Source organism: Mobula birostris, unplaced genomic scaffold (genome assembly GCF_030028105.1).
Source record: "Mobula birostris isolate sMobBir1 unplaced genomic scaffold, sMobBir1.hap1 scaffold_1192, whole genome shotgun sequence".
NCBI classification, from domain to species: domain Eukaryota; kingdom Metazoa; phylum Chordata; class Chondrichthyes; order Myliobatiformes; family Myliobatidae; genus Mobula; species Mobula birostris.
In genome coordinates, this window is record NW_027274233.1 from 1 (window position 1) to 120477 (window position 120477).

Consider the following 120477-nt stretch of genomic DNA (forward strand, 5'->3'; position numbering starts at 1 on the left):
TGTCGATGTGCTGGTTGGTGAGCTGGTCTCTGTGGTTGATGTGCTGGTGTCTGTTGTCGTGTGCTGGTTGGTGAGCTGGTCTCTGTGGTTGATTTGCTGGTCTCTGTGGTTGACGTGCTGGTCTCTGTGGTTGGTGTGCTGGACTCTGTGGTCATTGTGCTGAATTCTGCAGTCGTTGTGCTGGACTCTGCGGTCAATGTGCTGGTATCTATTGTCGGTGTGCTGGTTGGTGAGCTGGACTCTGTGGTTGATGTGCTGGTCTCTGTGGTTGACGTGCTGGTCTCTGTGGTTGATGTGCTGGTGTCTGTTGTCGATGTGCTGGTTGGTGAGCTGGACTCTGTGGTTGGTGAGCTGGACTCTGTGGTCAGTGTGCTGGTCTCTGTGGTTGACGTGCTGGTCTCTGTGGTTGATGTGCTGGTCTCTGTGGTTGTTGTGCTGGTCTCTGTGGTTGATGTGCTGCTCTCTGTGGTTGATGTGCTGGTCTCTGTTGTTGATGTGCTGGACTCTGTGGTCGTTGTGCTGGTCTCTGTGGTTGATGTTCTGGACTGTGCGGTTGGTGTGCAGAACTCTGTGGTCAGTGTGTTGGTCTCTGTTGTCAGTGTGCTGGTCTCTGTGGTTGACGTGCTGGTCTCTGTGGTTGATGTGCTGGTCTCTGAGGTTGACGTGCTGGTCTCTGTGGTTGGTGTGCTGGTCTCTGTTGTCGATGTGCTGGTGTCTGTTGTCGATGTGCTGGTTGGTGAGCTGTTCTCTGTGGTTGGTGTGCTGGTCTCTGTGGTTGATGTGCTGGTCTCTGTGGTTGACGTGCTGGTGTCTGTTGTCGGTGTGCTGGTTGGTGAGCTGGTCTCTGTGGTTGGTGTGCTGGTCTCTGTGGTTGATGTGCTGGTCTCTGTGGTTGACGTGCTGGTGTCTGTTGTCGGTGTGCTGGTTGGTGAGCTGTTCTCTGTGGTTGATATGCTGGTCTCTGTGGTTGACGTGCTGGTCTCTGTGGTTGGTGAGCTGGTCTCTGTGGTTGATGTGCTGGTCTCTGTGGTTGGTGTGCTGGTCTCTGTGGTTGGTGTGCTGCTCTCTGTGGTTGGTGAGCTGGTCTCTGTGGTTGATGTGCTGGTCTCTGTGGTTGGTGTGCTGGTCTCTGTGGTTGACGTGCTGGTCTCTGTGGTTGATGTGCTGGTCTCTGTGGTTGGTGAGCTGGTCTCTGTGGTTGATGTGCTGGTCTCTGTGGTTGGTGTGCTGGTCTCTGTGGTTGATGTGCTGGTCTCTGTGGTTGGTGAGCTGGTCTCTGTGGTTGATGTGCTGGTCTCTGTGGTTGGTGAGCTGGTCTCTGTGGTTGACGTGCTGGTCTCTGTGGTTGATGTGCTGGTCTCTGTGGTTGACGTGCTGGTCTCTGTGGTTGGTGTGCTGGTCTCTGTGGTTGGTGAGCTGGTCTCTGTGGTTGATGTGCTGGTCTCTGTGGTTGACGTGCTGGTCTCTGTGGTTGATGTGCTGGTCTCTGTGGACAGTGTGCTGGTCTCTGTGGTTGATGTGCTGGTCTCTGTGGTCGTTGTGCTGGTCTCTGTGGTTGGTGAGCTGGTCTCTGTGGTCAGTGTGCTGGTCTCTGTGGTTGATGTGCTGGTCTCTGTGGTTGATGTGCTGGTCTCTGTGGTTGGTGTGCTGGTCTCTGTGGTTGATGTGCTGGTCTCTGTGGTTGATGTGCTGGTCTCTGTGGTCAGTGTGCTGGTCTCTGTGGTTGACGTGCTGCACTCTGTGGTTGGTGTGCTGGTCTCTGTGGTTGATGTGCTGGTCTCTGTGGTCTGTGTGCTGGTCTCTGTGGTTGATGTGCTGGTCTCTGTGGTTGATGTGCTGGTCTCTGTGTTTGATGTGCTGGTCTCTGTGGTCAGTGTGCTGGTCTCTGTGGTCATTGTGCTGGTCTCTGTGGTTGATGTGCTGGTCTCTGTGGTTGATGTGCTGGTGTCTGTTGTCGGTGTGCAGGGTGGTGAGCTGGTCTCTATGGTTGATGTGCTGGTCTCTGTGGTTGATGTGCTGGTCTCTGTGGTCAGTGAGCTGGTCTCTGTGGTCGTTGTGCTGGTCTCTGTGGTCGTTGTGCTGGTCTCTGTGCTTGTTATGCTGGACTCTGCAGTTGATGTGCTGGATGGTGTGGTTGGTGTGCTGGACTCTGTGATCATTGTGCTGGACTCTGCAGTCGTTGTGCTGGAATCTGCGGTCAATGTGCTGGTATATGTTGTCGATGTGCTGGTTGCTGAGCTGGTCTCTGTGGTTGATGAGCTGGTCTCTGTGGTTGGTGAGCTGGTCTCTTTTGTCGATGTGCTGGTTTTTGTGGTTGGTCAGCTGGTCTCTGTGGTTGACGTGCTGGTCTCTGTGGTTGATGTGCTGGTCTCTGTGGTTGATGTGCTGGTGTCTGTTGTCGGTGTGCTGGGTGGTGAGCTGGTCTCAGTGGTTGATGAGCTGGTCTCTGTGGCTGACGTGCTGGTCTCTGTGGTTGACGTGCTGGTCTCTGTGGTTGATGTGCTGGTCTCTGTGGTTGACGTGCTGGTCTCTGTGGTTGGTGTGCTGGTCTCTGTTGTCGATGTGCTGGTGTCTGTTGTCGATGTGCTGGTTGGTGAGCTGTTCTCTGTGGTTGGTGTGCTGGTCTCTGTGGTTGATGTGCTGGTCTCTGTGGTTGACGTGCTGGTGTCTGTTGTCGGTGTGCTGGTTGGTGAGCTGGTCTCTGTGGTTGGTGTGCTGGTCTCTGTGGTTGATGTGCTGGTCTCTGTGGTTGACGTGCTGGTGTCTGTTGTCGGTGTGCTGGTTGGTGAGCTGGTCTCTGTGGTTGGTGTGCTGGTCTCTGTGGTTGATGTGCTGGTCTCTGTGGTTGACGTGCTGGTCTCTGTGGTTGATGTGCTGGTGTCTGTGGTTGACGTGCTGGTCTCTGTGGTTGATGTGCTGGTCTCTGTGGTTGACGTGCTGGTCTCTGTGGTTGGTGTGCTGGTCTCTGTTGTCGATGTGCTGGTGTCTGTTGTCGATGTGCTGGTTGGTGAGCTGTTCTCTGTGGTTGGTGTGCTGGTCTCTGTGGTTGATGTGCTGGTCTCTGTGGTTGACGTGCTGGTGTCTGTTGTCGGTGTGCTGGTTGGTGAGCTGGTCTCTGTGGTTGGTGTGCTGGTCTCTGTGGTTGATGTGCTGGTCTCTGTGGTTGACGTGCTGGTGTCTGTTGTCGGTGTGCTGGTTGGTGAGCTGGTCTCTGTGGTTGGTGTGCTGGTCTCTGTGGTTGATGTGCTGGTCTCTGTGGTTGACGTGCTGGTCTCTGTGGTTGATGTGCTGGTGTCTGTGGTTGACGTGCTGGACTCTGTGGTTGATGTGCTGGTGTCTGTTGTCGATGTGCTGGTCTCTGTGGTTGGTGTGCTGGACTCTGTGGTTGATGTGCTGGTGTCTGTTGTCGGTGTGCTGGTTGGTGAGCTGTTCTCTGTGGTTGGTGTGCTGGTCTCTGTGGTTGATGTGCTGGTCTCTGTGGTTGACGTGCTGGTCTCTGTGGTTGGTGAGCTGGTCTCTGTGGTTGATGTGCTGGTCTCTGTGGTTGGTGTGCTGGTCTCTGTGGTTGGTGTGCTGCTCTCTGTGGTTGGTGAGCTGGTCTCTGTGGTTGATGTGCTGGTCTCTGTGGTTGGTGTGCTGGTCTCTGTGGTTGACGTGCTGGTCTCTGTGGTTGATGTGCTGGTCTCTGTGGTTGGTGAGCTGGTCTCTGTGGTTGATGTGCTGGTCTCTGTGGTTGGTGTGCTGGTCTCTGTGGTTGATGTGCTGGTCTCTGTGGTTGGTGAGCTGGTCTCTGTGGTTGATGTGCTGGTCTCTGTGGTTGGTGAGCTGGTCTCTGTGGTTGACGTGCTGGTCTCTGTGGTTGATGTGCTGGTCTCTGTGGTTGACGTGCTGGTCTCTGTGGTTGGTGTGCTGGTCTCTGTGGTTGGTGAGCTGGTCTCTGTGGTTGATGTGCTGGTCTCTGTGGTTGACGTGCTGGTCTCTGTGGTTGATGTGCTGGTCTCTGTGGACAGTGTGCTGGTCTCTGTGGTTGATGTGCTGGTCTCTGTGGTCGTTGTGCTGGTCTCTGTGGTTGGTGAGCTGGTCTCTGTGGTCAGTGTGCTGGTCTCTGTGGTTGATGTGCTGGTCTCTGTGGTTGATGTGCTGGTCTCTGTGGTTGGTGTGCTGGTCTCTGTGGTTGATGTGCTGGTCTCTGTGGTTGATGTGCTGGTCTCTGTGGTCAGTGTGCTGGTCTCTGTGGTTGACGTGCTGCACTCTGTGGTTGGTGTGCTGGTCTCTGTGGTTGATGTGCTGGTCTCTGTGGTCAGTGTGCTGGTCTCTGTGGTTGATGTGCTGGTCTCTGTGGTTGATGTGCTGGTCTCTGTGTTTGATGTGCTGGTCTCTGTGGTCAGTGTGCTGGTCTCTGTGGTCATTGTGCTGGTCTCTGTGGTTGATGTGCTGGTCTCTGTGGTTGATGTGCTGGTGTCTGTTGTCGGTGTGCTGGGTGGTGAGCTGGTCTCTGTGGTTGATGTGCTGGTCTCTGTGGTTGATGTGCTGGTCTCTGTGGTCAGTGAGCTGGTCTCTGTGGTCGTTGTGCTGGTCTCTGTGGTCGTTGTGCTGGTCTCTGTGCTTGTTATGCTGGACTCTGCAGTTGATGTGCTGGATGGTGTGGTTGGTGTGCTGGACTCTGTGATCATTGTGCTGGACTCTGCAGTCGTTGTGCTGGAATCTGCGGTCAATGTGCTGGTATATGTTGTCGATGTGCTGGTTGCTGAGCTGGTCTCTGTGGTTGATGAGCTGGTCTCTGTGGTTGGTGAGCTGGTCTCTGTTGTCGATGTGCTGGTTTTTGTGGTTGGTCAGCTGGTCTCTGTGGTTGACGTGCTGGTCTCTGTGGTTGATGTGCTGGTCTCTGTGGTTGATGTGCTGGTGTCTGTTGTCGGTGTGCTGGGTGGTGAGCTGGTCTCAGTGGTTGATGAGCTGGTCTCTGTGGCTGACGTGCTGGTCTCTGTGGTTGACGTGCTGGACTCTGTGGTTGATGTGCTGGTGTCTGTTGTCGGTGTGCTGGTTGGTGAGCTGTTCTCTGTGGTTGGTGTGCTGGTCTCTGTGGTTGATGTGCTGGTCTCTGTGGTTGATGTGCTGGTGTCTGTTGTCGGTGTGCTGGTTGGTGAGCTGGTCTCTGTGGTTGGTGTGCTGGTCTCTGTGGTTGATGTGCTGGTCTCTGTGGTTGATATGCTGGTCTCTGTGGTTGACGTGCTGGTCTCTGTGGTTGACGTGCTGGTCTCTGTGGTTGGTGAGCTGGTCTCTGTGGTTGATGTGCTGGTCTCTGTGGTTGGTGTGCTGGTCTCTGTGGTTGACGTGCTGGTCTCTGTGGTTGATGTGCTGGTCTCTGTGGTTGATGAGCTGGTCTCTGTGGTTGGTGAGCTGGTCTCTGTTGTCGATGTGCTGGTTTTTGTGGTTGGTCAGCTGGTCTCTGTGGTTGACGTGCTGGTCTCTGTGGTTGATGTGCTGGTGTCTGTTGTCGGTGTGCTGGGTGGTGAGCTGGTCTCAGTGGTTGATGAGCTGGTCTCTGTGGCTGACGTTCTGGTCTCTGTGGTTGATGTGCTGGTCTCTGTGGTTGATGTGCTGGTGACTGTTGTCGATGTGCTGGTTGGTGAGCTGGTCTCTGTGGTTGATGTGCTGGTCTCTGTGGTTGATGTGCTGGTCTCTGTGGTCAGTGTGCTGGTCTCTGTGGTTCATGTGCTGGTCTCTATGGTTGATGTGCTGGTCTCTGTGGTCAGTGTGCTGGTCTCTGTGGTTGACGTGCTGGTCTCTGTGTTTGATGTGCTGGTGTCTGTTGTCGATGTGCTGGTTGGTGAGCTGGTCTCTGTGGTTGATGTGCTGGTGTCTGTTGTCGGTGTGCTGGTTGGTGAGCTGGTCTCTGTGGTTGATTTGCTGGTCTCTGTGGTTGACGTGCTGGTCTCTGTGGTTGGTGTGCTGGACTCTGTGGTCATTGTGCTGAATTCTGCAGTCGTTGTGCTGGACTCTGCGGTCAATGTGCTGGTATCTATTGTCGGTGTGCTGGTTGGTGAGCTGGACTCTGTGGTTGATGTGCTGGTCTCTGTGGTTGACGTGCTGGTCTCTGTGGTTGATGTGCTGGTGTCTGTTGTCGATGTGCTGGTTGGTGAGCTGGACTCTGTGGTTGGTGAGCTGGACTCTGTGGTCAGTGTGCTGGTCTCTGTGGTTGACGTGCTGGTCTCTGTGGTTGATGTGCTGGTCTCTGTGGTTGTTGTGCTGGTCTCTGTGGTTGATGTGCTGCTCTCTGTGGTTGATGTGCTGGTCTCTGTTGTTGATGTGCTGGACTCTGTGGTCGTTGTGCTGGTCTCTGTGGTTGATGTTCTGGACTGTGCGGTTGGTGTGCAGAACTCTGTGGTCAGTGTGTTGGTCTCTGTTGTCAGTGTGCTGGTCTCTGTGGTTGACGTGCTGGTCTCTGTGGTTGATGTGCTGGTCTCTGAGGTTGACGTGCTGGTCTCTGTGGTTGGTGTGCTGGTCTCTGTTGTCGATGTGCTGGTGTCTGTTGTCGATGTGCTGGTTGGTGAGCTGTTCTCTGTGGTTGGTGTGCTGGTCTCTGTGGTTGATGTGCTGGTCTCTGTGGTTGACGTGCTGGTGTCTGTTGTCGGTGTGCTGGTTGGTGAGCTGGTCTCTGTGGTTGGTGTGCTGGTCTCTGTGGTTGATGTGCTGGTCTCTGTGGTTGACGTGCTGGTGTCTGTTGTCGGTGTGCTGGTTGGTGAGCTGTTCTCTGTGGTTGATATGCTGGTCTCTGTGGTTGACGTGCTGGTCTCTGTGGTTGGTGAGCTGGTCTCTGTGGTTGATGTGCTGGTCTCTGTGGTTGGTGTGCTGGTCTCTGTGGTTGGTGTGCTGCTCTCTGTGGTTGGTGAGCTGGTCTCTGTGGTTGATGTGCTGGTCTCTGTGGTTGGTGTGCTGGTCTCTGTGGTTGACGTGCTGGTCTCTGTGGTTGATGTGCTGGTCTCTGTGGTTGGTGAGCTGGTCTCTGTGGTTGATGTGCTGGTCTCTGTGGTTGGTGTGCTGGTCTCTGTGGTTGATGTGCTGGTCTCTGTGGTTGGTGAGCTGGTCTCTGTGGTTGATGTGCTGGTCTCTGTGGTTGGTGAGCTGGTCTCTGTGGTTGACGTGCTGGTCTCTGTGGTTGATGTGCTGGTCTCTGTGGTTGACGTGCTGGTCTCTGTGGTTGGTGTGCTGGTCTCTGTGGTTGGTGAGCTGGTCTCTGTGGTTGATGTGCTGGTCTCTGTGGTTGACGTGCTGGTCTCTGTGGTTGATGTGCTGGTCTCTGTGGACAGTGTGCTGGTCTCTGTGGTTGATGTGCTGGTCTCTGTGGTCGTTGTGCTGGTCTCTGTGGTTGGTGAGCTGGTCTCTGTGGTCAGTGTGCTGGTCTCTGTGGTTGATGTGCTGGTCTCTGTGGTTGATGTGCTGGTCACTGTGGTTGGTGTGCTGGTCTCTGTGGTTGATGTGCTGGTCTCTGTGGTTGATGTGCTGGTCTCTGTGGTCAGTGTGCTGGTCTCTGTGGTTGACGTGCTGCACTCTGTGGTTGGTGTGCTGGTCTCTGTGGTTGATGTGCTGGTCTCTGTGGTCAGTGTGCTGGTCTCTGTGGTTGATGTGCTGGTCTCTGTGGTTGATGTGCTGGTCTCTGTGTTTGATGTGCTGGTCTCTGTGGTCAGTGTGCTGGTCTCTGTGGTCATTGTGCTGGTCTCTGTGGTTGATGTGCTGGTCTCTGTGGTTGATGTGCTGGTGTCTGTTGTCGGTGTGCAGGGTGGTGAGCTGGTCTCTATGGTTGATGTGCTGGTCTCTGTGGTTGATGTGCTGGTCTCTGTGGTCAGTGAGCTGGTCTCTGTGGTCGTTGTGCTGGTCTCTGTGGTCGTTGTGCTGGTCTCTGTGCTTGTTATGCTGGACTCTGCAGTTGATGTGCTGGATGGTGTGGTTGGTGTGCTGGACTCTGTGATCATTGTGCTGGACTCTGCAGTCGTTGTGCTGGAATCTGCGGTCAATGTGCTGGTATATGTTGTCGATGTGCTGGTTGCTGAGCTGGTCTCTGTGGTTGATGAGCTGGTCTCTGTGGTTGGTGAGCTGGTCTCTTTTGTCGATGTGCTGGTTTTTGTGGTTGGTCAGCTGGTCTCTGTGGTTGACGTGCTGGTCTCTGTGGTTGATGTGCTGGTCTCTGTGGTTGATGTGCTGGTGTCTGTTGTCGGTGTGCTGGGTGGTGAGCTGGTCTCAGTGGTTGATGAGCTGGTCTCTGTGGCTGACGTGCTGGTCTCTGTGGTTGACGTGCTGGTCTCTGTGGTTGATGTGCTGGTCTCTGTGGTTGACGTGCTGGTCTCTGTGGTTGGTGTGCTGGTCTCTGTTGTCGATGTGCTGGTGTCTGTTGTCGATGTGCTGGTTGGTGAGCTGTTCTCTGTGGTTGGTGTGCTGGTCTCTGTGGTTGATGTGCTGGTCTCTGTGGTTGACGTGCTGGTGTCTGTTGTCGGTGTGCTGGTTGGTGAGCTGGTCTCTGTGGTTGGTGTGCTGGTCTCTGTGGTTGATGTGCTGGTCTCTGTGGTTGACGTGCTGGTGTCTGTTGTCGGTGTGCTGGTTGGTGAGCTGGTCTCTGTGGTTGGTGTGCTGGTCTCTGTGGTTGATGTGCTGGTCTCTGTGGTTGACGTGCTGGTCTCTGTGGTTGATGTGCTGGTGTCTGTGGTTGACGTGCTGGTCTCTGTGGTTGATGTGCTGGTCTCTGTGGTTGACGTGCTGGTCTCTGTGGTTGGTGTGCTGGTCTCTGTTGTCGATGTGCTGGTGTCTGTTGTCGATGTGCTGGTTGGTGAGCTGTTCTCTGTGGTTGGTGTGCTGGTCTCTGTGGTTGATGTGCTGGTCTCTGTGGTTGACGTGCTGGTGTCTGTTGTCGGTGTGCTGGTTGGTGAGCTGGTCTCTGTGGTTGGTGTGCTGGTCTCTGTGGTTGATGTGCTGGTCTCTGTGGTTGACGTGCTGGTGTCTGTTGTCGGTGTGCTGGTTGGTGAGCTGGTCTCTGTGGTTGGTGTGCTGGTCTCTGTGGTTGATGTGCTGGTCTCTGTGGTTGACGTGCTGGTCTCTGTGGTTGATGTGCTGGTGTCTGTGGTTGACGTGCTGGACTCTGTGGTTGATGTGCTGGTGTCTGTTGTCGATGTGCTGGTCTCTGTGGTTGGTGTGCTGGACTCTGTGGTTGATGTGCTGGTGTCTGTTGTCGGTGTGCTGGTTGGTGAGCTGTTCTCTGTGGTTGGTGTGCTGGTCTCTGTGGTTGATGTGCTGGTCTCTGTGGTTGACGTGCTGGTCTCTGTGGTTGGTGAGCTGGTCTCTGTGGTTGATGTGCTGGTCTCTGTGGTTGGTGTGCTGGTCTCTGTGGTTGGTGTGCTGCTCTCTGTGGTTGGTGAGCTGGTCTCTGTGGTTGATGTGCTGGTCTCTGTGGTTGGTGTGCTGGTCTCTGTGGTTGACGTGCTGGTCTCTGTGGTTGATGTGCTGGTCTCTGTGGTTGGTGAGCTGGTCTCTGTGGTTGATGTGCTGGTCTCTGTGGTTGGTGTGCTGGTCTCTGTGGTTGATGTGCTGGTCTCTGTGGTTGGTGAGCTGGTCTCTGTGGTTGATGTGCTGGTCTCTGTGGTTGGTGAGCTGGTCTCTGTGGTTGACGTGCTGGTCTCTGTGGTTGATGTGCTGGTCTCTGTGGTTGACGTGCTGGTCTCTGTGGTTGGTGTGCTGGTCTCTGTGGTTGGTGAGCTGGTCTCTGTGGTTGATGTGCTGGTCTCTGTGGTTGACGTGCTGGTCTCTGTGGTTGATGTGCTGGTCTCTGTGGACAGTGTGCTGGTCTCTGTGGTTGATGTGCTGGTCTCTGTGGTCGTTGTGCTGGTCTCTGTGGTTGGTGAGCTGGTCTCTGTGGTCAGTGTGCTGGTCTCTGTGGTTGATGTGCTGGTCTCTGTGGTTGATGTGCTGGTCTCTGTGGTTGGTGTGCTGGTCTCTGTGGTTGATGTGCTGGTCTCTGTGGTTGATGTGCTGGTCTCTGTGGTCAGTGTGCTGGTCTCTGTGGTTGACGTGCTGCACTCTGTGGTTGGTGTGCTGGTCTCTGTGGTTGATGTGCTGGTCTCTGTGGTCAGTGTGCTGGTCTCTGTGGTTGATGTGCTGGTCTCTGTGGTTGATGTGCTGGTCTCTGTGTTTGATGTGCTGGTCTCTGTGGTCAGTGTGCTGGTCTCTGTGGTCATTGTGCTGGTCTCTGTGGTTGATGTGCTGGTCTCTGTGGTTGATGTGCTGGTGTCTGTTGTCGGTGTGCTGGGTGGTGAGCTGGTCTCTGTGGTTGATGTGCTGGTCTCTGTGGTTGATGTGCTGGTCTCTGTGGTCAGTGAGCTGGTCTCTGTGGTCGTTGTGCTGGTCTCTGTGGTCGTTGTGCTGGTCTCTGTGCTTGTTATGCTGGACTCTGCAGTTGATGTGCTGGATGGTGTGGTTGGTGTGCTGGACTCTGTGATCATTGTGCTGGACTCTGCAGTCGTTGTGCTGGAATCTGCGGTCAATGTGCTGGTATATGTTGTCGATGTGCTGGTTGCTGAGCTGGTCTCTGTGGTTGATGAGCTGGTCTCTGTGGTTGGTGAGCTGGTCTCTGTTGTCGATGTGCTGGTTTTTGTGGTTGGTCAGCTGGTCTCTGTGGTTGACGTGCTGGTCTCTGTGGTTGATGTGCTGGTCTCTGTGGTTGATGTGCTGGTGTCTGTTGTCGGTGTGCTGGGTGGTGAGCTGGTCTCAGTGGTTGATGAGCTGGTCTCTGTGGCTGACGTGCTGGTCTCTGTGGTTGACGTGCTGGTCTCTGTGGTTGATGTGCTGGTCTCTGTGGTTGACGTGCTGGTCTCTGTGGTTGGTGTGCTGGTCTCTGTTGTCGATGTGCTGGTGTCTGTTGTCGATGTGCTGGTTGGTGAGCTGTTCTCTGTGGTTGGTGTGCTGGTCTCTGTGGTTGATGTGCTGGTCTCTGTGGTTGACGTGCTGGTGTCTGTTGTCGGTGTGCTGGTTGGTGAGCTGGTCTCTGTGGTTGGTGTGCTGGTCTCTGTGGTTGATGTGCTGGTCTCTGTGGTTGACGTGCTGGTGTCTGTTGTCGGTGTGCTGGTTGGTGAGCTGGTCTCTGTGGTTGGTGTGCTGGTCTCTGTGGTTGATGTGCTGGTGTCTGTGGTTGATGTGCTGGTGTCTGTTGTCGGTGTGCTGGTTGGTGAGCTGTTCTCTGTGGTTGGTGTGCTGGTCTCTGTGGTTGATGTGCTGGTCTCTGTGGTTGACGTGCTGGTCTCTGTGGTTGGTGAGCTGGTCTCTGTGGTTGATGTGCTGGTCTCTGTGGTTGGTGTGCTGGTCTCTGTGGTTGGTGTGCTGCTCTCTGTGGTTGGTGAGCTGGTCTCTGTGGTTGATGTGCTGGTCTCTGTGGTTGGTGTGCTGGTCTCTGTGGTTGACGTGCTGGTCTCTGTGGTTGATGTGCTGGTCTCTGTGGTTGGTGAGCTGGTCTCTGTGGTTGATGTGCTGGTCTCTGTGGTTGGTGAGCTGGTCTCTGTGGTCAGTGTGCTGGTCTCTGTGGTTGATGTGCTGGTCTCTGTGGTTGATGTGCTGGTCTCTGTGGTCAGTGTGCTGGTCTCTGTGGTTGATGTGCTGGTCTCTGTGGTTGATGTGCTGGTCTCTCTGGTTGATGTGCTGGTCTCTGTGGTTGGTGAGCTGGTCTCTGTGGTTGATGTGCTGGTCTCTGTGGTTGATGTGCTGGTCTCTGTGGTCAGTGTGCTGGTCTCTGTGGTTGATGTGCTGGTCTCTGTGGTTGATGTGCTGGTCTCTGTGGTTGGTGTGCTGGTCTCTGTGGTTGATGTGCTGGTCTCTGTGGTTGGTGTGCTGGTCTCTGTGGTTGATGTGCTGGTCTCTGTGGTTGATGTGCTGGTCTCTGTGGTCAGTGTGCTGGTCTCTGTGGTTGATGTGCTGGTCTCTGTGGTTGACGTGCTGGTGTCTGTTGTCGGTGTGCTGGTTGGTGAGCTGGTCTCTGTGGTTGACGTGCTGGTCTCTGTGGTCAGTGTGCTGGTCTCTGTGGTTGATGTGCTGGTGTCTGTGGTTGATGTGCTGGTCTCTGTGGTTGATGTGCTGGTCTCTGTGGTCAGTGTGCTGGTCTCTGTGGTTGACGTGCTGGTCTCTGTGGTTGACGTGCTGGTCTCTGTGGTTGGTGAGCTGGTCTCTGTGGTTGATGTGCTGGTCTCTGTGGTTGGTGAGCTGGTCTCTGTGGTTGACGTACTGGACTGTGTGGTTGGTGGGCTGGACTCTGTGGTTGGTGAGCTGGTCTCTGTGGTTGATGTGCTGGTCTCTGTGGTTGACGTGCTGGTCTCTGTGGTTGATGTGCTGGTCTCTGTGGTTGACGTGCTGGTCTCTGTGGTTGGTGTGCTGGTCTCTGTTGTCGATGTGCTGGTGTCTGTTGTCGATGTGCTGGTTGGTGAGCTGTTCTCTGTGGTTGGTGTGCTGGTCTCTTTGGTTGATGTGCTGGTCTCTGTGGTTGACGTGCTGGTGTCTGTTGTCGGTGTGCTGGTTGGTGAGCTGGTCTCTGTGGTTGGTGTGCTGGTCTCTGTGGTTGATGTGCTGGTCTCTGTGGTTGACGTGCTGGTGTCTGTTGTCGGTGTGCTGGTTGGTGAGCTGGTCTCTATGGTTGGTGTGCTGGTCTCTGTGGTTGATGTGCTGGTCTCTGTGGTTGACGTGCTGGTCTCTGTGGTTGATGTGCTGGTGTCTGTGGTTGATGTGCTGGTGTCTGTTGTCGGTGTGCTGGTTGGTGAGCTGTTCTCTGTGGTTTGTGTGCTGGTCTCTGTGGTTGATGTGCTGGTCTCTGTGGTTGACGTGCTGGTCTCTGTGGTTGGTGAGCTGGTCTCTGTGGTTGATGTGCTGGTCTCTGTGGTTGGTGTGCTGGTCTCTGTGGTTGGTGTGCTGCTCTCTGTGGTTGGTGAGCTGGTCTCTGTGGTTGATGTGCTGGTCTCTGTGGTTGGTGTGCTGGTCTCTGTGGTTGACGTGCTGGTCTCTGTGGTTGATGTGCTGGTCTCTGTGGTTGGTGAGCTGGTCTCTGTGGTTGATGTGCTGGTCTCTGTGGTCAGTGTGCTGGTCTCTGTGGTTGATGTGCTGGTCTCTGTGGTTGGTGAGCTGGTCTCTGTGGTTGATTTGCTGGTCTCTGTGGTTGATGTGCTGGTCTCAGTGGTCAGTGTGCTGGTCTCTGTGGTTGATGTGCTGGTCTCTGTGGTCAGTGTGCTGGTCTCTGTGGTTGGTGAGCTGGTCTCTGTGGTCAGTGTGCTGGTCTCTGTGGTTGATGTGCTGGTCTCTGTGGTCGTTGTGCTGGTCTCTGTGGTCAGTGTGCTGGTCTCTGTGGTTGATGTGCTGGTCTCTGTGGTCAGTGTGCTGGTTTCTGTGGTTGATGTGCTGGTCTCTGTGGTTGATGTGCTGGTCTCTGTGGTTGATGTGCTGGTCTCTGTGGTCAGTGTGCTGGTCTCTGTGGTCGTTGTGCTGGTCTCTGTGGTTGATGTTCTGGTCTCTGTGGTCAGTGTGCTGGTCTCTGTGGTCGTTGTGCTCGTCTCTGTGGTCGTTCTGCTGGTCTCTGTGGTCAGTGTGCTGGTCTCTGTGGTTGATGTGCTGGTCTCTGTGGTCGTTGTGCTGGTCTCTGTGGTTGTTATGCTGGACTCTGCAGTTGATGTGCTGGATGGTGTGGTTGGTGTGCTGGACTCTGTGATCATTGTGCTGGACTCTGCAGTTGTTGTGCTGGACTCTGCGGTCAATGTGCTGGTATATGTTGTCGATGTGCTGGTTGCTGAGCTGGTCTCTGTGGTTGATGAGCTGGTCTCTGTGGTTGGTGAGCTGGTCTCTGTTGTCGATGTGCTGGTTTTTGTGGTTGGTCAGCTGGTCTCTGTGGTTGACATGCTGGTCTCTGTGGTTGATGTGCTGGTCTCTGTGGTTGATGTGCTGGTGTCTGTTGTCGGTGTGCTGGGTGGTGAGCTGGTCTCCGTGGTTGATGCGCTGGTCTCTGTGGCTGACGTGCTGGTCTCTGTGGTTGACGTGCTGGTCTCTGTGGTTGATGTGCTGGTCTCTGTGGTTGACGTGCTGGTCTCTGTGGTTGGTGTGCTGGTCTCTGTTGTCGATGTGCTGGTGTCTGTTGTCGATGTGCTGGTTGGTGAGCTGTTCTCTGTGGTTGGTGTGCTGGTCTCTGTTGTTGATGTGCTGGTCTCTGTGGTTGACGTGCTGGTGTCTGTTGTCGGTGTGCTGGTTGGTGAGCTGGTCTCTGTGGTTGGTGTGCTGGTCTCTGTGGTTGATGTGCTGGTGTCTGTGGTTGATGTGCTGGTGTCTGTTGTCGGTGTGCTGGTTGGTGAGCTGTTCTCTGTGGTTGGTGTGCTGGTCTCTGTGGTTGATGTGCTGGTCTCTGTGGTTGACGTGCTGGTCTCTGTGGTTGGTGAGCTGGTCTCTGTGGTTGATGTGCTGGTCTCTGTGGTTGGTGTGCTGGTCTCTGTGGTTGGTGTGCTGCTCTCTGTGGTTGGTGAGCTGGTCTCTGTGGTTGATGTGCTGGTCTCTGTGGTTGGTGTGCTGGTCTCTGTGGTTGACGTGCTGGTCTCTGTGGTTGATGTGCTGGTCTCTGTGGTTGGTGAGCTGGTCTCTGTGGTTGATGTGCTGGTCTCTGTGGTTGGTGAGCTGGTCTCTGTGGTCAGTGTGCTGGTCTCTGTGGTTGACGTGCTGCACTCTGTGGTCGTTGTGCTGGTCTCTGTGCTTGCAATGCTGGACTCTGCAGTTGATGTGCTGGATGGTGTGGTTGGTGTGCTGGACTCTGTGATCATTGTGCTGGACTCTGCAGTCGTTGTGCTGGACTCTGCGGTCAATCTGCTGGTTGCTGAGCTGGTCTCTGTGGTTGATGAGCTGGTCTCTGTGGTTGGTGAGCTGGTCTCTGTTGTCGATGTGCTGGTTTTTGTGGTTGGTCAGCTGGTCTCTGTGGTTGACGTGCTGGTCTCTGTGGTTGATGTGCTGGTCTCTGTGGTTGATGTGCTGGTGTCTGTTGTCGGTCTGCTGCGTGGTGAGCTGGTCTCAGTGGTTGATGAGCTGGTCTCTGTGGCTGACGTGCTGGTCTCTGTGGTTGACGTGCTGGTCTCTGTGGTTGATGTGCTGGTCTCTGTGGTTGATGTGCTGGTGACTGTTGTCGATGTGCTGGTTGGTGAGCTGGTCTCTGTGGTTGATGTGCTGGTCTCTGTGGTTGATGTGCTGGTCTCTGTGGTCAGAGTGCTGGTCTCTGTGGTTGATGTGCTGGTCTCTGTGGTCAGTGTGCTGGTCTCTGTGGTTGACGTGCTGGTCTCTGTGTTTGATGTGCTGGTGTCTGTTGTCGATGTGCTGGTTGGTAAGCTGGTCTCTGTGGTTGATGTGCTGGTGTCTGTTGTCGGTGTGCTGGTTGGTGAGCTGGTCTCTGTGGTTGATTTGCTGGTCTCTGTGGTTGATGTGCTGGTCTCTGTGTTTGGTGTGCTGGACTCTGTGGTCATTGTGCTGGATTCTGCAGTCGTTGTGCTGGACTCTGCGGTCAATGTGCTGGTATCTATTGTCGGTGTGCTGGTTGGTGAGCTGGACTCTGTGGTTGATGTGCTGGTCTCTGTGGTTGACGTGCTGGTCTCTGTGGTTGATGTGCTGGTGTCTGTTGTCGATGTGCTGGTTGGTGAGCTGGACTCTGTGGTTGGTGAGCTGGACTCTGTGGTCAGTGTGCTGGTCTCTGTGGTTGATGTGCTGGTCTCTGTCGTTGATGTGCTGGTGTCTGTTGTCGGTGTGCTGGTTGGTGTGCTGGACTCTGTGGTTGATGTGCTGGTCTCTGTGGTTGATGTGCTGGTCTCTGTGCTTGGTGTGCTGGTCTCTGTGGTTGATGTGCTGGTCTCTGTGGTTGATGTGCTGGTCTCTGTTGTTGATGTGCTGGACTCTGTGGTCGTTGTGCTGGTCTCTGTGGTTGATGTGCTGGACTGTGCGGTTGGTGTGCTGGACTCTGTGGTCAGTGTGTTGGTCTCTGTTGTCAGTGTGCTGGTCTCTGTGGTTGACGTGCTGGTCTCTGTGGTTGATGTGCTGGTCTCTGTGGTTGACGTGCTGGTCTCTGTGGTTGGTGTGCTGGTCTCTGTTGTCGATGTGCTGGTGTCTGTTGTCGATGTGCTGGTTGGTGAGCTGTTCTCTGTGGTTGGTGTGCTGGTCTCTGTGGTTGATGTGCTGGTCTCTGTGGTTGACGTGCTGGTGTCTGTTGTCGGTGTGCTGGTTGGTGAGCTGGTCTCTGTGGTTGGTGTGCTGGTCTCTGTGGTTGATGTGCTGGTCTCTGTGGTTGACGTGCTGGTGTCTGTTATCGGTGTGCTGGTTGGTGAGCTGGTCTCTGTGGTTGGTGTGCTGGTCTCTGTGGTTGATGTGCTGGTCTCTGTGGTTGACGTGCTGGTGTCTGTTGTCGGTGTGCTGGTTGGTGAGCTGGTCTCTGTGGTTGGTGTGCTGGTCTCTGTGGTTGATGTGCTGGTCTCTGTGGTTGACGTGCTGGTCTCTGTGGTTGATGTGCTGGTGTCTGTGGTCAGTGTGCTGGTCTCTGTGGTTGGTGAGCTGGTCTCTGTGGTCAGTGTGCTGGTCTCTGTGGTTGATGTGCTGGTCTCTGTGGTCGTTGTGCTGGTCTCTGTGGTGAGTGTGCTGGTCTCTGTGGTTGATGTGCTGGTCTCTGTGGTCAGTGTGCTGGTTTCTGTGGTTGATGTGCTGGTCTCTGTGGTTGATGTGCTGGTCTCTGTGGTTGATGTGCTGGTCTCTGTGGTCAGTGTGCTGGTCTCTGTGGTCGTTGTGCTGGTCTCTGTGGTTGATGTTCTGGTCTCTGTGGTCAGTGTGCTGGTCTCTGTGGTCGTTGTGCTGGTCTCTGTGGTCGTTCTGCTGCTCTCTGTGGTCAGTGTGCTGGTCTCTGTGGTTGATGTGCTGGTCTCTGTGGTCGTTGTGCTGGTCTCTGTGGTTGTTATGCTGGACTCTGCAGTTGATGTGCTGGATGGTGTGGTTGGTGTGCTGTACTCTGTGATCATTGTGCTGGACTCTGCAGTCGTTGTGCTGGACTCTGCGGTCAATGTGCTGGTATATGTTGTCGATGTGCTGGTTGCTGAGCTGGTCTCTGTGGTTGATGAGCTGGTCTCTGTGGTTGGTGAGCTGGTCTCTGTTGTCGATGTGCTGGTTTTTGTGGTTGGTCAGCTGGTCTCTGTGGTTGACATGCTGGTCTCTGTGGTTGATGTGCTGGTCTCTGTGGTTGATGTGCTGGTGTCTGTTGTCGGTGTGCTGGGTGGTGAGCTCTTCTCCGTGGTTGATGCGCTGGTCTCTGTGGCTGACGTGCTGGTCTCTGTGGTTGACGTGCTGGTCTCTGTGGTTGATGTGCTGGTCTCTGTGGTTGACGTGCTGGTCTCTGTGGTTGGTGTGCTGGTCTCTGTTGTCGATGTGCTGGTGTCTGTTGTCGATGTGCTGGTTGGTGAGCTGTTCTCTGTGGTTGGTGTGCTGGTCTCTGTTGTTGATGTGCTGGTCTCTGTGGTTGACGTGCTGGTGTCTGTTGTCGGTGTGCTGGTTGGTGAGCTGGTCTCTGTGGTTGGTGTGCTGGTCTCTGTGGTTGATGTGCTGGTGTCTGTGGTTGATGTGCTGGTGTCTGTTGTCGGTGTGCTGGTTGGTGAGCTGTTCTCTGTGGTTGGTGTGCTGGTCTCTGTGGTTGATGTGCTGGTCTCTGTGGTTGACGTGCTGGTCTCTGTGGTTGGTGAGCTGGTCTCTGTGGTTGGTGTGCTGGTCTCTGTGGTTGGTGTGCTGGTCTCTGTGGTTGGTGTGCTGCTCTCTGTGGTTGGTGAGCTGGTCTCTGTGGTTGATGTGCTGGTCTCTGTGGTTGGTGTGCTGGTCTCTGTGGTTGACGTGCTGGTCTCTGTGGTTGATGTGCTGGTCTCTGTGGTTGGTGAGCTGGTCTCTGTGGTTGATGTGCTGGTCTCTGTGGTTGGTGAGCTGGTCTCTGTGGTCAGTGTGCTGGTCTCTGTGGTTGACGTGCTGCACTCTGTGGTCGTTGTGCTGGTCTCTGTGCTTGCAATGCTGGACTCTGCAGTTGATGTGCTGGATGGTGTGGTTGGTGTGCTGGACTCTGTGATCATTGTGCTGGACTCTGCAGTCGTTGTGCTGGACTCTGCGGTCAATGTGCTGGTTGCTGAGCTGGTCTCTGTGGTTGATGAGCTGGTCTCTGTGGTTGGTGAGCTGGTCTCTGTTGTCGATGTGCTGGTTTTTGTGGTTGGTCAGCTGGTCTCTGTGGTTGACGTGCTGGTCTCTGTGGTTGATGTGCTGGTCTCTGTGGTTGATGTGCTGGTGTCTGTTGTCGGTCTGCTGCGTGGTGAGCTGGTCTCAGTGGTTGATGAGCTGGTCTCTGTGGCTGACGTGCTGGTCTCTGTGGTTGACGTGCTGGTCTCTGTGGTTGATGTGCTGGTCTCTGTGGTTGATGTGCTGGTGACTGTTGTCGATGTGCTGGTTGGTGAGCTGGTCTCTGTGGTTGATGTGCTGGTCTCTGTGGTTGATGTGCTGGTCTCTGTGGTCAGTGTGCTGGTCTCTGTGGTTGATGTGCTGGTCTCTGTGGTCAGTGTGCTGGTCTCTGTGGTTGACGTGCTGGTCTCTGTGTTTGATGTGCTGGTGTCTGTTGTCGATGTGCTGGTTGGTGAGCTGGTCTCTGTGGTTGATGTGCTGGTGTCTGTTGTCGGTGTGCTGGTTGGTGAGCTGGTCTCTGTGGTTGATTTGCTGGTCTCTGTGGTTGATGTGCTGGTCTCTGTGGTTGGTGTGCTGGACTCTGTGGTCATTGTGCTGGATTCTGCAGTCGTTGTGCTGGACTCTGCGGTCAATGTGCTGGTATCTATTGTCGGTGTGCTGGTTGGTGAGCTGGACTCTGTGGTTGATGTGCTGGTCTCTGTGGTTGACGTGCTGGTCTCTGTGGTTGATGTGCTGGTGTCTGTTGTCGATGTGCTGGTTGGTGAGCTGGACTCTGTGGTTGGTGAGCTGGACTCTGTGGTCAGTGTGCTGGTCTCTGTGGTTGATGTGCTGGTCTCTGTCGTTGATGTGCTGGTGTCTGTTGTCGGTGTGCTGGTTGGTGTGCTGGACTCTGTGGTTGATGTGCTGGTCACTGTGGTTGGTGTGCTGGTCTCTGTGGTTGATGTGCTGGTCTCTGTGGTTGACGTGCTGGACTCTGTGGTCATTGTGCTGGTCTCTGTGGTTGATGTGCTGGACTGTGCGGTCGGTGTGCTGGACTCTGTGGTCAGTGTGTTGGTCTCTGTTGTCAGTGTGCTGGTCTCTGTGGTTGACGTGCTGGTCTCTGTGGTTGATGTGCTGGTCTCTGTGGTTGGTGTGCTGGTCTCTGTGGTTGATGTGCTGGTCTCTGTGGTTGATGTGCTGGTCTCTGTTGTTGATGTGCTGGACTCTGTGGTCGTTGTGCTGGTCTCTGTGGTTGATGTGCTGGACTGTGCGGTTGGTGTGCTGGACTCTGTGGTCAGTGTGTTGGTCTCTGTTGTCAGTGTGCTGGTCTCTGTGGTTGACGTGCTGGTCTCTGTGGTTGATGTGCTGGTCTCTGTGGTTGACGTGCTGGTTTCTGTGGTTGGTGTGCTGGTCTCTGTTGTCGATGTGCTGGTGTCTGTTGTCGATGTGCTGGTTGGTGAGCTGTTCTCTGTGGTTGGTGTGCTGGTCTCTGTGGTTGATGTGCTGGTCTCTGTTGTTGACGTGCTGGTGTCTGTTGTCGGTGTGCTGGTTGGTGAGCTGGTCTCTGTGGTTGGTGTGCTGGTCTCTGTGGTTGATGTGCTGGTCTCTGTGGTTGACGTGCTGGTGTCTGTTATCGGTGTGCTGGTTGGTGAGCTGGTCTCTGTGGTTGGTGTGCTGGTCTCTGTGGTTGATGTGCTGGTCTCTGTGGTTGACGTGCTGGTGTCTGTTGTCGGTGTGCTGGTTGGTGAGCTGGTCTCTGTGGTTGGTGTGCTGGTCTCTGTGGTTGATGTGCTGGTCTCTGTGGTTGACGTGCTGGTCTCTGTGGTTGATGTGCTGGTGTCTGTGGTTGATGTGCTGGTGTCTGTTGTCGGTGTGCTGGTTGGTGAGCTGTTCTCTGTGGTTGGTGTGCTGGTCTCTGTGGTTGATGTGCTGGTCTCTGTGGTTGATGTGCTGGTGTCTGTTGTCGGTGTGCTGGTTGGTGAGCTGGTCTCTGTGGTTGGTGTGCTGGTCTCTGTGGTTGATGTGCTGGTCTCTGTGGTTGATATGCTGGTCTCTGTGGTTGACGTGCTGGTCTCTGTGGTTGACGTGCTGGTCTCTGTGGTTGGTGAGCTGGTCTCTGTGGTTGATGTGCTGGTCTCTGTGGTTGGTGTGCTGGTCTCTGTGGTTGACGTGCTGGTCTCTGTGGTTGATGTGCTGGTCTCTGTGGTTGATGAGCTGGTCTCTGTGGTTGGTGAGCTGGTCTCTGTTGTCGATGTGCTGGTTTTTGTGGTTGGTCAGCTGGTCTCTGTGGTTGACGTGCTGGTCTCTGTGGTTGATGTGCTGGTGTCTGTTGTCGGTGTGCTGGGTGGTGAGCTGGTCTCAGTGGTTGATGAGCTGGTCTCTGTGGTTGACGTGCTGGTCTCTGTGGTTGACGTGCTGGTCTCTGTGGTTGATGTGCTGGTCTCTGTGGTTGATGTGCTGGTGACTGTTGTCGATGTGCTGGTTGGTGAGCTGGTCTCTGTGGTTGATGTGCTGGTCTCTGTGGTTGATGTGCTGGTCTCTGTGGTCAGTGTGCTGGTCTCTGTGGTTGATGTGCTGGTCTCTGTGGTTGATGTGCTGGTCTCTGTGGTCAGTGTGCTGGTCTCTGTGGTTGACGTGCTGGTCTCTGTGCTTGATGTGCTGGTGTCTGTTGTCGATGTGCTGGTTGGTGAGCTGGTCTCTGTGGTTGATGTGCTGGTGTCTGTTGTCGGTGTGCTGGTTGGTGAGCTGGTCTCTGTGGTTGATTTGCTGGTCTCTGTGGTTGACGTGCTGGTCTCTGTGGTTGGTGTGCTGGACTCTGTGGTCATTGTGCTGAATTCTGCAGTCGTTGTGCTGGACTCTGCGGTCAATGTGCTGGTATCTATTGTCGGTGTGCTGGTTGGTGAGCTGGACTCTGTGGTTGATGTGCTGGTCTCTGTGGTTGACGTGCTGGTCTCTGTGGTTGATGTGCTGGTGTCTGTTGTCGATGTGCTGGTTGGTGAGCTGGACTCTGTGGTTGGTGAGCTGGACTCTGTGGTCAGTGTGCTGGTCTCTGTGGTTGACGTGCTGGTCTCTGTGGTTGATGTGCTGGTCTCTGTGGTTGTTGTGCTGGTCTCTGTGGTTGATGTGCTGGTCTCTGTGGTTGATGTGCTGGTCTCTGTTGTTGATGTGCTGGACTCTGTGGTCGTTGTGCTGGTCTCTGTGGTTGATGTTCTGGACTGTGCGGTTGGTGTGCTGGACTCTGTGGTCAGTGTGTTGGTCTCTGTTGTCAGTGTGCTGGTCTCTGTGGTTGACGTGCTGGTCTCTGTGGTTGATGTGCTGGTCTCTGTGGTTGACGTGCTGGTCTCTGTGGTTGGTGTGCTGGTCTCTGTTGTCGATGTGCTGGTGTCTGTTGTCGATGTGCTGGTTGGTGAGCTGTTCTCTGTGGTTGGTGTGCTGGTCTCTGTGGTTGATGTGCTGGTCTCTGTGGTTGACGTGCTGGTGTCTGTTGTCGGTGTGCTGGTTGGTGAGCTGGTCTCTGTGGTTGGTGTGCTGGTCTCTGTGGTTGATGTGCTGGTGTCTGTGGTTGATGTGCTGGTCTCTGTGGTTGATGTGCTGGTCTCTGTGGTTGATGTGCTGGACTCTGTGGTCAGTGTGCTGGTCTCTGTGGTTGATGTGCTGGTCTCTGTGGTCAGTGTGCTGGTCTCTGTGGTTGATGTGCTGGTCTCTGTGGTTGATGTGCTGGTCTCTGTGGTTGGTGAGCTGGTCTCTGTGGTCAGTGTGCTGGTCTCTGTGGTTGATGTGCTGGTCTCTGTGGTCGTTGTGCTGGTCTCTGTGGTTGATGTGCTGGTCTCTGTGGTTGGTGTGCTGGTCTCTGTGGTTGATGTGCTGGTCTCTGTGGTTGATGTGCTGGTCTCTGTGGTTGGTGAGCTGGTCTCTGTGGTTGATATGCTGGTCTCTGTGGTTGACGTGCTGGTCTCTGTGGTTGACGTGCTAGTCTCTGTGGTTGATGTGCTGGTCTCTGTGGTTGATGTGCTGGTCTCTGTGGTCGTTGTGCTGGTCTCTGTGCTTGCAATGCTGGACTCTGCAGTTGATGTGCTGGATGGTGTGGTTGGTGTGCTGGACTCTGTGATCATTGTGCTGGACTCTGCAGTCGTTGTGCTGGACTCTGCGGTCAATGTGCTGGTATATGTTGTCGATGTGCTGGTTGCTGAGCTGGTCTCTGTGGTTGATGAGCTGGTCTCTGTGGTTGGTGAGCTGGTCTCTGTTGTCGATGTGCTGGTTTTTGTGGTTGGTCAGCTGGTCTCTGTGGTTGACGTGCTGGTCTCTGTGGTTGATGTGCTGGTCTCTGTGGTTGATGTGCTGGTGTCTGTTGTCGGTGTGCTGGGTGGTGAGCTGGTCTCAGTGGTTGATGAGCTGGTCTCTGTGGTTGACGTGCTGGTCTCTGTGGTTGACGTGCTGGTCTCTGTGGTTGATGGGCTGGTCTCTGTGGTTGATGTGCTGGTGACTGTTGTCGATGTGCTGGTTGGTGAGCTGGTCTCTGTGGTTGATGTGCTGGTCTCTGTGGTTGATGTGCTGGTCTCTGTGGTCAGTGTGCTGGTCTCTGTGGTTGATGTGCTGGTCTCTGTGGTTGATGTGCTTGTCTCTGTGGACAGTGTGCTGGTCTCTGTGGTTGACGTGCTGGTCTCTGTGTTTGATGTGCTCGTGTCTGTTGTCGATGTGCTGGTTGGTGAGCTGGTCTCTGTGGTTGATGTGCTGGTGTCTGTTGTCGTTGTGCTGGTTGGTGAGCTGGTCTCTGTGGTTGATTTGCTGGTCTCTGTGGTTGGTGTGCTGGACTCTGTGGTCATTGTGCTGGATTCTGCAGTCGTTGTGCTGGACTCTGCGGTCAGTGTGCTGGTATCTATTGTCGGTGTGCTGGTTGGTGAGCTGGACTCTGTGGTTGATGTGCTGGTCTCTGTGGTTGACGTGCTGGTCTCTGTGGTTGATGTGCTGGTGTCTGTTGTCGATGTGCTGGTTGGTGAGCTGGACTCTGTGGTTGGTGAGCTGGACTCTGTGGTCAGTGTGCTGGTCTCTGTGGTTGATGTGCTGGTCTCTGTCGTTGATGTGCTGGTGTCTGTTGTCGGTGTGCTGGTTGGTGTGCTGGACTCTGTGGTTGATGTGCTGGTCTCTGTGGTTGGTGTGCTGGTCTCTGTGGTTGATGTGCTGGTCTCTGTGGTTGACGTGCTGGACTCTGTGGTCATTGTGCTGGTCTCTGTGGTTGATGTGCTGGACTGTGCGGTTGGTGTGCTGGACTCTGTGGTCAGTGTGTTGGTCTCTGTTGTCAGTGTGCTGGTCTCTGTGGTTGACGTGCTGGTCTCTGTGGTTGATGTGCTGGTCCCTGTGGTTGGTGGGCTGGTCTCTGTGTTTGATGTGCTGGTCTCTGTGGTTGATGTGCTGGTCTCTGTTGTTGATGTGCTGGACTCTGTGGTCGTTGTGCTGGTCTCTGTGGTTGATGTGCTGGACTGTGCGGTTGGTGTGCTGGACTCTGTGGTCAGTGTGTTGGTCTCTGTTGTCAGTGTGCTGGTCTCTGTGGTTGACGTGCTGGTCTCTGTGGTTGATGTGCTGGTCTCTGTGGTTGACGTGCTGGTCTCTGTGGTTGGTGTGCTGGTCTCTGTTGTCGATGTGCTGGTGTCTGTTGTCGATGTGCTGGTTGGTGAGCTGTTCTCTGTGGTTGGTGTGCTGGTCTCTGTGGTTGATGTGCTGGTCTCTGTGGTTGACGTGCTGGTGTCTGTTGTCGGTGTGCTGGTTGGTGAGCTGGTCTCTGTGGTTGGTGTGCTGGTCTCTGTGGTTGATGTGCTGGTCTCTGTGGTTGACGTGCTGGTGTCTGTTGTCGGTGTGCTGGTTGGTGAGCTGGTCTCTGTGGTTGGTGTGCTGGTCTCTGTGGTTGATGTGCTGGTCTCTGTGGTTGACGTGCTGGTCTCTGTGGTTGATGTGCTGGTGTCTGTGGTTGATGTGCTGGTGTCTGTTGTCGGTGTGCTGGTTGGTGAGCTGTTCTCTGTGGTTGGTGTGCTGGTCTCTGTGGTTGATGTGCTGGTCTCTGTGGTTGATGTGCTGGTGTCTGTTGTCGGTGTGCTGGTTGGTGAGCTGGTCTCTGTGGTTGGTGTGCTGGTCTCTGTGGTTGATGTGCTGGTCTCTGTGGTTGATATGCTGGTCTCTGTGGTTGACGTGCTGGTCTCTGTGGTTGACGTGCTGGTCTCTGTGGTTGGTGAGCTGGTCTCTGTGGTTGATGTGCTGGTCTCTGTGGTTGGTGTGCTGGTCTCTGTGGTTGACGTGCTGGTCTCTGTGGTTGATGTGCTGGTCTCTGTGGTTGATGAGCTGGTCTCTGTGGTTGGTGAGCTGGTCTCTGTTGTCGATGTGCTGGTTTTTGTGGTTGGTCAGCTGGTCTCTGTGGTTGACGTGCTGGTCTCTGTGGTTGATGTGCTGGTGTCTGTTGTCGGTGTGCTGGATGGTGAGCTGGTCTCAGTGGTTGATGAGCTGGTCTCTGTGGTTGACGTGCTGGTCTCTGTGGTTGACGTGCTGGTCTCTGTGGTTGATGTGCTGGTCTCTGTGGTTGATGTGCTGGTGACTGTTGTCGATGTGCTGGTTGGTGAGCTGGTCTCTGTGGTTGATGTGCTGGTCTCTGTGGTTGATGTGCTGGTCTCTGTGGTCAGTGTGCTGGTCTCTGTGGTTGATGTGCTGGTCTCTGTGGTTGATGTGCTGGTCTCTGTGGTCAGTGTGCTGGTCTCTGTGGTTGACGTGCTGGTCTCTGTGCTTGATGTGCTGGTGTCTGTTGTCGATGTGCTGGTTGGTGAGCTGGTCTCTGTGGTTGATGTGCTGGTGTCTGTTGTCGGTGTGCTGGTTGGTGAGCTGGTCTCTGTGGTTGATTTGCTGGTCTCTGTGGTTGACGTGCTGGTCTCTGTGGTTGGTGTGCTGGACTCTGTGGTCATTGTGCTGAATTCTGCAGTCGTTGTGCTGGACTCTGCGGTCAATGTGCTGGTATCTATTGTCGGTGTGCTGGTTGGTGAGCTGGACTCTGTGGTTGATGTGCTGGTCTCTGTGGTTGACGTGCTGGTCTCTGTGGTTGATGTGCTGGTGTCTGTTGTCGATGTGCTGGTTGGTGAGCTGGACTCTGTGGTTGGTGAGCTGGACTCTGTGGTCAGTGTGCTGGTCTCTGTGGTTGACGTGCTGGTCTCTGTGGTTGATGTGCTGGTCTCTGTGGTTGTTGTGCTGGTCTCTGTGGTTGATGTGCTGGTCTCTGTGGTTGATGTGCTGGTCTCTGTTGTTGATGTGCTGGACTCTGTGGTCGTTGTGCTGGTCTCTGTGGTTGATGTTCTGGACTGTGCGGTTGGTGTGCTGGACTCTGTGGTCAGTGTGTTGGTCTCTGTTGTCAGTGTGCTGGTCTCTGTGGTTGACGTGCTGGTCTCTGTGGTTGATGTGCTGGTCTCTGTGGTTGACGTGCTGGTCTCTGTGGTTGGTGTGCTGGTCTCTGTTGTCGATGTGCTGGTGTCTGTTGTCGATGTGCTGGTTGGTGAGCTGTTCTCTGTGGTTGGTGTGCTGGTCTCTGTGGTTGATGTGCTGGTCTCTGTGGTTGACGTGCTGGTGTCTGTTGTCGGTGTGCTGGTTGGTGAGCTGGTCTCTGTGGTTGGTGTGCTGGTCTCTGTGGTTGATGTGCTGGTCTCTGTGGTTGACGTGCTGGTGTCTGTTGTCGGTGTGCTGGTTGGTGAGCTGGTCTCTGTGGTTGGTGTGCTGGTCTCTGTGGTTGATGTGCTGGTCTCTGTGGTTGACGTGCTGGTCTCTGTGGTTGATGTGCTGGTGTCTGTGGTTGACGTGCTGGACTCTGTGGTTGATGTGCTGGTGTCTGTTGTCGATGTGCTGGTCTCTGTGGTTGGTGTGCTGGACTCTGTGGTTGATGTGCTGGTGTCTGTTGTCGGTGTGCTGGTTGGTGAGCTGTTCTCTGTGGTTGGTGTGCTGGTCTCTGTGGTTGATGTGCTGGTCTCTGTGGTTGACGTGCTGGTCTCTGTGGTTGGTGAGCTGGTCTCTGTGGTTGATGTGCTGGTCTCTGTGGTTGGTGTGCTGGTCTCTGTGGTTGGTGTGCTGCTCTCTGTGGTTGGTGAGCTGGTCTCTGTGGTTGATGTGCTGGTCTCTGTGGTTGGTGTGCTGGTCTCTGTGGTTGACGTGCTGGTCTCTGTGGTTGATGTGCTGGTCTCTGTGCTTGGTGAGCTGGTCTCTGTGGTTGATGTGCTGGTCTCTGTGGTTGGTGTGCTGGTCTCTGTGGTTGATGTGCTGGTCTCTGTGGTTCGTGAGCTGGTCTCTGTGGTTGATGTGCTGGTCTCTGTGGTTGGTGAGCTGGTCTCTGTGGTTGACGTACTGGTCTCTGTGGTTGATGTGCTGGTCTCTGTGGTTGACGTGCTGGTCTCTGTGGTTGGTGTGCTGGTCTCTGTGGTTAGTGAGCTGGTCTCTGTGGTTGATGTGCTGGTCTCTGTGGTTGACGTGCTGGTCTCTGTGGTTGATGTGCTGGTCTCTGTGGACAGTGTGCTGGTCTCTGTGGTTGATGTGCTGGTCTCTGTGGTCGTTGTGCTGGTCTCTGTGGTTGGTGAGCTGGTCTCTGTGGTCAGTGTGCTGGTCTCTGTGGTTGATGTGCTGGTCTCTGTGGTTGATGTGCTGGTCTCTGTGGTTGGTGTGCTGGTCTCTGTGGTTGATGTGCTGGTCTCTGTGGTTGATGTGCTGGTCTCTGTGGTCAGTGTGCTGGTCTCTGTGGTTGACGTGCTGCACTCTGTGGTTGGTGTGCTGGTCTCTGTGGTTGATGTGCTGGTCTCTGTGGTCAGTGTGCTGGTCTCTGTGGTTGATGTGCTGGTCTCTGTGGTTGATGTGCTGGTCTCTGTGTTTGATGTCCTGGTCTCTGTGGTCAGTGTGCTGGTCTCTGTGGTCGTTGTGCTGGTCTCTGTGGTTGATGTGCTGGTCTCTGTGGTTGATGTGCTGGTGTCTGTTGTCGGTGTGCTGGGTGGTGAGCTGGTCTCTGTGGTTGATGTGCTGGTCTCTGTGGTTGATGTGCTGGTCTCTGTGGTCAGTGAGCTGGTCTCTGTGGTCGTTGTGCTGGTCTCTGTGGTCGTTGTGCTGGTCTCTGTGCTTGTTATGCTGGACTCTGCAGTCGTTGTGCTGGAATCTGCGGTCAATGTGCTGGTATATGTTGTCGATGTGCTGGTTGCTGAGCTGGTCTCTGTGGTTGATGAGCTGGTCTCTGTGGTTGGTGAGCTGGTCTCTGTTGTCGATGTGCTGGTTTTTGTGGTTGGTCAGCTGGTCTCTGTGGTTGACGTGCTGGTCTCTGTGGTTGATGTGCTGGTCTCTGTGGTTGATGTGCTGGTGTCTGTTGTCGGTGTGCTGGGTGGTGAGCTGGTCTCAGTGGTTGATGAGCTGGTCTCTGTGGCTGACGTGCTGGTCTCTGTGGTTGACGTGCTGGTCTCTGTGGTTGATGTGCTGGTCTCTGTGGTTGACGTGCTGGTCTCTGTGGTTGGTGTGCTGGTCTCTGTTGTCGATGTGCTGGTGTCTGTTGTCGATGTGCTGGTTGGTGAGCTGTTCTCTGTGGTTGGTGTGCTGGTCTCTGTGGTTGATGTGCTGGTCTCTGTGGTTGACGTGCTGGTGTCTGTTGTCGGTGTGCTGGTTGGTGAGCTGGTCTCTGTGGTTGGTGTGCTGGTCTCTGTGGTTGATGTGCTGGTCTCTGTGGTTGACGTGCTGGTGTCTGTTGTCGGTGTGCTGGTTGGTGAGCTGGTCTCTGTGGTTGGTGTGCTGGTCTCTGTGGTTGGTGTGCTGGACTCTGTGGTTGATGTGCTGGTCTCTGTGGTTGCTGAGCTGGTCTCTGTGGTTGATGTGCTGGTCTCTGTGGTTGATGTGCTGGTCTCTGTGGTTGGTGTGCTGGTCTCTGTGGTCAGTGTGCTGGTCTCTGTGGTTGATGTGCTGGTCTCTGTGGTTGGTGAGCTGGTCTCTGTGGTTGATGTGCTGGTCTCTGTGGTTGGTGAGCTGGTCTCTGTGGTTGATGTGCTGGTCTCTATGGTTGATGTGCTGGTCTCTGTGGTCAGTGTGCTGGTCTCTGTGGTTGATGTGCTGGTCTCTGTGGTCGTTGTGCTGGTCTCTGTGGTCAGTGTGCTGGTCTCTGTGGTTGATGTGCTGGTCTCTGTGGTCAGTGTGCTGGTCTCTGTGGTTGATGTGCTGGTCTCTGTGGTTGGTGTGCTGGTCTCTGTGGTTGGTGTGCTGGTCTCTGTGGTTGATGTGCTGGTCTCTGTGGTTGATGTGCTGGTCTCTGTGGTCAGTGTGCTGGTCTCTGTGGTTGGTGTGCTGGTCTCTGTGGTTGATGTGCTGGTCTCTGTGGTTGGTGTGCTGGTCTCTGTGGTCGTTGTGCTGGTCTCTGTGGTTGATGTGCTGGTCTCTGTGGTCAGTGTGCTGGTCTCTGTGGTCGTTGTGCTGGTCTCTGTGGTTGATCTGCTGGTCTCTGTGGTTGGTGTGCTGGTCTCTGTGGTCAGTGTGCTGGTCTCTGTGGTTGATGTGCTGGTCTCTGTGGTCGTTGTGCTGGTCTCTGTGGTTGGTGAGCTGGTCTCTGTGGTTGGTGAGCTGGTCTCTGTGGTTGATGTGCTGGTCTCTGTGGTTGGTGAGCTGGTCTCTGTGGTCAGTGTGCTGGTCTCTGTGGTTGGTGTGCTGGTCTCTGTGGTTGATGTGCTGGTCTCTGTGGTTGATGTGCTGGTCTCTGTGGTCAGTGTGCTGGTCTCTGTGGTTGACGTGCTGGTCTCTGTGGTTGATGTGCTGGTGTCTGTTGTCGGTGTGCTGGGTGGTGAGCTGGTCTCAGTGTTTGATGAGCTGGTCTCTGTGGTTGATGTGCTGGTCTCTGTGGTTGACGTGCTGGTCTCTGTGGTTGATGTGCTGGTGTCTGTGGTTGATGTGCTGGTCTCTGTGGTTGATGTGCTGGTCTCTGTGGTTGATGTGCTGGACTCTGTGGTCAGTGTGCTGGTCTCTGTGGTTGATGTGCTGGTCTCTGTGGTCAGTGTGCTGGTCTCTGTGGTTGATGTGCTGGTCTCTGTGGTTGATGTGCTGGTCTCTGTGGTTGGTGAGCTGGTCTCTGTGGTCAGTGTGCTGGTCTCTGTGGTTGATGTGCTGGTCTCTGTGGTCGTTGTGCTGGTCTCTGTGGTTGATGTGCTGGTCTCTGTGGTTGGTGTGCTGGTCTCTGTTGTTGATGTGCTGGTCTCTGTGGTTGATGTGCTGGTCTCTGTGGTTGGTGAGCTGGTCTCTGTGGTCAGTGTGCTGGTCTCTGTGGTTGATGTGCTGGTCTCTGTGGTCGTTGTGCTGGTCTCTGTGGTTGATGTGCTGGTCTCTGTGGTTGGTGTGCTGGTCTCTGTGGTTGATGTGCTGGTCTCTGTGGTTGATGTGCTGGTCTCTGTGGTTGGTGAGCTGGTCTCTGTGGTTGATATGCTGGTCTCTGTGGTTGACGTGCTGGTCTCTGTGGTTGACGTGCTAGTCTCTGTGGTTGATGTGCTGGTCTCTGTGGTTGATGTGCTGGTCTCTGTGGTTGATGTGCTGGTCTCTGTGGTCGTTGTGCTGGTCTCTGTGCTTGCAATGCTGGACTCTGCAGTTGATGTGCTGGATGGTGTGGTTGGTGTGCTGGACTCTGTGATCATTGTGCTGGACTCTGCAGTCGTTGTGCTGGACTCTGCGGTCAATGTGCTGGTATATGTTGTCGATGTGCTGGTTGCTGAGCTGGTCTCTGTGGTTGATGAGCTGGTCTCTGTGGTTGGTGAGCTGGTCTCTGTTGTCGATGTGCTGGTTTTTGTGGTTGGTCAGCTGGTCTCTGTGGTTGACGTGCTGGTCTCTGTGGTTGATGTGCTGGTCTCTGTGGTTGATGTGCTGGTGTCTGTTGTCGGTGTGCTGGGTGGTCAGCTGGTCTCAGTGGTTGATGAGCTGGTCTCTGTGGTTGACGTGCTGGTCTCTGTGGTTGATGTGCTGGTCTCTGTGGTTGATGTGCTGGTGACTGTTGTCGATGTGCTGGTTGGTGAGCTGGTCTCTGTGGTTGATGTGCTGGTCTCTGTGGTTGACGTGCTGGTGTCTGTTGTCGGTGTGCTGGTTGGTGAGCTGGTCTCTGTGGTTGGTGTGCTGGTCTCTGTGGTTGATGTGCTGGTCTCTGTGGTTGACGTGCTGGTGTCTGTTGTCGGTGTGCTGGTTGGTGAGCTGGTCTCTGTGGTTGGTGTGCTGGTCTCTGTGGTTGGTGTGCTGGACTCTGTGGTTGATGTGCTGGTCTCTGTGGTTGGTGAGCTGGTCTCTGTGGTTGATGTGCTGGTCTCTGTGGTTGATGTGCTGGTCTCTGTGGTTGATGTGCTGGTCTCTGTGGTTGGTGTGCTGGTCTCTGTGGTCAGTGTGCTGGTCTCTGTGGTTGATGTGCTGGTCTCTGTGGTTGGTGAGCTGGTCTCTGTGGTTGATGTGCTGGTCTCTGTGGTTGGTGAGCTGGTCTCTGTGGTTGATGTGCTGGTCTCTGTGGTTGGTGAGCTGGTCTCTGTGGTTGATGTGCTGGTCTCTGTGGTTGGTGAGCTGGTCTCTGTGGTTGATGTGCTGGTCTCTGTGGTTGATGTGCTGGTCTCTGTGGTCAGTGTGCTGGTCTCTGTGGTTGATGTGCTGGTCTCTGTGGTCGTTGTGCTGGTCTCTGTGGTCAGTGTGCTGGTCTCTTTGGTTGATGTGCTGGTCTCTGTGGTCAGTGTGCTGGTCTCTGTGGTTGATGTGCTGGTCTCTGTGGTTGGTGTGCTGGTCTCTGTGGTTGGTGTGCTGGTCTCTGTGGTTGATGTGCTGGTCTCTGTGGTTGATGTTCTGGTCTCTGTGGTCAGTGTGCTGGTCTCTGTGGTTGGTGTGCTGGTCTCTGTGGTTGATGTGCTGGTCTCTGTGGTTGATGTGCTGGTCTCTGTGGTTGGTGTGCTGGTCTCTGTGGTCGTTGTGCTGGTCTCTGTGGTTGATGTGCTGGTCTCTGTGGTCAGTGTGCTGGTCTCTGTGGTCGTTGTGCTGGTCTCTGTGGTTGATGTGCTGGTCTCTGTGGTTGGTGTGCTGGTCTCTGTGGTCAGTGTGCTGGTCTCTGTGGTTGATGTGCTGGTCTCTGTGGTCGTTGTGCTGGTCTCTGTGGTTGGTGAGCTGGTCTCTGTGGTTGGTGAGCTGGTCTCTGTGGTTGATGTGCTGGTCTCTGTGGTTGGTGAGCTGGTCTCTGTGGTCAGTGTGCTGGTCTCTGTGGTTGGTGTGCTGGTCTCTGTGGTTGATGTGCTGGTCTCTGTGGTTGATGTGCTGGTCTCTGTGGTTGATGTGCTGGTCTCTGTGGTCAGTGTGCTGGTCTCTGTGGTTGACGTGCTGGTCTCTGTGGTTGATGTGCTGGTGTCTGTTGTCGGTGTGCTGGGTGGTGAGCTGGTCTCAGTGGTTGATGAGCTGGTCTCTGTGGTTGATGTGCTGGTCTCTGTGGTTGACGTGCTGGTCTCTGTGGTTGATGTGCTGGTGTCTGTGGTTGATGTGCTGGTCTCTGTGGTTGATGTGCTGGTCTCTGTGGTTGATGTGCTGGACTCTGTGGTCAGTGTGCTGGTCTCTGTGGTTGATGTGCTGGTCTCTGTGGTCAGTGTGCTGGTCTCTGTGGTTGATGTGCTGGTCTCTGTGGTTGATGTGCTGGTCTCTGTGGTTGGTGAGCTGGTCTCTGTGGTCAGTGTGCTGGTCTCTGTGGTTGATGTGCTGGTCTCTGTGGTCGTTGTGCTGGCCTCTGTGGTTGATGTGCTGGTCTCTGTGGTTGGTGTGCTGGTCTCTGTGGTTGATGTGCTGGTCTCTGTGGTTGATGTGCTGGTCTCTGTGGTTGGTGAGCTGGTCTCTGTGGTTGATATGCTGGTCTCTGTGGTTGACGTGCTGGTCTCTGTGGTTGACGTGCTAGTCTCTGTGGTTGATGTGCTGGTCTCTGTGGTTGATGTGCTGGTCTCTGTGGTTGATGTGCTGGTCTCTGTGGTTGATGTGCTGGTCTCTGTGGTCGTTGTGCTGGTCTCTGTGCTTGCAATGCTGGACTCTGCAGTTGATGTGCTGGATGGTGTGGTTGGTGTGCTGGACTCTGTGATCATTGTGCTGGACTCTGCAGTCGTTGTGCTGGACTCTGCGGTCAATGTGCTGGTATATGTTGTCGATGTGCTGGTTGCTGAGCTGGTCTCTGTGGTTGATGAGCTGGTCTCTGTGGTTGGTGAGCTGGTCTCTGTTGTCGATGTGCTGGTTTTTGTGGTTGGTCAGCTGGTCTCTGTGGTTGACGTGCTGGTCTCTGTGGTTGATGTGCTGGTCTCTGTGGTTGATGTGCTGGTGTCTGTTGTCGGTGTGCTGGGTGGTGAGCTGGTCTCAGTGGTTGATGAGCTGGTCTCTGTGGTTGACGTGCTGGTCTCTGTGGTTGATGTGCTGGTCTCTGTGGTTGATGTGCTGGTGACTGTTGTCGATGTGCTGGTTGGTGAGCTGGTCTCTGTGGTTGATGTGCTGGTCTCTGTGGTTGATGTGCTGGTCTCTGTGGTCAGTGTGCTGGTCTCTGTGGTTGATGTGCTGGTCTCTGTGGTTGATGTGCTTGTCTCTGTGGACAGTGTGCTGGTCTCTGTGGTTGACGTGCTGGTCTCTGTGTTTGATGTGCTCGTGTCTGTTGTCGATGTGCTGGTTGGTGAGCTGGTCTCTGTGGTTGATGTGCTGGTGTCTGTTGTCGTTGTGCTGGTTGGTGAGCTGGTCTCTGTGGTTGATTTGCTGGTCTCTGTGGTTGGTGTGCTGGACTCTGTGGTCATTGTGCTGGATTCTGCAGTCGTTGTGCTGGACTCTGCGGTCAATGTGCTGGTATCTATTGTCGGTGTGCTGGTTGGTGAGCTGGACTCTGTGGTTGATGTGCTGGTCTCTGTGGTTGACGTGCTGGTCTCTGTGGTTGATGTGCTGGTGTCTGTTGTCAATGTGCTGGTTGGTGAGCTGGACTCTGTGGTTGGTGAGCTGGACTCTGTGGTCAGTGTGCTGGTCTCTGTGGTTGATGTGCTGGTCTCTGTCGTTGATGTGCTGGTGTCTGTTGTCGGTGTGCTGGTTGGTGTGCTGGACTCTGTGGTTGATGTGCTGGTCTCTGTGGTTGGTGTGCTGGTCTCTGTGGTTGATGTGCTGGTCTCTGTGGTTGACGTGCTGGACTCTGTGGTCATTGTGCTGGTCTCTGTGGTTGATGTCCTGGACTGTGCGGTTGGTGTGCTGGACTCTGTGGTCAGTGTGTTGGTCTCTGTTGTCAGTGTGCTGGTCTCTGTGGTTGACGTGCTGGTCTCTGTGGTTGATGTGCTGGTCTCTGTGGTTGGTGGGCTGGTCTCTGTGTTTGATGTGCTGGTCTCTGTGGTTGATGTGCTGGTCTCTGTTGTTGATGTGCTGGACTCTGTGGTCGTTGTGCTGGTCTCTGTGGTTGATGTGCTGGACTGTGCGGTTGGTGTGCTGGACTCTGTGGTCAGTGTGTTGGTCTCTGTTGTCAGTGTGCTGGTCTCTGTGGTTGACGTGCTGGTCTCTGTGGTTGATGTGCTGGTCTCTGTGGTTGACGTGCTGGTGTCTGTTGTCGGTGTGCTGGTTGGTGAGCTGGTCTCTGTGGTTGGTGTGCTGGTCTCTGTGGTTGATGTGCTGGTGTCTGTTGTCGATGTGCTGGTTGGTGAGCTGTTCTCTGTGGTTGGTGTGCTGGTCTCTGTGGTTGATGTGCTGGTCTCTGTGGTTGACGTGCTGGTGTCTGTTGTCGGTGTGCTGGTTGGTGAGCTGTTCTCTGTGGTTGGTGTGCTGGTCTCTGTGGTTGATGTGCTGGTCTCTGTGGTTGACGTGCTGGTGTCTGTTGTCGGTGTGCTGGTTGGTGAGCTGGTCTCTGTGGTTGGTGTGCTGGTCTCTGTGGTTGATGTGCTGGTCTCTGTGGTTGACGTGCTGGTCTCAGTGGTTGATGTGCTGGTGTCTGTGGTTGATGTGCTGGTGTCTGTTGTCGGTGTGCTGGTTGGTGAGCTGGTCTCTGTGGTTGGTGTGCTGGTCTCTGTGGTTGATGTGCTGGTCTCTGTGGTTGGTGTGCTGGTCTCTGTGGTTGATGTGCTGGTCTCTGTGGTTGATGTGCTGGTGTCTGTTGTCGGTGTGCTGGTTGGTGAGCTGGTCTCTGTGGTTGGTGTGCTGGTCTCTGTGGTTGATGTGCTGGTCTCTGTTGTTGATATGCTGGTCTCTGTGGTTGACGTGCTGGTCTCTGTGGTTGACGTGCTGGTCTCTGTGGTTGGTGAGCTGGTCTCTGTGGTTGACGTGCTGGTCTCTGTGGTTGATGTGCTGGTGTCTGTTGTCGGTGTGCTGGGTGGTGAGCTGGTCTCAGTGGTTGATGAGCTGGTCTCTGTGGTTGATGTGCTGGTCTCTGTGGTTGATGTGCTGGTGACTGTTGTCGATGTGCTGGTTGGTGAGCTGGTCTCTGTGGTTGATGTGCTGGTCTCTGTGGTTGATGTGCTGGTCTCTGTGGTCAGTGTGCTGGTCTCTGTGGTTGATGTGCTGGTCTCTGTGGTTGATGTGCTGGTCTCTGTGGTCAGTGTGCTGGTCTCTGTGGTTGACGTGCTGGTCTCTGTGTTTGATGTGCTGGTGTCTGTTGTCGATGTGCTGGTTGGTGAACTGGTCTCTGTGGTTGATGTGCTGGTGTCTGTTGTCGGTGTGCTGGTTGGTGAGCTGGTCTCTGTGGTTGATTTGCTGGTCTCTGTGGTTGACGTGCTGGTCTCTGTGGTTGGTGTGCTGGACTCTGTGGTCATTGTGCTGAATTCTGCAGTCGTTGTGCTGGACTCTGCGGTCAATGTGCTGGTATCTATTGTCGGTGTGCTGGTTGGTGAGCTGGACTCTGTGGTTGATGTGCTGGTCTCTGTGGTTGACGTGCTGGTCTCTGTGGTTGATGTGCTGGTGTCTGTTGTCGATGTGCTGGTTGGTGAGCTGGACTCTGTGGTTGGTGAGCTGGACTCTGTGGTCAGTGTGCTGGTCTCTGTGGTTGACGTGCTGGTCTCTGTGGTTGATGTGCTGGTCTCTGTGGTTGTTGTGCTGGTCTCTGTGGTTGATGTGCTGGTCTCTGTGGTTGATGTGCTGGTCTCTGTTGTTGATGTGCTGGACTCTGTGGTCGTTGTGCTGGTCTCTGTGGTTGATGTTCTGGACTGTGCGGTTGGTGTGCTGGACTCTGTGGTCAGTGTGTTGGTCTCTGTGGTTGACGTGCTGGTCTCTGTGGTTGATGTGCTGGTCTCTGTGGTTGATGTGCTGGTCTCTGTGGTTGGTGTGCTGGTCTCTGTTGTCGATGTGCTGGTGTCTGTTGTCGATGTGCTGGTTGGTGAGCTGTTCTCTGTGGTTGGTGTGCTGGTCTCTGTGGTTGATGTGCTGGTCTCTGTGGTTGACGTGCTGGTGTCTGTTGTCGGTGTGCTGGTTGGTGAGCTGGTCTCTGTGGTTGGTGTGCTGGTCTCTGTGGTTGATGTGCTGGTCTCTGTGGTTGACGTGCTGGTGTCTGTTGTCGGTGTGCTGGTTGGTGAGCTGGTCTCTGTGGTTGGTGTGCTGGTCTCTGTGGTTGATGTGCTGGTCTCTGTGGTTGACGTGCTGGTCTCTGTGGTTGATGTGCTGGTGTCTGTGGTTGACGTACTGGACTCTGTGGTTGATGTGCTGGTGTCTGTTGTCGATGTGCTGGTCTCTGTGGTTGGTGTGCTGGACTCTGTGGTTGATGTGCTGGTGTCTGTTGTCGGTGTGCTGGTTGGTGAGCTGTTCTCTGTGGTTGGTGTGCTGGTCTCTGTGGTTGATGTGCTGGTCTCTGTGGTTGACGTGCTGGTCTCTGTGGTTGGTGAGCTGGTCTCTGTGGTTGATGTGCTGGTCTCTGTGGTTGGTGTGCTGGTGTCTGTTGTCGATGTGCTGGTTGGTGAGCTGTTCTCTGTGGTTGGTGTGCTGGTCTCTGTGGTTGATGTGCTGGTCTCTGTGGTTGACGTGCTGGTGTCTGTTGTCGGTGTGCTGGTTGGTGAGCTGTTCTCTGTGGTTGGTGTGCTGGTCTCTGTGGTTGATGTGCTGGTCTCTGTGGTTGACGTGCTGGTGTCTGTTGTCGGTGTGCTGGTTGGTGAGCTGGTCTCTGTGGTTGGTGTGCTGGTCTCTGTGGTTGATGTGCTGGTCTCTGTGGTTGACGTGCTGGTCTCTGTGGTTGATGTGCTGGTGTCTGTGGTTGATGTGCTGGTGTCTGTTGTCGGTGTGCTGGTTGGTGAGCTGGTCTCTGTGGTTGGTGTGCTGGTCTCTGTGGTTGATGTGCTGGTCTCTGTGGTTGGTGTGCTGGTCTCTGTGGTTGATGTGCTGGTCTCTGTGGTTGATGTGCTGGTGTCTGTTGTCGGTGTGCTGGTTGGTGAGCTGGTCTCTGTGGTTGGTGTGCTGGTCTCTGTGGTTGATGTGCTGGTCTCTGTGGTTGATATGCTGGTCTCTGTGGTTGACGTGCTGGTCTCTGTGGTTGACGTGCTGGTCTCTGTGGTTGGTGAGCTGGTCTCTGTGGTTGACGTGCTGGTCTCTGTGGTTGGTGTGCTGGACTCTGTGGTCATTGTGCTGGATTCTGCAGTCGTTGTGCTGGACTCTGCGGTCAATGTGCTGGTATCTATTGTCGGTGTGCTGGTTGGTGAGCTGGACTCTGTGGTTGATGTGCTGGTCTCTGTGGTTGACGTGCTGGTCTCTGTGGTTGATGTGCTGGTGTCTGTTGTCAATGTGCTGGTTGGTGAGCTGGACTCTGTGGTTGGTGAGCTGGACTCTGTGGTCAGTGTGCTGGTCTCTGTGGTTGATGTGCTGGTCTCTGTCGTTGATGTGCTGGTGTCTGTTGTCGGTGTGCTGGTTGGTGTGCTGGACTCTGTGGTTGATGTGCTGGTCTCTGTGGTTGGTGTGCTGGTCTCTGTGGTTGATGTGCTGGTCTCTGTGGTTGACGTGCTGGACTCTGTGGTCATTGTGCTGGTCTCTGTGGTTGATGTCCTGGACTGTGCGGTTGGTGTGCTGGACTCTGTGGTCAGTGTGTTGGTCTCTGTTGTCAGTGTGCTGGTCTCTGTGGTTGACGTGCTGGTCTCTGTGGTTGATGTGCTGGTCTCTGTGGTTGGTGGGCTGGTCTCTGTGTTTGATGTGCTGGTCTCTGTGGTTGATGTGCTGGTCTCTGTTGTTGATGTGCTGGACTCTGTGGTCGTTGTGCTGGTCTATGTGGTTGATGTGCTGGACTGTGCGGTTGGTGTGCTGGACTCTGTGGTCAGTGTGTTGGTCTCTGTTGTCAGTGTGCTGGTCTCTGTGGTTGACGTGCTGGTCTCTGTGGTTGATGTGCTGGTCTCTGTGGTTGACGTGCTGGTGTCTGTTGTCGGTGTGCTGGTTGGTGAGCTGGTCTCTGTGGTTGGTGTGCTGGTCTCTGTGGTTGATGTGCTGGTGTCTGTTGTCGATGTGCTGGTTGGTGAGCTGTTCTCTGTGGTTGGTGTGCTGGTCTCTGTGGTTGATGTGCTGGTCTCTGTGGTTGACGTGCTGGTGTCTGTTGTCGGTGTGCTGGTTGGTGAGCTGTTCTCTGTGGTTGGTGTGCTGGTCTCTGTGGTTGATGTGCTGGTCTCTGTGGTTGACGTGCTGGTGTCTGTTGTCGGTGTGCTGGTTGGTGAGCTGGTCTCTGTGGTTGGTGTGCTGGTCTCTGTGGTTGATGTGCTGGTCTCTGTGGTTGACGTGCTGGTCTCTGTGGTTGATGTGCTGGTGTCTGTGGTTGATGTGCTGGTGTCTGTTGTCGGTGTGCTGGTTGGTGAGCTGGTCTCTGTGGTTGGTGTGCTGGTCTCTGTGGTTGATGTGCTGGTCTCTGTGGTTGGTGTGCTGGTCTCTGTGGTTGATGTGCTGGTCTCTGTGGTTGATGTGCTGGTGTCTGTTGTCGGTGTGCTGGTTGGTGAGCTGGTCTCTGTGGTTGGTGTGCTGGTCTCTGTGGTTGATGTGCTGGTCTCTGTGGTTGATATGCTGGTCTCTGTGGTTGACGTGCTGGTCTCTGTGGTTGACGTGCTGGTCTCTGTGGTTGGTGAGCTGGTCTCTGTGGTTGACGTGCTGGTCTCTGTGGTTGATGTGCTGGTGTCTGTTGTCGGTGTGCTGGGTGGTGAGCTGGTCTCAGTGGTTGATGAGCTGGTCTCTGTGGTTGATGTGCTGGTCTCTGTGGTTGATGTGCTGGTGACTGTTGTCGATGTGCTGGTTGGTGAGCTGGTCTCTGTGGTTGATGTGCTGGTCTCTGTGGTTGATGTGCTGGTCTCTGTGGTCAGTGTGCTGGTCTCTGTGGTTGATGTGCTGGTCTCTGTGGTTGATGTGCTGGTCTCTGTGGTCAGTGTGCTGGTCTCTGTGGTTGACGTGCTGGTCTCTGTGTTTGATGTGCTGGTGTCTGTTGTCGATGTGCTGGTTGGTGAACTGGTCTCTGTGGTTGATGTGCTGGTGTCTGTTGTCGGTGTGCTGGTTGGTGAGCTGGTCTCTGTGGTTGATTTGCTGGTCTCTGTGGTTGACGTGCTGGTCTCTGTGGTTGGTGTGCTGGACTCTGTGGTCATTGTGCTGAATTCTGCAGTCGTTGTGCTGGACTCTGCGGTCAATGTGCTGGTATCTATTGTCGGTGTGCTGGTTGGTGAGCTGGACTCTGTGGTTGATGTGCTGGTCTCTGTGGTTGACGTGCTGGTCTCTGTGGTTGATGTGCTGGTGTCTGTTGTCGATGTGCTGGTTGGTGAGCTGGACTCTGTGGTTGGTGAGCTGGACTCTGTGGTCAGTGTGCTGGTCTCTGTGGTTGACGTGCTGGTCTCTGTGGTTGATGTGCTGGTCTCTGTGGTTGTTGTGCTGGTCTCTGTGGTTGATGTGCTGGTCTCTGTGGTTGATGTGCTGGTCTCTGTTGTTGATGTGCTGGACTCTGTGGTCGTTGTGCTGGTCTCTGTGGTTGATGTTCTGGACTGTGCGGTTGGTGTGCTGGACTCTGTGGTCAGTGTGTTGGTCTCTGTGGTTGACGTGCTGGTCTCTGTGGTTGATGTGCTGGTCTCTGTGGTTGATGTGCTGGTCTCTGTGGTTGGTGTGCTGGTCTCTGTTGTCGATGTGCTGGTGTCTGTTGTCGATGTGCTGGTTGGTGAGCTGTTCTCTGTGGTTGGTGTGCTGGTCTCTGTGGTTGATGTGCTGGTCTCTGTGGTTGACGTGCTGGTGTCTGTTGTCGGTGTGCTGGTTGGTGAGCTGGTCTCTGTGGTTGGTGTGCTGGTCTCTGTGGTTGATGTGCTGGTCTCTGTGGTTGACGTGCTGGTGTCTGTTGTCGGTGTGCTGGTTGGTGAGCTGGTCTCTGTGGTTGGTGTGCTGGTCTCTGTGGTTGATGTGCTGGTCTCTGTGGTTGACGTGCTGGTCTCTGTGGTTGATGTGCTGGTGTCTGTGGTTGACGTACTGGACTCTGTGGTTGATGTGCTGGTGTCTGTTGTCGATGTGCTGGTCTCTGTGGTTGGTGTGCTGGACTCTGTGGTTGATGTGCTGGTGTCTGTTGTCGGTGTGCTGGTTGGTGAGCTGTTCTCTGTGGTTGGTGTGCTGGTCTCTGTGGTTGATGTGCTGGTCTCTGTGGTTGACGTGCTGGTCTCTGTGGTTGGTGAGCTGGTCTCTGTGGTTGATGTGCTGGTCTCTGTGGTTGGTGTGCTGGTCTCTGTGGTTGGTGTGCTGCTCTCTGTGGTTGGTGAGCTGGTCTCTGTGGTTGATGTGCTGGTCTCTGTGGTTGGTGTGCTGGTCTCTGTGGTTGACGTGCTGGTCTCTGTGGTTGATGTGCTGGTCTCTGTGGTTGGTGAGCTGGTCTCTGTGGTTGATGTGCTGGTCTCTGTGGTTGGTGTGCTGGTCTCTGTGGTTGATGTGCTGGTCTCTGTGGTTGGTGAGCTGGTCTCTGTGGTTGATGTGCTGGTCTCTGTGGTTGGTGAGCTGGTCTCTGTGGTTGACGTGCTGGTCTCTGTGGTTGATGTGCTGGTCTCTGTGGTTGACGTGCTGGTCTCTGTGGTTGGTGTGCTGGTCTCTGTGGTTGGTGAGCTGGTCTCTGTGGTTGATGTGCTGGTCTCTGTGGTTGACGTGCTGGTCTCTGTGGTTGATGTGCTGGTCTCTGTGGACAGTGTGCTGGTCTCTGTGGTTGATGTGCTGGTCTCTGTGGTCGTTGTGCTGGTCTCTGTGGTTGGTGAGCTGGTCTCTGTGGTCAGTGTGCTGGTCTCTGTGGTTGATGTGCTGGTCTCTGTGGTTGATGTGCTGGTCTCTGTGGTTGGTGTGCTGGTCTCTGTGGTTGATGTGCTGGTCTCTGTGGTTGATGTGCTGGTCTCTGTGGTCAGTGTGCTGGTCTCTGTGGTTGACGTGCTGCACTCTGTGGTTGGTGTGCTGGTCTCTGTGGTTGATGTGCTGGTCTCTGTGGTCAGTGTGCTGGTCTCTGTGGTTGATGTGCTGGTCTCTGTGGTTGATGTGCTGGTCTCTGTGTTTGATGTGCTGGTCTCTGTGGTCAGTGTGGTGGTCTCTGTGGTCGTTGTGCTGGTCTCTGTGGTTGATGTGCTGGTCTCTGTGGTTGATGTGCTGGTGTCTGTTGTCGGTGTGCTGGGTGGTGAGCTGGTCTCTGTGGTTGATGTGCTGGTCTCTGTGGTTGATGTGCTGGTCTCTGTGGTCAGTGAGCTGGTCTCTGTGGTCGTTGTGCTGGTCTCTGTGGTCGTTGTGCTGGTCTCTGTCCTTGTTATGCTGGACTCTGCAGTCGTTGTGCTGGAATCTGCGGTCAATGTGCTGGTATATGTTGTCGATGTGCTGGTTGCTGAGCTGGTCTCTGTGGTTGATGAGCTGGTCTCTGTGGTTGGTGAGCTGGTCTCTGTTGTCGATGTGCTGGTTTTTGTGGTTGGTCAGCTGGTCTCTGTGGTTGACGTGCTGGTCTCTGTGGTTGATGTGCTGGTCTCTGTGGTTGATGTGCTGGTGTCTGTTGTCGGTGTGCTGGGTGGTGAGCTGGTCTCAGTGGTTGATGAGCTGGTCTCTGTGGCTGACGTGCTGGTCTCTGTGGTTGACGTGCTGGTCTCTGTGGTTGATGTGCTGGTCTCTGTGGTTGACGTGCTGGTCTCTGTGGTTGGTGTGCTGGTCTCTGTTGTCGATGTGCTGGTGTCTGTTGTCGATGTGCTGGTTGGTGAGCTGTTCTCTGTGGTTGGTGTGCTGGTCTCTGTGGTTGATGTGCTGGTCTCTGTGGTTGACGTGCTGGTGTCTGTTGTCGGTGTGCTGGTTGGTGAGCTGGTCTCTGTGGTTGGTGTGCTGGTCTCTGTGGTTGATGTGCTGGTCTCTGTGGTTGACGTGCTGGTGTCTGTTGTCGGTGTGCTGGTTGGTGAGCTGGTCTCTGTGGTTGGTGTGCTGGTCTCTGTGGTTGATGTGCTGGTCTCTGTGGTTGACGTGCTGGTCTCTGTGGTTGATGTGCTGGTGTCTGTGGTTGATGTGCTGGTGTCTGTTGTCGGTGTGCTGGTTGGTGAGCTGTTCTCTGTGGTTGGTGTGCTGGTCTCTGTGGTTGATGTGCTGGTCTCTGTGGTTGACGTGCTGGTCTCTGTGGTTGGTGAGCTGGTCTCTGTGGTTGATGTGCTGGTCTCTGTGGTTGGTGTGCTGGTCTCTGTGGTTGGTGTGCTGCTCTCTGTGGTTGGTGAGCTGGTCTCTGTGGTTGATGTGCTGGTCTCTGTGGTTGGTGTGCTGGTCTCTGTGGTTGACGTGCTGGTCTCTGTGGTTGATGTGCTGGTCTCTGTGGTTGGTGAGCTGGTCTCTGTGGTTGATGTGCTGGTCTCTGTGGTTGGTGAGCTGGTCTCTGTGGTCAGTGTGCTGGTCTCTGTGGTTGATGTGCTGGTCTCTGTGGTTGATGTGCTGGTCTCTGTGGTTGATGTGCTGGTCTCTGTGGTCAGTGTGCTGGTCTCTGTGGTTGATGTGCTGGTCTCTGTGGTTGATGTGCTGGTCTCTCTGGTTGATGTGCTGGTCTCTGTGGTTGGTGAGCTGGTCTCTGTGGTTGATGTGCTGGTCTCTGTGGTTGATGTGCTGGTCTCTGTGGTCAGTGTGCTGGTCTCTGTGGTTGATGTGCTTGTCTCTGTGGTTGATGTGCTGGTCTCTGTGGTTGGTGTGCTGGTCTCTGTGGTTGATGTGCTGGTCTCTGTGGTTGGTGTGCTGGTCTCTGTGGTTGATGTGCTGGTCTCTGTGGTTGATGTGCTGGTCTCTGTGGTCAGTGTGCTGGTCTCTGTGGTTGATGTGCTGGTCTCTGTGGTTGATGTGCTGGTCTCTGTGGTTGACGTGCTGGTGTCTGTTGTCGGTGTGCTGGTTGGTGAGCTGGTCTCTGTGGTTGACGTGCTGGTCTCTGTGGTCAGTGTGCTGGTCTCTGTGGTTGATGTGCTGGTCTCTGTGGTTGATGTGCTGGTGTCTGTGGTTGATGTGCTGGTCTCTGTGGTTGATGTGCTGGTCTCTGTGGTCAGTGTGCTGGTCTCTGTGGTTGACGTGCTGGTCTCTATGGTTGACGTGCTGGTCTCTGTGGTTGGTGAGCTGGTCTCTGTGGTTGATGTGCTGGTCTCTGTGGTTGGTGAGCTGGTCTCTGTGGTTGACGTACTGGACTGTGTGGTTGGTGGGCTGGACTCTGTGGTTGGTGAGCTGGTCTCTGTGATTGATGTTCAAGTGTCTGTTGTCTGTGTGCTGGTTGGTGTGCTGGTCTCTGTGGTTGACGTACTGGTCTCTGTGGTTGACGTGCTGGACTCTGTGGTTGGTGAGCTGGACTCTGTGGTTGATGTGCTGGTCTCTGTGGTTGACGTGCTGGACTCTGTGTTTGACGTGCTGGTCTCTGTGGTTGACGTGCTGGTCTCTGTTGTCGGTGTGCTGGTTGGTGAGCTGGTCTCTGTGGTTGGTGTGCTGGTCTCTGTGGTTGACGTGCTGGTCTCTGTGGTTGATGTGCTGGTCTCTGTGGTTGACGTGCTGGTCTCTGTGGTTGATGTGCTGGTGTCTATTGTCGATGTGCTGGTTGGTGAGCTGGTCACTGTGGTTGATGTGCTGGTCTCTGTGGTTGATGTGCTGGTCTCTGTGGTTCACGTGCTGGTCTCTGTGGTTGATGTGCTGGTCTCTGTGGTTGGTGAGCTGGTCTCTGTGGTTGATGTGCTGGTCTCTGTGGTTGGTGAGCTGGTCTCTGTGGTTGATGTGCTGGTCTCTGTGGTTGGTGAGCTGGTCTCTGTGGTTGATGTGCTGGTCTCTGTGGTCAGTGTGCTGGTCTCTGTGGTTGGTGAGCTGGTCTCTGTGGTCAGTGTGCTGGTCTCTGTGGTTGATGTGCTGGTCTCTGTGGTCGTTGTGCTGGTCTCTGTGGTTGATGTGCTGGTCTCTGTGGTCAGTGTGCTGGTCTCTGTGGTCGTTGTGCTGGTCTCTGTGGTCGTTGTGCTGGTCTCTGTGCTTGTTATGCTGGACTCTGCAGTTGATGTGCTGGATGGTGTGGTTGGTGTGCTGGACTCTGTGATCATTGTGCTGGACTCTGCAGTCGTTGTGCTGGAATCTGCGGTCAATGTGCTGGTATATGTTGTCGATGTGCTGGTTGCTGAGCTGGTCTCTGTGGTTGATGAGCTGGTCTCTGTGGTTGATGAGCTGGTCTCTGTGGTTGGTGAGCTGGTCTCTGTTGTCGATGTGCTGGTTTTTGTGGTTGCTGAGCTGGTCTCTGTGGTTGATGAGCTGGTCTCTGTGGTTGGTGAGCTGGTGTCTGTTGTCGGTGTGCTGGTTGGTGAGCTGGTCTCTGTGGTTGGTGTGCTGGTCTCTGTGGTTGATGTGCTGGTCTCTGTGGTTGACGTGCTGGTGTCTGTTGTCGGTGTGCTGGTTGGTGAGCTGGTCTCTGTGGTCGGTGTGCTGGTCTCTGTGGTTGATGTGCTGGTCTCTGTGGTTGACGTGCTGGTCTCTGTGGTTGATGTGCTGGTGTCTGTGGTTGATGTGCTGGTGTCTGTTGTCAGTGTGCTGGTTGGTGAGCTGTTCTCTGTGGTTGGTGTGCTGGTCTCTGTGGTTGATGTGCTGGTCTCTGTGGTTGGTGTGCTGGTCTCTGTGGTTGACGTGCTGGTCTCTGTGGTTGATGTGCTGGTCTCTGTGGTTGGTGAGCTGGTCTCTGTGGTTGATGTGCTGGTCTCTGTGGTTGGTGAGCTGGTCTCTGTGGTCAGTGTGCTGGTCGCTGTGGTTGATGTGCTGGTCTCTGTGGTTGATGTGCTGGTCTCTGTGGTTGATGTGCTGGTCTCTGTGGTCAGTGTGCTGGTCTCTGTGGTTGATGTGCTGGTCTCTGTGGTTGATGTTCTGGTCTCTGTGGTTGGTGAGCTGGTCTCTGTGGTTGATGTGCTGGTCTCTGTGGTTGATGTGCTGGTCTCTGTGGTCAGTGTGCTGGTCTCTGTGGTTGATGTGCTGGTCTCTGTGGTTGATGTGCTGGTCTCTGTGGTTGGTGTGCTGGTCTCTGTGGTTGATGTGCTGGTCTCTGTGGTTGGTGTGCTGGTCTCTGTGGTTGATGTGCTGGTCTCTGTGGTTGATGTGCTGGTCTCTGTGGTCAGTGTGCTGGTCTCTGTGGTTGATGTGCTGGTCTCTGTGGTTGATGTGCTGGTCTCTGTGGTTGACGTGCTGGTGTCTGTTGTCGGTGTGCTGGTTGGTGAGCTGGTCTCTGTGGTTGACGTGCTGGTCTCTGTGGTCTGTGTGCTGGTCTCTGTGGTTGATGTGCTGGTCTCTGTGGTTGATGTGCTGGTGTCTGTGGTTGATGAGCTGGTCTCTGTGGTTGATGTGCTGGTCTCTGTGGTTGGTGAGCTGGTCTCTGTGGTTGACGTGCTGGTCTCTGTGGTTGATGTGCTGGTCTCTGTGGTTGACGTGCTGGTCTCTGTGGTTGGTGTGCTGGTCTCTGTGGTTGGTGAGCTGGTCTCTGTGGTTGATGTGCTGGTCTCTGTGGTTGACGTGCTGGTCTCTGTGGTTGATGTGCTGGTCTCTGTGGACAGTGTGCTGGTCTCTGTGGTTGATGTGCTGGTCTCTGTGGTCGTTGTGCTGGTCTCTGTGGTTGGTGAGCTGGTCTCTGTGGTCAGTGTGCTGGTGTCTGTGGTTGATGTGCTGGTCTCTGTGGTTGATGTGCTGGTCTCTGTTGTTGGTGTGCTGGTCTCTGTGGTTGATGTGCTGGTCTCTGTGGTTGATGTGCTGGTCTCTGTGGTCAGTGTGCTGGTCTCTGTGGTTGACGTGCTGCACTCTGTGGTTGGTGTGCTGGTCTCTGTGGTTGATGTGCTGGTCTCTGTGGTCAGTGTGCTGGTCTCTGTGGTTGATGTGCTGGTCTCTGTGATTGATGTGCTGGTCTCTGTGGTTGATGTGCTGGTCTCTGTGGTCAGTGTGCTGGTCTCTGTGGTCGTTGTGCTGGTCTCTGTGGTCGTTGTGCTGGTCTCTGTGCTTGTTATGCTGGACTCTGCAGTTGATGTGCTGGATGGTGTGGTTGGTGTGCTGGACTCTGTGATCAATGTGCTGGACTCTGCAGTCGTTGTGCTGGAATCTGCGGTCAATGTGCTGGTATATGTTGTCGATGTGCTGGTTGCTGAGCTGGTCTCTGTGGTTGATGAGCTGGTCTCTGTGGTTGGTGAGCTGGTCTCTGTTGTCGATGTGCTGGTTTTTGTGGTTGGTCAGCTGGTCTCTGTGGTTGACGTGCTGGTCTCTGTGGTTGATGTGCTGGTCTCTGTGGTTGATGTGCTGGTGTCTGTTGTCGCTGTGCTGGGTGGTGAGCTGGTCTCAGTGGTTGATGAGCTGGTCTCTGTGGCTGACGTGCTGGTCTCTGTGGTTGACGTGCTGGTCTCTGTGGTTGACGTGCTGGTCTCTGTGGTTGATGTGCTGGTCTCTGTGGTTGACGTGCTGGTCTCTGTGGTTGGTGTGCTGGTCTCTGTTGTCGATGTGCTGGTGTCTGTTGTCGATGTGCTGGTTGGTGAGCTGTTCTCTGTGGTTGGTGTGCTGGTCTCTGTGGTTGATGTGCTGGTCTCTGTGGTTGACGTGCTGGTGTCTGTTGTCGGTGTGCTGGTTGGTGAGCTGGTCTCTGTGGTTGGTGTGCTGGTCTCTGTGGTTGATGTGCTGGTCTCTGTGGTTGACGTGCTGGTGTCTGTTGTCGGTGTGCTGGTTGGTGAGCTGGTCTCTGTGGTTGGTGTGCTGGTCTCTGTGGTTGATGTGCTGGTCTCTGTGGTTGACGTGCTGGTCTCTGTGGTTGATGTGCTGGTGTCTGTGGTTGATGTGCTGGTGTCTGTTGTCGGTGTGCTGGTTGGTGAGCTGTTCTCTGTGGTTGGTGTGCTGGTCTCTGTGGTTGATGTGCTGGTCTCTGTGGTTGACGTGCTGGTCTCTGTGGTTGGTGAGCTGGTCTCTGTGGTTGATGTGCTGGTCTCTGTGGTTGATGTGCTGGTCTCTGTGGTTGGTGTGCTGGTCTCTGTGGTTGACGTGCTGGTCTCTGTGGTTGATGTGCTGGTCTCTGTGGTTGGTGAGCTGGTCTCTGTGGTTGATGTGCTGCTCTCTGTGGTTGGTGAGCTGGTCTCTGTGGTCAGTGTGCTGGTCTCTGTGGTTGATGTGCTGGTCTCTGTGGTTGATGTGCTGGTCTCTGTGGTTGATGTGCTGGTCTCTGTGGTCAGTGTGCTGGTCTCTGTGGTTGATGTGCTGGTCTCTGTGGTTGATGTGCTGGTCTCTGTGGTTGATGTGCTGGTCTCTGTGGTTGGTGAGCTGGTCTCTGTGGTTGATGTGCTGGTCTCTGTGGTTGATGTGCTGGTCTCTGTGGTCAGTGTGCTGGTCTCTGTGGTTGATGTGCTGGTCTCTGTGGTTGATGTGCTGGTCTCTGTGGTTGGTGTGCTGGTCTCTGTGGTTGATGTGCTGGTCTCTGTGGTTGGTGTGCTGGTCTCTGTGGTTGATGTGCTGGTCTCTGTGGTTGATGTGCTGGTCTCTGTGGTCAGTGTGCTGGTCTCTGTGGTTGATGTGCTGGTCTCTGTGGTTGATGTGCTGGTCTCTGTGGTTGACGTGCTGGTGTCTGTTGTCGGTGTGCTGGTTGGTGAGCTGGTCTCTGTGGTTGACGTGCTGGTCTCTGTGGTCAGTGTGCTGGTCTCTGTGGTTGATGTGCTGGTCTCTGTGGTTGATGTGCTGGTGTCTGTGGTTGATGTGCTCGTCTCTGTGGTTGATGTGCTGGTCTCTGTGGTCAGTGTGCTGGTCTCTGTGGTTGACGTGCTGGTCTCTGTGGTTGACGTGCTGGTCTCTGTGGTTGGTGAGCTGGTCTCTGTGGTTGATGTGCTCGTCTCTGTGGTTGGTGAGCTGGTCTCTGTGGTTGACGTACTGGACTGTGTGGTTGGTGGGCTGGACTCTGTGGTTGGTGAGCTGGTCTCTGTGATTGATGTTCTGGTGTCTGTTGTCTGTGTGCTGGTTGGTGTGCTGGTCTCTGTGGTTGACGTACTGGTCTCTGTGGCTGACGTGCTGGACTCTGTGGTTGGTGAGCTGGACTCTGTGGTTGATGTGCTGGTCTCTGTGGTTGACGTGCTGGTCTCTGTGGTTGACGTGCTGGTCTCTGTTGTCGGTGTGCTGGTTGGTGAGCTGGTCTCTGTGGTTGGTGTGCTGGTCTCTGTGGTTGACGTGCTGGTCTCTGTGGTTGAGGTGCTGGTCTCTGTGGTTGACGTGCTGGTCTCTGTGGTTGATGTGCTGGTGTCTATTGTCGATGTGCTGGTTGGTGAGCTGGTCACTGTGGTTGATGTGCTGGTCTCTGTGGTTGATGTGCTGGTCTCTGTGGTTGACGTGCTGGTCTCTGTGGTTGATGTGCTGGTCTCTGTGGTTGGTGAGCTGGTCTCTGTGGTTGATGTGCTGGTCTCTGTGGTTGGTGAGCTGGTCTCTGTGGTTGATGTGCTGGTCTCTGTGGTTGGTGAGCTGGTCTCTGTGGTTGATGTGCTGGTCTCTGTGGTCAGTGTGCTGGTCTCTGTGGTTGGTGAGCTGGTCTCTGTGGTCAGTGTGCTGGTCTCTGTGGTTGATGTGCTGGTCTCTGTGGTCGTTGTGCTGGTCTCTGTGGTTGATGTGCTGGTCTCTGTGGTCAGTGTGCTGGTCTCTGTGGTCGTTGTGCTGGTCTCTGTGGTCGTTGTGCTGGTCTCTGTGCTTGTTATGCTGGACTCTGCAGTTGATGTGCTGGATGGTGTGGTTGGTGTGCTGGACTCTGTGATCATTGTGCTGGACTCTGCAGTCGTTGTGCTGGAATCTGCGGTCAATGTGCTGGTATATGTTGTCGATGTGCTGGTTGCTGAGCTGGTCTCTGTGGTTGATGAGCTGGTCTCTGTGGTTGGTGAGCTGGTCTCTGTTGTCGATGTGCTGGTTTTTGTGGTTGGTCAGCTGGTCTCTGTGGTTGACGTGCTGGTCTCTGTGGTTGATGTGCTGGTCTCTGTGGTTGATGTGCTGGTGTCTGTTGTCGGTGTGCTGGGTGGTGAGCTGGTCTCAGTGGTTGATGAGCTGGTCTCTGTGGCTGACGTGCTGGTCTCTGTGGTTGACGTGCTGGTCTCTGTGGTTGACGTGCTGGTCTCTGTGGTTGATGTGCTGGTCTCTGTGGTTGACGTGCTGGTCTCTGTTGTTGGTGTGCTGGTCTCTGTGGTTGATGTGCTGGTCTCTGTGGTTGATGTGCTGGTCTCTGTGGTCAGTGTGCTGGTCTCTGTGGTTGACGTGCTGCACTCTGTGGTTGGTGTGCTGGTCTCTGTGGTTGATGTGCTGGTCTCTGTGGTCAGTGTGCTGGTCTCTGTGGTTGATGTGCTGGTCTCTGTGATTGATGTGCTGGTCTCTGTGGTTGATGTGCTGGTCTCTGTGGTCAGTGTGCTGGTCTCTGTGGTCGTTGTGCTGGTCTCGGTGGTCGTTGTGCTGGTCTCTGTGCTTGTTATGCTGGACTCTGCAGTTGATGTGCTGGATGGTGTGGTTGGTGTGCTGGACTCTGTGATCATTGTGCTGGACTCTGCAGTCGTTGTGCTGGAATCTGCGGTCAATGTGCTGGTATATGTTGTCGATGTGCTGGTTGCTGAGCTGGTCTCTGTGGTTGATGAGCTGGTCTCTGTGGTTGGTGAGCTGGTCTCTGTTCTCGATGTGCTAGTTTTTGTGGTTGGTCAGCTGGTCTCTGTGGTTGACGTGCTGGTCTCTGTGGTTGATGTGCTGGTCTCTGTGGTTGATGTGCTGGTGTCTGTTGTCGCTGTGCTGGGTGGTGAGCTGGTCTCAGTGGTTGATGAGCTGGTCTCTGTGGCTGACGTGCTGGTCTCTGTGGTTGACGTGCTGGTCTCTGTGGTTGACGTGCTGGTCTCTGTGGTTGATGTGCTGGTCTCTGTGGTTGACGTGCTGGTCTCTGTGGTTGGTGTGCTGGTCTCTGTTGTCGATGTGCTGGTGTCTGTTGTCGATGTGCTGGTTGGTGAGCTGTTCTCTGTGGTTGGTGTGCTGGTCTCTGTGGTTGATGTGCTGGTCTCTGTGGTTGACGTGCTGGTGTCTGTTGTCGGTGTGCTGGTTGGTGAGCTGGTCTCTGTGGTTGGTGTGCTGGTCTCTGTGGTTGATGTGCTGGTCTCTGTGGTTGACGTGCTGGTGTCTGTTGTCGGTGTGCTGGTTGGTGAGCTGGTCTCTGTGGTTGGTGTGCTGGTCTCTGTGGTTGATGTGCTGGTCTCTGTGGTTGACGTGCTGGTCTCTGTGGTTGATGTGCTGGTGTCTGTGGTTGATGTGCTGGTGTCTGTTGTCGGTGTGCTGGTTGGTGAGCTGTTCTCTGTGGTTGGTATGCTGGTCTCTGTGGTTGATGTGCTGGTCTCTGTGGTTGACGTGCTGGTCTCTGTGGTTGGTGAGCTGGTCTCTGTGGTTGATGTGCTGGTCTCTGTGGTTGGTGTGCTGGTCTCTGTGGTTGGTGTGCTGCTCTCTGTGGTTGGTGAGCTGGTCTCTGTGGTTGATGTGCTGGTCTCTGTGGTTGGTGTGCTGGTCTCTGTGGTTGACGTGCTGGTCTCTGTGGTTGATGTGCTGGTCTCTGTTGTTGGTGAGCTGGTCTCTGTGGTTGATGTGCTGCTCTCTGTGGTTGGTGAGCTGGTCTCTGTGGTCAGTGTGCTGGTCTCTGTGGTTGATGTGCTGGTCTCTGTGGTTGATGTGCTGGTCTCTGTGGTTGATGTGCTGGTCTCTGTGGTCAGTGTGCTGGTCTCTGTGGTTGATGTGCTGGTCTCTGTGGTTGATGTGCTGGTCTCTGTGGTTGGTGAGCTGGTCTCTGTGGTTGATGTGCTGGTCTCTGTGGTTGATGTGCTGGTCTCTGTGGTCAGTGTGCTGGTCTCTGTGGTTGATGTGCTGGTCTCTGTGGTTGATGTGCTGGTCTCTGTGGTTGGTGTGCTGGTCTCTGTGGTTGGTGTGCTGGTCTCTGTGGTTGGTGTGCTGGTCTCTGTGGTTGATGTGCTGGTCTCTGTGGTTGATGTGCTGGTCTCTGTGGTCAGTGTGCTGGTCTCTGTGGTTGATGTGCTGCTCTCTGTGGTTGATGTGCTGGTCTCTGTGGTTGACGTGCTGGTGTCTGTTGTCGGTGTGCTGGTTGGTGAGCTGGTCTCTGTGGTTGACGTGCTGGTCTCTGTGGTCAGTGTGCTGGTCTCTGTGGTTGATGTGCTGGTCTCTGTGGTTGATGTGCTGGTGTCTGTGGTTGATGTGCTCGTCTCTGTGGTTGATGTGCTGGTCTCTGTGGTCAGTGTGCTGGTCTCTGTGGTTGACGTGCTGGTCTCTGTGGTTGACGTGCTGGTCTCTGTGGTTGGTGAGCTGGTCTCTGTGGTTGATGTGCTGGTCTCTGTGGTTGGTGAGCTGGTCTCTGTGGTTGACGTACTGGACTGTGTGGTTGGTGGGCTGGACTCTGTGGTTGGTGAGCTGGTCTCTGTGATTGATGTTCTGGTGTCTGTTGTCTGTGTGCTGGTTGGTGTGCTGGTCTCTGTGGTTGACGTACTGGTCTCTGTGGTTGACGTGCTGGACTCTGTGGTTGGTGAGCTGGACTCTGTGGTTGATGTGCTGGTCTCTGTGGTTGACGTGCTGGACTCTGTGTTTGACGTGCTGGTCTCTGTGGTTGACGTGCTGGTCTCTGTTGTCGGTGTGCTGGTTGGTGAGCTGGTCTCTGTGGTTGGTGTGCTGGTCTCTGTGGTTGACGTGCTGGTCTCTGTGGTTGATGTGCTGGTCTCTGTGGTTGACGTGCTGGTCTCTGTGGTTGATGTGCTGGTGTCTATTGTCGATGTGCTGGTTGGTGAGCTGGTCACTGTGGTTGATGTGCTGGTCTCTGTGGTTGATGTGCTGGTCTCTGTGGTTGACGTGCTGGTCTCTGTGGTTGATGTGCTGGTCTCTGTGGTTGGTGAGCTGGTCTCTGTGGTTGATGTGCTGGTCTCTGTGGTTGGTGAGCTGGTCTCTGTGGTTGATGTGCTGGTCTCTGTGGTTGGTGAGCTGGTCTCTGTGGTTGATGTGCTGGTCTCTGTGGTCAGTGTGCTGGTCTCTGTGGTTGGTGAGCTGGTCTCTGTGGTCAGTGTGCTGGTCTCTGTGGTTGATGTGCTGGTCTCTGTGGTCGTTGTGCTGGTCTCTGTGGTTGATGTGCTGGTCTCTGTGGTCAGTGTGCTGGTCTCTGTGGTCGTTGTGCTGGTCTCTGTGGTCGTTGTGCTGGTCTCTGTGCTTGTTATGCTGGACTCTGCAGTTGATGTGCTGGATGGTGTGGTTGGTGTGCTGGACTCTGTGATCATTGTGCTGGACTCTGCAGTCGTTGTGCTGGAATCTGCGGTCAATGTGCTGGTATATGTTGTCGATGTGCTGGTTGCTGAGCTGGTCTCTGTGGTTGATGAGCTGGTCTCTGTGGTTGGTGAGCTGGTCTCTGTTGTCGATGTGCTGGTTTTTGTGGTTGGTCAGCTGGTCTCTGTGGTTGACGTGCTGGTCTCTGTGGTTGATGTGTTGGTCTCTGTGGTTGATGTGCTGGTGTCTGTTGTCGGTGTGCTGGGTGGTGAGCTGGTCTCAGTGGTTGATGAGCTGGTCTCTGTGGCTGACGTGCTGGTCTCTGTGGTTGACGTGCTGGTCTCTGTGGTTGACGTGCTGGTCTCTGTGGTTGATGTGCTGGTCTCTGTGGTTGACGTGCTGGTCTCTGTGGTTGGTGTGCTGGTCTCTGTTGTCGATGTGCTGGTGTCTGTTGTCGATGTGCTGGTTGGTGAGCTGTTCTCTGTGGTTGGTGTGCTGGTCTCTGTGGTTGATGTGCTGGTCTCTGTGGTTGACGTGCTGGTGTCTGTTGTCGGTGTGCTGGTTGGTGAGCTGGTCTCTGTGGTTGGTGTGCTGGTCTCTGTGGTTGATGTGCTGGTCTCTGTGGTTGACGTGCTGGTGTCTGTTGTCGGTGTGCTGGTTGGTGAGCTGGTCTCTGTGGTTGGTGTGCTGGTCTCTGTGGTTGATGTGCTGGTCTCTGTGGTTGACGTGCTGGTCTCTGTGGTTGATGTGCTGGTGTCTGTGGTTGATGTGCTGGTGTCTGTTGTCGGTGTGCTGGTTGGTGAGCTGTTCTCTGTGGTTGGTGTGCTGGTCTCTGCGGTTGATGTGCTGGTCTCTGTGGTTGACGTGCTGGTCTCTGTGGTTGGTGAGCTGGTCTCTGTGGTTGATGTGCTGGTCTCTGTGGTTGGTGTGCTGGTCTCTGTGGTTGGTGTGCTGCTCTCTGTGGTTGGTGAGCTGGTCTCTGTGGTTGATGTGCTGGTCTCTGTGGTTGGTGTGCTGGTCTCTGTGGTTGACGTGCTGGTCTCTGTGGTTGATGTGCTGGTCTCTGTGGTTGGTGAGCTGGTCTCTGTGGTTGATGTGCTGGTCTCTGTGGTTGGTGAGCTGGTCTCTGTGGTCAGTGTGCTGGTCTCTGTGGTTGATGTGCTGGTCTCTGTGGTTGATGTGCTGGTCTCTGTGGTCAGTGTGCTGGTCTCTGTGGTTGATGTGCTGGTCTCTGTGGTTGATGTGCTGGTCTCTGTGGTTGATGTGCTGGTCTCTGTGGTTGGTGAGCTGGTCTCTGTGGTTGATGTGCTGGTCTCTGTGGTTGATGTGCTGGTCTCTGTGGTCAGTGTGCTGGTCTCTGTGGTTGATGTGCTGGTCTCTGTGGTTGATGTGCTGGTCTCTGTGGTTGGTGTGCTGGTCTCTGTGGTTGATGTGCTGGTCTCTGTGGTTGGTGTGCTGGTCTCTGTGGTTGATGTGCTGGTCTCTGTGGTTGATGTGCTGGTCTCTGTGGTCAGTGTGCTGGTCTCTGTGGTTGATGTGCTGGTCTCTGTGGTTGATGTGCTGGTCTCTGTGGTTGACGTGCTGGTGTCTGTTGTCGGTGTGCTGGTTGGTGAGCTGGTCTCTGTGGTTGACGTGCTGGTCTCTGTGGTCAGTGTGCTGGTCTCTGTGGTTGATGTGCTGGTCTCTGTGGTTGATGTGCTGGTGTCTGTGGTTGATGCGCTGGTCTCTGTGGTTGATGTGCTGGTCTCTGTGGTCAGTGTGCTGGTCTCTGTGGTTGACGTGCTGGTCTCTGTGGTTGACGTGCTGGTCTCTGTGGTTGGTGAGCTGGTCTCTGTGGTTGATGTGCTGGTCTCTGTGGTTGGTGAGCTGGTCTCTGTGGTTGACGTACTGGACTGTGTGGTTGGTGGGCTGGACTCTGTGGTTGGTGAACTGGTCTCTGTGATTGATGTTCTGGTGTCTGTTGTCTGTGTGCTGGTTGGTGTGCTGGTCTCTGTGGTTGACGTACTGGTCTCTGTGGTTGACGTGCTGGACTCTGTGGTTGGTGAGCTGGACTCTGTGGTTGATGTGCTGGTCTCTGTGGTTGACGTGCTGGACTCTGTGTTTGACGTGCTGGTCTCTGTGGTTGACGTGCTGGTCTCTGTTGTCGGTGTGCTGGTTGGTGAGCTGGTCTCTGTGGTTGGTGTGCTGGTCTCTGTGGTTGACGTGCTGGTCTCTGTGGTTGATGTGCTGGTCTCTGTGGTTGACGTGCTGGTCTCTGTGGTTGATGTGCTGGTGTCTATTGTCGATGTGCTGGTTGGTGAGCTGGTCACTGTGGTTGATGTGCTGGTCTCTGTGGTTGATGTGCTGGTCTCTGTGGTTGACGTGCTGGTCTCTGTGGTTGATGTGCTGGTCTCTGTGGTTGGTGAGCTGTTCTCTGTGGTTGATGTGCTGGTCTCTGTGGTTGGTGAGCTGGTCTCTGTGGTTGATGTGCTGGTCTCTGTGGTTGGTGAGCTGGTCTCTGTGGTTGATGTGCTGGTCTCTGTGGTCAGTGTGCTGGTCTCTGTGGTTGATGTGCTGGTCTCTGTGGTCAGTGTGCTGGTCTCTGTGGTTGATGTGCTGGTCTCTGTGGTTGATGTGCTGGTCTCTGTGGTCAGTGTGCTGGTCTCTGTGGTTGATGTGCTGGTCTCTGTGGTCGTTGTGCTGGTCTCTGTGGTTGGTGTGCTGGTCTCTGTGGTTGACGTGCTGGTCTCTGTGGTTGATGTGCTGGTCTCTGTGGTTGGTGAGCTGGTCTCTGTGGTTGATGTGCTGGTCTCTGTGGTTGACGTGCTGGACTCTGTGGTTGGTGAGCTGGTCTCTGTGGTTGATGTGCTGGTCTCTGTGGTCAGTGTGCTGGTCTCTGTGGTTGATGTGCTGGTCTCTGTGGTTGATGAGCTGGTCTCTGTGGTTGGTGAGCTGGTCTCTGTTGTCGATGTGCTGGTTTTTGTGGTTAGTCAGCTGGTCTCTGTGGTTGACGTGCTGGTCTCTGTGGTTGATGTGCTGGTGTCTGTGGTTGATGTGCTGGTCTCTGTGTTTGATGTGCTGGTCTCTGTGGTTGACGTGCTGGTCTCTGTGGTTGATGTGCTGGTGTCTGTTGTCGATGTGCTGGGTGGTGAGCTGGTCTCTGTGGTTGATTTGCTGGTCTCTGTGGTTGACGTGCTGGTCTCTGTGGTTGGTGTGCTGGACTCTGTGGTCATTCTGCTGGATTCTGCAGTCGTTGTGCTGGACTCTGCGGTCAATGTGCTGGTATCTATTGTCGGTGTGCTGGTTGGTGAGCTGAACTCTGTGGTTGATGTGCTGGTCTCTGTGGTTGATGTGCTGGTCTCTGTGGTTGATGTGCTGGTGTCTGTTGTCGATGTGCTGGTTGGTGAGCTGGACTCTGTTGTTGGTGAGCTGGACTCTGTGGTCAGTGTGCTGGTCTCTGTGGTTGGTGAGCTGGTCTCTGTGGTTGATGTTCTGGTGTCTGTTGTCTGTGTGTTGGTTGGTGTGCTGGACTCTGTGGTTGATGTGCTGGTCTCTGTGATCAGAGTGCTGGACTCTGTGGTTGGTGAGCGGGACTCTGTGGTTGACGTGCTGGTCTCTGTGGTTGGTGTGCTGGTCTCTGTGGTTGACGTGCTGGACTCTGTGCTTGACGTGCTGGTCTCTGTGGTTGACGTGCTGGTCTCTGTGGTTGATGTGCTGGTCTCTGTTGTCGGTGTGCTGGTTGGTGAGCTGGTCTCTGTGGTTGGTGTGCTGGTCTCTGTGGTTGACGTGCTGCTCTCTGTGGTTGATGTGCTGGTCTCTGTGGTTGATGTGCTGGTCTCTGTGGTTGGTGTGCTGGTCTCTGTGGTTGATGTGATGGTGTCTATTGTCGATGTGCTGGTTGGTGAGCTGGTCTCTGTGGTTGATATGCTGGTCTCTGTGGTTGACGTGCTGGTCTCTGTGGTTGACGTGCTGGTCTCTGTGGTTGGTGAGCTGGTCTCTGTGGTTGATGTGCTGGTCTCTGTGGTTGGTGTGCTGGTCTCTGTGGTTGACGTGCTGGTCTCTGTGGTTGGTGTGCTGGTCTCTGTGGTTGATGTGCTGGTGTCTATTGTCGATGTGCTGGTTGGTGAGCTGGTCTCTGTGGTTGATGTGCTGGTCTCTGTGGTTGATGTGCTGGTCTCTGTGGTCGTTGTGCTGGTCTCTGTGGTCAGTGTGCTGGTCTCTGTGGTTGATGTGCTGGTCTCTGTGGTTGATGTGCTGGTCTCTGTGGTTGGTGTGCTGGTCTCTGTGGTCGTTGTGCTGGTCTCTGTGGTTGATGTGCTGGTCTCTGTGGTCAGTGTGCTGGTCTCTGTGGTTGATGTGCTGGACTGTGCGGTTGGTGTGCTGGACTCTGTGGTCAGTGTGTTGGTCTCTGTTGTCAGTGTGCTGGTCTCTGTGGTTGACGTGCTGGTCTCTGTGGTTGATGAGCTGGTCTCTGTGGTTGGTGAGCTGGTCTCTGTTGTCGATGTGCTGGTTTTTGTGGTTGGTCAGCTGGTCTCTGTGGTTGACGTGCTGGTCTCTGTGGTTGATGTGCTGGTGTCTGTTGTCGGTGTGCTGGGTGGTGAGCTGGTCTCAGTGGTTGATGAGCTGGTCTCTGTGGTTGACGTGCTGGTCTCTGTGGTTGACGTGCTGGTTTCTGTGGTTGATGTGCTGGTCTCTGTGGTTGATGTGCTGGTGACTGTTGTCGATGTGCTGGTTGGTGAGCTGGTCTCTGTGGTTGATGTGCTGGTCTCTGTGGTTGATGTGCTGGTCTCTGTGGTCAGTGTGCTGGTCTCTGTGGTTGATGTGCTGGTCTCTGTGGTTGATGTGCTGGTCTCTGTGGTCAGTGTGCTGGTCTCTGTGGTTGACGTGCTGGTCTCTGTGTTTGATGTGCTGGTGTCTGTTGTCGATGTGCTGGTTGGTGAGCTGGTCTCTGTGGTTGATGTGCTGGTGTCTGTTGTCGGTGTGCTGGTTGGTGACCTGGTCTCTGTGGTTGATTTGCTGGTCTCTGTGGTTCACGTACTGGTCTCTCTGGTTGGTGTGCTGGACTCTATGGTCATTGTGCTGAATTCTGAAGTCGTTGTGCTGGACTCTGCGGTCAATGTGCTGGTATCTATTGTCGGTGTGCTGGTTGGTGAGCTGGACTCTGTGGTTCATGTGCTGGTCTCTGTGGTTGACGTGCTGGTCTCTGTGGTTGATGTGCTGGTGTCTGTTGTCGATGTGCTGGTTGGTGAGCTGGACTCTGTGGTTGGTGAGCTGGACTCTGTGGTCAGTGTGCTGGTCTCTGTGGTTGATGTGCTGGTCTCTGTGGTTGATGTGCTGGTGTCTGTTGTCGGTGTGCTGGTTGGTGTGCTGGACTCTGTGGTTGATGTGCTGGTCTCTGTGGTTGGTGTGCTGGTCTCTGTGGTTGATGTGCTGGTCTCTGTGTTTGACGTGCTGGACTCTGTGGTCGTTGTGCTGGTCTCTGTGGTTGATGTGCTGGACTGTGCGGTTGGTGTGCTGGACTCTGTGGTCAGTGTGTTGGTCACTGTTGTCAGTGTGCTGGTCTCTGTGGTTGGTGTGCTGGTCTCTGTGGTTGATCTGCTGGTCTCTGTGGTTGATGTGCTGGTCTCTGTTGTTGATGTGCTACACTCTGTGGTCGTTGTGCTGGTCTCTGTGGTTGATGTGCTGGACTGTGCGGTTGGTGTGCTGGACTCTGTGGTCAGTGTGTTGGTCTCTGTTGTCAGTGTGCTGGTCTCTGTGGTTGACGTGCTGGTCTCTGTGGTTGATGTGCTGGTCTCTGTGGTTGACGTGCTGGTCTCTGTGGTTGGTGTGCTGGTCTCTGTTGTCGATGTGCTGGTGTCTGTTGTCGATGTGCTGGTTGGTGAGCTGTTCTCTGTGGTTGGTGTGCTGGTCTCTGTGGTTGATGTGCTGGTCTCTGTGGTTGACGTGCTGCTGTCTGTTGTCGGTGTGCTGGTTGGTGAGCTGGTCTCTGTGGTTGGTGTGCTGGTCTCTGTGGTTGATGTGCTGGTCTCTGTGGTTGACGTGCTGGTGTCTGTTGTCGGTGTGCTGGTTGGTGAGCTGGTCTCTGTGGTTGGTGTGCTGGTCTCTGTGGTTGATGTGCTGGTCTCTGTGGTTGACGTGCTGGTCTCTGTGGTTGATGTGCTGGTGTCTGTGGTTGATGTGCTGGTGTCTGTTGTCGGTGTGCTGGTTGGTGAGCTGTTCTCTGTGGTTGGTGTGCTGGTCTCTGTGGTTGATGTGCTGGTCTCTGTGGTTGACGTGCTGGTCTCTGTGGTTGGTGAGCTGGTCTCTGTGGTTGATGTGCTGGTCTCTGTGGTTGGTGTGCTGGTCTCTGTGGTTGGTGTGCTGGTCTCTGTTGTCGATGTGCTGGTGTCTGTTGTCGATGTGCTGGTTGGTGAGCTGTTCTCTGTGGTTGGTGTGCTGGTCTCTGTGGTTGATGTGCTGGTCTCTGTGGTTGACGTGCTGGTGTCTGTTGTCGGTGTGCTGGTTGGTGAGCTGGTCTCTGTGGTTGGTGTGCTGGTCTCTGTGGTTGATGTGCTGGTCTCTGTGGTTGACGTGCTGGTCTCTGTGGTTGATGTGCTGGTGTCTGTTGCCGGTGTGCTGGTTGGTGAGCTGGTCTCTGTGGTTGGTGTGCTGGTCTCTGTGGTCGGTGAGCTGGTCTCTGTGGTTGACGTGCTGGTCTCTGTGTTTGATGTGCTGGTGTCTGTTGTCGGTGTGCTGGTTGGTGTGCTGGTCTCTGTGGTTGATGTGCTGGTCTCTGTGGTTGACGTGCTGGTCTCTGTGGTTGATGTGCTGGTGTCTGTTGCCGGTGTGCTGGTTGGTGAGCTGGACTCTGCGGTCGATGTGCTGGTCTCTCTGGTTGATGTGCTGGTCTCTGTGGTTGATGTGCTGGTCTCTGTGGTCGGTGAGCTGGTCTCTGTGGTTGACGTGCTGGTCTCTGTGTTTGATGTGCTGGTGTCTGTTGTCGGTGTGCTGGTTGGCGTGCTGGTCTCTGTGGTTGATGTGCTGGTCTCTGTGGTTGACGTGCTGGTCTCTGTGGTTGATGTGCTGGTGTCTGTTGCCGGTGTGCTGGTTGGTGAGCTGGACTCTGCGGTCGATGTGCTGGTCTCTCTGGTTGATGTGCTGGTCTCTGTGGTTGATGTGCTGGTCTCTGTGGTTGGTGAGCTGGTCTCTGTGGTTGGTGAGCTGGTCTCTGTGGTTGATGTGCTGGTCTCTGTGGTTGACGTGCTGGTCTCTGTGTTTGGTGAGCTGGTCTCTGTGGTTGATGTGCTGGTCTCTGTGGTTGACGTGCTGGTCTCTGTGGTTGATGTGCTGGTCTCTGTGTTTGACGTGCTGGTGTCTGTTGTCGGTGTGCTGGTTGGTGAGCTGGACTCTGTGGTTGATGTGCTGGTCTCTGTGGTTGACGAGCTGGTCTCTGTGTTTGATGTGCTGGTGTTTTTTGTTGATGTGCTGGTTGGTGAGCTGGTCTCTGTGGTTGGTGAGCTGGTCTCTGTGGTTGACGTGCTGGTCTCTGTGGTTGATGTGCTGGCCTCTGTGGTTGATGTGCTGGTGTCTTTTGTCGATGTGCTGGGTGGTGAGCTGGTCTCTGTGGTCGGTGTGGTTGTTGTTGTGCTGGACTCTGTCGTCGGTGTGCTAATTGGTGTGCTGGACTCCGTGGCTGACGTGCTGTACTCTGTGGTCATTGTACTCGACTCTGGGGTGGTTGTGCTGGACCCTACGGTCAATGTGCTGGTGTCTGTGGTTGGTGAGGTTGTTGTTGTGCTGGACTCTGTCATCGGTGAGCTGGACCCTGCGGTGGACCTGCTGGACTCTTTTGTCGGTGTGCTGGACCCTATGGTTTGTGCACTGGACTCCGTGGCCGGTGTGCTGGACGCTGTGGTCAGTGTGCTGGACTCTGCAGTTGTTGTGCTGGACTCTGCGGTCAATATGCTGGTGTCTGTCGTCGGTGTGCTGGTTGGTGAACTGGACTCTGTGGTTGGTGAGCTGGTCTCTGCAGTTGATGTGCTGGTCTCTGTGGTTGATGTGCTGGTCTCTGTGGTTGATGTGCTGGTCTCTGTGGTTGATGTGCTGGTGTCTGTGGTTGATGTGCTGGTGTCTGTGGTTGATGTGCTGGTGTCTGTTGTCGGTGTGCTGGTTGGTGTGCTGTACTCTGTGGTTGATGTGCTGGTCTCTGTGGTTGGTTTGCTGGTCTCTGTGGTTGATGTGCTGGTCTCTGTGGTTGACGTGCTGGACTCTGTGGTCGTTGTGCTGGTCTCTGTGGTTGATGTGCTGGACTGTGCGGTCGGTGTGCTGGACTCTGTGGTCAGTGTGTTGGTCTCTGTTGTCAGTATGCTGGTCTCTGTGGTTGACGTGCTGGTCTCTGTGGTTGATGTGCTGGTCTCTGTGGTTGGTGTGCTGGTCTCTGTGGTTGATGTGCTGGTCTCTGTGGTTGATGTGCTGGTCTCTGTTGTTGATGTGCTGGACTCTGTGGTCGTTGTGCTGGTCTCTGTGGTTGATGTGCTGGACTGTGCGGTTGGTGTGCTGGACTCTGTGGTCAGTGTGTTGGTCTCTGTTGTCAGTGTGCTGGTCTCTGTGGTTGATGTGCTGGTCTCTGTGGTTGACGTGCTGGTCTCTGTGGTTGGTGTGCTGGTCTCTGTTGTCGATGTGCTGGTGTCTGTTGTCGATGTGCTGGTTGGTGAGCTGTTCTCTGTGGTTGGTGTGCTGGTCTCTGTGGTTGATGTGCTGGTCTCTGTGGTTGACGTGCTGGTGTCTGTTGTCGGTGTGCTGGTTGGTGAGCTGGTCTCTGTGGTTGGTGTGCTGGTCTCTGTGGTTGATGTGCTGGTCTCTGTGGTTGACGTGCTGGTGTCTGTTGTCGGTGTGCTGGTTGGTGAGCTGGTCTCTGTGGTTGGTGTGCTGGTCTCTGTGGTTGATGTGCTGGTCTCTGTGGTTGACGTGCTGGTCTCTGTGGTTGATGAGCTGGTGTCTGTGGTTGATGTGCTGGTGTCTGTTGTCGGTGTGCTGGTTGGTGAGCTGTTCTCTGTGGTTGGTGTGCTGGTCTCTGTGGCTGATGTGCTGGTCTCTGTGGTTGACGTGCTGGTGTCTGTTGTCGGTGTGCTGGTTGGTGAGCTGGTCTCTGTGGTTGGTGTGCTGGTCTCTGTGGTTGATGTGCTGGTCTCTGTGGTTGATATGCTGGTCTCTGTGGTTGACGTGCTGGTCTCTGTGGTTGACGTGCTGGTCTCTGTGGTTGGTGAGCTGGTCTCTGTGGTTGATGTGCTGGTCTCTGTGGTTGACGTGCTGGACTCTGTGGTCGTTGTGCTGGTCTCTGTGGTTGATGTGCTGGACTGTGCGGTCGGTGTGCTGGACTCTGTGGTCAGTGTGTTGGTCTCTGTTGTCAGTGTGCTGGTCTCTGTGGTTGACGTGCTGGTCTCTGTGGTTGATGTGCTGGTCTCTGTGGTTGGTGTGCTGGTCTCTGTGGTTGATGTGCTGCTCTCTGTGGTTGATGTGCTGGTCTCTGTTGTTGATGTGCTGGACTCTGTGGTCGTTGTGCTGGTCTCTGTGGTTGATGTGCTGGACTGTGCGGTTGGTGTGCTGGACTCTGTGGTCAGTGTGTTGGTCTCTGTTGTCAGTGTGCTGGTCTCTGTGGTTGACGTGCTGGTCTCTGTGGTTGATGTGCTGGTCTCTGTGGTTGACGTGCTGGTCTCTGTGGTTGGTGTGCTGGTCTCTGTTGTCGATGTGCTGGTGTCTGTTGTCGATGTGCTGGTTGGTGAGCTGTTCTCTGTGGTTGGTGTGCTGGTCTCTGTGGTTGATGTGCTGGTCTCTGTGGTTGACGTGCTGGTGTCTGTTGTCGGTGTGCTGGTTGGTGAGCTGGTCTCTGTGGTTGGTGTGCTGGTCTCTGTGGTTGATGTGCTGGTCTCTGTGGTTGACGTGCTGGTGTCTGTTGTCGGTGTGCTGGTTGGTGAGCTGGTCTCTGTGGTTGGTGTTCTGGTCTCTGTGGTTGGTGAGCTGGTCTCTGTGGTTGACGTGCTGGTCTCTGTGGTTGATGTGCTGGTCTCTGTGGTTGACGTGCTGGTGTCTGTTGTCGGTGTGCTGGTTGGTGAGCTGGTCTCTGTGGTTGGTGTGCTGGTCTCTGTGGTTGATGTGCTGGTCTCTGTGGTTGATATGCTGGTCTCTGTGGTTGACGTGCTGGTCTCTGTGGTTGACGTGCTGGTCTCTGTGGTTGGTGAGCTGGTCTCTGTGGTTGATGTGCTGGTCTCTGTGGTTGACGTGCTGGACTCTGTGGTCGTTGTGCTGGTCTCTGTGGTTGATGTGCTGGACTGTGCGGTCGGTGTGCTGGACTCTGTGGTCAGTGTGTTGGTCTCTGTTGTCAGTGTGCTGGTCTCTGTGGTTGACGTGCTGGTCTCTGTGGTTGATGTGCTGGTCTCTGTGGTTGGTGTGCTGGTCTCTGTGGTTGATGTGCTGGTCTCTGTGGTTGATGTGCTGGTCTCTGTTGTTGATGTGCTGGACTCTGTGGTCGTTGTGCTGGTCTCTGTGGTTGATGTGCTGGACTGTGCGGTTGGTGTGCTGGACTCTGTGGTCAGTGTGTTGGTCTCTGTTGTCAGTGTGCTGGTCTCTGTGGTTGACGTGCTGGTCTCTGTGGTTGATGTGCTGGTCTCTGTGGTTGACGTGCTGGTCTCTGTGGTTGATGTGCTGGTCTCTGTGGTTGACGTGCTGGTGTCTGTTGTCGGTGTGCTGGTTGGTGAGCTGGTCTCTGTGGTTGGTGTTCTGGTCTCTGTGGTTGGTGAGCTGGTCTCTGTGGTTGACGTGCTGGTCTCTGTGGTTGATGTGCTGGTGTCTGTGGTTGATGTGCTGGTGTCTGTTGTCGGTGTGCTCGTTGGTGAGCTGTTCTCTGTGGTTGTTGTGCTGGTCTCTGTGGTTGATGTGCTGGTCTCTGTGGTTGACGTGCTGGTCTCTGTGGTTGGTGAGCTGGTCTCTGTGGTTGATGTGCTGGTCTCTGTGGTTGGTGTGCTGGTCTCTGTGGTTGGTGTGCTGGTCTCTGTTGTCGATGTGCTGGTGTCTGTTGTCGATGTGCTGGTTGGTGAGCTGTTCTCTGTGGTTGGTGTGCTGGTCTCTGTGGTTGATGTGCTGGTCTCTGTGGTTGATGTGCTGGTGTCTGTTGCCGGTGTGCTGGTTGGTGAGCTGGTCTCTGTGGTTGGTGTGCTGGTCTCTGTTGTCGATGTGCTGGTCTCTGTGGTCGGTGAGCTGGTCTCTGTGGTTGACGTGCTGGTCTCTGTGTTTGATGTGCTGGTGTCTGTTGTCGGTGTGCTGGTTGGTGTGCTGGTCTCTGTGGTTGATGTGCTGGTCTCTGTGGTTGACGTGCTGGTCTCTGTGGTTGATGTGCTGGTGTCTGTTGCCGGTGTGCTGGTTGGTGAGCTGGACTCTGCGGTCGATGTGCTGGTCTCTCTGGTTGATGTGCTGGTCTCTGTGGTTGATGTGCTGGTCTCTGTGGTCGGTGAACTGGTCTCTGTGGTTGACGTGCTGGTCTCTGTGTTTGATGTGCTGGTGTCTGTTGTCGGTGTGCTGGTTGGCGTGCTGGTCTCTGTGGTTGATGTGCTGGTCTCTGTGGTTGACGTGCTGGTCTCTGTGGTTGATGTGCTGGTGTCTGTTGCCGGTGTGCTGGTTGGTGAGCTGGACTCTGCGGTCGATGTGCTGGTCTCTCTGGTTGATGTGCTGGTCTCTGTGGTTGATGTGCTGGTCTCTGTGGTTGGTGAGCTGGTCTCTGTGGTTGGTGAGCTGGTCTCTGTGGTTGATGTGCTGGTCTCTGTGGTTGACGTGCTGGTCTCTGTGGTTGGTGAGCTGGTCTCTGTGGTTGATGTGCTGGTCTCTGTGGTTGACGTGCTGGTCTCTGTGGTTGATGTGCTGGTCTCTGTGTTTGACGTGCTGGTGTCTGTTGTCGGTGTGCTGGTTGGTGAGCTGGACTCTGTGGTTGATGTGCTGGTCTCTGTGGTTGACGTGCTGGTCTCTGTGTTTGATGTGCTGGTGTTTTTTGTCGATGTGCTGGTTGGTGAGCTGGTCTCTGTGGTTGGTGAGCTGGTCTCTGTGGTTGGTGAGCTGGTCTCTGTGGTTGACGTGCTGGTCTCTGTGGTTGATGTGCTGGCCTCTGTGGTTGATGTGCTGGTGTCTTTTGTCGATGTGCTGGGTGGTGAGCTGGTCTCTGTGGTCGGTGTGGTTGTTGTTGTGCTGGACTCTGTCGTCGGTGTGCTAATTGGTGTGCTGGACTCCGTGGCTGACGTGCTGTACTCTGTGGTCATTGTACTCTACTCTGTGGTGGTTGTGCTGGACCCTACGGTCAATGTGCTGGTGTCTGTGGTTGGTGAGGTTGTTGTTGTGCTGGACTCTGTCATCGGTGAGCTGGACCCTGCGGTAGACCTGCTGGACTCTTTTGTCGGTGTGCTGGACCCTATGGTTTGTGCACTGGACTCCGTGGTCGGTGTGCTGGACTCTGTGGTCAGTGTGCTGGACTCTGTGGTCAGTGTGCTGGACTCTGCAGTCGTTGTGCTGGACTCTGCGGTCAATATGCTGGTGTCTGTCGTCGGTGTGCTGGTTGGTGAACTGGACTCTGTGGATGGTGAGCTGGTCTCTGCAGTTGATGTGCTGGTCTCTGTGGTTGATGTGCTGGTCTCTGTGGTTGATGTGCTGGTCTCTGTGGTTGATGTGCTGGTGTCTGTGGTTGATGTGCTGGTCTCTGTGGTTGATGTGCTGGTTTCTGTGGTTGGTGAGCTGGTCTCTGTGGTTGATGTGCTGGTCTCTGTGGTTGATGTGCTGGTGTCTGTGGTCGTTGTGCTGGTCTCTATTGTCTTTGTGCTGGATACTGTGGTCAGTGTGCTGGTGTCTGTGGTTGACGTGCTGGTGTCTGTTGTCGATGTGCTGGTTGCTGACCTGGTCTCTGTGGTTGGTGAGCTGGTCTCTGTGATTGTTATGCTGGACACTGCAGTCATTGTGCTGGACTCTGCAGTTGGTGAGCTGGTCTCTGTGGTTGATGTGCTGGTCTCTGTGGTCGTTGTGCTGGGCTCTGTGAATGTTATGCTGGACTCTGCAGTCGTTGTGCCGGACTCTGCGGTCAATGTGCTGGTGTCTGTTGCCGGCGTGCTGGTTTGTGAGCTGGTCTCTGTGGTTGATGTGCTGATCTCTGTGGTTGATGTGCTGGTCTCTCTGGTTGATGTGCTGGACTCTGCGGTCAATGTGCTGGTGTCTGTTGTCGGTGTGCTGGTTGCTGAGCTGGACTCTGTGGTTGATGTGCTGGTCTCTGTGGTTGATGTGCTGGACTCTGTGGTTGGTGAGCTGGTCTCTGTGGTTGACGTACTGGACTGTGCGGTTGGTGGGCTGGACTCTGTGGTTGGTGAGCTGATCTCTGTGGTTGATGTGCTGGACTCTGTGGTCGGTGTGCTGGACTCTGTGGTTGATGTGCTGGACTCTGTGGTTGATGTGCTGGTCTCTGTGGTTGACGTGCTGGACTCTGTGGTTGACGTGCTGGTCTCTGTGGTTGATGTGCTGGTCTCTGTGGTCAGAGTGCTGGACTCTGTGGTTGGTGAGCTGGACTCTGTGGTTGATGTGCTGGTCTCTGTGGTTGACGTGCTGGACTCTGTGGTTGACGTGCTGGTCTCTGTGGTTGACGTGCTGGTCTCTGTGGTTGACGTGCTGGTCTCTGTTGTCGGTGTGCTGGTTGGTGAGCTGGTCTCTGTGGTTGTTGTGCTGGTCTCTGTGGTTGATGTGCTAGTCTCTGTGGTTGATGTGCTGGTCTCTGTGGTTGATGTGCTGGTCTCTGTGGTTGGTGTGCTGGTCTCTGTGGTTGATGTGCTTGTGTCTATTGTCGATGTGCTGGTTGGTGAGCTGGTCTCTGTGGTTGATGTGCTGGTCTCTGTGGTTGACGTGCTGGTCTCTGTGGTTGACGTGCTGGTCTCTGTGGTTGGTGAGCTGGTCTCTGTGGTTGATGTGCTGGTCTCTGTGGTTGGTGAGCTGGTCTCTGTGGTTGACGTACTGGACTGTGCGGTTGGTGGGCTGGACTCTGTGGTTGGTGAGCTGGTCTCTGTGGTTGATGTTCTGGTGTCTGTTGTCTGTGTGCTGGTTGGTGTGCTGGTCTCTGTGGTTGACGTGCTGGTCTCAGTGGTTGACGTGCTGGACTCTGTGGTTGGTGAGCTGGACTCTGTGGTTGATGTGCTGGTCTCTGTGGTTGACGTGCTGGACTCTGTGGTTGACGTGCTGGTCTCTGTGGTTGAAGTGCTGGTCTCTGTTGTCGGTGTGCTGGTTGGTGAGCTGGTCTCTGTGGTTGGTGTGCTGGTCTCTGTGGTTGACGTGCTGGTCTCTGCGGTTGGTGAGCTGGACTCTGTGGTTGATGTGCTGGTCTCTGTGGTTCACGTGCTGGACTCTGTGGTTGACGTGCTGGTCTCTGTGGTTGAAGTGCTGGTCTCTGTTGTCGGTGTGCTGGTTGGTGAGCTGGTCTCTGTGGTTGGTGTGCTGGTCTCTGTGGTTGACGTGCTGGTCTCTGTGGTTGGTGTGCTGGTCTCTGTGGTTGATGTGCTGGTGTCTATTGTCGATGTGCTGGTTGGTGAGCTGGTCTCTGTGGTTGATGTGCTGGTCTCTGTGGTTGACGTGCTGGTCTCTGTGGTTGGTGTGCTGGTCTCTGTGGTTGACGTGCTGGTCTCTGTGGTTGATGTGCTGGTCTCTGTGGTTGGTGAGCTGGTCTCTGTGGTTGATGTGCTGGTCTCTGTGGTTGGTGAGCTGGTCTCTGTGGTCGTTGTGCTGGTCTCTGTGGTTGATGTGCTGGTCTCTGTGGTTGATGTGCTGGTCTCTGTGGTCAGTGTGCTGGTCTCTGTGGTTGATGTGCTGGTCTCTGTGGTTGATGTGCTGGTCTCTGTGGTTGATGTGCTGGTGACTGTTGTCGATGTGCTGGTTGGTGAGCTGGTCTCTGTGGTTGGTGAGCTGGTCTCTGTGGTTGATGTGCTGGTCTCTGTGGTTGGTGTGCTGGTCTCTGTGGTTGATGTGCTGGTCTCTGTGGTCGTTGTGCTGGTCTCTGTGGTCAGTGTGCTGGTCTCTGTGGTCGTTGTGCTGGTCTCTGTGGTTGATGTGCTGGTCTATGTGGTCAGTGTGCTGGTCTCTGTGGTTGGTGAGCTGGTCTCTGTGGTTGATGTGCTGGTCTCTGTGGTTGATGTGCTGGTCTCTGTGGTCGTTGTGCTGGTCTCTGTGGTTGATGTGCTGGTCTCTGTGGTTGATGTGCTGGTCTCTGTGGTCAGTGTGCTGGTCTCTGTGGTTGATGTGCTGGTCTCTGTGGTCGTTGTGCTGGTCTCTGTGCTTGTTATGCTGGACTCTGCAGTTGATGTGCTGGATGGTGTGGTTGGTGTGCTGGACTCTGTGATCATTGTGCTGGACTCTGCAGTCGTTGTGCTGGACTCTGCGGTCAATGTGCTGGTATCTGTTGTCGATGTGCTGGTTGCTGAGCTGGTCTCTGTGGTTGATGAGCTGGTCTCTGTGGTTGGTGAGCTGGTCTCTGTTGTCGATGTGCTGGTTTTTGTGGTTGGTCAGCTGGTCTCTGTGGTTGACTTGCTGGTCTCTGTGGTTGATGTGCTGGTGTCTGTTGTCGGTGTGCTGGGTGGTGAGCTGGTCTCAGTGGTTGATGAGCTGGTCTCTGTGGTTGATGTGCTGGTCTCTGTGGTTGACGTGCTGGTCTCTGTGGTTGATGTGCTGGTGTCTGTGGTTGATGTGCTGGTCTCTGTGGTTGATGTGCTGGTCTCTGTGGTTGATGTGCTGGTCTCTGTGGTTGACGTGCTGGTCTCTGTGGTTGATGTGCTGGTGTCTGTTGTCGATGTGCTGGGTGGTGAGCTGGTCTCTGTGGTCAGTGTGGTTGTTGTTGTGCTGGATCCTGTCGTCGGTGTGCTGGTTGGTGAGCTGGTCTCTGTGGTTGATTTGCTGGTCTCTGTGGTTGACGTGCTGGTCTCTGTGGTTGGTGTGCTGGACTCTGTGGTCATTGTGCTGGATTCTGCAGTCGTTGTGCTGGACTCTGCGGTCAATGTGCTGGTATCTATTGTCGGTGTGCTGGTTGGTGAGCTGGACTCTGTGGTTGATGTGCTGGTCTCTGTGGTTGACGTGCTGGTCTCTGTGGTTGATGTGCTGGTGTCTGTTGTCGATGTGCTGGTTGGTGAGCTGGACTCTGTGGTTGGTGAGCTGGACTCTGTGGTCAGTGTGCTGGTCTCTGTGGTTGGTGAGCTGGTCTCTGTGGTTGATGTTCTGGTGTCTGTTGTCTGTGTGCTGGTTGGTGTGCTGGACTCTGTGGTTGATGTGCTGGTCTCTGTGGTCAGAGTGCTGGACTCTGTGGTTGGTGAGCTGGACTCTGTGGTTGACGTGCTGGTCTCTGTGGTTGGTGTGCTGGTCTCTGTGGTTGACGTGGTGGACTCTGTGGTTGACGTGCTGGTCTCTGTGGTTGACGTGCTGGTCTCTGTGGTTGATGTGCTGGTCTCTGTTGTCGGTGTGCTGGTTGGTGAGCTGGTCTCTGTGGTTGGTGTGCTGGCCTCTGTGGTTGACGTGCTGCTCTCTGTGGTTGATGTGCTGGTCTCTGTGGTTGATGTGCTGGTCTCTGTGGTTCGTGTGCTGGTCTCTGTGGTTGATGTGATGGTGTCTATTGTCGATGTGCTGGTTGGTGAGCTGGTCTCTGTGGTTGATGTGCTGGTCTCTGTGGTTGACGTGCTGGTCTCTGTGGTTGACGTGCTGGTCTCTGTGGTTGGTGAGCTGGTCTCTGTGGTTGATGTGCTGGTCTCTGTGGTTGGTGTGCTGGTCTCTGTGGTTGACGTGCTGGTCTCTGTGGTTAATGTGCTGGTCTCTGTGGTTGGTGAGCTGGTCTCTGTGGTTGATGTGCTGGTCTCTGTGGTTGGTGAGCTGGTCTCTGTGGTCAGTGTGCTGGTCTCTGTGGTTGACGTGCTGCACTCTGTGGTCGTTGTGCTGGTCTCTGTGGTTGGTGAGCTGGTCTCTGTGGTTCGTGTGCTGGTCTCTGTGGTTGATGTGATGGTGTCTATTGTCGATGTGCTGGTTGGTGAGCTGGTCTCTGTGGTTGATGTGCTGGTCTCTGTGGTTGACGTGCTGGTCTCTGTGGTTGACGTGCTGGTCTCTGTGGTTGGTGAGCTGGTCTCTGTGGTTGATGTGCTGGTCTCTGTGGTTGGTGTGCTGGTCTCTGTGGTTGACGTGCTGGTCTCTGTGGTTGATGTGCTGGTCTCTGTGGTTGGTGAGCTGGTCTCTGTGGTTGGTGAGCTGGTCTCTGTGGTTGACGTGCTGGTCTCTGTGGTCAGTGTGCTGGTCTCTGTGGTTGATGTGCTGGTCTCTGTGGTTGGTGTGCTGGTCTCTGTGGTTGATGTGCTGGTCTCTGTGGTTGATGTGCTGGTCTCTGTGGTCAGTGTGCTGGTCTCTGTGGTTGATGTGCTGGTCTCTGTGGTCAGTGTGCTGGTCTCTGTGGTTGACGTGCTGGTCTCTGTGGTTGATGTGCTGGTGTCTGTTGTCGATGTGCTGGTTGGTGAGCTGGTCTCTGTGGTTGATTTGCTGGTCTCTGTGGTTGATTTGCTGGTCTCTGTGGTTGACGTGCTGGTCTCTGTGGTTGGTGTGCTGGACTCTGTGGTCATTGTGCTGGATTCTGCAGTCGTTGTGCTGGACTCTGCGGTCAATGTGCTGGTATCTATTGTCGGTGTGCTGGTTGGTGAGCTGGACTCTGTGGTTGATGTGCTGGTCTCTGTGGTTGACGTGCTGGTCTCTGTGGTTGATGTGCTGGTGTCTGTTGTCGATGTGCTGGTTGGTGAGCTGGACTCTGTGGTTGGTGAGCTGGACTCTGTGGTCAGTGTGCTGGTCTCTGTGGTTGATGTGCTGGTCTCTGTGGTTGATGTGCTGGTGTCTGTTGTCGGTGTGCTGGTTGGTGTGCTGGACTCTGTGGTTGATGTGCTGGTCTCTGTGGTTGGTGTGCTGGTCTCTGTGGTTGATGTGCTGGTCTCTGTGGTTGAAGTGCTGGACTCTGTGGTCGTTGTGCTGGTCTCTGTGGTTGATGTGCTGGACTGTGAGGTTGGTGTGCTGGACTCTGTGGTCAGTGTGTTGGTCTCTGTTGTCAGTGTGCTGGTCTCTGTGGTTGACGTGCTGGTCTCTGTGGTTGACGTGCTGGTCTCTGTGGTTGATGTGCTGGTCTCTGTGGTTGACGTGCTGGTCTCTGTGGTTGATGTGCTGGTCTCTGTGGTTGACGTGCTGGTCTCTGTGGTTGATGTGCTGGTCTCTGTGGTTGACGTGCTGGTCTCTGTGGTTGATGTGCTGGTGTCTGTTGCCGGTGTGCTGGTTGGTGAGCTGGTCTCTGTGGTTGGTGTGCTGGCCTCTGGTCGGTGTGGTTGTTGTTGTGCTGGACTCTGCAGTCGTTGTGCTGGTCTCTGTAGTTGATGTGCTGGACAGCGCAGTCGATGTGCTGGTGTCTGTCGTCGGTGTGCTAATTGGTGTGCTGGACTCCGTGGCTGACGTGCTGTACTCTGTGGTCGTTGTACTCGACTCCGGGGTGGTTGTGCTGGACCCTACGGTCAATGTGCTCGTGTCTGTGGTTGGTGAGGTTGTTGTTGTGCTGGACTCTGTCATCGGTGAGCTGGACCCTGGGGTGGACCTGCTGGACTCTTTTGTCGGTGTGCTGGACCCTATGGTTTGTGCACTGGACTCCGTGGTCGGTGTGCTGGATTCTGTGGTCAGTGTGCTGGACTCTGCAGTCGTTGTGCTGGACTCTGCGGTCAATATGCTGGTGTCTGTCGTCGGTGTGCTGGTTGGTGAACTGGACTCTGTGGTTGGTGAGCTGGTCTCTGTGGTTGATGTGCTGGTCTCTGTGGTCAGTGTGCTGGTCTCTGTGGTTGATGTGCTGGTCTCTGTGGTTGATGTGCTGGTCTCTGTGTTTGATGTGCTGGTGACTGTTGTCGATGTGCTGGTTGGTGAGCTGGTCTCTGTGGTTGGTGAGCTGGTCTCTGTGGTTGATGTGCTGGTCTCTGTGGTTGGTGTGCTGGTCTCTGTGGTTGATGTGCTGGTCTCTGTGGTCGTTGTGCTGGTCTCTGTGGTCAGTGTGCTGGTCTCTGTGGTCGTTGTGCTGGTCTCTGTGGTTGATGTGCTGGTCTATGTGGTCAGTGTGCTGGTCTCTGTGGTTGGTGAGCTGGTCTCTGTGGTTGATGTGCTGGTCTCTGTGGTTGATGTGCTGGTCTCTGTGGTCGTTGTGCTGGTCTCTGTGGTTGATGTGCTGGTCTCTGTGGTTGATGTGCTGGTCTCTGTGGTCAGTGTGCTGGTCTCTGTGGTTGATGTGCTGGTCTCTGTGGTCGTTGTGCTGGTCTCTGTGCTTGTTATGCTGGACTCTGCAGTTGATGTGCTGGATGGTGTGGTTGGTGTGCTGGACTCTGTGATCATTGTGCTGGACTCTGCAGTCGTTGTGCTGGACTCTGCGGTCAATGTGCTGGTATCTGTTGTCGATGTGCTGGTTGCTGAGCTGGTCTCTGTGGTTGATGAGCTGGTCTCTGTGGTTGGTGAGCTGGTCTCTGTTGTCGATGTGCTGGTTTTTGTGGTTGGTCAGCTGGTCTCTGTGGTTGACTTGCTGGTCTCTGTGGTTGATGTGCTGGTGTCTGTTGTCGGTGTGCTGGGTGGTGAGCTGGTCTCAGTGGTTGATGAGCTGGTCTCTGTGGTTGATGTGCTGGTCTCTGTGGTTGACGTGCTGGTCTCTGTGGTTGATGTGCTGGTGTCTGTGGTTGATGTGCTGGTCTCTGTGGTTGATGTGCTGGTCTCTGTGGTTGACGTGCTGGTCTCTGTGGTTGATGTGCTGGTGTCTGTTGTCGATGTGCTGGGTGGTGAGCTGGTCTCTGTGGTCAGTGTGGTTGTTGTTGTGCTGGATCCTGTCGTCGGTGTGCTGGTTGGTGAGCTGGTCTCTGTGGTTGATTTGCTGGTCTCTGTGGTTGACGTGCTGGTCTCTGTGGTTGGTGTGCTGGACTCTGTGGTCATTGTGCTGGATTCTGCAGTCGTTGTGCTGGACTCTGCGGTCAATGTGCTGGTATCTATTGTCGGTGTGCTGGTTGGTGAGCTGGACTCTGTGGTTGATGTGCTGGTCTCTGTGGTTGACGTGCTGGTCTCTGTGGTTGATGTGCTGGTGTCTGTTGTCGATGTGCTGGTTGGTGAGCTGGACTCTGTGGTTGGTGAGCTGGACTCTGTGGTCAGTGTGCTGGTCTCTGTGGTTGGTGAGCTGGTCTCTGTGGTTGATGTTCTGGTGTCTGTTGTCTGTGTGCTGGTTGGTGTGCTGGACTCTGTGGTTGATGTGCTGGTCTCTGTGGTCAGAGTGCTGGACTCTGTGGTTGGTGAGCTGGACTCTGTGGTTGACGTGCTGGTCTCTGTGGTTGGTGTGCTGGTCTCTGTGGTTGACGTGGTGGACTCTGTGGTTGACGTGCTGGTCTCTGTGGTTGACGTGCTGGTCTCTGTGGTTGATGTGCTGGTCTCTGTTGTCGGTGTGCTGGTTGGTGAGCTGGTCTCTGTGGTTGGTGTGCTGGCCTCTGTGGTTGACGTGCTGCTCTCTGTGGTTGATGTGCTGGTCTCTGTGGTTGATGTGCTGGTCTCTGTGGTTCGTGTGCTGGTCTCTGTGGTTGATGTGATGGTGTCTATTGTCGATGTGCTGGTTGGTGAGCTGGTCTCTGTGGTTGATGTGCTGGTCTCTGTGGTTGACGTGCTGGTCTCTGTGGTTGACGTGCTGGTCTCTGTGGTTGGTGAGCTGGTCTCTGTGGTTGATGTGCTGGTCTCTGTGGTTGGTGTGCTGGTCTCTGTGGTTGACGTGCTGGTCTCTGTGGTTAATGTGCTGGTCTCTGTGGTTGGTGAGCTGGTCTCTGTGGTTGATGTGCTGGTCTCTGTGGTTGGTGAGCTGGTCTCTGTGGTCAGTGTGCTGGTCTCTGTGGTTGACGTGCTGCACTCTGTGGTCGTTGTGCTGGTCTCTGTGGTTGGTGAGCTGGTCTCTGTGGTTCGTGTGCTGGTCTCTGTGGTTGATGTGATGGTGTCTATTGTCGATGTGCTGGTTGGTGAGCTGGTCTCTGTGGTTGATGTGCTGGTCTCTGTGGTTGACGTGCTGGTCTCTGTGGTTGACGTGCTGGTCTCTGTGGTTGGTGAGCTGGTCTCTGTGGTTGATGTGCTGGTCTCTGTGGTTGGTGTGCTGGTCTCTGTGGTTGACGTGCTGGTCTCTGTGGTTGATGTGCTGGTCTCTGTGGTTGGTGAGCTGGTCTCTGTGGTTGGTGAGCTGGTCTCTGTGGTTGACGTGCTGGTCTCTGTGGTCAGTGTGCTGGTCTCTGTGGTTGATGTGCTGGTCTCTGTGGTTGGTGTGCTGGTCTCTGTGGTTGATGTGCTGGTCTCTGTGGTTGATGTGCTGGTCTCTGTGGTCAGTGTGCTGGTCTCTGTGGTTGATGTGCTGGTCTCTGTGGTCAGTGTGCTGGTCTCTGTGGTTGACGTGCTGGTCTCTGTGGTTGATGTGCTGGTGTCTGTTGTCGATGTGCTGGTTGGTGAGCTGGTCTCTGTGGTTGATTTGCTGGTCTCTGTGGTTGATTTGCTGGTCTCTGTGGTTGACGTGCTGGTCTCTGTGGTTGGTGTGCTGGACTCTGTGGTCATTGTGCTGGATTCTGCAGTCGTTGTGCTGGACTCTGCGGTCAATGTGCTGGTATCTATTGTCGGTGTGCTGGTTGGTGAGCTGGACTCTGTGGTTGATGTGCTGGTCTCTGTGGTTGACGTGCTGGTCTCTGTGGTTGATGTGCTGGTGTCTGTTGTCGATGTGCTGGTTGGTGAGCTGGACTCTGTGGTTGGTGAGCTGGACTCTGTGGTCAGTGTGCTGGTCTCTGTGGTTGATGTGCTGGTCTCTGTGGTTGATGTGCTGGTGTCTGTTGTCGGTGTGCTGGTTGGTGTGCTGGACTCTGTGGTTGATGTGCTGGTCTCTGTGGTTGGTGTGCTGGTCTCTGTGGTTGATGTGCTGGTCTCTGTGGTTGAAGTGCTGGACTCTGTGGTCGTTGTGCTGGTCTCTGTGGTTGATGTGCTGGACTGTGAGGTTGGTGTGCTGGACTCTGTGGTCAGTGTGTTGGTCTCTGTTGTCAGTGTGCTGGTCTCTGTGGTTGACGTGCTGGTCTCTGTGGTTGACGTGCTGGTCTCTGTGGTTGATGTGCTGGTCTCTGTGGTTGACGTGCTGGTCTCTGTGGTTGATGTGCTGGTCTCTGTGGTTGACGTGCTGGTCTCTGTGGTTGATGTGCTGGTCTCTGTGGTTGACGTGCTGGTCTCTGTGGTTGATGTGCTGGTGTCTGTTGCCGGTGTGCTGGTTGGTGAGCTGGTCTCTGTGGTTGGTGTGCTGGCCTCTGTGGTCGGTGTGGTTGTTGTTGTGCTGGACTCTGCAGTCGTTGTGCTGGTCTCTGTAGTTGATGTGCTGGACAGCGCAGTCGATGTGCTGGTGTCTGTCGTCGGTGTGCTAATTGGTGTGCTGGACTCCGTGGCTGACGTGCTGTACTCTGTGGTCGTTGTACTCGACTCCGGGGTGGTTGTGCTGGACCCTACGGTCAATGTGCTCGTGTCTGTGGTTGGTGAGGTTGTTGTTGTGCTGGACTCTGTCATCGGTGAGCTGGACCCTGGGGTGGACCTGCTGGACTCTTTTGTCGGTGTGCTGGACCCTATGGTTTGTGCACTGGACTCCGTGGTCGGTGTGCTGGATTCTGTGGTCAGTGTGCTGGACTCTGCAGTCGTTGTGCTGGACTCTGCGGTCAATATGCTGGTGTCTGTCGTCGGTGTGCTGGTTGGTGAACTGGACTCTGTGGTTGGTGAGCTGGTCTCTGTGGTTGATGTGCTGGTCTCTGTGGTTGGTGAGCTGGTCTCTGTGGTTGATGTGCTGGTCTCTGTGGTTGATATGCTGGTCTCTGTGGTTGGTGAGCTGGTCTCTGTGGTTGACGTGCTGGTCTCTGTGGTTGATGTGCTGGTCTCTGTGGTTGATGTGCTGGTCTCTGTGGTTGATGTGCTGGTTTCTGTGGTTGGTGAGCTGGTCTCTGTGGTCATTGTGGTTCTTGTTGTGCGGGACTCTGTTGTTTCTGTGCTGGTTGGTGACCTGGTCTCTGTGGTTGGTGTGCTGGACTCTGTGGTTGGTGTGCTGGTCTCTGTGGTTGATGTGCTGGTCTCTGTGGTTTATGTGCTGGTCTCTGTGGTCGTTGTGCTGGTCTCTATTGTCTTTGTGCTGGACACTGTGGTCAGTGTGCTGGTCTCTGTGGTTGACGTGCTGGTGTCTGTTGTCGATGTGCTGGTGTCTGTCGTCGGTGTGCTGGTTGGTGAACTGGACTCTGTGGTTGGTGAGCTGGTCTCTGTGGTTGATGTGCTGGTCTCTGTGGTCAGTGTGCTGGTCTCTGTGGTTGATGTGCTGGTCTCTGTGGTTGATGTGCTGGTCTCTGTGGTTGATGTGCTGGTGACTGTTGTCGATGTGCTGGTTGGTGAGCTGGTCTCTGTGGTTGGTGAGCTGGTCTCTGTGGTTGATGTGCTGGTCTCTGTGGTTGGTGTGCTGGTCTCTGTGGTTGATGTGCTGGTCTCTGTGGTCGTTGTGCTGGTCTCTGTGGTCAGTGTGCTGGTCTCTGTGGTCGTTGTGCTGGTCTCTGTGGTTGATGTGCTGGTCTATGTGGTCAGTGTGCTGGTCTCTGTGGTTGGTGAGCTGGTCTCTGTGGTTGATGTGCTGGTCTCTGTGGTTGATGTGCTGGTCTCTGTGGTCGTTGTGCTGGTCTCTGTGGTTGATGTGCTGGTCTCTGTGGTTGATGTGCTGGTCTCTGTGGTCAGTGTGCTGGTCTCTGTGGTTGATGTGCTGGTCTCTGTGGTCGTTGTGCTGGTCTCTGTGCTTGTTATGCTGGACTCTGCAGTTGATGTGCTGGATGGTGTGGTTGGTGTGCTGGACTCTGTGATCATTGTGCTGGACTCTGCAGTCGTTGTGCTGGACTCTGCGGTCAATGTGCTGGTATCTGTTGTCGATGTGCTGGTTGCTGAGCTGGTCTCTGTGGTTGATGAGCTGGTCTCTGTGGTTGGTGAGCTGGTCTCTGTTGTCGATGTGCTGGTTTTTGTGGTTGGTCAGCTGGTCTCTGTGGTTGACTTGCTGGTCTCTGTGGTTGATGTGCTGGTGTCTGTTGTCGGTGTGCTGGGTGGTGAGCTGGTCTCAGTGGTTGATGAGCTGGTCTCTGTGGTTGATGTGCTGGTCTCTGTGGTTGACGTGCTGGTCTCTGTGGTTGATGTGCTGGTGTCTGTTGTCGATGTGCTGGTTGGTGAGCTGGACTCTGTGGTTGGTGAGCTGGACTCTGTGGTCAGTGTGCTGGTCTCTGTGGTTGGTGAGCTGGTCTCTGTGGTTGATGTTCTGGTGTCTGTTGTCTGTGTGCTGGTTGGTGTGCTGGACTCTGTGGTTGATGTGCTGGTCTCTGTGGTCAGAGTGCTGGACTCTGTGGTTGGTGAGCTGGACTCTGTGGTTGACGTGCTGGTCTCTGTGGTTGGTGTGCTGGTCTCTGTGGTTGACGTGGTGGACTCTGTGGTTGACGTGCTGGTCTCTGTGGTTGACGTGCTGGTCTCTGTGGTTGATGTGCTGGTCTCTGTTGTCGGTGTGCTGGTTGGTGAGCTGGTCTCTGTGGTTGGTGTGCTGGCCTCTGTGGTTGACGTGCTGCTCTCTGTGGTTGATGTGCTGGTCTCTGTGGTTGATGTGCTGGTCTCTGTGGTTCGTGTGCTGGTCTCTGTGGTTGATGTGATGGTGTCTATTGTCGATGTGCTGGTTGGTGAGCTGGTCTCTGTGGTTGATGTGCTGGTCTCTGTGGTTGACGTGCTGGTCTCTGTGGTTGACGTGCTGGTCTCTGTGGTTGGTGAGCTGGTCTCTGTGGTTGATGTGCTGGTCTCTGTGGTTGGTGTGCTGGTCTCTGTGGTTGACGTGCTGGTCTCTGTGGTTAATGTGCTGGTCTCTGTGGTTGGTGAGCTGGTCTCTGTGGTTGATGTGCTGGTCTCTGTGGTTGGTGAGCTGGTCTCTGTGGTCAGTGTGCTGGTCTCTGTGGTTGACGTGCTGCACTCTGTGGTCGTTGTGCTGGTCTCTGTGGTTGGTGAGCTGGTCTCTGTGGTTCGTGTGCTGGTCTCTGTGGTTGATGTGATGGTGTCTATTGTCGATGTGCTGGTTGGTGAGCTGGTCTCTGTGGTTGATGTGCTGGTCTCTGTGGTTGACGTGCTGGTCTCTGTGGTTGACGTGCTGGTCTCTGTGGTTGGTGAGCTGGTCTCTGTGGTTGATGTGCTGGTCTCTGTGGTTGGTGTGCTGGTCTCTGTGGTTGACGTGCTGGTCTCTGTGGTTGATGTGCTGGTCTCTGTGGTTGGTGAGCTGGTCTCTGTGGTTGGTGAGCTGGTCTCTGTGGTTGACGTGCTGGTCTCTGTGGTCAGTGTGCTGGTCTCTGTGGTTGATGTGCTGGTCTCTGTGGTTGGTGTGCTGGTCTCTGTGGTTGATGTGCTGGTCTCTGTGGTTGATGTGCTGGTCTCTGTGGTCAGTGTGCTGGTCTCTGTGGTTGATGTGCTGGTCTCTGTGGTCAGTGTGCTGGTCTCTGTGGTTGACGTGCTGGTCTCTGTGGTTGATGTGCTGGTGTCTGTTGTCGATGTGCTGGTTGGTGAGCTGGTCTCTGTGGTTGATTTGCTGGTCTCTGTGGTTGATTTGCTGGTCTCTGTGGTTGACGTGCTGGTCTCTGTGGTTGGTGTGCTGGACTCTGTGGTCATTGTGCTGGATTCTGCAGTCGTTGTGCTGGACTCTGCGGTCAATGTGCTGGTATCTATTGTCGGTGTGCTGGTTGGTGAGCTGGACTCTGTGGTTGATGTGCTGGTCTCTGTGGTTGACGTGCTGGTCTCTGTGGTTGATGTGCTGGTGTCTGTTGTCGATGTGCTGGTTGGTGAGCTGGACTCTGTGGTTGGTGAGCTGGACTCTGTGGTCAGTGTGCTGGTCTCTGTGGTTGATGTGCTGGTCTCTGTGGTTGATGTGCTGGTGTCTGTTGTCGGTGTGCTGGTTGGTGTGCTGGACTCTGTGGTTGATGTGCTGGTCTCTGTGGTTGGTGTGCTGGTCTCTGTGGTTGATGTGCTGGTCTCTGTGGTTGAAGTGCTGGACTCTGTGGTCGTTGTGCTGGTCTCTGTGGTTGATGTGCTGGACTGTGAGGTTGGTGTGCTGGACTCTGTGGTCAGTGTGTTGGTCTCTGTTGTCAGTGTGCTGGTCTCTGTGGTTGACGTGCTGGTCTCTGTGGTTGACGTGCTGGTCTCTGTGGTTGATGTGCTGGTCTCTGTGGTTGACGTGCTGGTCTCTGTGGTTGATGTGCTGGTCTCTGTGGTTGACGTGCTGGTCTCTGTGGTTGATGTGCTGGTCTCTGTGGTTGACGTGCTGGTCTCTGTGGTTGATGTGCTGGTGTCTGTTGCCGGTGTGCTGGTTGGTGAGCTGGTCTCTGTGGTTGGTGTGCTGGCCTCTGTGGTCGGTGTGGTTGTTGTTGTGCTGGACTCTGCAGTCGTTGTGCTGGTCTCTGTAGTTGATGTGCTGGACAGCGCAGTCGATGTGCTGGTGTCTGTCGTCGGTGTGCTAATTGGTGTGCTGGACTCCGTGGCTGACGTGCTGTACTCTGTGGTCGTTGTACTCGACTCCGGGGTGGTTGTGCTGGACCCTACGGTCAATGTGCTCGTGTCTGTGGTTGGTGAGGTTGTTGTTGTGCTGGACTCTGTCATCGGTGAGCTGGACCCTGGGGTGGACCTGCTGGACTCTTTTGTCGGTGTGCTGGACCCTATGGTTTGTGCACTGGACTCCGTGGTCGGTGTGCTGGATTCTGTGGTCAGTGTGCTGGACTCTGCAGTCGTTGTGCTGGACTCTGCGGTCAATATGCTGGTGTCTGTCGTCGGTGTGCTGGTTGGTGAACTGGACTCTGTGGTTGGTGAGCTGGTCTCTGTGGTTGATGTGCTGGTCTCTGTGGTTGGTGAGCTGGTCTCTGTGGTTGATGTGCTGGTCTCTGTGGTTGATATGCTGGTCTCTGTGGTTGGTGAGCTGGTCTCTGTGGTTGACGTGCTGGTCTCTGTGGTTGATGTGCTGGTCTCTGTGGTTGATGTGCTGGTCTCTGTGGTTGATGTGCTGGTTTCTGTGGTTGGTGAGCTGGTCTCTGTGGTCATTGTGGTTCTTGTTGTGCGGGACTCTGTTGTTTCTGTGCTGGTTGGTGACCTGGTCTCTGTGGTTGGTGTGCTGGACTCTGTGGTTGGTGTGCTGGTCTCTGTGGTTGATGTGCTGGTCTCTGTGGTTTATGTGCTGGTGTCTGTGGTCGTTGTGCTGGTCTCTATTGTCTTTGTGCTGGACACTGTGGTCAGTGTGCTGGTCTCTGTGGTTGACGTGCTGGTGTCTGTTGTCGATGTGCTGGTTGGTGAGCTGAACTCTGTGGTCGGTGTGCTGGTCTCTGTGGTTGATGAGCTGGTCTCTGTGGTTGACGTGCTGGTCTCTGTGGTTGATGTGCTGGTGTCTGTTGTCGATGTGCTGGGTGGTGAGCTGGTCTCTGTGGTCAGTGTGGTTGTTGTTGTGCTGGATTCTGTCGTCGGTGTGCTGGTTGGTGAGCTGGTCTCTGTGGTTGATTTGCTGGTCTCTGTGGTTGACGTGCTGGTCTCTGTGGTTGGTGAGCTGGTCTCTGTGGTTGATGTGCTGGACTCTGTGGTCATTGTGCTGGATTCTGCAGTCGTTGTGCTGGACTCTGCGGTCAATGTGCTGGTATCTATTGTCGGTGTGCTGGTTGGTGAGCTGGACTCTGTGGTTGATGTGCTGGTGTCTGTTTTCGATGTGCTGGTTGGTGTGCTGGTCTCTGTGGTTGGTGTGCTGGTCTCTGTGGTTGATGTGCTGGTCTCTGTGGTTGGTGAGCTGGTCTCTGTGGTTGATGTGCTGGTCTCTGTGGTTGATGTGCTGGACTCTGTGGTCAGTGTGCTGGTCTCTGTGGTTGATGTGCTGGTCTCTGTGGTTGACGTGCTGGTCTCTGTGGTTGATGTGTTGGTGTCTGTTGTCGGTGTGCTGATTGGTGTGCTGGACTCTGTGGTTGATGTGCTGGTCTCTGTGGTTGGTGTGCTGGTCTCTGTGGTTGATGTGCTGGTCTCTGTGGTTGATGTGCTGGACTCTGTGGTCGTTGTGCTGGTCTCTGTGGTTGATGTGCTGGTCTCTGTGGTTGATGTGCTGGTCTCTGTGGTTGACGTGCTGGTCTCTGTGGTTGATGTGCTGGTGTCTGTTGTCGGTGTGCTGATTGGTGTGCTGGACTCTGTGGTTGATGTGCTGGTCTCTGTGGTTGGTGTGCTGGTCTCTGTGGTTGATGTGCTGGTCTCTGTGGTTGATGTGCTGGACTCTGTGGTCGTTGTGCTGGTCTCTGTGGTTGATGTGCTGGACTGTGCGGTTGGTGTGCTGGACTCTGTGGTCAGAGTGTTGGTCTCTGTTGTCAGTGTGCTGGTCTCTGTGGTTGATGTGCTGGTCTCTGTGGTTGACGTGCTGGTCTCTGTGGTTGATGTGCTGTTCTCTGTGGTTGGTGCGCTGGTCTCTGTGGTCGGTGTGGTTGTTGTTGTGCTGGACTCTGCAGTCGTTGTGCTGGTCTCTGTAGTTGATGTGCTGGACAGCGCAGTCGATGTGCTGGTGTCTGTCGTCGGTGTGCTGGTTGGTGTGCTGGTCTCTGTGGTTGATGGGCTGGTGTCTGTTGTCGATGTGCTGGTTGGTGAGCTGGACTCTGTGGTTGGTGAGCTGGACTCTGTGGTCAGTGTGCTGGTCTCTGTGGTTGATGTGCTGGTCTCTGTGGTTGATGTGCTGGTGTCTGTTGCCGGTGTGCTGGTTGGTGAGCTGGTCTCTGTGGTTGATGTGCTGGTCTCTGTGGTTGATGTGCTGGTCTCTGTGGTTGACGTGCTGGTCTCTGTGGTCAGTGTGCTGGTCTCTGTGGTCAGTGTGCTGGACTCTGTGGTTGATGTGCTGGTCTCTGTGGTTGGTGTGCTGGTCTCTGTGGTTGATGTGCTGGTCTCTGTGGTTGATGTGCTGGACTCTGTGGTCGTTGTGCTGGTCTCTGTGGTTGATGTGCTGGACTGTGCGGTTGGTGTGCTGGACTCTGTGGTCAGTGTGTTGGTCTCTGTTGTCAGTGTGCTGGTCTCTGTGGTTGACGTGCTGGTCTCTGTGGTTGATGTGCTGGTCTCTGTGGTTGACGTGCTGGTCTCTGTGGTTGGTGAGCTGGTCTCTGTGGTTGATGTGCTGGTCTCTGTGGTTGGTGTGCTGGTCTCTGTGGTTGGTGTGCTGGTCTCTGTTGTCGATGTGCTGGTGTCTGTTGTCGATGTGCTGGTTGGTGAGCTGGTCTCTGTGGTTGGTGTGCTGGTCTCTGTGGTTGATGTGCTGGTCTCTGTGGTTGACGTGCTGGTGTCTGTTGCCGGTGTGCTGGTTGGTGAGCTGGTCTCTGTGGTTGGTGTGCTGGCCTCTGTGGTCGGTGTGGTTGTTGTTGTGCTGGACTCTGCAGTCGTTGTGCTGGTCTCTGTAGTTGATGTGCTGGACAGCGCAGTCGATGTGCTGGTGTCTCTGGTAGTTGTGCTGGTCTCTATTGTCATTGTGCTGGACACTGTGGTTAGTGTGCTGGTCTCTGTGGTTAGTGTGCTGGACTCTGTGGTCAGTGTGCTGGACTCTGCGGTTGATGTGCTGGACTCTGTGGTTGGTGAGCTGGTCTCTGTGGTTGATGTGCTGGTCTCTGCGGTTGATGTGCCGGTGTCTGTTGTCGGTGTGCTGGTTGGTGAGCTGGTCTCTGTGGTTGATGTGCTGGTCTCTGTGGTTGATGTGCTGGTCTCTGTGGTTGACGTGCTGGTCTCTGTGGTTGATGTGCTGTTCTCTGTGGTTGGTGCGCTGGTCTCTGTGGTCGGTGTGGTTGTTGTTGTGCTGGACTCTGCAGTCGTTGTGCTGGTCTCTGTAGTTGATGTGCTGGACAGCGCAGTCGATGTGCTGGTGTCTGTCGTCGGTGTGCTGGTTGGTGTGCTGGTCTCTGTGGTTGATGGGCTGGTGTCTGTTGTCGATGTGCTGGTTGGTGAGCTGGACTCTGTGGTTGGTGAGCTGGACTCTGTGGTCAGTGTGCTGGTCTCTGTGGTTGATGTGCTGGTCTCTGTGGTTGATGTGCTGGTGTCTGTTGCCGGTGTGCTGGTTGGTGAGCTGGTCTCTGTGGTTGATGTGCTGGTCTCTGTGGTTGATGTGCTGGTCTCTGTGGTTGACGTGCTGGTCTCTGTGGTCAGTGTGCTGGTCTCTGTGGTCAGTGTGCTGGACTCTGTGGTTGATGTGCTGGTCTCTGTGGTTGGTGTGCTGGTCTCTGTGGTTGATGTGCTGGTCTCTGTGGTTGATGTGCTGGACTCTGTGGTCGTTGTGCTGGTCTCTGTGGTTGATGTGCTGGACTGTGCGGTTGGTGTGCTGGACTCTGTGGTCAGTGTGTTGGTCTCTGTTGTCAGTGTGCTGGTCTCTGTGGTTGACGTGCTGGTCTCTGTGGTTGATGTGCTGGTCTCTGTGGTTGACGTGCTGGTCTCTGTGGTTGGTGAGCTGGTCTCTGTGGTTGATGTGCTGGTCTCTGTGGTTGGTGTGCTGGTCTCTGTGGTTGGTGTGCTGGTCTCTGTTGTCGATGTGCTGGTGTCTGTTGTCGATGTGCTGGTTGGTGAGCTGGTCTCTGTGGTTGGTGTGCTGGTCTCTGTGGTTGATGTGCTGGTCTCTGTGGTTGACGTGCTGGTGTCTGTTGCCGGTGTGCTGGTTGGTGAGCTGGTCTCTGTGGTTGGTGTGCTGGCCTCTGTGGTCGGTGTGGTTGTTGTTGTGCTGGACTCTGCAGTCGTTGTGCTGGTCTCTGTAGTTGATGTGCTGGACAGCGCAGTCGATGTGCTGGTGTCTCTGGTAGTTGTGCTGGTCTCTATTGTCATTGTGCTGGACACTGTGGTTAGTGTGCTGGTCTCTGTGGTTGACGTGCTGGTCTCTGTGGTTGGTGTGCTGGACTCTGTGGTCATTGTGCTGGATTCTGCAGTCGTTGTGCTGGACTCTGCGGTCAATGTGCTGGTATCTATTGTCGGTGTGCTGGTTGGTGAGCTGGACTCTGTGGTTGATGTGCTGGTCTCTGTGGTTGACGTGCTGGTCTCTGTGGTTGATGTGCTGGTGTCTGTTGTCGATGTGCTGGTTGGTGAGCTGGACTCTGTGGTTGGTGAGCTGGACTCTGTGGTCAGTGTGCTGGTCTCTGTGGTTGGTGAGCTGGTCTCTGTGGTTGATGTTCTGGTGTCTGTTGTCTGTGTGCTGGTTGGTGTGCTGGACTCTGTGGTTGATGTGCTGGTCTCTGTGGTCAGAGTGCTGGACTCTGTGGTTGGTGAGCTGGACTCTGTGGTTGACGTGCTGGTCTCTGTGGTTGGTGTGCTGGTCTCTGTGGTTGACGTGGTGGACTCTGTGGTTGACGTGCTGGTCTCTGTGGTTGACGTGCTGGTCTCTGTGGTTGATGTGCTGGTCTCTGTTGTCGGTGTGCTGGTTGGTGAGCTGGTCTCTGTGGTTGGTGTGCTGGTCTCTGTGGTTGACGTGCTGCTCTCTGTGGTTGATGTGCTGGTCTCTGTGGTTGATGTGCTGGTCTCTGTGGTTCGTGTGCTGGTCTCTGTGGTTGATGTGATGGTGTCTATTGTCGATGTGCTGGTTGGTGAGCTGGTCTCTGTGGTTGATGTGCTGGTCTCTGTGGTTGACGTGCTGGTCTCTGTGGTTGACGTGCTGGTCTCTGTGGTTGGTGAGCTGGTCTCTGTGGTTGATGTGCTGGTCTCTGTGGTTGGTGTGCTGGTCTCTGTGGTTGACGTGCTGGTCTCTGTGGTTAATGTGCTGGTCTCTGTGGTTGGTGAGCTGGTCTCTGTGGTTGATGTGCTGGTCTCTGTGGTTGGTGAGCTGGTCTCTGTGGTCAGTGTGCTCGTCTCTGTGGTTGACGTGCTGCACTCTGTGGTCGTTGTGCTGGTCTCTGTGGTTGGTGAGCTGGTCTCTGTGGTTCGTGTGCTGGTCTCTGTGGTTGATGTGATGGTGTCTATTGTCGATGTGCTGGTTGGTGAGCTGGTCTCTGTGGTTGATGTGCTGGTCTCTGTGGTTGACGTGCTGGTCTCTGTGGTTGACGTGCTGGTCTCTGTGGTTGGTGAGCTGGTCTCTGTGGTTGATGTGCTGGTCTCTGTGGTTGGTGTGCTGGTCTCTGTGGTTGACGTGCTGGTCTCTGTGGTTGATGTGCTGGTCTCTGTGGTTGGTGAGCTGGTCTCTGTGGTTGGTGAGCTGGTCTCTGTGGTTGACGTGCTGGTCTCTGTGGTCAGTGTGCTGGTCTCTGTGGTTGATGTGCTGGTCTCTGTGGTTGGTGTGCTGGTCTCTGTGGTTGATGTGCTGGTCTCTGTGGTTGATGTGCTGGTCTCTGTGGTCAGTGTGCTGGTCTCTGTGGTTGATGTGCTGGTCTCTGTGGTCAGTGTGCTGGTCTCTGTGGTTGACGTGCTGGTCTCTGTGGTTGATGTGCTGGTGTCTGTTGTCGATGTGCTGGTTGGTGAGCTGGTCTCTGTGGTTGATTTGCTGGTCTCTGTGGTTGATTTGCTGGTCTCTGTGGTTGACGTGCTGGTCTCTGTGGTTGGTGTGCTGGACTCTGTGGTCATTGTGCTGGATTCTGCAGTCGTTGTGCTGGACTCTGCGGTCAATGTGCTGGTATCTATTGTCGGTGTGCTGGTTGGTGAGCTGGACTCTGTGGTTGATGTGCTGGTCTCTGTGGTTGACGTGCTGGTCTCTGTGGTTGATGTGCTGGTGTCTGTTGTCGATGTACTGGTTGGTGAGCTGGACTCTGTGGTTGGTGAGCTGGACTCTGTGGTCAGTGTGCTGGTCTCTGTGGTTGATGTGCTGGTCTCTGTGGTTGATGTGCTGGTGTCTGTTGTCGGTGTGCTGGTTGGTGTGCTGGACTCTGTGGTTGATGTGCTGGTCTCTGTGGTTGGTGTGCTGGTCTCTGTGGTTGATGTGCTGGTCTCTGTGGTTGAAGTGCTGGACTCTGTGGTCGTTGTGCTGGTCTCTGTGGTTGATGTGCTGGACTGTGAGGTTGGTGTGCTGGACTCTGTGGTCAGTGTGTTGGTCTCTGTTGTCAGTGTGCTGGTCTCTGTGGTTGACGTGCTGGTCTCTGTGGTTGACGTGCTGGTCTCTGTGGTTGATGTGCTGGTCTCTGTGGTTGACGTGCTGGTCTCTGTGGTTGATGTGCTGGTCTCTGTGGTTGACGTGCTGGTCTCTGTGGTTGATGTGCTGGTCTCTGTGGTTGACGTGCTGGTCTCTGTGGTTGATGTGCTGGTGTCTGTTGCCGGTGTGCTGGTTGGTGAGCTGGTCTCTGTGGTTGGTGTGCTGGCCTCTGTGGTCGGTGTGGTTGTTGTTGTGCTGGACTCTGCAGTCGTTGTGCTGGTCTCTGTAGTTGATGTGCTGGACAGCGCAGTCGATGTGCTGGTGTCTGTCGTCGGTGTGCTAATTGGTGTGCTGGACTCCGTGGCTGACGTGCTGTACTCTGTGGTCGTTGTACTCGACTCCGGGGTGGTTGTGCTGGACCCTACGGTCAATGTGCTCGTGTCTGTGGTTGGTGAGGTTGTTGTTGTGCTGGACTCTGTCATCGGTGAGCTGGACCCTGGGGTGGACCTGCTGGACTCTTTTGTCGGTGTGCTGGACCCTATGGTTTGTGCACTGGACTCCGTGGTCGGTGTGCTGGATTCTGTGGTCAGTGTGCTGGACTCTGCAGTCGTTGTGCTGGACTCTGCGGTCAATATGCTGGTGTCTGTCGTCGGTGTGCTGGTTGGTGAACTGGACTCTGTGGTTGGTGAGCTGGTCTCTGTGGTTGATGTGCTGGTCTCTGTGGTTGGTGAGCTGGTCTCTGTGGTTGATGTGCTGGTCTCTGTGGTTGATATGCTGGTCTCTGTGGTTGGTGAGCTGGTCTCTGTGGTTGACGTGCTGGTCTCTGTGGTTGATGTGCTGGTCTCTGTGGTTGATGTGCTGGTCTCTGTGGTTGATGTGCTGGTTTCTGTGGTTGGTGAGCTGGTCTCTGTGGTCATTGTGGTTCTTGTTGTGCGGGACTCTGTTGTTTCTGTGCTGGTTGGTGACCTGGTCTCTGTGGTTGGTGTGCTGGACTCTGTGGTTGGTGTGCTGGTCTCTGTGGTTGATGTGCTGGTCTCTGTGGTTTATGTGCTGGTGTCTGTGGTCGTTGTGCTGGTCTCTATTGTCTTTGTGCTGGACACTGTGGTCAGTGTGCTGGTCTCTGTGGTTGACGTGCTGGTGTCTGTTGTCGATGTGCTGGTTGGTGAGCTGAACTCTGTGGTCGGTGTGCTGGTCTCTGTGGTTGATGAGCTGGTCTCTGTGGTTGACGTGCTGGTCTCTGTGGTTGATGTGCTGGTGTCTGTTGTCGATGTGCTGGGTGGTGAGCTGGTCTCTGTGGTCAGTGTGGTTGTTGTTGTGCTGGATTCTGTCGTCGGTGTGCTGGTTGGTGAGCTGGTCTCTGTGGTTGATTTGCTGGTCTCTGTGGTTGACGTGCTGGTCTCTGTGGTTGGTGAGCTGGTCTCTGTGGTTGATGTGCTGGACTCTGTGGTCATTGTGCTGGATTCTGCAGTCGTTGTGCTGGACTCTGCGGTCAATGTGCTGGTATCTATTGTCGGTGTGCTGGTTGGTGAGCTGGACTCTGTGGTTGATGTGCTGGTGTCTGTTGTCGATGTGCTGGTTGGTGTGCTGGTCTCTGTGGTTGGTGTGCTGGTCTCTGTGGTTGATGTGCTGGTCTCTGTGGTTGGTGAGCTGGTCTCTGTGGTTGATGTGCTGGTCTCTGTGGTTGATGTGCTGGACTCTGTGGTCAGTGTGCTGGTCTCTGTGGTTGATGTGCTGGTCTCTGTGGTTGACGTGCTGGTCTCTGTGGTTGATGTGTTGGTGTCTGTTGTCGGTGTGCTGATTGGTGTGCTGGACTCTGTGGTTGATGTGCTGGTCTCTGTGGTTGGTGTGCTGGTCTCTGTGGTTGATGTGCTGGTCTCTGTGGTTGATGTGCTGGACTCTGTGGTCGTTGTGCTGGTCTCTGTGGTTGATGTGCTGGTCTCTGTGGTTGATGTGCTGGTCTCTGTGGTTGACGTGCTGGTCTCTGTGGTTGATGTGCTGGTGTCTGTTGTCGGTGTGCTGATTGGTGTGCTGGACTCTGTGGTTGATGTGCTGGTCTCTGTGGTTGGTGTGCTGGTCTCTGTGGTTGATGTGCTGGTCTCTGTGGTTGATGTGCTGGACTCTGTGGTCGTTGTGCTGGTCTCTGTGGTTGATGTGCTGGACTGTGCGGTTGGTGTGCTGGACTCTGTGGTCAGAGTGTTGGTCTCTGTTGTCAGTGTGCTGGTCTCTGTGGTTGATGTGCTGGTCTCTGTGGTTGACGTGCTGGTCTCTGTGGTTGATGTGCTGTTCTCTGTGGTTGGTGCGCTGGTCTCTGTGGTCGGTGTGGTTGTTGTTGTGCTGGACTCTGCAGTCGTTGTGCTGGTCTCTGTAGTTGATGTGCTGGACAGCGCAGTCGATGTGCTGGTGTCTGTCGTCGGTGTGCTGGTTGGTGTGCTGGTCTCTGTGGTTGATGGGCTGGTGTCTGTTGTCGATGTGCTGGTTGGTGAGCTGGACTCTGTGGTTGGTGAGCTGGACTCTGTGGTCAGTGTGCTGGTCTCTGTGGTTGATGTGCTGGTCTCTGTGGTTGATGTGCTGGTGTCTGTTGCCGGTGTGCTGGTTGGTGAGCTGGTCTCTGTGGTTGATGTGCTGGTCTCTGTGGTTGATGTGCTGGTCTCTGTGGTTGACGTGCTGGTCTCTGTGGTCAGTGTGCTGGTCTCTGTGGTCAGTGTGCTGGACTCTGTGGTTGATGTGCTGGTCTCTGTGGTTGGTGTGCTGGTCTCTGTGGTTGATGTGCTGGTCTCTGTGGTTGATTTGCTGGACTCTGTGGTCGTTGTGCTGGTCTCTGTGGTTGATGTGCTGGACTGTGCGGTTGGTGTGCTGGACTCTGTGGTCAGTGTGTTGGTCTCTGTTGTCAGTGTGCTGGTCTCTGTGGTTGACGTGCTGGTCTCTGTGGTTGATGTGCTGGTCTCTGTGGTTGACGTGCTGGTCTCTGTGGTTGGTGAGCTGGTCTCTGTGGTTGATGTGCTGGTCTCTGTGGTTGGTGTGCTGGTCTCTGTGGTTGGTGTGCTGGTCTCTGTTGTCGATGTGCTGGTGTCTGTTGTCGATGTGCTGGTTGGTGAGCTGGTCTCTGTGGTTGGTGTGCTGGTCTCTGTGGTTGATGTGCTGGTCTCTGTGGTTGACGTGCTGGTGTCTGTTGCCGGTGTGCTGGTTGGTGAGCTGGTCTCTGTGGTTGGTGTGCTGGCCTCTGTGGTCGGTGTGGTTGTTGTTGTGCTGGACTCTGCAGTCGTTGTGCTGGTCTCTGTGGTTGATGTGCTGGACAGCGCAGTCGATGTGCTGGTGTCTCTGGTAGTTGTGCTGGTCTCTATTGTCATTGTGCTGGACACTGTGGTTAGTGTGCTGGTCTCTGTGGTTAGTGTGCTGGACTCTGTGGTCAGTGTGCTGGACTCTGCGGTTGATGTGCTGGACTCTGTGGTTGGTGAGCTGGTCTCTGTGGTTGATGTGCTGGTCTCTGCGGTTGATGTGCCGGTGTCTGTTGTCGGTGTGCTGGTTGGTGAGCTGGTCTCTGTGGTTGATGTGCTGGTCTCTGTGGTTGATGTGCTGGTCTCTGTGGTTGACGTGCTGGTCTCTGTGGTTGATGTGCTGTTCTCTGTGGTTGGTGCGCTGGTCTCTGTGGTCGGTGTGGTTGTTGTTGTGCTGGACTCTGCAGTCGTTGTGCTGGTCTCTGTAGTTGATGTGCTGGACAGCGCAGTCGATGTGCTGGTGTCTGTCGTCGGTGTGCTGGTTGGTGTGCTGGTCTCTGTGGTTGATGGGCTGGTGTCTGTTGTCGATATGCTGGTTGGTGAGCTGGACTCTGTGGTTGGTGAGCTGGACTCTGTGGTCAGTGTGCTGGTCTCTGTGGTTGATGTGCTGGTCTCTGTGGTTGATGTGCTGGTGTCTGTTGCCGGTGTGCTGGTTGGTGAGCTGGTCTCTGTGGTTGATGTGCTGGTCTCTGTGGTTGATGTGCTGGTCTCTGTGGTTGACGTGCTGGTCTCTGTGGTCAGTGTGCTGGTCTCTGTGGTCAGTGTGCTGGACTCTGTGGTTGATGTGCTGGTCTCTGTGGTTGGTGTGCTGGTCTCTGTGGTTGATGTGCTGGTCTCTGTGGTTGATGTGCTGGACTCTGTGGTCGTTGTGCTGGTCTCTGTGGTTGATGTGCTGGACTGTGCGGTTGGTGTGCTGGACTCTGTGGTCAGTGTGTTGGTCTCTGTTGTCAGTGTGCTGGTCTCTGTGGTTGACGTGCTGGTCTCTGTGGTTGATGTGCTGGTCTCTGTGGTTAACGTGCTGGTCTCTGTGGTTGGTGAGCTGGTCTCTGTGGTTGATGTGCTGGTCTCTGTGGTTGGTGTGCTGGTCTCTGTGGTTGGTGTGCTGGTCTCTGTTGTCGATGTGCTGGTGTCTGTTGTCGATGTGCTGGTTGGTGAGCTGGTCTCTGTGGTTGGTGTGCTGGTCTCTGTGGTTGATGTGCTGGTCTCTGTGGTTGACGTGCTGGTGTCTGTTGCCGGTGTGCTGGTTGGTGAGCTGGTCTCTGTGGTTGGTGTGCTGGCCTCTGTGGTCGGTGTGGTTGTTGTTGTGCTGGACTCTGCAGTCGTTGTGCTGGTCTCTGTAGTTGATGTGCTGGACAGCGCAGTCGATGTGCTGGTGTCTCTGGTAGTTGTGCTGGTCTCTATTGTCATTGTGCTGGACACTGTGGTTAGTGTGCTGGTCTCTGTGGTTAGTGTGCTGGATTCTGTGGTCAGTGTGCTGGACTCTGCGGTTGATGTGCTGGACTCTGCGGTTGATGTGCTGGTGTCTGTTGTCGGTGTGCTGGTTGGTGAGCTGGTCTCTGTGGTTGATGTGCTGGTCTCTGTGGGTTGATGTGCTGCCCTCTGTGGTTGACGTGCTGGTCTCTGTGGTTGAGGTGCTGGACTCTGTGGTCATTGTGCTGGATTCTGCAGTCGTTGTGCTGGACTCTGCGGTCAATGTGCTGGTATCTATTGTCGGTGTGCTGGTTGGTGAGCTGGACTCTGTGGTTGATGTGCTGGTGTCTGTTGTCGATGTGCTGGTTGGTGTGCTGGTCTCTGTGGTTGATGTGCTGGTCTCTGTGGTTGGTGAGCTGGTCTCTGTGGTTGATGTGCTGGTCTCTGTGGTTGATGTGCTGGACTCTGTGGTCAGTGTGCTGGTCTCTGTGGTTGATGTGCTGGTCTCTGTGGTTGACGTGCTGGTCTCTGTGGTTGATGTGCTGGTGTCTGTTGTCGGTGTGCTGATTGGTGTGCTGGACTCTGTGGTTGATGTGCTGGTCTCTGTGTTTGGTGTGCTGGTCTCTGTGGTTGATGTGCTGGTTTCTGTGGTTGATGTGCTGGACTCGGTGGTCGTTGTGCTGGTCTCTGTGGTTGATGTGCTGGACTGTGCGGTTGGTATGCTGGACTCTGTGGTCAGAGTGTTGGTCTCTGTTGTCAGTGTGCTGGTCTCTGTGGTTGATGTGCTGGTCTCTGTGGTTGACGTGCTGGTCTCTGTGGTTGATGTGCTGTTCTCTGTGGTTGGTGCGCTGGTCTCTGTGGTCGGTGTGGTTGTTGTTGTGCTGGACTCTGCAGTCGTTGTGCTGGTCTCTGTAGTTGATGTGCTGGACAGCGCAGTCGATGTGCTGGTGTCTGTCGTCGGTGTGCTGGTTGGTGTGCTGGTCTCTGTGGTTGATGGGCTGGTGTCTGTTGTCGATGTGCTGGTTGGTGAGCTGGACTCAGTGGTTGGTGAGCTGGACTCTGTGGTCAGTGTGCTGGTCTCTGTGGTTGATGTGCTGGTCTCTGTGGTTGATGTGCTGGTGTCTGTTGCCGGTGTGCTGGTTGGTGAGCTGGTCTCTGTGGTTGATGTGCTGGTCTCTGTGGTTGATGTGCTGGTCTCTGTGGTTGACGTGCTGGTCTCTGTGGTCAGTGTGCTGGTCTCTGTGGTCAGTGTGCTGGACTCTGTGGTTGATGTGCTGGTCTCTGTGGTTGGTGTGCTGGTCTCTGTGGTTGATGTGCTGGTCTCTGTGGTTGATGTGCTGGACTCTGTGGTCGTTGTGCTGGTCTCTGTGGTTGATGTGCTGGACTGTGCGGTTGGTGTGCTGGACTCTGTGGTCAGTGTGTTGGTCTCTGTTGTCAGTGTGCTGGTCTCTGTGGTTGACGTGCTGGTCTCTGTGGCTGATGTGCTGGTCTCTGTGGTTGACGTGCTGGTCTCTGTGGTTGGTGAGCTGGTCTCTGTGGTTGATGTGCTGGTCTCTGTGGTTGGTGTGCTGGTCTCTGTGGTTGGTGTACTGGTCTCTGTTGTCGATGTGCTGGTGTCTGTTGTCGATGTGCTGGTTGGTGAGCTGGTCTCTGTGGTTGGTGAGCTGGTCTCTGTGGTTGATGTGCTGGACTCTGTGGTCGTTGTGCTGGTCTCTGTGGTTGATGTGCTGGACTGTGCGGTTGGTGTGCTGGACTCTGTGGTCAGAGTGTTGGTCTCTGTTGTCAGTGTGCTGGTCTCTGTGGTTGATGTGCTGGTCTCTGTGGTTGACGTGCTGGTCTCTGTGGTTGATGTGCTGTTCTCTGTGGTTGGTGCGCTGGTCTCTGTGGTCGGTGTGGTTGTTGTTGTGCTGGACTCTGCAGTCGTTGTGCTGGTCTCTGTAGTTGATGTGCTGGACAGCGCAGTCGATGTGCTGGTGTCTGTCGTCGGTGTGCTGGTTGGTGTGCTGGTCTCTGTGGTTGGTGAGCTGGTCTCTGTGGTTGATGTGCTGGTCTCTGTGGTTGATATGCTGGTCTCTGTGGTTGGTGAGCTGGTCTCTGTGGTTGACGTGCTGGTCTCTGTGGTTGATGTGCTGGTCTCTGTGGTTGATGTGCTGGTCTCTGTGGTTGATGTGCTGGTTTCTGTGGTTGGTGAGCTGGTCTCTGTGGTTGATGTGCTGGTCTCTGTGGTTGGTGTGCTGGTCTCTGTGGTTGGTGTGCTGGTCTCTGTTGTCGATGTGCTGGTGTCTGTTGTCGATGTGCTGGTTGGTGAGCTGGTCTCTGTGGTTGGTGAGCTGGTCTCTGTGGTTGATGTGCTGGACTCTGTGGTCGTTGTGCTGGTCTCTGTGGTTGATGTGCTGGACTGTGCGGTTGGTGTGCTGGACTCTGTGGTCAGAGTGTTGGTCTCTGTTGTCAGTGTGCTGGTCTCTGTGGTTGATGTGCTGGTCTCTGTGGTTGACATGCTGCTCTCTGTGGTTGATGTGCTGGTCTCTGTGGTTGATGTGCTGGTGTCTGTTGTCGATGTGCTGGGTGGTGAGCTGGTCTCTGTGGTCAGTGTGGTTGTTGTTGTGCTGGATTCTGTCGTCGGTGTGCTGGTTGGTGAGCTGGTCTCTGTGGTTGATTTGCTGGTCTCTGTGGTTGACGTGCTGGTCTCTGTGGTTGGTGAGCTGGTCTCTGTGGTTGATGTGCTGGACTCTGTGGTCATTGTGCTGGATTCTGCAGTCATTGTGCTGGACTCTGCGGTCAATGTGCTGGTATCTATTGTCGGTGTGCTGGTTGGTGAGCTGGAATCTGTGGTTGATGTGCTGGTGTCTGTTGTCGATGTGCTGGTTGGTGTGCTGGTCTCTGTGGTTGGTGTGCTGGTCTCTGTGGTTGATGTGCTGGTCTCTGTGGTTGGTGAGCTGGTCTCTGTGGTTGATGTGCTGGTCTCTGTGGTTGATGTGCTGGACTCTGTGGTCAGTGTGCTGGTCTCTGTGGTTGATGTGCTGGTCTCTGTGGTTGATGTGCTGGTCTCTGTGGTTGACGTGCTGGTCTCTGTGGTTGATGTGCTGGTGTCTGTTGTCGGTGTGCTGATTGGTGTGCTGGACTCTGTGGTTGATGTGCTGGTCTCTGTGGTTGGTGTGCTGGTCTCTGTGGTTGATGTGCTGGTCTCTGTGGTTGATGTGCTGGACTCTGTGGTCGTTGTGCTGGTCTCTGTGGTTGATGTGCTGGTCTCTGTGGTTGATGTGCTGGTCTCTGTGGTTGACGTGCTGGTCTCTGTGGTTGATGTGCTGGTGTCTGTTGTCGGTGTGCTGATTGGTGTGCTGGACTCTGTGGTTGATGTGCTGGTCTCTGTGGTTGATGTGCTGGTCTCTGTGGTTGATGTGCTGGTCTCTGTGGTTGACATGCTGGTCTCTGTGGTTGATGTGCTGGTCTCTGTGGTTGGTGTGCTGGTCTCTGTGGTTGATGTGCTGGTCTCTGTGGTTGATGTGCTGGACTCTGTGGTCGTTGTGCTGGTCTCTGTGGTTGATGTGCTGGACTGTGCGGTTGGTGTGCTGGACTCTGTGGTCAGAGTGTTGGTCTCTGTTGTCAGTGTGCTGGTCTCTGTGGTTGATGTGCTGGTCTCTGTGGTTGACGTGCTGGTCTCTGTGGTTGATGTGCTGTTCTCTGTGGTTGGTGCGCTGGTCTCTGTGGTCGGTGTGGTTGTTGTTGTGCTGGACTCTGCAGTCGTTGTGCTGGTCTCTGTAGTTGATGTGCTGGACAGCGCAGTCGATGTGCTGGTGTCTGTCGTCGGTGTGCTGGTTGGTGTGCTGGTCTCTGTGGTTGATGGGCTGGTGTCTGTTGTCGGTGTGCTGGTTGGTGTGCTGGTCTCTGTGGTTGGTGAGCTGGTCTCTGTGGTTGATGTGCTGGTCTCTGTGGTTGATATGCTGGTCTCTGTGGTTGGTGAGCTGGTCTCTGTGGTTGACGTGCTGGTCTCTGTGGTTGATGTGCTGGTCTCTGTGGTTGATGTGCTGGTCTCTGTGGTTGATGTGCTGGTTTCTGTGGTTGGTGAGCTGGTCTCTGTGGTCATTGTGGTTCTTGTTGTGCGGGACTCTGTTGTTTCTGTGCTGGTTGGTGACCTGGTCTCTGTGGTTGGTGTGCTGGACTCTGTGGTTGGTGTGCTGGTCTCTGTGGTTGATGTGCTGGTCTCTGTGGTTTATGTGCTGGTGTCTGTGGTCGTTGTGCTGGTCTCTATTGTCTTTGTGCTGGACACTGTGGTCAGTGTGCTGGTCTCTGTGGTTGACGTGCTGGTGTCTGTTGTCGATGTGCTGGTTGGTGAGCTGAACTCTGTGGTCGGTGTGCTGGTCTCTGTGGTTGATGAGCTGGTCTCTGTGGTTGACGTGCTGGTCTCTGTGGTTGATGTGCTGGTGTCTGTTGTCGATGTGCTGGGTGGTGAGCTGGTCTCTGTGGTCAGTGTGGTTGTTGTTGTGCTGGATTCTGTCGTCGGTGTGCTGGTTGGTGAGCTGGTCTCTGTGGTTGATTTGCTGGTCTCTGTGGTTGACGTGCTGGTCTCTGTGGTTGGTGAGCTGGTCTCTGTGGTTGATGTGCTGGACTCTGTGGTCATTGTGCTGGATTCTGCAGTCGTTGTGCTGGACTCTGCGGTCAATGTGCTGGTATCTATTCTCGGTGTGCTGGTTGGTGAGCTGGACTCTGTGGTTGATGTGCTGGTGTCTGTTGTCGATGTGCTGGTTGGTGTGCTGGTCTCTGTGGTTGGTGTGCTGGTCTCTGTGGTTGATGTGCTGGTCTCTGTGGTTGGTGAGCTGGTCTCTGTGGTTGATGTGCTGGTCTCTGTGGTTGATGTGCTGGACTCTGTGGTCAGTGTGCTGGTCTCTGTGGTTGATGTGCTGGTCTCTGTGGTTGATGTGCTGGTCTCTGTGGTTGACGTGCTGGTCTCTGTGGTTGATGTGCTGGTGTCTGTTGTCGGTGTGCTGATTGGTGTGCTGGACTCTGTGGTTGATGTGCTGGTCTCTGTGGTTGGTGTGCTGGTCTCTGTGGTTGATGTGCTGGTCTCTGTGGTTGATGTGCTGGACTCTGTGGTCGTTGTGCTGGTCTCTGTGGTTGATGTGCTGGTCTCTGTGGTTGATGTGCTGGTCTCTGTGGTTGACGTGCTGGTCTCTGTGGTTGATGTGCTGGTGTCTGTTGTCGGTGTGCTGATTGGTGTGCTGGACTCTGTGGTTGATGTGCTGGTCTCTGTGGTTGATGTGCTGGTCTCTGTGGTTGATGTGCTGGTCTCTGTGGTTGACATGCTGGTCTCTGTGGTTGATGTGCTGGTCTCTGTGGTTGGTGTGCTGGTCTCTGTGGTTGATGTGCTGGTCTCTGTGGTTGATGTGCTGGACTCTGTGGTCGTTGTGCTGGTCTCTGTGGTTGATGTGCTGGACTGTGCGGTTGGTGTGCTGGACTCTGTGGTCAGAGTGTTGGTCTCTGTTGTCAGTGTGCTGGTCTCTGTGGTTGATGTGCTGGTCTCTGTGGTTGACGTGCTGGTCTCTGTGGTTGATGTGCTGTTCTCTGTGGTTGGTGCGCTGGTCTCTGTGGTCGGTGGTTGTTGTGTGTGCTGGACTCTGCAGTCGTTGTGCTGGTCTCTGTAGTTGATGTGCTGGACAGCGCAGTCGATGTGCTGGTGTCTGTCGTCGGTGTGCTGGTTGGTGTGCTGGTCTCTGTGGTTGATGGCTGGTGTCTGTTGTCGATGTGCTGGTTGGTGAGCTGGACTCTGTGGTTGGTGAGCTGGACTCTGTGGTCAGTGTGCTGGTCTCTGTGGTTGATGTGCTGTCTCTGTGGTGATGTGCTGGTGTCAGTTGCCCGGTGTGCTGGTTGGTGAGCTGGTCTCTGTGGTTGATGGCTGGTCTCTGTGGTTGATGTGCTGGTCTCTGTGGTTGACGTGCTGGTCTCTGTGGTCAGTGTGCTGGTCTCTGTGGTCAGTGTGCTGGACTCTGTGGTGATGTGCTGTCTCTGTGGTTGGTGTGCTGGTCTCTGTGGTTGATGTGCTGGTCTCTGTGGTTGATGTGCTGGACTCTGTGGTCGTTGTGCCTGGTCTCTGTGGTTGATGTGCTGGACTGTGCGGTTGGTGTTGCTGGACTCTGTGGTCAGTGTGTTGGTCTCTGTTGTCAGTGTGCTGGTCTCTGTGGTTGACGTGCTGGTCTCTGTGGTTGATGTGCTGGTCTCTGTGGTTGACGTGCTGGTCTCTGTGGTTGGTGAGCTGGTCTCTGTGGTTGATGTGCTGGTCTCTGTGGTTGGTGTGCTGGTCTCTGTGGTTGGTGTGCTGGTCTCTGTTGTCGATGTGCTGGTGTCTGTTGTCGATGTGCTGGTTGGTGAGCTGGTCTCTGTGGTTGGTGTGCTGGTCTCTGTGGTTGATGTGCTGGTCTCTGTGTTGACGTGCTGGTGTCTGTTGCCGGTGTGCTGGTTGGTGAGCTGGTCTCTGTGGTTGGTGTGCTGGCCTCTGTGGTCGGTGTGGTTGTTGTTGTGCTGGACTCTGCAGTCGTTGTGCTGGTCTCTGTAGTTGATGTGCTGGACAGTGCAGTCGATGTGCTGGTGTCTCTGGTAGTTGTGCTGGTCTCTATTGTCGTTGTGCTGGACACTGTGGTTACGTGTGCTGGTCTCTGTGGTTAGTGTGCTGGACTCTGTGGTCAGTGTGCTGGACTCTGCGGTTGATGTGCTGACTCTGTGGTTGGTGAGCTGGTCTCTGTGGTTGATGTGCTGGTCTCATGCGGTTGATGTGCTGGTGTCTGTTGTCGGTGTGCTGGTTGGTGAGCTGGTCTCTGTGGTTGATGTGCTGGTCTCTGTGGGTTGATGTGCTGGCCTCTGTGGTTGACGTGCTGGTCTCTGTGGTTGAGGTGCTGGACTCTGTGGTCAATGTGCTGGATTCTGCAGTCGTTGTGCTGACTCTGCGGTCAATGTGCTGGTATCTATTGTCGGTGTGCTGGTTGGTGAGCTGGACTCTGTGTTGATGTGGCTGGTGTCTGTTGTCGATGTGCTGGTTGGTGTGCTGGTCTCTGTGGTTGATGTGCTGGTCTCTGTGGTTGGTGAGCTGGTCTCTGTGGTTGATGTGCTGGTCTCTGTGGTTGATGTGCTGGACTCTGTGGTCAGTGTGCTGGTCTCTGTGGTTGATGTGCTGGTCTCTGTGGTTGATGTGCTGGTCTCTGTGGTTGACGTGCTGGTCTCTGTGGTTGATGTGCTGGTGTCTGTTGTCGGTGTGCTGATTGGTGTGCTGGACTCTGTGGTTGATGTGCTGGTCTCTGTGGTTGGTGTGCTGGTCTCTGTGGTTAATGTGCTGGTTTCTGTGGTTGATGTGCTGGACTCTGTGGTCGTTGTGCTGGTCTCTGTGGTTGATGTGCTGGACTGTGCAGTTGGTGTGCTGGACTCTGTGGTCAGAGTGTTGGTCTCTGTTGTCAGTGTGCTGGTCTCTGTGGTTGATGTGCTGGTCTCTGTGGTTGACGTGCTGGTCTCTGTGGTTGATGTGCTGTTCTCTGTGGTTGGTGCGCTGGTCTCTGTGGTCGGTGTGGTTGTTGTTGTGCTGGACTCTGCAGTCGTTGTGCTGGTCTCTGTAGTTGATGTGCTGGACAGCGCAGTCGATGTGCTGGTGTCTGTCGTCGGTGTGCTGGTTGGTGTGCTGGTCTCTGTGGTTGATGGGCTGGTGTCTGTTGTCGATGTGCTGGTTGGTGAGCTGGACTCTGTGGTTGGTGAGCTGGACTCTGTGGTCAGTGTGCTGGTCTCTGTGGTTGATGTGCTGGTCTCTGTGGTTGATGTGCTGGTGTCTGTTGCCGGTGTGCTGGTTGGTGAGCTGGTCTCTGTGGTTGATGTGCTGGTCTCTGTGGTTGATGTGCTGGTCTCTGTGGTTGACGTGCTGGTCTCTGTGGTCAGTGTGCTGGTCTCTGTTGGTCAGTGTGCTGGACTCTGTGGTGATGTGCTGGTCTCTGTGGTTGGTGTGCTGGTCTCTGTGGTTGATGTGCTGGTCTCTGTGGTTGATGTGCTGGACTCCTGTGGTCGTTGTGCTGGTCTCTGTGGTTGATGTGCTGGACTGTGCGGTTGGTGTGCTGGGACTCTGTGTCAGTGTGTTGGTCTCTGTTGTCAGTGTGCTGGTCTCTGTGGTTGACGTGCTGGTCTCTGTGGTTGATGGTGCTGGTCTCTGTGGTTGACGTGCTGGTCTCTGTGGTGGTGAGCTGGTCTCTGTGGTTGATGTGCTGGTCTCTGTGGTTGGTGTGCTGGTCTCTGTGGTTGGTGTGCTGGTCTCTGTTGTCGATGTGCTGGTGTCTGTTGTCGATGTGCTGGTGTCTGTTGTCGATGTGCTGGTTGGTGAGCTGGTCTCTGTGGTTGATGTGCTGGTCTCTGTGGTTGATGTGCTGACTCTGTGGTCAGTGTGCTGGTCTCTGTGGTTGATGTGCTGGTCTCTGTGTTGATGTGCTGGTCTCTGTGGTTGACGTGCTGGTCTCTGTGGTTGATGTGCTGGTGTCTGTTGTCGGTGTGCTGATTGGTGTGCTGGACTCTGTGGTTGATGTGCTGGTCTCTGTGGTTGGTGTGCTGGTCTCTGTGGTTGATGTGCTGGTTTCTGTGGTTGATGTGCTGGACTCTGTGGTCGTTGTGCTGGTCTCTGTGGTTGATGTGCTGGACTGTGCGGTTGGTGTGCTGGACTCTGTGGTCAGAGTGTCTGGTCTCTGTTGTCAGTGTGCTGGTCTCTGTGGTTGATGTGGCTGGTCTCTGTGGTTGACGTGCTGTCTCTGTGGTTGATGTGCTGTTCTCTGTGGTTGGTGCGCTGGTTCTCTGTGGTCGGTGTGGTTGTTGTTGTGCTGGACTCTGCAGTCGTTGTGCTGGTCTCTGTAGTTGATGTGCTGGACAGCGCAGTCGATGTGCTGTGTCTGTCGTCGGTGTGCTGGTTGGTGTGCTGGTCTCTGTGGTTGGTGAGCTGGTCTCTGTGGTTGATGTGCTGGTCTCTGTGGTTGATATGCTGGTCTCTGTGGTTGGTGAGCTGGTCTCTGTGGTTGACGTGCTGGTCTCTGTGGTTGATGTGCTGGTCTCTGTGTTGATGTGCTGGTCTCTGTGGTTGATGTGCTGGTTTCTGTGGGTGGTGAGCTGGTCTCTGTGGTCATTGTGGTTCTTGTTGTGCGGGACTCTGTTGTTTCTGTGCTGGTTGGTGACCTGGTCTCTGGGTTGGTGTGCTGGACTCTGTGGTTGTGTGCTGGTCTCTGTGGTTGATGTGCTGTCTCTGTGGTTTATGTGCTGGTGTCTGTGGTCGTTGTGCTGGTCTCTATTGTCTTTGTGCTGGACACTGTGGTCAGTGTGCTGGTCTCTGTGGTTGACGTGCTGGTGTCTGTTGTCGATGTGCTGGTTGGTGAGCTGAACTCTGTGGTCGGTGTGCTGGTCTCTGTGGTTGATGAGCTGGTCTCTGTGGTGACGTGCTGGTCTCTGTGGTTGATGTGCTGGTGTCTGTTGTCGATGTGCTGGGTGGTGAGCTGGTCTCTGTGGTCAGTGTGGTTGTTGTTGTGCTGGATTCTGTCGTCGGTGGTGCTGGTTGGTGAGCTGGTCTCTGTGGTTGATTTGCTGGTCTCTGTGGTTGACGTGCTGGTCTCTGTGGTTGGTGAGCTGGTCTCTGTGGTTGATGTGCTGGACTCTGTGGTCATTGGTGCTGGATTCTGCAGTCGTTGTGCTGACTCTGCGGTCAATGTGCTGGTATCTGTTGGACGGTGTGCTGGTTGGTGAGCTGGACTCTGTGGTTGATGTGCTGGTGTCTGTTGTCGATGTGCTGGTTGGTGTGCTGGTCTCTGTGGTTGGTGTGCTGGTCTCTGTGGTTGATGTGCTGGTCTCTGTGGTTGGTGAGCTGGTCTCTGTGGTTGATGTGCTGGTCGGTTGATGTGCTGGACTCTGTGGTCAGGTGCTGGTCTCTGTGGTTGATGTGCTGGTCTCTGTGGTTGACGTGCTGGTCTCTGTGGTTGATGTGCTGGGTCTGTTGTCGGTGTGCTGATGGTGTGCTGGACTCTGTGGGTTGATGTGCTGGTCTCTGTGGTTGGTGTGCTGGTCTCTGTGGTTGATGGCTGGTCTCTGTGGTTGATGTGCTGGACTCTGTGGTCGTTGTGCTGGTCTCTGTGGTTGATGTGCTGGTCTCTGTGGTTCATGTGCTGGTCTCTGTGGTTGACGTGCTGTCTCTGTGGTTGATGTGCTGGTGTCTGTTGTCGGTGTGCTGATGGTGTGCTGGACTCTGTGGTTGATGTGCTGGTCTCTGTGGTTGGTGTGCTGGTCTCTGTGGTTGATGTGCTGGTCTCTGTGGTTGATGTGCTGGACTCTGTGGTCGTTTGTGCTGGTCTCTGTGGTTGATGTGCAGGACTGTGCGGTCTGGTGTGCTGGACTCTGGTGGACTCTGTGGTCAGAGTGTTGGTCTCTGTTGTCAGTGTGCTGGTCTCTGTGGTTGATGTGCTGGTCTCTGTGGTTGACGTGCTGGTCTCTGTGGTTGATGTGCTGTTCTCTGTGGTTGGTGCGCTGGTCTCTGTGGTCGGTGTGGTTGTTGTTGTGCTGGACTCTGCAGTCGTTGTGCTGGTCTCTGTAGTTGATGTGCTGGACAGCGCAGTCGATGTGCTGGTGTCTGTCGTCGGTGTGCTGGTTGGTGTGCTGGTCTCTGTGGTTGATGGCTGGTGTCTGTTGTCGATGTGCTGGTTGGTGAGCTGGACTCTGTGGTTGGTGAGCTGGACTCTGTGGTCAGTGTGCTGGTCTCTGTGGTTGATGTGCTGGTCTCTGTGGTTGATGTGCTGGTGTCTGTTGCCGGTGTGCTGGTTGGTGAGCTGGTCTCTGTGGTTGATGTGCTGGTCTCTGTGGTTGATGTGCTGGTCTCTGTGGTTGACGTGCTGGTCTCTGTGGTCAGTGTGCTGGTCTCTGTGGTCAGTGTGCTGGACTCTGTGGTTGATGTGCTGGTCTCTGTGGTTGATGTGCTGGTCTCTGTGGTTGATGTGCTGGACTCTGTGGTCGTTGTGCTGGTCTCTGTGGTTGATGTGCTGGACTGTGCGGTTGGTGTGCTGGACTCTGTGGTCAGTGTGTTGGTCTCTGTTGTCAGTGTGCTGGTCTCTGTGGTTGACGTGCTGGTCTCTGTGGTTGATGTGCTGGTCTCTGTGGTTGACGTGCTGGTCTCTGTGGTTGGTGAGCTGGTCTCTGTGGTTGATGTGCTGGTCTCTGTGGTTGGTGTGCTGGTCTCTGTGGTTGGTGTGCTGGTCTCTGTTGTCGATGTGCTGGTGTCTGTTGTCGATGTGCTGGTTGGTGAGCTGGTCTCTGTGGTTGGTGTGCTGGTCTCTGTGGTTGATGTGCTGGTCTCTGTGGTTGATGTGCTGGACTCTGTGGTCAGTGTGCTGGTCTCTGTGGTTGATGTGCTGGTCTCTGTGGTTGATGTGCTGGTCTCTGTGGTTGACGTGCTGGTCTCTGTGGTTGATGTGCTGGTGTCTGTTGTCGGTGTGCTGATTGGTGTGCTGGACTCTGTGGTTGATGTGCTGGTCTCTGTGGTTGGTGTGCTGGTCTCTGTGGTTGATGTGCTGGTTTCTGTGGTTGATGTGCTGGACTCTGTGGTCGTTGTGCTGGTCTCTGTGGTTGATGTGCTGGACTGTGCGGTTGGTGTGCTGGACTCTGTGGTCAGAGTGTTGGTCTCTGTTGTCAGTGTGCTGGTCTCTGTGGTTGATGTGCTGGTCTCTGTGGTTGACGTGCTGGTCTCTGTGGTTGATGTGCTGTTCTCTGTGGTTGGTGCGCTGGTCTCTGTGGTCGGTGTGGTTGTTGTTGTGCTGGACTCTGCAGTCGTTGTGCTGGTCTCTGTAGTTGATGTGCTGGACAGCGCAGTCGATGTGCTGGTGTCTGTCGTCGGTGTGCTGGTTGGTGTGCTGGTCTCTGTGGTTGGTGAGCTGGTCTCTGTGGTTGATGTGCTGGTCTCTGTGGTTGATATGCTGGTCTCTGTGGTTGGTGAGCTGGTCTCTGTGGTTGACGTGCTGGTCTCTGTGGTTGATGTGCTGGTCTCTGTGGTTGATGTGCTGGTCTCTGTGGTTGATGTGCTGGTTTCTGTGGTTGGTGAGCTGGTCTCTGTGGTCATTGTGGTTCTTGTTGTGCGGGACTCTGTTGTTTCTGTGCTGGTTGGTGACCTGGTCTCTGTGGTTGGTGTGCTGGACTCTGTGGTTGGTGTGCTGGTCTCTGTGGTTGATGTGCTGGTCTCTGTGGTTTATGTGCTGGTGTCTGTGGTCGTTGTGCTGGTCTCTATTGTCTTTGTGCTGGACACTGTGGTCAGTGTGCTGGTCTCTGTGGTTGACGTGCTGGTGTCTGTTGTCGATGTGCTGGTTGGTGAGCTGAACTCTGTGGTCGGTGTGCTGGTCTCTGTGGTTGATGAGCTGGTCTCTGTGGTTGACGTGCTGGTCTCTGTGGTTGATGTGCTGGTGTCTGTTGTCGATGTGCTGGGTGGTGAGCTGGTCTCTGTGGTCAGTGTGGTTGTTGTTGTGCTGGATTCTGTCGTCGGTGTGCTGGTTGGTGAGCTGGTCTCTGTGGTTGATTTGCTGGTCTCTGTGGTTGACGTGCTGGTCTCTGTGGTTGGTGAGCTGGTCTCTGTGGTTGATGTGCTGGACTCTGTGGTCATTGTGCTGGATTCTGCAGTCGTTGTGCTGGACTCTGCGGTCAATGTGCTGGTATCTGTTGTCGGTGTGCTGGTTGGTGAGCTGGACTCTGTGGTTGATGTGCTGGTGTCTGTTGTCGATGTGCTGGTTGGTGTGCTGGTCTCTGTGGTTGGTGTGCTGGTCTCTGTGGTTGATGTGCTGGTCTCTGTGGTTGGTGAGCTGGTCTCTGTGGTTGATGTGCTGGTCTCTGTGGTTGATGTGCTGGACTCTGTGGTCAGTGTGCTGGTCTCTGTGGTTGATGTGCTGGTCTCTGTGGTTGATGTGCTGGTCTCTGTGGTTGACGTGCTGGTCTCTGTGGTTGATGTGCTGGTGTCTGTTGTCGGTGTGCTGATTGGTGTGCTGGACTCTGTGGTTGATGTGCTGGTCTCTGTGGTTGGTGTGCTGGTCTCTGTGGTTGATGTGCTGGTCTCTGTGGTTGATGTGCTGGACTCTGTGGTCGTTGTGCTGGTCTCTGTGGTTGATGTGCTGGTCTCTGTGGTTCATGTGCTGGTCTCTGTGGTTGACGTGCTGGTCTCTGTGGTTGATGTGCTGGTGTCTGTTGTCGGTGTGCTGATTGGTGTGCTGGACTCTGTGGTTGATGTGCTGGTCTCTGTGGTTGGTGTGCTGGTCTCTGTGGTTGATGTGCTGGTCTCTGTGGTTGATGTGCTGGACTCTGTGGTCGTTGTGCTGGTCTCTGTGGTTGATGTGCTGGACTGTGCGGTTGGTGTGCTGGACTCTGTGGTCAGAGTGTTGGTCTCTGTTGTCAGTGTGCTGGTCTCTGTGGTTGATGTGCTGGTCTCTGTGGTTGACGTGCTGGTCTCTGTGGTTGATGTGCTGTTCTCTGTGGTTGGTGCGCTGGTCTCTGTGGTCGGTGTGGTTGTTGTTGTGTTGGACTCTGCAGTCGTTGTGCTGGTCTCTGTAGTTGATGTGCTGGACAGCGCAGTCGATGTGCTGCTGTCTGTCGTCGGTGTGCTGGTTGGTGTGCTGGTCTCTGTGGTTGATGGGCTGGTGTCTGTTGTCGATGTGCTGGTTGGTGAGCTGGACTCTGTGGTTGGTGAGCTGGACTCTGTGGTCAGTGTGCTGGTCTCTGTGGTTGATGTGCTGGTCTCTGTGGTTGATGTGCTGGTGTCTGTTGCCGGTGTGCTGGTTGGTGAGCTGGTCTCTGTGGTTGATGTGCTGGTCTCTGTGGTTGATGTGCTGGTCTCTGTGGTTGACGTGCTGGTCTCTGTGGTCAGTGTGCTGGTCTCTGTGGTCAGTGTGCTGGACTCTGTGGTTGATGTGCTGGTCTCTGTGGTTGATGTGCTGGTCTCTGTGGTTGATGTGCTGGACTCTGTGGTCGTTGTGCTGGTCTCTGTGGTTGATGTGCTGGACTGTGCGGTTGGTGTGCTGGACTCTGTGGTCAGTGTGTTGGTCTCTGTTGTCAGTGTGCTGGTCTCTGTGGTTGACGTGCTGGTCTCTGTGGTTGATGTGCTGGTCTCTGTGGTTGACGTGCTGGTCTCTGTGGTTGGTGAGCTGGTCTCTGTGGTTGATGTGCTGGTCTCTGTGGTTGGTGTGCTGGTCTCTGTGGTTGGTGTGCTGGTCTCTGTTGTCGATGTGCTGGTGTCTGTTGTCGATGTGCTGGTTGGTGAGCTGGTCTCTGTGGTTGGTGTGCTGGTCTCTGTGGTTGATGTGCTGGTCTCTGTGGTTGACGTGCTGGTGTCTGTTGCCGGTGTGCTGGTTGGTGAGCTGGTCTCTGTGGTTGGTGTGCTGGCCTCTGTGGTCGGTGTGGTTGTTGTTGTGCTGGACTCTGCAGTCGTTGTGCTGGTCTCTGTAGTTGATGTGCTGGACAGCGCAGTCGATGTGCTGGTGTCTCTGGTAGTTGTGCTGGTCTCTATTGTCGTTGTGCTGGACACTGTGGTTAGTGTGCTGGTCTCTGTGGTTAGTGTGCTGGTCTCTGTGGCTGATGTGCTGGTCTCTGTGGTTGACGTGCTGGTCTCTGTGGTTGGTGAGCTGGTCTCTGTGGTTGATGTGCTGGTCTCTGCGGTTGATGTGCTGGTGTCTGTTGTCGGTGTGCTGGTTGGTGAGCTGGTCTCTGTGGTTGATGTGCTGGTCTCTGTGGGTTGATGTGCTGGCCTCTGTGGTTGATGTGCTGGTCTCTGTGGTTGAGGTGCTGGACTCTGTGGTCATTGTGCTGGATTCTGCAGTCGTTGTGCTGGACTCTGCGGTCAATGTGCTGCTATCTATTGTCGGTGTGCTGGTTGGTGAGCTGGACTCTGTGGTTGATGTGCTGGTGTCTGTTGTCGATGTGCTGGTTGGTGTGCTGGTCTCTGTGGTTGGTGTGCTGGTCTCTGTGGTTGATGTGCTGGTCTCTGTGGTTGGTGAGCTGGTCTCTGTGGTTGATGTGCTGGTCTCTGTGGTTGATGTGCTGGACTCTGTGGTCAGTGTGCTGGTCTCTGTGGTTGATGTGCTGGTCTCTGTGGTTGATGTGCTGGTCTCTGTGGTTGACGTGCTGGTCTCTGTGGTTGATGTGCTGGTGTCTGTTGTCGGTGTGCTGATTGGTGTGCTGGACTCTGTGGTTGATGTGCTGGTCTCTGTGGTTGGTGTGCTGGTCTCTGTGGTTGATGTGCTGGTCTCTGTGGTTGATGTGCTGGACTCTGTGGTCGTTGTGCTGGTCTCTGTGGTTGATGTGCTGGTCTCTGTGGTTCATGTGCTGGTCTCTGTGGTTGACGTGCTGGTCTCTGTGGTTGATGTGCTGGTGTCTGTTGTCGGTGTGCTGATTGGTGTGCTGGACTCTGTGGTTGATGTGCTGGTCTCTGTGGTTGGTGTGCTGGTCTCTGTGGTTGATGTGCTGGTCTCTGTGGTTGATGTGCTGGACTCTGTGGTCGTTGTGCTGGTCTCTGTGGTTGATGTGCTGGACTGTGCGGTTGGTGTGCTGGACTCTGTGGTCAGAGTGTTGGTCTCTGTTGTCAGTGTGCTGGTCTCTGTGGTTGATGTGCTGGTCTCTGTGGTTGACGTGCTGGTCTCTGTGGTTGATGTGCTGTTCTCTGTGGTTGGTGCGCTGGTCTCTGTGGTCGGTGTGGTTGTTGTTGTGCTGGACTCTGCAGTCGTTGTGCTGGTCTCTGTAGTTGATGTGCTGGACAGCGCAGTCGATGTGCTGGTGTCTGTCGTCGGTGTGCTGGTTGGTGTGCTGGTCTCTGTGGTTGATGGGCTGGTGTCTGTTGTCGATGTGCTGGTTGGTGAGCTGGACTCTGTGGTTGGTGAGCTGGACTCTGTGGTCAGTGTGCTGGTCTCTGTGGTTGATGTGCTGGTCTCTGTGGTTGATGTGCTGGTGTCTGTTGCCGGTGTGCTGGTTGGTGAGCTGGTCTCTGTGGTTGATGTGCTGGTCTCTGTGGTTGATGTGCTGGTCTCTGTGGTTGACGTGCTGGTCTCTGTGGTCAGTGTGCTGGTCTCTGTGGTCAGTGTGCTGGACTCTGTGGTTGATGTGCTGGTCTCTGTGGTTGATGTGCTGGTCTCTGTGGTTGATGTGCTGGACTCTGTGGTCGTTGTGCTGGTCTCTGTGGTTGATGTGCTGGACTGTGCGGTTGGTGTGCTGGACTCTGTGGTCAGTGTGTTGGTCTCTGTTGTCAGTGTGCTGGTCTCTGTGGTTGACGTGCTGGTCTCTGTGGTTGATGTGCTGGTCTCTGTGGTTGACGTGCTGGTCTCTGTGGTTGGTGAGCTGGTCTCTGTGGTTGATGTGCTGGTCTCTGTGGTTGGTGTGCTGGTCTCTGTGGTTGGTGTGCTGGTCTCTGTTGTCGATGTGCTGGTGTCTGTTGTCGATGTGCTGGTTGGTGAGCTGGTCTCTGTGGTTGGTGTGCTGGTCTCTGTGGTTGATGTGCTGGTCTCTGTGGTTGATGTGCTGGACTCTGTGGTCAGTGTGCTGGTCTCTGTGGTTGATGTGCTGGTCTCTGTGGTTGATGTGCTGGTCTCTGTGGTTGACGTGCTGGTCTCTGTGGTTGATGTGCTGGTGTCTGTTGTCGGTGTGCTGATTGGTGTGCTGGACTCTGTGGTTGATGTGCTGGTCTCTGTGGTTGGTGTGCTGGTCTCTGTGGTTGATGTGCTGGTTTCTGTGGTTGATGTGCTGGACTCTGTGGTCGTTGTGCTGGTCTCTGTGGTTGATGTGCTGGACTGTGCGGTTGGTGTGCTGGACTCTGTGGTCAGAGTGTTGGTCTCTGTTGTCAGTGTGCTGGTCTCTGTGGTTGATGTGCTGGTCTCTGTGGTTGACGTGCTGGTCTCTGTGGTTGATGTGCTGTTCTCTGTGGTTGGTGCGCTGGTCTCTGTGGTCGGTGTGGTTGTTGTTGTGCTGGACTCTGCAGTCGTTGTGCTGGTCTCTGTAGTTGATGTGCTGGACAGCGCAGTCGATGTGCTGGTGTCTGTCGTCGGTGTGCTGGTTGGTGTGCTGGTCTCTGTGGTTGGTGAGCTGGTCTCTGTGGTTGATGTGCTGGTCTCTGTGGTTGATATGCTGGTCTCTGTGGTTGGTGAGCTGGTCTCTGTGGTTGACGTGCTGGTCTCTGTGGTTGATGTGCTGGTCTCTGTGGTTGATGTGCTGGTCTCTGTGGTTGATGTGCTGGTTTCTGTGGTTGGTGAGCTGGTCTCTGTGGTCATTGTGGTTCTTGTTGTGCGGGACTCTGTTGTTTCTGTGCTGGTTGGTGACCTGGTCTCTGTGGTTGGTGTGCTGGACTCTGTGGTTGGTGTGCTGGTCTCTGTGGTTGATGTGCTGGTCTCTGTGGTTTATGTGCTGGTGTCTGTGGTCGTTGTGCTGGTCTCTATTGTCTTTGTGCTGGACACTGTGGTCAGTGTGCTGGTCTCTGTGGTTGACGTGCTGGTGTCTGTTGTCGATGTGCTGGTTGGTGAGCTGAACTCTGTGGTCGGTGTGCTGGTCTCTGTGGTTGATGAGCTGGTCTCTGTGGTTGACGTGCTGGTCTCTGTGGTTGATGTGCTGGTGTCTGTTGTCGATGTGCTGGGTGGTGAGCAGGTCTCTGTGGTCAGTGTGGTTGTTGTTGTGCTGGATTCTGTCGTCGGTGTGCTGGTTGGTGAGCTGGTCTCTGTGGTTGATTTGCTGGTCTCTGTGGTTGACGTGCTGGTCTCTGTGGTTGGTGAGCTGGTCTCTGTGGTTGATGTGCTGGACTCTGTGGTCATTGTGCTGGATTCTGCAGTCGTTGTGCTGGACTCTGCGGTCAATGTGCTGGTATCTGTTGTCGGTGTGCTGGTTGGTGAGCTGGACTCTGTGGTTGATGTGCTGGTGTCTGTTGTCGATGTGCTGGTTGGTGTGCTGGTCTCTGTGGTTGGTGTGCTGGTCTCTGTGGTTGATGTGCTGGTCTCTGTGGTTGGTGAGCTGGTCTCTGTGGTTGATGTGCTGGTCTCTGTGGTTGATGTGCTGGACTCTGTGGTCAGTGTGCTGGTCTCTGTGGTTGATGTGCTGGTCTCTGTGGTTGATGTGCTGGTCTCTGTGGTTGACGTGCTGGTCTCTGTGGTTGATGTGCTGGTGTCTGTTGTCGGTGTGCTGATTGGTGTGCTGGACTCTGTGGTTGATGTGCTGGTCTCTGTGGTTGGTGTGCTGGTCTCTGTGGTTGATGTGCTGGTCTCTGTGGTTGATGTGCTGGACTCTGTGGTCGTTGTGCTGGTCTCTGTGGTTGATGTGCTGGTCTCTGTGGTTCATGTGCTGGTCTCTGTGGTTGACGTGCTGGTCTCTGTGGTTGATGTGCTGGTGTCTGTTGTCGGTGTGCTGATTGGTGTGCTGGACTCTGTGGTTGATGTGCTGGTCTCTGTGGTTGGTGTGCTGGTCTCTGTGGTTGATGTGCTGGTCTCTGTGGTTGATGTGCTGGACTCTGTGGTCGTTGTGCTGGTCTCTGTGGTTGATGTGCTGGACTGTGCGGTTGGTGTGCTGGACTCTGTGGTCAGAGTGTTGGTCTCTGTTGTCAGTGTGCTGGTCTCTGTGGTTGATGTGCTGGTCTCTGTGGTTGACGTGCTGGTCTCTGTGGTTGATGTGCTGTTCTCTGTGGTTGGTGCGCTGGTCTCTGTGGTCGGTGTGGTTGTTGTTGTGTTGGACTCTGCAGTCGTTGTGCTGGTCTCTGTAGTTGATGTGCTGGACAGCGCAGTCGATGTGCTGGTGTCTGTCGTCGGTGTGCTGGTTGGTGTGCTGGTCTCTGTGGTTGATGGGCTGGTGTCTGTTGTCGATGTGCTGGTTGGTGAGCTGGACTCTGTGGTTGGTGAGCTGGACTCTGTGGTCAGTGTGCTGGTCTCTGTGGTTGATGTGCTGGTCTCTGTGGTTGATGTGCTGGTGTCTGTTGCCGGTGTGCTGGTTGGTGAGCTGGTCTCTGTGGTTGATGTGCTGGTCTCTGTGGTTGATGTGCTGGTCTCTGTGGTTGACGTGCTGGTCTCTGTGGTCAGTGTGCTGGTCTCTGTGGTCAGTGTGCTGGACTCTGTGGTTGATGTGCTGGTCTCTGTGGTTGATGTGCTGGTCTCTGTGGTTGATGTGCTGGACTCTGTGGTCGTTGTGCTGGTCTCTGTGGTTGATGTGCTGGACTGTGCGGTTGGTGTGCTGGACTCTGTGGTCAGTGTGTTGGTCTCTGTTGTCAGTGTGCTGGTCTCTGTGGTTGACGTGCTGGTCTCTGTGGTTGATGTGCTGGTCTCTGTGGTTGACGTGCTGGTCTCTGTGGTTGGTGAGCTGGTCTCTGTGGTTGATGTGCTGGTCTCTGTGGTTGGTGTGCTGGTCTCTGTGGTTGGTGTGCTGGTCTCTGTTGTCGATGTGCTGGTGTCTGTTGTCGATGTGCTGGTTGGTGAGCTGGTCTCTGTGGTTGGTGTGCTGGTCTCTGTGGTTGATGTGCTCGTCTCTGTGGTTGACGTGCTGGTGTCTGTTGCCGGTGTGCTGGTTGGTGAGCTGGTCTCTGTGGTTGGTGTGCTGGCCTCTGTGGTCGGTGTGGTTGTTGTTGTGCTGGACTCTGCAGTCGTTGTGCTGGTCTCTGTAGTTGATGTGCTGGACAGCGCAGTCGATGTGCTGGTGTCTCTGGTAGTTGTGCTGGTCTCTATTGTCGTTGTGCTGGACACTGTGGTTAGTGTGCTGGTCTCTGTGGTTAGTGTGCTGGTCTCTGTGGCTGATGTGCTGGTCTCTGTGGTTGACGTGCTGGTCTCTGTGGTTGGTGAGCTGGTCTCTGTGGTTGATGTGCTGGTCTCTGCGGTTGATGTGCTGGTGTCTGTTGTCGGTGTGCTGGTTGGTGAGCTGGTCTCTGTGGTTGATGTGCTGGTCTCTGTGGGTTGATGTGCTGGCCTCTGTGGTTGACGTGCTGGTCTCTGTGGTTGAGGTGCTGGACTCTGTGGTCATTGTGCTGGATTCTGCAGTCGTTGTGCTGGACTCTGCGGTCAATGTGCTGCTATCTATTGTCGGTGTGCTGGTTGGTGAGCTGGACTCTGTGGTTGATGTGCTGGTGTCTGTTGTCGATGTGCTGGTTGGTGTGCTGGTCTCTGTGGTTGGTGTGCTGGTCTCTGTGGTTGATGTGCTGGTCTCTGTGGTTGGTGAGCTGGTCTCTGTGGTTGATGTGCTGGTCTCTGTGGTTGATGTGCTGGACTCTGTGGTCAGTGTGCTGGTCTCTGTGGTTGATGTGCTGGTCTCTGTGGTTGATGTGCTGGTCTCTGTGGTTGACGTGCTGGTCTCTGTGGTTGATGTGCTGGTGTCTGTTGTCGATGTGCTGGTTGGTGTGCTGGTCTCTGTGGTTGGTGTGCTGGTCTCTGTGGTTGATGTGCTGGTCTCTGTGGTTGGTGAGCTGGTCTCTGTGGTTGATGTGCTGGTCTCTGTGGTTGATGTGCTGGACTCTGTGGTCAGTGTGCTGGTCTCTGTGGTTGATGTGCTGGTCTCTGTGGTTGATGTGCTGGTCTCTGTGGTTGGTGTGCTGGTCTCTGTGGTTGATGTGCTGGTTTCTGTGGTTGATGTGCTGGACTCTGTGGTCGTTGTGCTGGTCTCTGTGGTTGATGTGCTGGACTGTGCGGTTGGTGTGCTGGACTCTGTGGTCAGAGTGTTGGTCTCTGTTGTCAGTGTGCTGGTCTCTGTGGTTGATGTGCTGGTCTCTGTGGTTGACGTGCTGGTCTCTGTGGTTGATGTGCTGTTCTCTGTGGTTGGTGCGCTGGTCTCTGTGGTCGGTGTGGTTGTTGTTGTGCTGGACTCTGCAGTCGTTGTGCTGGTCTCTGTAGTTGATGTGCTGGACAGCGCAGTCGATGTGCTGGTGTCTGTCGTCGGTGTGCTGGTTGGTGTGCTGGTCTCTGTGGTTGATGGGCTGGTGTCTGTTGTCGATGTGCTGGTTGGTGAGCTGGACTCTGTGGTTGGTGAGCTGGACTCTGTGGTCAGTGTGCTGGTCTCTGTGGTTGATGTGCTGGTCTCTGTGGTTGATGTGCTGGTGTCTGTTGCCGGTGTGCTGGTTGGTGAGCTGGTCTCTGTGGTTGATGTGCTGGTCTCTGTGGTTGACGTGCTGGTCTCTGTGGTCAGTGTGCTGGTCTCTGTGGTCAGTGTGCTGGACTCTGTGGTTGATGTGCTGGTCTCTGTGGTTGGTGTGCTGGTCTCTGTGGTTGATGTGCTGGTCTCTGTGGTTGATGTGCTGGACTCTGTGGTCGTTGTGCTGGTCTCTGTGGTTGATGTGCTGGACTGTGCGGTTGGTGTGCTGGACTCTGTGGTCAGTGTGTTGGTCTCTGTTGTCAGTGTGCTGGTCTCTGTGGTTGACGTGCTGGTCTCTGTGGTTGATGTGCTGGTCTCTGTGGTTGACGTGCTGGTCTCTGTGGTTGGTGAGCTGGTCTCTGTGGTTGATGTGCTGGTCTCTGTGGTTGGTGTGCTGGTCTCTGTGGTTGGTGTGCTGGTCTCTGTTGTCGATGTGCTGGTGTCTGTTGTCGATGTGCTGGTTGGTGAGCTGGTCTCTGTGGTTGGTGTGCTGGTCTCTGTGGTTGATGTGCTGGTCTCTGTGGTTGACGTGCTGGTGTCTGTTGCCGGTGTGCTGGTTGGTGAGCTGGTCTCTGTGGTTGGTGTGCTGGCCTCTGTGGTCGGTGTGGTTGTTGTTGTGCTGGACTCTGCAGTCGTTGTGCTGGTCTCTGTAGTTGATGTGCTGGACAGCGCAGTCGATGTGCTGGTGTCTCTGGTAGTTGTGCTGGTCTCTATTGTCGTTGTGCTGGACACTGTGGTTAGTGTGCTGGTCTCTGTGGTTAGTGTGCTGGACTCTGTGGTCAGTGTGCTGGACTCTGCGGTTGATGTGCTGGACTCTGTGGTTGGTGAGCTGGTCTCTGTGGTTGATGTGCTGGTCTCTGTGGTTGATGTGCTGGTGTCTGTTGTCGGTGTGCTGGTTGGTGAGCTGGTCTCTGTGGTTGATGTGCTGGTCTCTGTGGGTTGATGTGCTGGCCTCTGTGGTTGATGTGCTGGTCTCTGTGGTTGAGGTGCTGGTCTCTGTGGTTGAGGTGCTGGTCTCTGTGGTTGATGTGCTGGTCTCTGTGGTTGACGTGCTGGTCTCTGTGGTTGATGTGCTGGTGTCTGTTGTCGGTGTTCTGGTTGGTGAGCTGGTCTCTGTGGTTGACGTGCTGGTCTCTGTGGTTGATGTGCTGGTCTCTGTGGTTGACGTGCTGGTGTCTGTCGTCGGTGTGCTGGTTGATGTGCTGGTCTCTGTGGTTGATGTGCTGGCCTCTGTGGTTGATGTGCTGGTGTCTGTCGTCGGTGTGCTGGTTGGTGAGCTGGTCTCTGTGGTTGATGTGCTGGTCTCTGTGGTTGAGGTGCTGGTCTCTGTGTTTGATGTGCTGGTCTCTGTGGTTGACGTGCTGGTGTCTGTCGTCGGTGTGCTGGTTGGTGTGCTGGTCTCTGTGGTTGATGTGCTGGTCTCTGTGGTTGAGGTGCTGGTCTCTGTGGTTGACGTGCTGGTCTCTGTGGTTGAGGTGCTGGTCTCTGTGGTTGATGTGCTGGTGTCTGTTGTCGGTGTGCTGGTTGGTGAGCTGGTCTCTGTGGTTGACGTGCTGGTGTCTGTTGTCGGTGTGCTGGTTGGTGAGCTGGTCTCTGTGGTTGATGTGCTGGTCTCTGTGGTTGGTGTGCTGGTCTCTGTGGTTGAGGTGCTGGTCTCTGTGTTTGATGTGCTGGTGTCTGTTGTCGGTGTGCTGGTTGGTGTGCTGGTCTCTGTGGTTGATGTGCTGGTCTCTGTGGTTGAGGTGCTGGTCTCTGTGGTTGATGTGCTGGTCTCTGTGGTTGAGGTGCCTGTCTCTGTGGTTGATGTGCTGGTCTCTGTGGTTGACGTGCTGGTCTCTGTGGTCAGTGTGCTGGTCTCTGTGGTTGATGTGCTGGTCTCTGTGGTTGACGTGCTGGTCTCTGTGGTTGATGTGCTGGTGTCTGTTGTCTGTGTGCTGGTTGGTGAGCTGGTCTCTGTTGTTGGTGTGCTGGTCTCTGTGGTTGGTGAGCTGGTCTCTGTGGTTGATGTGCTGGTCTCTGTGGTTGATGTGCTGGTGTCTGTTGTCGGTGTGCTGGTTGGTGTGCTGGTCTCTGTTGTTGATGTGCTGGTGTCTGTTGCCGGTGTGCTGGTTGGTGAGCTGGTCTCTGTGGTTGGTGCGCTGGCCTCTGTGGTCGGTGTGGTTGTTGTTGTGCTGGACTCTGCAGTCGTTGTGCTGGTCTCTGTGGTTGATGTGCTGGACAGCGCAGTCGATGTGCTGGTGTCTGTCATCGGTGTGCTGGTTGGTGTGCTGGACTCTGCAGTCGATGTGCTGGTGTCTGTGGTCATTGTGCTGGTCTCTATTGTCATTGTGCTGGACACTGTGGTCAGTGTGCTGGACTCTGTGGTTGGTGTGCTGGTCTCTGTGATTGATGTGCTGGTCTCTGTGGTTGATGTGCTGGTGTCTGTCGTCGGTGTGCTGGTTGGTGAGCTGGTCTCTGTGGTTGATGTGCTGGACTCTGCAGTCGATGTGCTGGTGTCTGTGGTCATTGTGCTGGACACTGTGGTCAGTGTGCTGGACTCTGTGGTTGATGTGCTGGACTCTGTGGTTGGTGTGCTGGTCTCTGTGGTTGGTGTGCTGGTCTCTGTGGTTGGTGTGCTGGTGTCTGTTGTCGGTGTTCTGGTTGGTGAGCTGGACTCTGTGTTTGATGTGCTGGACTCTGTGGTTGATGTGCTGGTCTCTGTGGTTGATGTGCTGGACTCTGTGGTTGGTGTGCTGGTCTCTGTGGTCGACGTGCTGGACTCTGTGGTCATTGTACTGGTCTCTACTGTCGTTGTGCTGGACTCTGCAGTTATTGTGCTGGACTTTGCAGTTGATGTGCTGGTCTCTGTGTTTGACGTCCTGGACCCTGTTGTCGGTGTGCTGGTTGACGTGCTGGACTCTGCGGTCGATGTGCTGGTTGACGTGCTGGACTCTGCGGTCGATGTGCTGGTGTCTGTGGTTGGTTTGTTTGTTGCTGTGCTGGACTCTGCAGTTGTTGTGCTGGTCTCTGTGGCTGATGTGCTGGACTCTGCAGTTGTTGTGCTGGTCTCTGTGGCTGACGTGCTGGACTCTGCAGGTGATGTGCTGGTGTCTGTGGTCGGTGTGGTTGTTGTGCTGGACTCTGTCGTTGGTGTGCTATTCGACGTGCTGGACTCTGCAGTTGGTGTGGTTGATGATGTGTTGAGCTCTGCTGAAGAAGTAGGTCCTCTGGACAGATTTGTAGCCATTGAACTGCTCATCACTGTTTCTGACACATTTGATCTGAATGCTGTCTTTGCCTCTGTAATGACCCTGTTCTCTGTTTAAAACCAAAAAATTGGCATGAGTTTTGTGCACATTATCCAAATTACATTCCCATCAGTATGTATAACCTTAGTGATTTGTTGAAATAAAGTGATTAATTGCAGCTGATCCCTTCAACTCAAAACTTAATCTCATGCCCCCCCCTGCAGAATTACTGTGGGTTCCAGCTGCACACCAGCTGCTGGAGGCCAGGAACAATGTAGGGACATTACCGAAATCTGCACAGACTCCCTTTGATCAGGCGTCACACTGAACACACACCAGCCCTCTCATTTACTGTCACATTGGTACAAAGGGCTCAAAATCGCTGAGCCGGTGAGGAGCCAAGAATCCACTTCTCCTTCATGTTTCCAAATCATGTTGGTTTGGAATTAAGATGCTGATGAGATTTACCAGCGGAAAAGATCAATGAAGGAGAGCTGAGATTTCAGTACCATTTTGTGTGACAATTGTAGCTAAACCAGCAAATTCTGGAAACATTATCTTCACTTCCATGAATTTCTCTGTCTTTTATTATCACCGACATGTGTCGTGAAATTTGTTCGATGCAATATAGAAGAAGGAAAGAAACAATAATGATAAATAAGTAAATCCAGTACTGTTATAGTGTATGTATATTGAATAGATTAAAAATTGTGCAAAAAAACAGAAATAATAAATTTAAAAAGTGAGGTAGTGTTCACAGGTTCAACGTCCATTTAGGAATCGGATGGCAGAGTGGAAGAAGCTGTTCCTGAATCATTGAGTGTGTGCCTTCAGGCTTCTGTACCTCCTACCTGATGATGACAGTGAGAAAAGGGCGTGCCCTGGGTGCTGGAAGTCCTTAATAATAGACGCTGCCTTTCTGAGACACCGCTCCCTGAAGATGCCCTGGGTACTTTGTAGGCTAGTAGCCAAGATGAAGCCAACTAAATTTACAACCCTCTGCAGCTTCTTTCAGTCCTGTGTAGTAGCCGACCTCCCCCCATACCAGACATTGATGCAGCTTGTCAGAATGCATTCCAAGATACATCTATAGAAGTTTTTGAGTGTATTTATTGACATACCAAATCTCTTCAAGCTCCTGATGAAGTATAATCGCTGTCTTGCCTCCTTTATATGTTGGGACCAGGTTAGATCCTCAGAGGTCTTGACACCCAGGAATTTGAAACTGCTCACTCTCTCAACTTCTGATCCCTATATGAGGATTGGTATGTGTTCCTTCATCTTACCCTTCCTGAAGCTCTTTCATCTTACTGACGTTGAGTGCCAGGTTGTTGCTGCAGCACCACTCCACTAGTTGGCATATCTCACTCCTGTATGCCCTCTCATCACCACCTGAGATTCTACCAACAATGGTATCATCAGCAAATTTATAGACGGGATTTGAACTATGCCTAACCACATAGTCATGGGTATAGAGTGTAGAGCAGTGGGCTAAGCACACACCCCTGAGGTGCGCCAGTGTTGATCGTCAGCGAGGAGGATATGTTATCACCAATCTGCACAGATCGTGGTCTTCCGGTTAGGAAGTCAAGGATCCAGTTGCAGAGGGAGGTACAGATGGTTTTGTAACTTCTCAATCAGGACTGTGGGAATGATGGTGTTAAGTGCTGAGCTATAATCGATGAACAGCATCCTGACATAGGTGTTTGTATTGTCCCGGTGGAAGAGCCATCGAGACTGCGTCTGACTTTGACCTATTGTGGCGATAGGCAAATTGCAATGGCTCCAGGTCCTTGCTGAGGCAAGAGTTCAGTCTAGTCATGACCAACCTCTCAAAGCATTTCATCACAGTAGATGTGAGTGCTACCGGGCGATAGTCATTAAGGCAGTTCACATTATTCTTCTTAGGCACTTGATTTGCCTCAATACATTTCCAACAATTTGAATTGCATTTGAGGGGACCATTAGCTCAACTTCATTCCAGGAGTTGTGCTACCCTTGGAGTTGTGTACGAAGCTCGACTGCCTGTAGTTTCTGTTTGTGCCTGACCTACCCTGTACCTGCGTCAGGTGACGCACCATTTACATTTCTGCATTCTTTTGCTCTGTGTAGATGGCTGACTGAACTATATATTCAGTTTTGCCCCTACTCTTTTTATTGAACGTGGAAGGGTGGAGTTTTTTTGACTGCTGAATTGAGCTATTTGCTCTTTAGGACACATGATTCTGTGCTCCGAATTGTTGACGTTCATGCGCCTGCTGAACACCACAAGTGTGTCTGCATCTGCTGCCACCTCTGTTGGGTGGCGGGGTGGAGGTATGTCTCCACAAAGGAGGTGTGAGGTGCTCCTCCCCCCTGCTAGCCTGCAGGTCACCCTTGGGCGAGGTGTAGCACCTGCTTAGTCCCCTCACCCCGCAACACCCGGATCAGGGTCACGTGAAGCCATGGGAGCAGGTGGTGGATGGTCGTATGAGCAACTGGTGCAGATCACAAGTCCTGGTTATGTGACACTGACACCAGGCAGACAATCTCTGAATCCCATCTTTATCAAGCACATTGGTCGTCACCTTCTCAAAAAGCTTGAAATCAAGTCCGATTACCTGCTCTGGACCAAGCTGTACCATTCCATGTTAACCTGCTAGGTACTGTAAAGTGTTGTGCTACTGAGCCTCCCTCCCCAGCGTCCTCTCTCTCTTTTCAGCAAAAATTATTCCAGTCTATTTTAAACTACAAATAAAATTACTTCTTTATTTAATTACAGTATAAACAATATTCATCAACAATTTTAGTAGTCCAACTATTCAGCACCTCATTGTTTTTCACCTTTCAATGAGATGGGTGAGCTTGGTTCAGTGATATCAGCTTCTCAATATCAGGCTGACTGTCTTTCAGAAGGAGTCTCAGATCCCCACGTTCAGTAATTTGCAGTCTGCTTCATTGCTTGAAAGAAGTTGGGCGACTGCACTAAAAATGTACTCCACTAAATATGATGTTGGAAAGTCAATAAAGAACATTTTGTCCTTAATGCACAGTGCAGGATAGCATTCAGAGATTTCTTTCTGCAAACAGACATCTTGATGTGATTATTGAACTTCAGCTTCTGCTGAAAGTCACTTTGCAGTGAGATCAGTTCTTCCTCCATCCTTCCTGTTAATTCCTCATTACAAGTGTTCAGGAATGGATTTATCACCCAATCTGGAATTTGGATGGAGAGGAGATCCTGAAATCTCTCTGGTGTGTCTTTATGCGCTAATCCAGGTGGGCACTGTGTACTTGAGGATCATCATCTGGTATTCTTTCTTTCTCGTCCAACTCAGAGTTGGAATAGGTCGCACTTAAATAGGGTTAACTTGGACAGAAATGTGGAGACAACGGATTTGACTTTGATAAGATTCACATCATTCCCTTGCAACTAAAGAATGATTTCATTAAACTTTGAGAATAATTCTGACAAATAAGCAATGCAGGCCTAATAGTCCTGAGTTGATTACTGAGTGAATTATTCAAGCACTCAAATAGTTTTACCACAGTTTCAAGTCCTTTGGAGTATGCAGGCCTCTGTTGTTGCCAGCACAATATTCTATATGGTGGTGGACTGGGGCAATGGCATCAACACAGTTGATGCCAACAAGCTGAATAAACTGATTAGAAAGGCTGACTCTGTTATAGGAGTCAAACTGGCCACTGAGGTCTGTGGAAGAACAAAGGACCCTACGGAAAATCCGGGCAATTTGGACAATGTTTCTCACCCTCTGCATGCCACCATGGCTGAGCAGAGGAGCAATTTCAGTGATAGACTAAGACAACTACACTGCTCCAAAGAGCATGATATGAGTTTATTCCTACCGCTGGCTATTAGGCTCTATAATGAGTCTGCAAAGAAAGAAGCTGGAGAGGGTCGTAAATTTAGTTGGCTCCAGGACAGATGTACACAGGACATCTTCAAGGAGCAGTGTCTCAGAAAGGCAGCATCCATTATTAAGGACCTCCAGCACCCAGGGCATGCCCTTTTCTCACTGTTACCGTCTGGTGGGAGGTACAGGAGCCTGAAGGCACACACTCAGCGATTCAGGAACAGCTTCTTCCCCTCTGCCATCCAATTTCTAAATAGACATTGAATCCTTGGACACTACCTCACTTTTTTTAATATATAGTGTTTCTGCTTAATGCACATTTTTTAATCTATTCAATATACATCAACTGTAATTGATTTACTTATTTTTTTCTGCTAGATTATGTATTGCATTGAACTGCTGCTGCTAAGTTAACAAATTTCACATCACATGCTGGTGATAATAAACCTGATTCTGATTATGAGTCAACCGATAGCTGGGGAAGTGATGACACCCCCTCTCCTGTAGACTGTTATTAACCTCTGTTTACCACACCCTGCTATCGCAGACGCCCTGTGCGATACTGTGCAATACTACCATCGCTTCTTATCTAGACGGTGTGAATGTGCACCCATTGCTGTATAATATTACATTAATTCTTGCCATCTCAAGAGTGTGAACTTCGAAATCTTGCAAATCTTGGAATCTTCGACTTGCAGATCTTGTACATCTTATTTCACGAGAATGATTCCAGCAATGCAAGGGTTACCGTATGAGGAATGTCTGGCAGCTCGTGGGCTGTTCCCTGGAGTTCAGGAGAATGTGGGGGTGGGGGGGTGGGGTGGGATCTCATAGAAACATTCCGAATGTTAAAAGGCCTGAATAAATTAGATATGGCAAAGTTATTTCCCATGGGGGGGAGTCTAGGACAAGAGGGCACGATTTCACAGATTCACCACCCTCTAGGGAAAAGCAGTTCCTCCTCATCTCCGTCCCAAATCTACTCCCCTGAATCTTGAGGCTCAGTCACCGGAGGAGAATGGCACTTGTAAGAGAGGCTACTGTGATGCCAGAAAAAGGGTATTTATGGAAAAGCATATCCTTGCCCCAAGGACTTTGCAAAGCATCACTTAGAAGATACTGTAAAGACGTGGAAGAAGATCTTGTGGCTAGAGGAGACTAGAGTGGAACTTTTTCCCTCAACACTACGTGACGTAAATCTAACACTGTGCATCAACTTGGTAACACCATCCCTACTGTAAAGGTGAAGCTTGCTCCAACACATTATGCAAAGCTAAAAGAAACTTGTCCGAAAAGACTACTGACTGTAATAACTGCGAGAGGTGGATCAACTAAGTACAGAGCATGGGGGGGGGGGGGAAGGTAAATACTTTTAAACTGCTGATATTTCAGTTCTTGTATTTTTAGTTTTTCCCCATTTTTTTGGCTCTACTGTGGAAAAATGGAGCATGCAAATCAAATAAAAGTTCTCAGTTAAATCCATCAAAATCCCTGGTTGTAATACTCATTTATGTTAACAAAGGGTTTGGGGCTGAATAATTTTTCAGGCATTGTAAAAGTGTTCTGTAAGATCTGTACAAGTATGAGACTTCCTTTTCCTGACACATATTTCAGCTGAGCAGTTTGAGATAAAGAACACCTATTAACACAAACTGATATAAGGGTATGGAAGCAAGGATGAGAATTTTGAAATCAATTCAGGACATTGATCATAAGACCTAAGAGCAGAATTGGGCCATTCGACACATCGAGTCTGCTCCACATTTCAACACGACTGATACTGAGACCAAAGGATCATCAAAAACTTTCTATAGATGTGTGGTGGAAAATGTGCTGACTGGCTGCATTATGATCTGGTATGGGAGCACCAATGCATTTGAGCGGCCAGTCCTACAAAAGCTAGTGGATTCGGCCCAGTACATCACGGGTAAAACACTCTCAACCATTCAGCACATCTACATGAAACGTTGTCGCAGAAAAGCAGCTTCCATCATCAGAGATCCTCACTGCCCAGGCCATGCTCTCTTCTCGCTGCTGCCATCTTGTTATTTCATACTCATTAATCATTGTTAAATTTTTATATTTGCATGTGCACAGTATGTTGTTCTTTGATCCTGTTTACAGTTACTGTTCTACAGACTAGCTGAGCATGGCTGCAGGAAAAAGATTGTGGTGACTTGTGTGTACTCTGATAATAAATTTTACTTCATTCCACTCTCAGTCCTGAGGAAGGGTTTGGACCTGAAACGTCAACCTCCCACAGGTGCTGCCCAACCTGCGTTCCTCTTTGTTTTCTACTCTAGTTGTAGCTCCAGATTCCAGCAGCCACAATCTCTCGTGATTCCACAAGCTTATAAAGTACTTTTGAGGCAGGGTGGAGATACATCTCTACCAACGGAGGTGTAAAGCACTCTTTCCCTCTGGCAGCCTGAGGTCCCCTTTAGGCAAGGGTAGAACCTGCTTAGCCCCCTGATCAAGGTCACGTAAATTAATAATACCAGCAGAGGTCATGTAATTTGTTGTTATGTGGCAGCAGTGCAATGCAATACATAACAACAAAAACTGTGAAAACTGAGGAGCCACGGGAGCAG

The 120477-nt window shown here is 54.1% G+C and overlaps 2 protein-coding genes across 2 annotated transcripts; both read right to left on the reverse strand.

Annotated features, from left to right (window-relative positions):
• Window positions 1-6357: 6357 nt before the first annotated feature.
• Window positions 6358-70476, reverse strand: LOC140192358 (uncharacterized; the record flags this gene model as incomplete). Its single annotated transcript, XM_072250008.1, is given in 17 exon segments — window positions 6358-7759; window positions 7808-7918; window positions 14420-14649; window positions 14824-15528; window positions 15589-16138; window positions 24716-25128; window positions 25231-26299; window positions 35141-36673; window positions 44099-44297; window positions 44343-45761; window positions 49533-49622; window positions 52386-53849; window positions 55596-55649; window positions 58155-58244; window positions 65472-66002; window positions 68385-68482; window positions 70389-70476. Coding segments are annotated over 17 exon segments (10046 nt in total), but the record flags the coding sequence as incomplete, so codon positions are not given.
• Window positions 70477-74344: 3868 nt separating this feature from the next.
• On the reverse strand, window positions 74345-110690 carry LOC140192359 (uncharacterized; the record flags this gene model as incomplete). The annotated part of the gene is made up of 20 exons (XM_072250010.1): window positions 74345-74543; window positions 74627-74766; window positions 76009-76074; window positions 77863-77946; window positions 78439-78528; window positions 80809-80862; window positions 82855-82902; window positions 83245-83569; window positions 83609-84099; window positions 85345-85434; window positions 87385-87438; window positions 87913-88056; window positions 88849-88896; window positions 90257-90313; window positions 91316-92336; window positions 92559-93076; window positions 97540-97640; window positions 108641-109429; window positions 109731-110337; window positions 110500-110690. Coding segments are annotated over 20 exons (5117 nt in total), but the record flags the coding sequence as incomplete, so codon positions are not given.
• Window positions 110691-120477: the final 9787 nt, after the last annotated feature.